This window comes from Staurois parvus, unplaced genomic scaffold (assembly GCF_062004578.1).
Source record: "Staurois parvus isolate SC_StPar_1 unplaced genomic scaffold, SC_StPar_1.0 ptg000235l, whole genome shotgun sequence".
NCBI lineage: Eukaryota > Metazoa > Chordata > Amphibia > Anura > Ranidae > Staurois > Staurois parvus.
In genome coordinates this window covers 9,616,734-9,760,912 of record NW_028318031.1, presented here as the reverse complement: position 1 = coordinate 9,760,912, position 144,179 = coordinate 9,616,734, and the positions used below count along the sequence as shown (strand labels likewise).

Sequence of the window (144,179 nt, the reverse complement as noted above, 5' to 3'; positions counted from 1 at the left end):
CATAGTAAGTGAGCCTATGGAATGTGGCCTGGGGGGCGTATATCACTATTTACCAAACCTGTTCTTGCAGCACCCAGAGGAACCTGAGACTGGTAGGCAGATGTATTCTAGGGAAGTACTCTGTCAGTCTTAAATTTGGGCTGTTTATGTGTTTTGCATATAAGCATATTGATATACAATAAATGTTCTGGAGACTTATATGCTGCATTATAGTCTGTTTTTGAATTTCTTTGGATGGTATTACTTACTATACTCTTGAGGAATATTGGAGACCTGTGGTGTTATGGGATTGTACTAAGCGTGCTTATACAGCCCTTACAACATTGGGCATATGGTCCAGTAAGGTGTACTAATTCACGTGAGGTTGCATGAAGGTGTGGAGGTTGAAATACATGGGATGTTGATGGTTTCTTTATGCACTAAATACAATTTTTGCTTAAAATGTGAGCATTATGATTTCTGCTTTTTGTGTATCTTCAACATTAATTGTGGACTTTGATGGGAAAACTGCAGATGAAGAATATGTGATATGTCTGCTGAAATGTTTGCTTTTGGTAAATGTACAAATATACGCATATAATATAAGCACAACAATATTTTGTTGATGATCATGACACTATTGAAGCATACTACAATGTATAAATGCTATATATCGTGCAAACTAGATTCAAGTAGTAGAGCTTTAGAAGGACACCACACTCACTTTCTTCTTTCTTCTTTTGAGCCTAGGTTCACACTACAGCAGTGCAGTAAAGCTCATGTGATTTGCACAGAAACCTCACCGCATGCCTGTACAAATCACATGCGATTTGTATGCTGTGCGATTAGAGCCATACATTTTGTATGGCTCTATTCGCATTGCACCAAAAATATGCAGTACCTTTTTTGGTCTGCACTAGAATCGGATCGCATGGGTATTCACTCCTATGCGATCTGATTCTACACATTGCATCACATTTTGCGGACCGATGTCGGGGTGTTGTTAACTTAACATACACACCTGCATCGGTTCATATGAACGGGGTGCGATTGTGATGTGGTACGGAATTCACACTGAAAACGCTTCAAATTCCGCACGAGTGTGAACCAAGGCTTGAAGGCTCTTCTGGTCCAGTATTATTAAAATAAAGTTCAAAGTTCCAGAGGAATCTAAATGATAGGTTTCCTTCACAGAGGTTTTCAGCATTTCACTCTTGCAAAGAAATAAACATTCAGCCTCCTGTCTTATACAGACAACACTGCTGTTCTGACCTTCCATTCCTGGCCTACGTCTGTCTCCTACAGACTGTTTTCTTACCAACATGGTCTTTATCAGGGGTCCTCAAACTACGACCCGCGGGCCACATGCGGCCCGCCGAAGACAACTATCCGGCCCGCCAGCAGGGGCGTATTTGCCGCGAGGAAGGGACACTAAGTACAGGGGCGGGCAGGGGGCTGCTGTATCTTACCTAACTCCGTGTCCCAGTCCCACGACGATCCAGTCCAGGAAGCGCTGTTCCATCATTCACTCCGGCCACTCCCTCACTCGATGTTCGCGCTGCCGCTCGGCTCCGCCTCCTCAGCTGTGATTGGGTGCCAGAACTGTAGCTCAGGAAAGGCACACAGGCTGCCAATCACCTGTGAGGAGGTGGAGTCGAGCGGCCCCGTGAACATCGAGTGAGGGAGAGGCCGGAGTGAAGGACAGTTGACAGGTAAATGTGCCATGCAGAGGGTGCTGCTGCATCCAGGTATGCTGGCTGCAGCAGCACCATGCTGGAACAGGGGTCAGCAAATTGAGTGTCATTGGTGTCAGTGGGAGGAATAGTGCCCCATCATGTCACTGATACTAATGATGGGGCACTATTCCTCCCCCCACTGACACCAACGATGGGGCACTATTCCTCCCCCCACTGACACCAACGATGGGGCACTATTCCTCCCCCTACTGACACCAACGATGGGGCACTATTCCTCCCCCTACTGACACCAACGATAGGGCACTATTCCTCCCCCCCACTGACACCAACGATGGGGCACTATTCCACCCCCCACTGACACCAACGATGGAACACTGATCCTTCCCCCACTGACACCAATGATGGGGTACTATTCCTCCCATTGACACCAATGTTGGGACACTATCCCCCCCCCCACTGACACCAATGACGGGGCACTATTCCCCCCCACTGACACCAATGACGTACTATTCTTCCCACTGACACCAATGATGAGACACTATTCCTCCCACTGACACCAATGATGGGACACTATTCCTCCCACTGACACCAATGTTGGGACACTATCCCCTTCCTCCACTGATGGGGCACTATTCCTCCCACTGACATCAATGATGGGGCACTATTTCTCCCACAGACACCAATGATGGGGCACGATTCTTCCCACTGACACCAATGATGGGGCACTATTCCTCCCACTGACACCAATGATGGGGCACGTTTCTTCCCACTGACACCAATGATGGGGCACGTTTCTTCCCACTGACACCAATGATGGGGCACTATTCCTCCCACTGACACCAATGATGGGGCACTATTTCGCTCCATAAGACACACTTGGGGGGAAATGTCTGTGCATCTTACGGAGCGGCCGGCCCAGTATTCCCGCCGCCGTTGTATGTCCACAGTCTCTGGTCATCTCCTGTACTGTGTCCGCATTTGTTCATAGTTTTTTTTTTTTTTTAAACTATAGTCCGGCCCTCCAATGATCTGAGGGACAGTGAACTGGCCCCCTGTTTAAAAAGTTTGAGAACCCCTGGTCTATATTAATTAGAAAGATGGACCCTTGGTCTATATTGTTAGCAGCCACTTTTATAATGTGGGTCTCACCTCTCTACTAGGTGGAGACTCCCTGACACCTGGGAAACAACCATCTGTCTGCCAGGTGGAGCATAGAACAATAGTCAGATCTCTACAAAAAGACCTGCACACACCTGTGCAGTCAGTGTGCTGGCTGTTCACAAACTCTGGACCCAAGATTGGGGATTTCATCCCACCCAGATCTTTTAGAAATCTCCAGGTCCCAAAATGAACTTTAGAAAACAATGAGGAACCTGAAAAGCCAGTTTCCTCTGCAGTAAGCAAAGTCCCTGTAGCCCGTCAACCTGCCTGGTAGAGAATTCTGGGTTAAAATCTTCACTTAGACCCTGGAAGGGTACCGTCCTGCTACATTTTATTTATATATATATATAATTTTTTTATTTTTTTAATTGCTGACTGATTGGTTTAGGCTTTATTCACCCATATACAGTATGTGAAGGGTCTTTAGATCTGATGAGAGTTAATAAGACCCTGGAGATGTTAATCTTGGATTGATCTGTTCTAGCGCTGGTTTTTGATTTGTAGATTTATTCTACAATAGAAGGACATTCAAGAATGGGTGTTTGTACAATATAAGAACATTTTGGTGGAGACATTTTTAGACTGTAAGCATTGCCAAGTTGGTGATTGCCAATGCGGTGGATCTTGGCAAACTTTGCACAGACAGAATGGGAGTACTTATACATGGCAACTACCCCATTGCAGTGCTCTCAGTTTAGACATCTTGTGGAACAGTACACAAGTCCTGAAAATGTGTCTAACATAAATGGTGTTACTATTATATATGTATGTTGACACAGAGGTACGTAACAACTTCCCACTAGTGACAGGATAGTCAGAAAAAGTGCCCCAGTACCAGAAATACAGATATACAGGTAGCCAGGGAAGATTTTGGGGCTATTGCAGCATCCCAATTTTTCAAATGCATGGAAAAAATGTAAAGGTGATAAATGGAGTACCTCAATAACCAAACATTAGCCTAGTATTCCCCCCATTTTTCCACTATACCAGAACTTACTGTATTGTGTAAAGAAAGATATAGGAGTAAGTTGTGAAGCAGCTGGTAATTTTCCCAATCTCAGTTTTTGGTGCCATGATATTAAAATATAGAAAGTAGTTCAAATTGCAGATATTTTATTAGTTCAGTGGTTAACAGATTTTAACAAACGTCCACAACTTTGAATTTCAAAGGGCAGCTTAGGCCTGGGCATTGGAGGAACTAATACCCCAGTGCTAATGAACCTTTAGCAGATCCTGTGGGCTCATAAGGGGGGTATGCAAGGGGTGAACAACTGTCACCTCACCAGCCCCCAAAGGGAAGTTTCAGACCTGTCAGTTTCAGAATTCGCAGGGGGCTAAGGTCTACCCATATTGGTGGCATTAGGATGTCTGCCTTAACACTCAATTTCCTACGTTTCAGGAGAATTATGTTCCATCTCTAACAAAAACCAAACTATTAGTTTTAGGGGGATTAAACTTACTGTTTCCTATGTTTAATTTATAAAGAACCACCAAGGGACCAACAGAGAACCACTTCAGGAGACCAGAACCTTTGCTCCCTGCAGGTAACACTCCAAAGTTTGCTTGCTAAAGAGGAAATTTAAAGTATCACTAGCGAAAGGTTAGGATGTCAGAGTCCCTGTCTTAATGAAAAATTAAGAGATGTTTTTTACTTACCTGACAGAGCATACATAGTTTACATTACATTGTGAATAAGCTTCATGTCAAAATAACATTAGGACTTTATTTAGTACTTTAAGTACAGAAAAAAGACATTTCAAAAGAGATATAGAAAGGGCTGGCCCTTGAGCTTATAGAGGAATCTAATAGTGAGTGGTCAGGTCTCATAGTGGTCATCTCTAAACTAGGTGGCATTCTGAGTTTCTAAAACAGCTTCAGGACACTAAATAAAATATCAAAATGTATTGGTTATGCCAAGCACTGGATAGATGAGGTACAAATACTAACTTTAAACTTACTAATGGGTATAGTCAGGTTCCCTTAGAAGCCATAGCAAAGGAAAAACAGCTTTTCCATTTCCAGATAGTTCATACAAATCTAGTCCATGTGTATCTGTTTGTCTTACATGGGGTCTCATTTCAAAGAATGATGAAGTGCATTCTTAGCCCAACAACAGTCTCTTTCTTAGAGAGAGCACTAAAGTCTCTTTGGTGTACCTCTTCAGAAGCCGGATGATTACTCCTCTTCACCCAGCTTTGCTGAGGGTATTTGCTGGGCAAGGGGGCCCAGAAGCTTTCAATTTAGCACAAGCAGTCCTGGATGAGAAGCTAATTGGGTCTTGCACCTGACTGCCCTCTCCCCTTATTTAGTTTAGGGGGCATAAGAGTGCTCATTGTCCTCTCCTGATAACGCAATTGCTTGGCGGCTGCCTACAGGCCTTTTGCTGGACTGGTTCCTTCCTTGCTGTTCAGGATGTCCTCCCTTGGAGACAGTGGTGCAGTGAAGATCCTCTTCTCCAGCACCTGCCTGTAGGTAGTCCACTTCCCTGGGCCCCCTCCCAGGCTCCACACTCCAGCCTTTACTCCATCTTCCACCTGACACTCCATTGCTGCACAGGCTCTGACACTTCTAAAGGTTGCCTTGGTCACCATGCCCTGCCTTGTGCCAGGGGATTGGCCAAGGTCCCTCAAACATGCAGATATGGGCCTCCTCTGCACCTCTTCCAGAAAGTTCTCTAAGTTTCTGGAAGGGTGGTAGGGCTCCAGAAGCCCTGACCTGTTATAGCCTCCCATCCTGTCCTGAGGTAACCTTACTACCTCTCTCCCCAGGCTGACTCATCCCCAGGCTGCTACTCAACCTCTAGCTAACAAAAACCTACCCAAGTAATCTGGAGGACATTACAATATACAGTATTTAGGGATCACTGCTGTATACCTACTATCTTATTAACATGATATTGCCTAAGTTGGCTTCCTATGGACATGATTATGCTTTTATGTATGTAACTGTGAATTTGTTGCATATTGCACTGACCTCAATGACTCTCAATAAGTCCCTTAGGCTACATTTGCATGGGTGGTTTGCCTCGATGCGAATGGTAGCGGCAGGAATCTACTGGTTTCTGCTGCTGTATTGAGCAGCTAGATGTGGCCACCAAGCTTGTGTAGTTCAACTACAAGTTGTTGGCAGCCAAACCTATTCATGCATGATCGCACAGCCAGCAATTATCTTGTGTGATTGCTACTGTATGCACACAAAGTGCATTCAGAAGTGATCACCACAGCCATGAATAGCTGAGGCCACTGATAACATATTGTTGATGTGTACAGGCAGCTAGCCTCTCAACACAGAAGCAGCAATCAGTAGACATCTGCCGCTGCCATTTGCAACGGGGCAAACCACCCATATGAATGTAGCTCTAGTGGCTGAGTTTTTTAATTCTTAATAGATGGTGGATGAGGACGTATATACAATCTGAAGTGTTTTTAACTGTGTGGCTAAGTGCCTTCTTGCATATTATTAGAGTTAAGTCATTTCCAGATTTTTGTATCTTCTTTATAGTGGCACAAATTTTCTTTAGAGGGCATGTTGATTTTGCAATGCCTTACTTTATTATATATGATTCCCCAGGCTCTGTTGTTGCTGGGCATCAGTCTTTGGGTTCTGATTTTACTGGGCAGAACAATGTAGATGATACTGGAAGAAGGCCATGTGAATATTGGTAAATTAATCAGAGTGTAAAGAAAAGGGGGAAAAAAACTGGAAGTTTCCAGGCCCCCCCTTTTCCTTATGGGATGATGGCAGATAGGTTTCAAATTCCCCTCAAGGTTTAAAACAAGTAGGGAGAGTTGATTGGCCAAAAGGGATCAGCTGACTGGGAAGCTTCTAGAGGTTCTGGGGGGCTCAATCAGGATTGGTCAAAATGTCATCTGACCCCCCCAGAATGTTCTAGACTCCCCAAGAACTCCATAAAAAGGAGAGATGTCGTGGGCCAGTCACCAGAGGATTTTGAAGCACAGAGGAGCTATAATACTCTCCTCATCTCTGGCGACATGAAGACTCTCCTGTGGCAGCTATTGGAGCGAGCAGAAGCAGCAGGAGCGGAAGAGTAGATCCGAGGGTGCCTGACGCTGGGGACAGATGAAGAAGCCCCAAGACAGAGGGAGATCGAAGGCAACATAGGAGGGAGAAGCACCGACAAACATGAAGAGGAGTGCGGTGTCCAGTATCAAGAGGTTGGAGAGGAAGTTGTCACCGCGGACGTTCCGGAAAGTCAGTAGGTGGAGGAACAGCGCAGACATAAGAAAGGCGGAGACACTCCCGGTTCAGAAGAGGAGGCGTTCATGGTGCAGTAGCTCTAGCTCGTCCCCTCATGAGGTGGCAGTGAGTGAGATTATTCAACCGGCCGCTAGTTGGTGGCCGCGACAGCCCAGTATCAGCATACAGAGAGAACAATTCAGAGAGCGGAGCCACTCACCTAGGAATAGGAGCGGAACGTCACCACAGCAACCAGCTCTGCAGGTAGAGTTTGTAGAAAGCGCCATGGAATAATTTAAAATGTCAACAAAGGAAGGAATGGAAACAAAAACACAACAGATAAGCGGTATGTCAGTAGGGGAATCTAACCCTGTATTCTGCTCTCAATCACAGCCTTCAAGTTCTTTTCCTGAGGTTTCTAATTATTCTGGTGAGTCAGCTTACTTGTCACAACTATTAGCTTTATCTTCTTCCTTGAATTAATTTCTCTCTAATAGGCACAAGGCGCTTGTTAATTTTCACCCCTCAGTTATGGCAAATGTTTGGTCTGATAACACATGTGAATCAAATAATAATGGGCCCCAACCCCTTTCAAGCTCATTGTCATTTAAAATTAGTCCTAATGTGGATAAAAAACAGGTAAGTCAAGAACAATGCTGCAAAGAAGTTATATCATGTGTCATGTCCCCTTTGGGTTATCATTTATCAGGAAGCATAGAAGAAAAAATTCAGAAAGGTGAGTCTGTGGATTTATTATCCTTATTACCCTCAGCAAAATAGAAAAGACAGAAGAAGATAGATGCAGGCCTGTCACTAAATCAATCTTTAATTGGATTCAGGCTTTTTCAATTTATGCAAGTATGCTTTGCTAAAAATTTCCTCAGAAAAGTTCCGCATTGTTTCAGCATATGGATATAATATTAGAAGCTTACAGAAGTTTTGGAGGTTACACTTGGTTCTAGTACGATGAGGCCTTCAGGCAAAAATTGTCAGTACAGTCATCCTTACAATGGGGATCAAAGGATGTCAGTCTATGGTTAAATCTGTTTTTGCCTCAGAGGTCTTTTAATTCGCGACAACCAAACACTTCAAATTATGGGAACTTCAATATGAAATATAAAAAAGGTATGTTTTTGCTCTTAAAGATGGCCATTGTCATTGGCAGAACAGATATAAATATAAACATGAGTGTGCGTTTTATACAGGAGCCCATCCAATCGCTAAATGTTTTCAAAAACTACAAGTGTCTTCACAGTCCACAGGTTATTACACATTTCAAAAAAGCAGTAACCCCGGTGATTTTGGAAAACATGCGCCCTTGGTTGCAGGAATTTCCAGATCTTCAGACAGCGTGCCTATTAAGTAAAGGTTTTTGGCTGCCAGAATTCAAAGGTTCAGACTGTCAGATAGTTAAAAATCTACATTCTGAAGATCAGTTTCATGAAACAGCAAAATAAAAATTGAAAAAAGAAATTGTGGCAGGCAGGATGGAAGTTCAGTTTGATCTACCCCCCTTTTCTAATTTTTGCATTTCACCATTAGGAATTATTCCCAAAAAAGAGCCAAATAGTTTTAGACTGATTCTTCATTTGTCGTTCCCATTTGGCAACTCTTTAAATTATCAAATAGACCCAAATATAGCATCGGTATCCTACTCCTCCTTTGACAAAGCGGTGTATTTGCTTCGGTTGTTGGGCAAAAACGCATTAATGGCAAAAGCAGATATTAGTTCAGATTTCAGGCTTCTCCCAATTCATCCAAATAGTTTTAATTCTTTAGGCATTTATTTATAAGGTAAATATTATTTTGATAAATGCCTTCCCATGGGCTGTTCACTTTAATACTTCTATTTTTAAACATTTTCATCATTTCTGGAATGGGTAGTTTCAAAGGTAAATGATAATTCCCCATATGTGATTCATTATTTAGATGATTTCTTGTTTTTGGGTTTGTCAAACAATAATAATTGTTATATGCTATTACAGACTTTTCAGTCGATGTGCAATTACTTTGGTATTCCGTTGGTAAAAGAAAAAAGTTACTCCTGGTACCAGTATAGAATTCCTTGGGATAAGTATTGATTCCCAATCAACAGAATTTTGTTTACCTGAAGAAAAGTTATACAAGCTTTACCAATTATTGTACTTCTTGAGAAAGAAAAAAGTTATGTTGAAAGAAATTCAATCTTTACTAGGTTCATTGGCATTTACAACCAGCGTTTTGCCAATGGGAAGAATATTTTCTAGGCGTCATTACATGGCATTTTCGGGCCTAAAAAAAACCTAACTCTCATGTGTGTATAGCTTCAAGTATGAAATAGGATATAATGGTATGGATTAAATTTCTGGAACAATTTAAAAAAGGATTTGGCAATTTGAATTTATAACAGATACAAAATTTTGTTTGACGACAGATGCAGCAGTCTTGGTGGGGTTTGCAGCAATTTGTAAAACACACTGGTATTTTGCTCATTGGCCTGAAAATTGGGTACAAAAAGGATTTTGTAAGACTATTGCCCTATTGAAACTATTCCCTATTATTGTAGCACTAGAAATTTGGGGACCTCAATTTTCCAATAGAAGAATATCATTTGGTACAGATAACAAGGGAGCTTTGTTTGCAATAAACTATCTATCATCCAAATCTCCTTTAATTATTATTCTAATCAGACACTTAGTTTTTCTGTGTCTACGTCATAATGTTTGGGTTAAAGCACATTTTGTTCCTGGTAGACTTAATATGGTCGCTGATGCTCTTTCTTGTCAGCAGACGTTTCGGGAACACCTTTTCCACATAGACTTGTGGAAATTGATATAATTTATAATCATATAAAGAATTCAATTGCGCCTTCAGCTTGGCAAAAGTATTCCTATGCATGGTGGTTGTGGATGTGAGTATTGTCCAGTGAGAACTTGACACTATCCCAGTTTTTGAAAAATTCTGTATTATTTTTCATACAATTTCTCATGAATAGAAATTATTCTTGGGCACATTTAAATAAATTACTCTCTGGGATGTCCTTTTTCTTAAAACTTCATAATCTACCAAGTTGTTTAAGTTTTTTCGTGGTTCGGCAAGCGTTAAAAGGATATAAAAAAAGTTCATTTTAAGATTGATGACAGACAACCTATAACACCTGAACTAATACAGCAACTATGCCAAGTAACGTCTTCAGTTTGTTTTTCTGAATACGAAGCTACGTTGTTTAAAGCAGTGTTTTCGTTGACATTTTTCGGCACTCTGCGTATCTCAGAAGTATTACCAGCTTCCAAATTTAATGGAACTGGAATATTATTCGAACATGTAAGAATGTGAATAATACATTGAGTTTGTTTATCCCTCGTAGTAAAACAGACAATTTAGAAAAAGGCAATTGACTGAGATTATCGTCAGGTTTCGATAATTTAACTTGCCCAATTTTTTGCTTACAAAGATATTTCCAGGTAAGACCTGCGATAGGAACGAGTTTATTTATCCATCAAAATGGTAAGCTGCTCACAAAAAATCAATTTACTATGGTTCTGAAAAAATGCCTGGCTGCTTTAAATTTGCAAAATTCACATATTTTTACTCATTCCTTTAGGATTGGTGCAGCAACAGAAGCTGCTCATATTAGTTTAACATAGAGTAAGATTAAAAAATTAGGCAGATTGAGATCTGCAGCATATACATTGTATGTACGTCCTAACCTATGTTTTTGATTTGTTTTAGGTGCTCGGAAAGTGATATGGTCATTAATTTATATTTTGGGCTCAGAAAAGGGCAGCATGCAGAATTTATTCCGAAAATTCAGGATTGGACTCGGAAAAATTTGTATTATTTTGGAGGGGTTGCAGGGGTATGAGTTGGTATGAGTTAAATTTTGAATTTAATAGATTACATACAAGTTGGCCTGCTCTTGACATTCTATTATTACACTTGGGTGGTAATGATATTGATCGTATCAGAACACTTGATCTGATTGCCAATATTCAAAATACTATGAAGGCATTAAAAGCTTATTCCCCTCATCATAATAGTATTCTCAGAAATTATCCCACGGCTGTGATGACTCAATTTGGCTACTTTGCAACCTTTTGACAAGATTCGGAAAAGGGTCCATAGAGCTATCCAAAAATGTATGCCTTGGGAATTTGTATTTTCATTCCGGCATCTTGATTTGGAGGGTGGTACATCAGGCCTGTACAGGGATGATGGGATTCACCTGTCAGATATAAGGCTAGATAATTTTAACCTTAACCTTCAGACTTTTATTGAAATGGCCATGAGTTGGGGGGTTATGTGATAGGTGTGATGAAAGTCACTACACCTGTCAGTTGGGGACTGGTAAAAAAATGATTAGTTAAAAACCAGTTTAAATGAAATTGCAGCTCGAGCCTTAATGACTGGACTAATGTGGTTATGTAAGTTAAAATATTGATGGTTTTGAAATAAAAGTTATATTTTTATGATTTGTTAAAACTGTGAAAACCAATAAACAAGGCCACGGCCATTATTTAGCCAAGTTGGTTGTATTTGTAATTTATGTCTGGAGGTTTATTCCGTCTGCCATCCCATGTAAAGAAAAGGGGGAAAAAAACTGGAAGTTTCCAGGCCCCCCCCCCCTTTTCCTCATGGAATGGCAATGGATAGGTTTCAAATTCCCCTAAGGGTTTAAAACCAGTAGGGAGAGCTGATTGGCCAAAAGGGATGAGCTGACTGGGAAGCTTCTAGAGGTTCTGGGGGGCTCAATCAGGATTGGTCAAAAAAGGTCACCTGACCCCCCAGAATGTTCTAGAAGCCCCAAGAACCCCATAAAAAGAAGAGATGTCATGGGCTCCGGGCCAGTTGCCAGAGGATTTTGAAGCGCCCCACCCCCTCCCTCATCACGGCTGGTTTATGTGGTGGGTCCTTTTCTAAATAATCTGAAAGGGGACTGGTAAAAAAATTGTTAATTAAAAAACAGTGTAAATGAAATTACAGCTCGAGCCTTAATGACTGGGCTGATGTGGTTATGTAAGTTAAAATATTGATGTTTTTGAAATAAAAGTTATATTTATGATTTGTGAAATCCAATAAACAAGGCCGCGGCCATTATTTAGCCAAGTTGATCATATTTGTAATGTATCTCTGGAGGTTTATTCCGTCTGCCATTCCATGAGAGGGTTCCATATCTACCCATTGAGGCTGTCTTATAAATTACTGTGGCTTGTTATTTTGTGCAGCTTGAAAACAATTTAAGTGTACTTCTGCTCATTGTTTTACAAAATTAATTACCATATGTTTGTGGTTGTATGCACAGAATGTATTTGTGGTTTTGTCTGTAAATGCTTTGTACTTTGTTCAATGAGACAATACAAAATTGAGAAGAGAACAAGGTCACAGATAGCATTCAAGCTGACAGAAATGTATTCTGCATTTCTGTCTCTCAGTTCTGCTTACCAAATGGGTATTCTGGCTTATAACGCATCATTTTTTAACAATACAGAACTGGCAATTACCACTTGTTAATAAATTAACAATACAGGAGATTAATATGCGTAAAGTTGTAGTATTCTTACTAAATTTCTTTTTGCATTTTTTGTGGATTCTGTAGTCAGCCTAATTGTTCCCGCACAGGGTTGTTTCCCTAATCACAGAGCTTATTTTCTAAGTCACATGGTTTGAGCTTGCTCCAAAAGGGTATGCTTGAGAAATATGATTCTGTGTTATTGATATGTGATAGGCTGGCCAATCAGTGGACCTGAGGAGCCTGCTGAAGCATGCTGGGAGAACTATGAAATATCTAAGTCACTTACTGTTCTGTCTTCTCCATCTTGGCCTTTTTTCTCTGTGAAGATGGCAGCTTAGAAGTTGATCTCTCTTAGGCCTTGGGCAAATGAAAGGATTCAGTGATCAATCTTCCTTTGAGAAAACCCTGAAGACTTCTAGAAAAGAGAAAGTAAAGCTAAGTCGCAACTGCCCTCCACGTCTGAACATGTGGTAAGGTATAATTGAGTGTGGCTTTATACACAGGAACTAAATTGTAATTAAACTGTATGTTAATGCAAATAAAAAAAGTATCACGTCAGTACTCAATTGTTTCTGCACAGGAACTAAGGAATAAATTTGTGTTCAGATCGAGTCTGAATAAAGTCTGAATTTTGCCTTTTCAGCCTTTGGTGAAAATCCAAACTAAATGGGATGTTCCCCACACCTTCTAACTTTCCGCTACAGCAGGAAGAGGTACATTTAACAGTGATATTACTATTGCTGATTAGCTTGACAGCATTCTGCTCAAGCTTGTCAGAGTATTCTCTAGAGCAAGTTCTTTTTCTCTCTCTGCACATTGCAGGCCTCTTTTCTCTTTCTGCACATGGCAGTCTCTCTAGAGAAGGCTGTATTTCTCTCTCTGTACATGGCAGTCTCTCTAGAGCAGGCTGTTTTTCTTTCTCTGCACATGGAAGACTCTCTCTCTGTACATAGCATTGTCTCCAGAGAAGGCTCTTTTTCTCTCTGCACAGGACGGGCTCTCTCTCTCTGCACATAGCTTTGTCTCCAGAGAAGGCTGTTTTTTCTCTCTGCACAGGACGGGCTCTCTATCTCTGCACATAGCATTGTCTCCAGAGATGGCAACATTTCTCTCTCTGCACATAGAATTGACTTCAGAGCAGGCCACTTTTCTTTCTCTGCGCATGGAAGGCTCGCTCTTGGCACATGGGACCAGAGACTTAACACAAAAGTGATACATTTATAATTAAATACAAACAGACCAGAATTGTGTATTAAATGGCCCCAGCCCTTTATTATTGGTATAAAATACACTTCACCAATAATAATTATTTATTTATGACCACCTTTAATGCTATAAATGAACCAACGACTAAATACATGTTACATTCTAAAATAGTTTAGCCATTAACTTCTTCCCGACTGCCATAAAGCAGATACACTGCTACAGGGCGGCACGGGTGTGCAAAATCACGTATATATATACATGGTTTTACACTTCCAGGTGGGGGCGCCCTATACGCGCTGCCATTTGTGGCCACGGCTGTCAATCCCCGGGTCTCAGCCGGTCATTACTCGCCAGTGCCCGGTGATTGCCAAGCATCTCCGACCGGGAGGAGAACTGTTTTGTAAACAAAACAGTTCTTCCTGTGTGCACAGCACAGCCATGCAAAGCAGTGTGCTTTCAGTGAAGCACAGGGACACAGCACTATGTAAAACAGCACAGTTAACCCTTTGATTGCCCACATGTTAACCCCCTCCTGCCCAGTGCCATTAGTACAGTGTCAGTGCTTTTTTTAGCACTGATCACTGTATTGGTATTACTGGGGATGTCAGTGACACAAAGTCAGTTCCCCCCAGTGTCAGAATGCAGTCCTGCTATAAGTTGCTGATCGCCACCATTACTAGTAAAAATAAAACATAAAATCCCAGTTTATATACCGCCATTTGTAAACGCTATAACTTTCACGTAAACCAATTAATTTACAGATATTGAGATTTTTTTTAGCAAAGACATGTAGCAGAATACAGTTTGGCCTAAATGTATGACAACATTTGATTTTTTTTATATTTTCTTACTGGACATGTTTAATAGCAAAAAGTCAAAAATATTGTTTTTTTTTTTTCCAAAATTGTCAGTCTTTTTTTTTTTTATAGCGCAAAAATTAAAAACCGCACAGGCGCTCAAATACCACCAAAAGAAAGCTGAATTCATGGGAAAAAAGGACGTAAATTTCATTTGGGTGCAACATTGTATGACAGCACAATTGTCAGTTAAATTAATGCAATGCTGTAATGCAAAAAATGGCCTGGTTAGGAAGGGGGGTAAATCCCCAGGAGGGCAAGTGGTTAAAGCTCAAACTATGATTTGTAAACAAATAAAAACAACATTCTTCTAAAGTCTCGGTTCACACTACTACGACCTGAAAGTTGTGCGACTTACAGTGCGCCTTTGCCAGGCAATTTGAGTACTACTTTGAAGGAACTCTGAAGCAACTTTCAGGGAATGTCTGGGTAATTTTCCTGTAATGTCAGATCCAAATCTCATCAATATAGATGAGGATCCAACTTGGAGGCAACTTTCATGCCCCTTCCATAGGGGCACAAGTCGGATAGAAGTCACCTTGAAGTAGTACAGAGCCCTTTACTAAAGTCGGAGCGACTTCAGTAGTGTCAGTTAAGACAGTTCTCATGGACTAACATGGGATTTCGCATGTCATGCGACTTGGGGTCTCACAAGTCGGATCCCAAGTCGCAGCAGTGCGAACCTAGCCTAACCAAAAGGGACAAGGCCCCATAACAAAGGACCACAACAAAACGAGAGATGCTTGTTCTTTCACTGCTGCCATTGTTCTGACAATGGTTTAACTTCTTTTTTCCCTCATAGGTTCTTAAGATCACCTGATCACCGCAGAAGTCTCCAGAAGATTTGAATAAAGTTAACAGGTAAGTAACCAATCAGGATATTTCAATTTCTAACTGCTTCTTTGTGTCAGTCCTTGGTCCCATAAGCAGGGGTAACTATTGTTTGTTTCCCCCTGCCTTTCATTATCTCCAGAGCTAGCTCCTTTTCTCTCTCTCTGTACATGGCAGGTTATTTCCCTGCACATCGTAGTCAATACAGAGCATGCTCATTTTCTCTTTATGTACTGTACATGGCAGGCTCTCTTGCTGCACATAGCCTAGTCTCCAGCGCAGACTGTTTTCCCATCTCTGCACATAGCACAGTCTCCAGAGCAGGCTCTTTTTCTCTCTCTGCACACGACAGTCTCTCTAGAGCAGTCTGTTTTCATCTCTGCTCATGGCAGGCTCTCTCTGCACATAGCATTCTCTCCAGAGTAGGCTCCTTTTCTCTCTCTGCACTTAGCATTCTCTCCAGAGTAGGCTCCTTTTCTCTCTCTGCACATAGCATTCTCTCCAGAGTAGGCTCCTTTTCTCTCTCTGCACATAGCATTCTCTCCAGAGTAGGCTCCTTTTCTCTCTCTGCACATAGCATTCTCTCCAGAGTAGGCTCCTTTTCTCTCTCTGCACATAGCATTCTCTCCAGAGTAGGCTCCTTTTCTCTCTCTGCACATAGCATTCTCTCCAGAGTAGGCTCCTTTTCTCTCTCTGCACATAGCATTCTCTCCAGAGTAGGCTCCTTTTCTCTCTCTGCACATAGCATTCTCTCCAGAGTAGGCTCCTTTTCTCTCTCTCTGCACATAGCATTCTCTCCAGAGTAGGCTCCTTTTCTCTCTCTGCACATAGCACTCTCTCCAGAGTAGGCTCCTTTTCTCTCTCTGCACATAGCACTCTCTCCAGAGCAGGCTCCTTTTCTCTCTCTGCACATTCCGATTCTGCACTTAGTAGTCTCTCCGGAGCAGGCTCTTTTTCTCTCTGTACTTGGCAGTCTTTCTCCCTGCACATTGAAGTCTCTCCAGAGCAGGCTCTTTTTCTCTTTATGTACATATCAAGCTCCCTCTCTCCACATAACAGTCCCTGTAGAGCAGGCTGTTTTTCTCTCTCTGCACATGGCAGGCTCTCTCTCTGCACATAGCACTCTCTCCAGAGCAGGCTCCTTTTCTCTCTAACAGAGCACATTCTCTCTCTGCACATAGTAGTCTCTCCAGAGCAGCTTTTTTTTTCTTCCTCTGTACATGGCAGACTCTCTTTCTGCACATAGCATAGTCTTTAAAACAGGCTCTTTTTCTTTCTCTACACATAACATTCTACCCAGAGCAGGCTCCTTTTCCTCTCTCTGCACAGGGCACATTCTGTCTCTGCGCTTAGTAGTTTTTCCAGAGTAGGCTCTTTTTCTCTCTGTACATGGCAGTCTTTCTCCCTCTACATTGAAGTCTCTCCAGAGCAGGCTCTTTTTCTCGTTATGTATACTGTATGTCAGGCTCCCTCTCTCCACATTGCAGTCCCTCTAGAGCAGGGGTCTCCAAACTTTCTAAACAAAGGGCCAGTTTACTGTCCTTCAGAATTTAGGAGGGCCGGACTGGCCATTGGGAGTAGAAAAGGTCCTGATATCAGTGGCAGGAACAGCACCTCATCAGCGGTGTCATTTGGAGGAATTCTACCTAAACATTAGTGTCCATGGGCTCCATTGTTGGCGTCATTGGGAAGAATTGTTCCCCATCATTGGTGTCATTTGAGGAAATTATGCCCCATTGTTGGTGTCAGTGGATGAAATAGTGCCCCAAGGGCCAGATAAAAGCAAGCAAAGGGCCACATCTGGCCTTTGGGCCGCTGTTTGGAGACCACTGCTCTAGGGCAGGCTGTTTCTCTCTCTCTGCATTTGGAAGGCTCTTTTTTCTTCTCTACAAGGCAATCTCTCTTTCTCCATCTGGTATGCTCTCTCTCACTCCATGTTACTTGCGGTCCAGAGCAGGTGTTTTCTGGTAGGCTCTTTCTCAATCTCCCAAACACACACACACACAAACACACACACAAACACACACAAATACAAACACACATAAACACTTTATGAACAGAAAATATCTTTACTGTGTGTTACTTTGGTGTTGCTGTGCATCTGTTAAATGAACTACATTCTTAAATTTGCCAGAAGTATCACTCTGAAAGTTCTGCTTTGGTGAATTGTTTCTAATGGATTTTTCAAAGTGCACCTGACTATGAATATACAAGTGGCATCAGTAAAATTTGGTCTGTTTACATTTTTTCTTTTCCTCTTTTGCTGTGGGTAATAGATTTTATCATTAACAGTATATGTGCCGCCTCTAGCATCTAGTCCAAACATTCTCCCTGAGTGGAAGTGAGCCATGGAAAGAAAGAAATGTTTTTCTCAAAGATAGCTAGTGGCAACCAATGCAATTTCATATATCTGTCATATCGATTCATACACATGTCTGAAGTCTGAATTGTAATGGTTCCATTTTCATAACATTAGCTCAGCAACACATTTTCCTGAAGAGTATTAAAATTGCTTTACTACAGAAAATGCTAAAAGGTAATGAAATTCTTAAATTGATCTCAGAAAGAAATGTACATACAGCTTACTTGACAGGCTAACAGGGAGCCCAGGAAATCTGCCTGACCAGTATGTGAAGCAAGGAGAAAAAGAGCATATTTATTATGGACATTAAGGGTTCCAGTTTTTTTATCTAATGTAAAAAAACCAGAGGTCAGCAATAATTGCTTAGCCCCAGTTTGAGGCACTCCCTGGACTACAGCTGCATGAACCTGGCTGTCACTGAAGTGTCACACATACTATAACAGTTCGCATATGGCCAGTGTTGCAGTTGTTCTCCCTCTCCTGGGCTGCCAATGAGAAGAGGACAAATGAAAGAGAAGAGAGACTGACAGATTAGTGACCATTTGCAGGACTGTACACAGCCACAGAGAGCACTGGAGGAAAGCCTTGCCCATCATCTGGGGAAAACAGAGGAAGAAGAAACTGAGCTGCTGTGGACTCTGTGAAGGACACAGCCTAATGAGAGCAACTATGACTTGTAATATAGTCCCCTGGGAAATTGTGCCTGGATTTGGGTCTACATATCCCAGCATTACCAGAGCTCTCTGGGAAGAAAAATTAAGGACTGTTCTAGAATTCGGGCCAGTCTCAAAGAGGACATGGTGGTGCACACACGGGTAGATTTACTAAAGGTAAATATACTGCGCACTTAAAGTGCAGTTGCTTTAGATCCGAGGGCGAGCTCTGAAATGAGGCAAAGCTCTGCTGATTTCTTTCATCCAATCATGTGCAAGCAAAAATGCTGTTTTTTTTTAGTTTCCTTACATGTTCCCCTCAGATCTAGAGCAACTGCACTTGCAGTGCATAACCTATTTGCCTTTAGTAAATCAGCCCCACAGTGTAGTAGACTGTTGCTGGGTCATTTTGCAGTATTAGGGACACCGGCTGAAAATTGGACATCTCCTGTTTTTTTAGAACACTATTGTCAAGCCTGGCATCACCGTCTGATTGTGGAGAAGATGTCACTGCAGCCCACATCGCTGAACCCCAGGCAGAGGAGGACAAAGGTCATCACCCTAGGATTTGGTGAGAGGCGGCTGGTCATACCCTACCACACCCTACTTAAAGGAACAGTATTGCTTACTAGGGACACCATTCAGATACCTACACCCAACAGGTTTATACAGCAGGTCATCATAATTGATGAGGATCTACATCACAAAACAATGTGACTGACAGTGGATATTCACCCATTGCTTACTGTGAACATGTTTTTATTTGTTTTTATTTTTTTTTATTGCAAACTTCCACATTCCTCTTGGGTGATAGGCTGAGGGGATAAGGCTTTTGCTCCTCAACAACGAAACATGGTACTTTGCAAGAAGGAGAAGACTTTGATGCTCCTCTTAAAAATTACCCGATGTTGAAGGCATGGGGCTTGGTATGATTTAGGAAGAGGGCTCACTGACTTTCCTTTCCTGGCATGCCTAGATAAGAGCCTGGTATGAATTTTAGAGGGAACCAAAGTGGCAACCCAAGCCCATATCCCCCACCCCACCCCCCACAAGGCCTCATCTCTGCAGCCTATCCCTCAAAAGGGGTGTGGGTGTTTGAATAAAAGGGAAACCTATTAGAATCTGCAAAGCCTATTTATAATAAGAGGCTCCTCCAAGTACTTAAGTACACCTTATTAATCATCCCTGTACTGTATAATATAAAAAAAATATACAAATATCACACCTTGAAAGAGTAATTCCAGTATCAATATTGTCTTAAAGACCTGACACGGTTGTTCTGCAATGATGACCCACCACCCAACGCTCTTGCCTGCCTCACTATGCTTGCAAAATGACAGATCCTTAGCCAACTTCTGTTTATCAACAACTTTGGGGATCCTTAGTGATGTCATTGACCAAATATTGTCATTATCTTGTTTAGTCAAAACAGTCACCCAATTTGCAAGGTGGACTTCTTGCTGGACTTTGCTGAACCTCCTGTGAAACAAACTTTTCTCAATTCACTCATCTCTTAGATCCTGAGTGGTCAAATGTACAGCGTAATGGCTGTCACTTGAGTAACAAGATATTTTTTAGCACTTAATGAACTTGAAACAAACCAACTTGGAGACAACTTCTTCAATCAAATAAGCAGCTGGAGTTGGATAACTAAAGGGGATCTTCACTCCACAAACAAAGTTTGTCTATACACCTCTGCTACCTCTTCAATAATAATAGAAGAGTTTTTACAGGGGCTTTTCTGTTTTTTCTGTTTAGTTTTTCTGAGAGCCTTGCTCTTTCTGACCTGGGCCAGAATGACATGTCCTGCTCCCCCAGCCCCCTGAGAAACCAGCATCACATATCCCAGAGGACTGCAGAACAGTTTCGGGCTCAGTTGCTGTGTCATTGCTGGCCAAGCTGCCTGAGCCTGGAAGACTCGGGACACAGACAGTTGAATAGTGGATTGCTGCAGAATAAGGCTGCATCTGTTGGGCAGGTGAGTGTGTATTTTTAATTTAAGACAGCAAAACAGGTAAGTTGGCAATGGGGTAGGGAGAAAAGGTAGTGGCAAGTAATGTTCTACTTTAGTTAAACCTGTTGCTTTTCCCTGAATAGATTGACCAAATCAATATACAGGTGAAACTCAAAAAATTTGAATATCGTGCAAAAGTTCATTTATTTCAGTAATGCAACTTAAAAGGTGAAACTAATATATGAGATAGACTCATTACATGCAAAGCAAGATAGTTCAAGCCGTGATTTGTCATAATTGTGGTGATTATGGCTTACAGCTCATGAAAACCCCAAATCTACAATCTCAGAAAATTAGAATATTGTGAAAAGGTACAATATTCTAGGCTCAAAGTGTCCCTCTCTAATCAGCTAATTAAGCCATAACACCTGCAAAGGGTTCCTGAGCCTTTAAATGGTCTCTCAGTCTGGTTCAGTAGGAATCACAATCATGGGAAAGACTGCTGACCTGACAGTTGTGCAGAAAACCGTAATTGACACCCTCCATAAGGAGGGAAAGCCTCAAAAGCTAATTGCAAAATAAATTGGATGTTCCCAAAGTGATGTATCAAATCACATTAATAGAAAGCTATGTGGAAGGGAAAAGTGTGGAAGAAAAAGGTGCACAAGCAGCAGGGATGACCGCAGCCTGGAGAGGATTGTTAGGAAAAGGCCATTCAAAAGTGTTGGGGACTTTTACAAGGAGTGGACTGAGGCTGGAGTCAGTGCATTAAGAGCCACCACACACAGACGGATCCTGGACATAAGCTTCAAATGGCTTATTCCTCTTGTCAAGCCGCTCCTGAACAACAAACAATGTCAGAAGCATCTTACCTGGGCTAAAGAAAAACAGACCTGGACTGTTGCTCAGTGGTCCAAAGTCCTCTTTTCTGATGAGAGCAACTTTTGCATCTCATTTGGAAACCAAGGACCCAGAGTATGAAGGAAGAATGGGGAGGCACACACTGCAAGATGCTTGAAGTCCAGTGTGAAGTTTCCACAGTCTGTGTTGATTTGGGGAGCCATGTCATCTGCTGGTGTTGGTCCAGTGTGTTTCATTAAGTCCAGGGTCAACACAGCCGTCTACCAGGAGATTTTGGAGCACTTCATGCTTCCTTCCGCAGACGAGCTTTATGGGGATGCTGATTTCATTTTCCAGCAAGACTTGGCACCTGCCCACACTGTCAAAAGCACCAAAACCTGGTTCAATGACCATGGGATTACTGTGCTTGATTGGCCAGTAAACTCGCCTGACCTGAACCCCATAGAGAATCTATGGGGCATTGCCAAGAGAAAGATGAGAGACATGAGACCGAACAATGCAGAAGAGCTGAAGGCAGCTATTGAAGCATCCTGGTCTTCCATAACACCTCAGCAGTGCCACAGGCTGATAGCTTCTATGCCACGCCGCATTGAGGCAGTAATTGCTGCAAAAGGGGCCCAAACCAAGTACTGAGTACATATGCATGCTTATACTTTTCAGAGGTCCAATATTGTTCTATGTACAATCCTTGTTTTATTGATTGCATGTAATATTCTAATTTTCTGAGATTGTGGATTTGGGGTTTTCATGAGCTGTAAGCCATAATCATCACAATTATGACAAATCACAGCTTGAACTATCTTGCTTTGCATGTAATGAGTCTATCTCATATATTAGTTTCACCTTTTAAGTTGCATTACTGAAATAAATGAACTTTTGCACGATATTCTAATTTTTCGAGTTTCACCTGTATATCTTTATGATGCCGAAATGCTTTTAAGAGATTGTTTAAAAAACAGTTGCTCATTTGTGTCAACTTTAGTTGCTGATTAAAAATCAGTGTTTTCTAATAAAACCCTTTTTTTTTTTGTTTACCAATGAAATAGTTGTAGCCCTATAGTGTCTTGAATCTAAACTTCCTGTATTAAACATACTGTATAACCATCACCATTTTATACATTAGCATACTTTAGTTAGTGCTTGCAATTAGCAACACCTCAGCCCATGTCTGTTTAATTTTTCCAAAGCTCTGACTAAAATTTCCACTATAATCCTGGACATGTTTGGGAATAACATTGGTATATTAAGGGCAATGCATTGAACAAGAGCGTTTACCAGAAGTGTACTTGTTTCATACATAAATCGTTACCACTCTAAACATGTTTATTTAGATGTTGTAAATGTATAACTTCTAATTAGGACCAAACTAATTCTAGACAACACCTTATGTGTTAAATCTGCATAGCTGTACTCAATGAACCATTTCATGTGAAGGGTGGTAGGTGATGGCATCTGGAATAAATGCCTGCATAATATTCTGTTTTGTATAACTAAGGCTTTGTGTAACACTTTGAAAACCACCAAGTAAAATTGCTTTATAGAACATAAACTGTATGGACATGCCTAATGGTCAGATGGCAACACTTTCCTTCGGGTCTAGGAGTGAGTGGCAGACATGGTCACCAAAGGGCCACTGTGCAAAAATATTTTTGAGTCCCCTATTCAAATACTGCACAAATGTAAATGCAAATTCTCTGTTGTAAAGTCTTTATTTTTCCCAAAAAGCAAAACAAGCAATAGTACCAGCGCCAAATGAAAATATTTTTTATTCAGCTCGAAAAACATAACATAAAGTCTGCTGATCTTCAGCAAGAAGGGTATTACAGTCCCAGGGCTTTTATGGGTGTTTTCCAACAGAGAGTAAGTCCTCAGCAGGGTTTAGCAATCCTGCAGCTCAAACAGATTTTCCTCCAGCCACATGCCTCACTCTCAAACTCCCACTACTTCACCCATGTTCTGCATAGTGTTTCCTAAATTTAAATCACTTCTGCATGTCTTTTAACTAGTTACTACTTCATACAGAGATTATAACCAAAATAATGGAAAGAGATATCACTTATCCAGGAAGTGGTCAAGTCACCCTACAGTGTACACAGGAGAGGAAAATCAACATTTTGGTGCTGTCTCCTAGGCCTGTTGTGTACTAAAAAATTATATTCCTGGAGGACCATGGATAATTCAGGTCAATAGGGCATGGCCTGACATCAAGCAGAATCTTCATATCCCACTGTCTGGCCAGACAGTTTCTCTCACTGACTATAATGTTTCAGCTGGGAAAACCATGGGTGCTCTTTCCCACTGACCTCTTCAGACAGGACTGCTCCTAAATCTTCATAGCATTCCCTGCACAATAAACTTCCAGATAAAATCTGGAGCAACCAGCACTGGATAATGTCATACTGCAGCTTTAAGTTTCAAAACTGCATCAACATTCCACTATACCCTCACTGACTTGTGCCTTGTTTTTCAGGACAGTCAGTGGCCTGATTTTGGTGGCAAAGTTGGGGACAAAGCCTAATTATGCCCAGGGATGTACAACCTTGTTTCTTTACCAGCAGACAGGGCCCATCCTGTATGGCTTCTACCTTCCAGTAAGGCTCTTCAGTCCCCTACCTAAAATGTACCCCAGGTACCTTGTTTCCTCTATCCCAATTAATTAAATGAATCAAATGCTGCCTAAACCCAGGGAAGATGGAACTACCCCAAAAAATGTCATCCAGGTAGAATGGTGTGAACTTTCAATAGGAGCTTAGTAATGTATCCACTGCCCTTTGAAATGTGGCAGGGGCAGATGTAATCAAAATGGCATTCTGTTCTACTGAAACTGGGGATCAGATATGGAAAATGTAGTTTTCTCCCTGGCTTCCTTGGCCAAAGGTACTTGGTGTGGTGATGTATCAGGTTGTCCTTTCTATTAATTCATCCACTCAGGACATGAGATATGTAAACATTTAAAAACTCTACTGAGTTTTCTTAAGTAATTGAAGATCCAGAGGGTGCCATTGGGCTTCAATTAGAACACAATTCCGCTTGACCACGGTATGACTTCTCGATGACATTGAGTTCTAGCATTTTCCTAACCTCTTCAGATATGGGTTTCTATGAGTTTCCAAGAAGATTTTTCATCCTCACGATGGGTTCTTTGACAATATCATGTTGAATGGCACTCATGAAAACAGCTTTCTCTGTAAAAACTCCTTTGTTTCCTGAGTTTGTGATCTGGACATGGTGGTAGCAACCTTTACTCGGTAGATGTCCACTTGGGACCTTATAATGATGTCAACTATGGCAAACACCTGTTCCTAGTGTGACAGTGTGAGGCCCTGCCACAGTGAGAGTTTGAGAGGCTCCGGTGTGTTTATTGTTTTCTCTGGGTTTTGTAGTTCTAGGTCAGGGCCTGGAGTTTGAAGGTTCCGAAATGCCTTGGGTGGGAAAGAACCTTGAAACCTGTGTTCATGCTTTACTAGTTGCTCTCAGCCTGTGTGAGTGCACAGGTGTGCAGGATTATTATACGCCAGATCTGAGCATAGCTCAGGGCAGTTCCTTCTGTGTAGAGACAGACCCCTGTCAGGAGACCTGGTTGGTCCTATCACTGACTGTAGGCTCCATTCATGAAGAGGTGTCTACCACTTTAAGGAATGCGGTAAAATATCGCTTAGCATGTTTCAAAAACGTTTTTGACATTCACAAAAAACAGTTCTAAAGTACTAAAATCAAACGGGAATCACCGTGCTAGAGATGTGCAATAATAATCATTGAATAATTAAATAACATATACAAAGTGCCTGAAAATAGAGACATTTCATACATACATCCATATAAAATATAATCTGTAATAAAAAAAAAAACTAAGAAGGGGCTAGTGCTGCTGCTTATAAATGAATGCATGTGTCACATCCCCTTAAAAACCAATCTTTACATAATCAGCAGCAAGCAGTATTTTTCAGAAATATGCTGTATTTATCTCATGAAATCATCCAGTATTTTATCTTCTGAGATAACCAGTGGGATGGACACAGTGAAAGAGGATTAAAACCACTGTCAGTTTGTTTTGCTAATAAAGAGGTAAAATTGTTTAACCCTTTCACTGCCAGGTTGGACCTACAGTGCTGCTCCCAGCTGGCCAGGTATGCTGTACAGACCCGATTTCCTCCTTCTGCTATAAGCTCATGGTCACTCCAGTGACCCCACGCAATGCTCTCGACTCACTGATCCCTTTGATGCTGGGCAGTGTTCCCTCCTCTCCCTCCTGCTACTGCCTGCAGCTGCTGCTCGTAAACTGTCATCAGGATGGAGAGGGGGAGGGTGGGAAGGGGAGCTTGGTGAACCTTGGGTAACTTCCGCCATATCAATTCCCATGTCTCTACTCCACTGTAGCTGTTTTATGTGCTGCTGATGGAGCTGCTATAATACAGAGCATCCCAGCCCCAACATCTCCCCCTTTCTATAGGAAAACAAAGGGGCTGGGGGGCTGGGACCCCCATCAAAGAGAGGAGAAATTGTCTAATTTAGCTCTCCAAAACCAGTGGTAAATCATACTTTGTAGAATCAGCCTGCTGACTGCATCTCTAAAGTCTCTTTGGGGCATAATCCATCCTCACCCTACTATGCTGAGCTTGCTATCCTGAGCAAATTTTTATCCAACTAAACTGCTGTCATTGGGGATGAGGGGTGCCTAAGCCTATACAAAAACTGACTTTCAAAAGTCTATGCTGCAGTGGATCTTTGGGTGGTGGGGGGACATCAGTCGCTGTGTCAGCAGAATGACTGTAACAAATAATGAACAATTTGTGACCTGATGGTGCTTACTATCCAACACTTGCCTTAGCTGAATTTTTTTTGTCCATTACTGCACCCCCAACCTGCAAACCCGACCACCTGCAGCTAACCTGAAGCCCCCAGCTTCCCTCCCCTGCCTCTCCCACCGGCAAGTGCTACACATGGGCTTTGAAGGCAGCAGGACATGTCCCCCCTGCCAATCTGCCCCCGTCCAAAATGGTCCCTGAGTCATCAATCCCTTTGATGCTGGGCGGCATTCCTTTCTCTCCATCCTGCATCTGTAGTCAGATTTTTTTTTGTGTTGCCTAGGGCAGCACAAAACCTAAATACACAACTGCACAGCATATGCCCCTGCAAGGCCGCATTTACGTACACAGGGATGCACAGATGTTCTGTGCAACCTTGTGCAGGCAGTCCTGTGCAAGAACACAGCCGCTGCTTCCAATTTGACATCCATGTGGGTCACCTCACCTTCTTTTTATTCTGCTGGTCATGTGATTTCAGAAAATACATGGTTTGGGGGGTCTTTTACAAACTCTGAAAGCTGTAGGGGAAAAAAAAACAATGGAAAAATATGCCAAATCACTACAGTGACTGGAATACCAGTCAAAGGGAAACTGCTTTCACAGGACACAGATGGTGTATCAAAAACAACTAAGCTAAATTAGGTAAATACATAATATATTTGTAAACGTCAAATATTGAATGAAAATATAAAAAAACACACACATATATAAATATCCTTCTTCTACAAGGTTGTCTTTTTTAATGGTGGAAGAATGGTATTTATATATGTGTGTGATTTTTTTATACTATTTCCATTCAATGTTTGACATTTATAACAATATTTTGTATTTTGTATAACTAAAGGAAACACTTTTTTGTGTTGGATAGAGTGGAGAGGTATTAGAACAACTATTAGGTTTTTGGTGGTATGTGCCCTGATTAGGGAGATTCACCCTCTCGATTTGTCCTGTTTACCATTATTGAAAGTGAAATGAAAAGAAAATCCCACATTTTGGGTTGTTCTCAGAAAAGTAATAGAGGGGATATCTTCTAATGTGGACATTAGTTCTGGTGACCTGGGGGACCCCAAGGGATTTCCTTAATTTGCATGGATTTCCTCTCACTTCTTATTTTGAAAGTGCGACAGGAAGTGAAGGTAAATTTCCTCGATAGGACACAGTTGTCAAAAAAACTGACAGGGGTTATAACCCGCCATTACTCTATCCAAATTTAAAAAGAAATTTTGCCTTTATTTACAATTTCAAGCAGCCTTTCTCAACCTCTTTAGCACAGATAAACCCTTAAAATGACTTTCCTGTCTCAGGGAACCTGCTTCTAAAAATTACTATATCTGCAAATCATGATACATTATTGTGATGTCAGTGGGAGGAATGCTTCTTAAACTTGTGGTCACTGGGAAGATTTACCCCCATATAGATTGCATAAAAGATCAATGATGTCAGTGGGAACTTGTCAGTGGAAAGATATCTCTAAAAATAATTGTGAAAAAGTAAAGTATCCTCACTACATATGGCATGTTCTAACAAGGGATTAGACTATTGTGATACGCATGTACATTCTATTATGTTTGGAGTGAATAGTAGTTTTTTTGCAGCAAACGATGTATATGCTTGAATATATATTAAAAAAGTCTCTAGAAATCTGGTGAAATGACAAGAGAAAATAGATTTTACTACATGTGATAATAATAATTTTTGCCCCATAGCCAAAACAGGAGGTGAGAGGAAAAACCCTACAAATTAAAGGAATCCCTTGGGCCCCTCCAGGTCGCCAGAACCAGTGTCCTCATTAGGAAATGTCCCCTCTATTACTGTTCTGGAGACAACCCAAAATTCAAGATCATCTTACAGATACCCTGCAGATTGGAGCACTGTGGGCAAATGACACATCCATGTCCATGCAGTTTCTGCAGAGTGGGCACAGACGGAGCCCACTCTACTGTAAACAGGCTGTCCATTTACACTCGATTACCCTCTGATCCGCTCCACCTAAATGGAAGAGGACGGATCCCCTCCATTTTTTTAGTGGACTGGATTGGACCTGGAAGTAGGCAGGTGTAAACGGACACAAGCCTTTTTACACCCACCAGTCCATGAGGATGAATAGACCCTCTGATCAGGAATGCCTATAAAACTGACAGATGAACCTAATCAGATCGCCCATGTGAAAAGGGCCTTAAAGAACATCTCTTAATTTTTGAAGGGATATATTTAGAAAATGCTGTTGAATTCATACCTAGTTTCTGCATAGGAGTCACAAGCATTCACTGCAGATTTACCAACATTAACCAGCAACATTTGTTACATTTCTAACAAGTGAAGAATGAGTGCTGATTCTTTAGCACAGGATTGAAAAGGTTTTGATTTGGCACACAGCCTGATTGCCTGTCCTGAGGAATGGTCTTTTCTTTTTATTTAAAAATAATGAATTCATGTACATTCTTCTAGGAATATGTATCTAATCATCTTGGGCTTTTGAATATATAAAACCACTTATTCACCCATATCAAGTTCAGATAATCTTAGTTTAGTGAATTTTCAATAGTCTAAACCTAAAATCTGATTTTTAGATTTAATATTATGTGATTTTTTTTTTAAAGATACTATTAGTTTATAAAATTAATTCATATTTTTCAATTAAATAGCAGGGGGTTATCAACAGTCTATAAATGTATTAAATTCCTTACATATCTTTCTTATTAATGTTATATGGTGATGTTTGTTGTATTGCATGCAGAATTATTTCAAGCTGACATCAAGCAGAGTGCCAAATGGAAAATTTCAACAATTCTTGTACTTACAGACGTTTTGTAAAACTTTTTAAAACAGATTCCCCACTTCATAATACAATTTCTGCTAAGTAATTCATTATGTGAATGTAATATGGTATCCACCAGATGTGATTGGAGACAGAATGCTAAATAATAGGCTCGCACAAACATACTGTAAGTTTAAGATTTGTTGGCAAGTGTTTCCTGCACTCACATTTGAGTTTCCCTTTGAACCGTACTAACAAATACAGTACCATGCAAACATAGGCAGTTGTGAAAAAATGTAAATTAAAAATGCTTTCAGAAATAGAAGGGTAATAGAGTAGTTTATTAACAAAATGGAAAGTAAATGAACAGAAGAGAAATCTAAATCAAATCAATATTTAATGTGACTACCTTTTGACTTCAAACCAGCATCAATTCTTCTGGGTACACACAGTGCTTGTGCACACAGTTTTTGAAGTGGACATAGTTGGATATTTGTGCATCTTTTAAACCGTGATATGAGTATTTCAATTAAACATTTTTATCTTTTTAGAAATTAGTCACAACAAACAATCACTTGTGGCTGATCAGTTTCTTAAAAAAAAAAACAATCAGTCCTGGCAAAAATGTCAGCTGAACTTGACCCAGTTGATCCCTTGCACAAGAACAGTGTGTACAGTAAGCTTTTTCAAAGCATTTGAAACAAAACTTTTCAGCATCCTTCAAGCTGCTTTATAGAAGCCTTTAAAGATAACTTTTGTTTTAGTACAGGGATGCTAAACACAGATCATAATGGCAGTGCTGATTGTCACTTTAAACAAGCTACTAGCAGTCTTCGGTTGGCTTTTAACAAGCTTCAAGAAGTGTTGAAGTCAGCTAGCAGACATGCTTAAAGCCTGATGCCTAGTTTCCTATGACTTTAAGTAGGTTGTTTGGGCCAAGATTCCCAGACCAACTATTTCCTTTGCTGACAGATGCATCCACAGGGAGCACTGAATACACTGTAGGTAACATTATGGGGACTTCCCATCCGATTTCTGGAACAAAATGGAGCTCAGCACAACTCTGGTTAATAATAAATACAAGGCTTCTTGTGATTTTCTGAGGTGGAGAGGTGGGTAGACGATGTCATGACTCTTGTTCCGAGACTGGGATGGTAAGTCCCACTGCCAAAACACAATGCGGTTTACTGTATGCAGCTGATGCTACTTAGTGTTTATACAGTGCTCCCATACAGGGAACCAGTGATAAAAAAGGAAATTTGATTTGATTTTCTGAGGTGGAGAGGTGGGTGGATGATGTCATGACTCTTATTCCAGGACTGGGACAGTAAGTCCCACTGCCAAAACACAATGCAGTTTACTGTATGCAGCTGATGCTACTTAGTGTTTATACAGTGCTGCTATACAGGGAACAAGCAATAAAAAAAGGAAATTTGATTTGATTTTCTGAGGTGGATAGGTTGGTGGACGATGTCATGACTCTTATTCCGGGACTGGGACAGTAAGTCCCACTGCCAAAACACAATGCAGTTTACTGTATGCAGCTGATGCTACTTAGTGTTTATACAGTGCTGCTATACAGGGAACAAGCAATAAAAAAAGGAAATTTGATTTGATTTTCTGAGGTGGATAGGTTGGTGGACGATGTCATGACTCTTATTCCGGGACTGGGACAGTAAGTCCCACTGCCAAAACACAATGCAGTTTACTGTATGCAGCTGATGCTACTTAGTGTTTATACAGTGCTGCTATACAGGGAACAAGCGATAAAAAAAGGAAATTTGATTTGATTTTCTGAGGTGGATAGGTTGGTGGACGATGTCATGACTCTTATTCCGGGACTGGGACAGTAAGTCCCACTGCCAAAACACAATGCAGTTTACTGTATGCAGCTGATGCTACTTAGCGTTTATTCAGTGCTCCCATATAGGGAACAAGCGATAAAAAAGGAAATAGTTTAACTATTTAAAGTCATAGACCTGGAATTAAATTTTAAAGTTAAAAACAGCACTTTTGTATTTAACCTCCCATGCAGATTTGGGTTTAACCTCCCAACCCTAGAGCCTAGTACAACATAAAGAGCTGCAACAAAGCTGCTTAAAGCTTACTGGAAACATAACAGATGCTTTGAAAAGCTTGCTGTACAGACCGTTCTTATACAAGTTGAAACCCTTGTGAATAAGGCCTTAAAGTTGATCTCTAGCCTTACCTCCATTATTGCCCAGTTGCACAGTTTCCTTTTCTGTACTGAAAATGCTTACTTTGATTTTACTGCACACTGTGAGCTTCCCACCATGTGCATTAGAAGCTACAGAAAACCAGCAACATCTAGTTCTTTTCTGCGCCTGACTGTCCCTAGCCCACTCTTTCATCCATTAGATATCTTTCAGTCATGGAGGCTTATCGTCACATTGGGTATTTCCTGGGTTGGTCTGCATGTAAATAAAGGCTGCCCAGGAACTTCCACTCCTCCTCCAGGCTGAAGACTGCTCATTAAGGGATTTTGATATTTGCATAACTCCCAGGATGCTAGCAGAATGCTAAAAAGCATTCAGCAAAATGACAAACCAACAAATAGGGTAAAACATCCAAAATTGGTTGCCTGACATCAGTGTAGGGGTGTGTGACAATGGACTTTGAGCTTGTGTCAATCAGTAGTTACAGCTTGCTTTTTGCTTCAGTTTGAGAAGCTTCTGAGATCATTCAGAATTTATTGACTGATGCATTTGATCTACAGGTGACCTACTTCTACCCTGCTTCAATCTGCTTTTGCATTCCCATGGGGTTTTATTGGTTTGAAAGTGAACAAAAACTTGTCCACACAGGCCTAAGGTATCTATAGTAGTTTTTGAAGACAGGGACAAATGCAGGATATGCTAGCATGGGAATTCCCCAAAAATATTTTGTCCTATGTCCTTATAATTTGTATAAGCTTTCTGCTTAAAGAATTAGGAATTATTTTGTAGAACTTGAATACATTTTTCCTTCATGACAAGCAAGGGACTTCGCAGAAAATGTTGTCAGTGGATGCTTTGTAAAATCCAACCATGCCAACATTCAGCTGTCTATGCTGTCCAATAGAAGCAAATGCTGATAATTACTTCAGGTATACGTAACAAAATGCTTACAATTACTCTTGTATATAAAATACATGTGTATTTTGAGAATCATATTGAGCATACAAATGTATATACAATTGAAGAATGCAATACATGCTGAGATCCACATTTTAGGTGCTGTTCTTTAATGTGCCTATTTGTACACAATACATTATAAAAATATAGAAAACTACAGAAAGGACAATGGGCACAAAGCTGGAATTGATTCCCATAAGCACTGGTCAGAGTTCGTGTTTATTTTACTTTTGTTCTTGGGTTTAAATAAATTATTTTTTTCATAAAAGTAAATGTGGAATGTGATTGTTTTCTCTAGGTGACTGCTTGAATTTTGTGCTTATATTGTGCTTATCATTTTCTCCAGTTCTAATGGATCAGACACATATTTTAAGGATTTAAAGTATAAGTTAACCTTTAGCAACATTTTACAAAAAGCCCCCCATGCAGTTCACATCCCCTCTATAGAACATAAATGTGTTCTTTATTTTCAAATGCTGCTGCTGCTTGCAATTACATATGCAGCAATTTTGCAGGGGGTGAGGCTCTCCGCAGAAGCAACTGACCCCTCGATCCCCCTCAGCAGGATAGGTTAGACGTTAGAAGATCAAACTGACCAGTGCACTCTCTTCTTCCCTAGTTGCACTGGAGAGGCATTTGAAAATGAGTATGTATTATTCAGAAATTGCATATTTTGTAACATTTCCTAAAGGTGAACTTAAACTTTAATTTTGTATGTAAAACATGAGAGATGGTCTTTATAATGGCCATGCATACAGGATACGTACCCTAGCCTATAGGAGAAGGGGAATTGTGCTGCACTCACACATACAGAACAAGTACAGATACTAAGAATTACATTCAGTATAAGGACTCATGTCTACAGGTGTTCTTGCATTTGATGAGCATTTGGAATGCATTTCAAACATAGGTCATCAAAATCCCATTAACTTTAAAATTACAACATGGCAATTCAAAGGCTACCTTTAACTTGGTTTGCATTGCTCTGCACACTTTCGTGGTAGCGCGTAGCATGTCTTATTAAGGTGCCTTTGAACCACAGGTAATGCAGGTCATACACAGCCTTTTCTAGCCTAATGATGCATTTTCCATTCAAATTCAGCTAAATGCGTTTGAATGGAAAATGCAGTGTTTGTTAAGAATGCCCCTTGACATAAACCCTAAAGGTCAAAAGTGTTCACACTTCGGAAAATGAAAATAACTAAGATTACCATAACAGACTTGGGTTGATTTACTAAAGGCAAATAGACTGTGCACTTTGCAAAGTGCAGTTGCACTCTGCAAGCGCAGTTACTCCAGAGCTTACTAAATAAGGTATAGACTCCCTTTGCCAAGATTATCCAATCACATGCAAGGAAAATATAAAAAACAGCATTTTTGCTTGCACGTGATTGGATGATTTGAGTCAACAGTGCTTCTGCTCGTTTACTAAGCTCTGGAGCAACTTCACTTGCAGAGTGCAATTGCACTTTGCAAAGTACACATTCTAAGTACACATGCACCATCTAGCCCCACTGCCGGCAGCTTGTAAAACTCTAGGAGATGCTGAAAGCTGCTGCGGCTAGACAGTGCCCACACATGCTTGTCTTTTGGGCATTTTCCCCTATTGATGCAGACATCTATTGGTGTTTCTGGGCACCCAGAGAGGAGAGAATGCACAAAGAGACTGAGGATTGTGGTAAAATGTATAAACATAACATTTAAACAAACGTCTATGTAACACGGCCGAACTGACCCGACAGCAATTACAGATCTTGCAGAGAATACCCAGGAACTACTAATGAGGCTTGGCAACATCTGTCAAAGGAGGTGGCTGGAAGGTGGTCTGGCAACAAGGAACCTGGATGCGTAAGAGCTCCTGGATGGCAACACAGGCGATCAGTCTCTATCTGTCTCCTCCTCCACTGGAACCTTTCCCTGCACTAGACACACTGTCCCTGACCAGCGGGGTTTTGTCCCTGGCATAGCCACTTTGGAAATGCGTGGCAACTGAAGGGGGACAGTGCTCTTTATTAGCACTACCCACACTAAATATGGCTGCTCAGGTCATTCAGGGCAGCAGCATCCAATCGGATAGCTGCTCTCCTAAGGATACTTCCTGAGTTTCCATTGTCCTCTGCTTTCCCTGCATGGCGACAGGGAGGCTGAACTGCACTTGCTTAAAGTCCACTACAACATGTTTATTCATTGGACTTGGTGTCTCCCACTGCCCTCTCCCCTTTTTTAATGCAGTTAGTTCAGTCCTAGATAAATCCGCCCTGTTTCTTACATGATCCCTCAGTCGGTGTTAATTCTTCACAGAGAGAGGGCTTGGGAAAGTTATTGGGGTTGATTTGCTAAAGGTATATAGACTGTGCGCTGCAAGTGCACTCTTATTTCACTTGGAAGTGCACTGGAAGTGCAGTTGCTCTAAATCTGAGGGAAACATGCAAGGAAAAAAGAAAAACAGCATTTTTGGATGAAATAAATCAGCAGAGCTTTGCCTAATTTCAGAGCTTCCCCTCGGATCTAAAGTAACTGCACTTGTGATGCAAAGCCTATGTACATTTAGTAAATCAACCATATTGTCTTCTTACACTTTAAAAATTTAGAAAAACGTTATCTATACTACACTTATCCATAGTAAAATTGTGTTGTATTAAGCGTCTGTGCCTTATTAAAGAATTGAGCTGCCTCTGGATGGAAAGCAGGTGACCATACCATATCAAACTATTAAAGTCAGGTGTCATAGCCCTACAAAGATATTTTTCATCAAAGCTATTCAAAAGATAATCAAACATATCTTTATTTGATTGGGTTCACTCTCCTGACATGCTGCACTTCACAGTGAATTTGGCACCTCTAAAGGTAATTGTTGAGATGATGACCATAACCTCAGACTGAGGAAGTGACCAGGGTACCAATCATTTATTATGTAAAACCATGTCTGCTAGAGTAAAGAATTTATGTTTAATCTAATGTCCACTCTTTCTCAAAGTGAACACTCCACATAAGCTCTTTGAAGAATATATTTTGGTATGCTAGTGAGGCTTTGCGTTTTTCACTCAGTTTACATTAATTGATTTATGTCTCACTGTTTGCTCAACTTTCCATGAAGTATTTGCAGACAAAATTGAATAAAACCTCCAGTGTGTAGATATCAAATACAAGGTGCATACTTATGAGGATCAGATGTGAGTCCTCAGATGCTGGCAATAGTAAACCTTACAGGTATATCTTAGAGACACAGTTAACAGACCAACCATTTCAAAAACAATCTTCCCAAAAGATTATATGTGCGTTAAACAAATTTTAAGCTGTTTGGATGTGATGCCAGAAGCCCCAGATTTGTCACTCGTAATATTTATCTTCACTCCTCCCTCAGTAGCTACATAAAAGAATGATGTAGGAAGGTGAGGGGCAGAGAAGCTGGGTCAGCATAGAGAATTTTTACACTACCAGAGGAGTTGAGGGCTATGACATGCAAGTAGGCAGAGGGCTGTACAAGGAAAATGCTTCTGAAGTAATAAGAGTTTCTGGCAAGTTTAGTGGCAGATTTCAAGTGAATGCAAATTGTTTATGTAAAGGGAAAAAAACTGCAGGTAATCATTTAAAATATTTGAGATTTCTGTGCCTTTGCCTGTATTTTATTAAGTTGATGACAAAATCAGCTTATTCCTTTCATTTCCAGAGCTGTTTTTGCATTTTATGCACACATGTTTCAAAATTTTAGGTCTGAAGGTTATATAACCCCCCCCCAACATGATACACAGTATTTTCTGAAAGCAGACACCCTAGAGAATAAAATAGGGGGAGTTCCACTTTTTATACCATGCAATATTAGTGAAACCGTTGATGAAACAAAATTTTGGTAAAAAGTAAACTAAAGTGAAATTTAGGGCACACAGCACAATATCCACTTGACGACCGCAATATGTATATATACGTTTGGGTTTTCAAGTGGTTTACTGGGGTTGTGGTCGAAGATATCAGCCATAATCCTGGTATCTTATTTTTCTGCCAGCGGCCTGCTTTCTTATGAAAGCGGTCTGTGTGCCCCATCTCCTGCCATTCTTTGGTGTTTCTCAAGCTTACCTTAAAACCAGCATGCCAGAGAAATGATCTAACGGTGCAGCCGGCTGCTCACAGAGGCGATGAGATACTGTATGGTTTCTGATCGCCTCTTTGGTATTGGTATCTGTTGCATTTAAAGGAAAAGGAGATATTTGGTGTTTTTTTTACTCCAGATCTCACCTTAAAGAGGACCTGTCATGCTTATTTCTATTATGAGGGATGTTTACATTCCTTGTAACAGGAATAAAAATGATAAAAAAAAATAAAGGGACTATGTAAAAATAAAAACTAAATATGAGACAAGAAAATTCAAAGCACTTCCATCCCTCTGTTGTTGTGCACAGAAGTGAATGCATACGCAAGTCGCGCAATTTAGATGTGTTCACAACATACGCTAGAGTGAGAGCAATAATTCTAGTGCTATACCTCCTCTGTAACTCTAAACAGGTAACCTGTAAACAGTTTTAAAGGGTCACCTATGGAGATTTTTAGGTACTGTAGTTTATTACTATTCCACGAGCATGCGCAATTTTTAAGTGTGACATGTTAGGTACTCTTTGTAACATCCACTTTCATATTTTACAAAAAATATTGTGGAATATATTGTGGGTTTTTTTTTAATCCATTAAAGTGTATTTTTTCCAAAAAAAATTGCGTTTGAAAAAATGCTGCTCAAATACCATGTGACATAAAAAATTGCAAAGATCGCCATTTCATTATCTAGGGTCTCTGCTAATATATATATATATATATATATATATATATATATATAGGGGTTATAAGTAATTTTATAGCAAAAAATACTGATTTAAACCTGATGTAAACAAAACGTGACAGAAAATGCTTGGTTTTCAAGTGCATATATTACCCTTATTTTTGGTACAATATAGTATACAAGGTTGTGCCAAGTAATTAGATACCCAGAATATCAAGCCATAAAGTTGTGTGTACCTGTAAAATGGTAACAAATGGTAGCACCCAATATTTTCAATAGGCAACACTTTACAAGCCCCTACTGGTGATCATTTAAGAGTTAACCATAAATAATGGGCCTAGAGTTACTGCTTTCAATCTAGTGTGTACTGTGATTTGTAACATATAGCACAATCAATGTTTCTGTGTGTAGTTACATAGTTAGTCTGGCTGAAAAAAGACAAAAGTCCATACAGATCACCCATTAAAATAAAAAGTTATAATCCTACAACCACAGTTGATCCAGAGGAAGGCAAAAAACCCAGCAAAGCATGAACCAAGTTGCTCCTTCAGGGGAAAAAATTACTTGGTGATGCCCCGAGAGGCAACATAGTTGCCCAATCAAACAGTGCATTGAGGTCAGCTTGTGTAAATTGGAGACATCTTGTAAGGACATTATTCCACTGCACAGCTTGGTGTCATCTGCAAAGATTGAAATGGTATTTTTAATCCCAGACCCTATATTATTTATAAATATATTAAAAAGTAAGGGTCCCAACACTGAATCTTGGCGTACATCACTGATGATCCCAGATCATTCAGAGTATGAATCATTAACCACTACTCTCTGAATACAATCTTTTAGCCAGTTTTCTATCCATTTACATACAGATTTTTCCAAGCCTGTAGACTTTACCTTACACATTAGCCTTGTATGGGGAACTGTGTCAAATGCTTTTTCAAAATCCAAGTATACCACATCCACCGCCACCCCTCTGTCCAAGGTTTTGCTCACCTCCTCATAAAAAGAAATCAGATTTGTTTGAAAACTTGTCTTTCATGAATCCATGCTGCCTGTTGCTTAATTTTTTTTTTTCCAGCAAGAACTCATCTATGTGGTCTTTTATTAAACTCTCCAGTATATTCCCAACTATAGATGCTAAACTAACAGGTCTATGATTACTTGGTAAAGATTTTGACCCCTTATTAAATATTGGCACCACATTGGCCTTACGCCAATCCAGTGGTATTATGCTAGTCATTAAAAAGTCCATAAAAATTAGAAACAATGGCTTCGAAATGACAGAGCTCAATTCTTTAAGGACCCGTAGGTCAAGGTGCTTTATTCAACTTTATTCTGTCTAAATATTTCTGGATCATATCATTTGTGAGCCAATGTGGATCATCTGGGGCTGTGTCAATACCATGCCCATTACAGACAAGAGCTCCCCCATGCTTCTTTGTATACACAGAGCTGAAAAAGGAATTTAATAAATTTGCCTTCTCTTTGTCCACTGTCACTCACTCTATTATATGTCAAACATGCTCAGACCGGACCTTTTTAATATTAATATATTTGAAGCATTTTTGGGGGTTTGTCCTGCTATCATTTGCAATCTGTAATTCGTTTTCAATTATTGCAGCCTTTATTTCCTTTTTGCATATTCGGCTACATTCTTTGTAATGTTTAAATGATGATAATGTTTCATATTTACATATTTAATAAAAGCTATTTTCTTTATAGGCTCTCCTAATGTGCACATTTACAGTCCTTCATGCGTGAATGTGAGGGTGGGAGTGGGATCTCAAATTTCTTTTTTTGAAGGAGGACTTTAAGTGCTTGGGTATAGCTTACATTTTTTACATTATATTTTAATTTAAAATGATACTAAAGACACACCTTTCTCTTTCCTTATGTGGATGATGGCACTGAATTATTTTAATAAGAAAAAAATCCATGTACCTTTTTTCCAAACTGATATATTGTTGTCACATGACCCATTTCTTTCCCACCCTCTCTGTAGGAACAGTGGCAGGAGGAGCTTCTAGTCTTCTGCTGCTGGTCACATGTTCAAAATAAAAAACAGCCTTTGGGATACAGAGTAAAAATAAATAATTGATAACAATAAATAGTCATACAAATATATATTTGATATCAAATCTTTATTATTTTTTGGCAATAACATGCTGTGGACGAATTTCTGCCAGTCACAGGCTGCCACAGCCTGTGTCTTAAAATAACTAGTAGGTAAAGCCTCCATCAATCCAGATGTTATATTCCCCCCCCCCCATTGTGTTTAGCTGGTTAGTGGGAATGGGGGAGGAGGGAGGGAATGGACTGTCATTTACCAGAATGTATATGCCCACATGTGTGACTCTATAGTCACATGAGTTGCTAGGGGTAAAATGCTCAGGATAGAAAATACACTGAAAACTGAGCATGTGCCCTACTGTCAACACTGCTCTGCAAAATCCTCAACAGCAGTGGGGACATGAACAGGAGGGGAAGATATACAACAGCAGAATCAACCAGTTTTTTTGCAGAAAACAGAAAACGAATCCCATAGTGTGTATGAACAGCATGTAATCCAGCAGTTACTAATAGTTTATAATGATGTGGGTTTAATAAAACTTTAACTTTTTTATCACATGTTTCCTATGTAATTCTTTATTTGGTCACAGGTTCTCTTTAATGAGACATCGAGCTGTAAAAGACCATTAATATTTCACCTACCCTCCAATTAAACTTATAAAGTGCAGACAAGGGAACCTGGAAGTGATGGTTTACATGTTGCTCCTAAGTCAGTAACAAGAGAAGGAGATCAGTGAATGGACTTTTGCTGGTCCCCCTCCATTCTACTAGACAGCACCCTCCATGCTGGTCCCAGGTGCACTGAGCCCAGGAAACATGGTGGGATGTGCGAGGAGGGAGTGGCTGTTGTCAGGGTGTGTATGGAAGCTGCGGAGCCACCGGAAGAAAATTCCATCTGGTAAGCTGGCTTGTGTGTGTAAACGCCCAGTGTGCATGACGCCTTAAAGTGTTTACAAGCACTAACAATGAATGTATCTTATATGTTCCCTATTGGTCTAAATAGTATTCAAATAAAAGTGTTTGGTTCTATCTGTTTAATAATTGTATCAAATACCTGTTAACCAACAGCTGAATCTCAAATAGCATGTTATCAGGTAGTAAGGTAAGACTGCAGAACACCTCCTCCCTATGTTATGGAAAAGAGCAGAGGGGAGCTATGACATTGACAACCATATAAACTACTTTCTGTGCGTTTTGAATGCAGAAAAAAAGCACGCTGAAATGCATATAGTGTGATCTGGCCCTAAAGGTTTTTTTAGCTTAATGCGTTCTTTGAATTAATTTTAAAAAAATGCACTGCCTCCCCCCCCCCCTCTAACACTTACTGGAGTGCTGTATTGACTCAGCGCTGTACCCCACTGCAAATCTTCTCTCTCATCTTTCTGGTCACTGACTCCTGCTGCCGTCAACCAAACCCACTGAGAAGAGAGCAGGAGGTGGGGCTAAGCTGTGCTGTGTATGTTTATGGACACACACACCACAGCTCGGGGATGAGCCTGCACATCTGGCCCCTAGCAAGCAGCTTGCTGTGAAGGCAGATGCAGGAGAGGGGAAACTTATGGAGTTGGTGAAAAGTCCTGTCCTTCTCTGAAATATAAAGACTGAGATACCACTATAAACTCGATTTTCAAGGAGTAAAATTGAAAATTAGGTGTCAAGCTAGCACAGCCCTGGAAGTCTTGGTTCACATTACTGCAGTGTGGAAAACCACATGTGGTTTGGACAGGAATCATTGCTGTTCAAATCACATGTGATTCTTTGCAGTGCAATGTGAGCCATTCATTTTATATGGCTTAAATCAAAGCACAAATCGCACCGCACACGCATGCACACTGAAATCGGATCGCATGGTTGTTGTTCACATCCATGAGATCTGATTCAGCCAATTGCACTGCATTTTGCAAACTGTTTTTGGGATGTCATTAACTTAACATAGATACAGTTCACATGAACGCAGTGCAATTGTGATGCAGTGCAGGAAAAGCACAGGAATCATTATGAATCTTGCACCGCATCAGTGTGAACCATCATTAAGAGATGGATCCAGAAAGCTTGGTAGAGACTGTGTCTATGTAGAAACCTTCAGGTTTCCTGTGCTTCCTCCACCCTCATTCCTGTTCTCCATTCACTAGTGCAACAAAACTACAGAAACCTTCACTAAAGTGATTGGCACCCAACATTTTTACAGCCTGAAACAAGAATCACCTCCTGAGATGAATGTGCCTGGGATCTTATTGCCAGTTAAGTGGCTACACTTGCAATGTAGCTATTGGTTAGCTGGACATCAGTACTCATTAACATTTTTTGAGTTTTTATTACCAATTACAAAAAACAACTTCTATGGTTCAGTGCAAGCCTTCAAAGCTTAGCTATTTTAACACGTGCTGCCAAGGCTATAAGCTCCTTGTCTGCAAAAAAAGGTGGCTTAGTTAATGCAGGAAACATGAGTAAAAGTGCTAAAGATATGTATTTAATGATTTAACTTCTTATCATTTTAAAAGAATTTATCCAACTTTTTTCACAAAACAAAATTCAAAAGTGATTTTTTTTGCTATAAAGCATTAAAGTGACTTTTTGCTCATACTTAAACTTATATTTATTTTTTTAATGTAAATACTGAATATAAGAAGAATTTGTCTCCTGAATGTAGGGAACTATACGTGGAGAGTTTGTGTTGCAATGTGTCTAATGACGTGAAACAAATGTTCATTTCACTGTTAACACCCTTTAAAGCAGCACATTCTGCAGCTCATAATCAGTTGGTCACACAGGAAAAACTCCTTAATGAATTCAGCTGCCAGAACAGAAAACTTCAAAAGCACAGGAGACTGGCGTTCAAGCTGCCAGCGCAAATCTAAATAGGATTTTTCACATTCATAATGAAGTTTAAAACAGCGTGCTCCTATTTCCTGAACCTTTTTACTGGAGCGGTCTATTTTGCTTTTCCTCAGGTAACATTACATGCAGTGTATACATATGCATTACTTTTTACATTAATTTAGTTAAATCATATAAGGTGTATAAATATGTATTACTTCTTGATGTCACATTTAATTGCATGTAATCTAATTTATGCTTTCGAACTGTCCATGACTACTGATTATAGGGTGCAAAAAGAAATATTTAATATGTAGCTGATGGTTTGTTGGATGTGATTGCCTCAGTCAGTCAGACTTCAAGATGTATATTTTAATGCCTTTCTCAATGAATTTATAAACAAAATCGGGGTTTGACATGTTCTGGGGAAAAAGTGAATACCTGCTATTGCGCTAAGATAATATTTTACAAATAATATCTGAAGACTTATTACACAAAGCAGAACAGTGATAATTAAGTGAGCATACACCTATTGCCATATTGAATTGCCTCATAGAAGGCCACATAGAAGGAGACATTCATTTGCTCCCTGGGCCAGCAATAGTAAGATATGCTGAACTTTTGGCCTGAAGTGGATATACTTTACTATTCAGACATTGATTGGAGTGGGACCTGAAGTCAGTGACACATAGTAGACATGAAAGTGAACCGTTTAGATCTAATATGGTAGATGTGGTGTGGTTGAGTCCTCATGCACACTGGACGTTTTTACAGCTGCTGTTTTTGGCTTTTGACATTTTTTTCTACAGCCAGTAAAACCCCCAGCATGTTATCCCTATGTGTCCATGCACACATAGACTGTAATCAATGTTTTTTGGCTGGGGCATTTTTTGGCTGGAAAAAAACCCAGGACTAATGGGTTTCTAGAGGAGTTTTTAGCTGTAAAAATGCTGAAAAATGTGGTAAGCCGCCGCAAACCAGCGTTTTCGGATTTTTGTTTGGTAAAAAAAATGCTAAAAAATGCAAACGCATGAAAACGCTGCAATTCGTGGCTAAACGCTAATGCAAAAATGCTAAAGAAAATCTGAAAAACGTGACTTTACACAGCTAACATTACCAGCATTATTAAAACTGAATGTCGAGAGCAACAAATGAAGGTAACACTGGAAGATGTATCTGGCCTTACCATGAAAGGACCACTTGTTTGAATGTTTTCCTTCCATTCCAAAGGTTTCCAGTCCTCCCTTGCCAGGTAGTGTAAAATGTCTATTAAAATTGACATATTTTTAGAAAGCATACAGTGGATTTCAGTAGGTCCACTAGCGCACTACAGGTAGCTACTGGAAAGTAGAATCTCGGTACAACTCCCCTTGTACTAGTCAAATGCATTTTTCTGCATTAACAAATGATATGATATAGTTTCTGGTGATAAAATTTCTGTGCAAATTTCTGCACAGATTTTCAGAAATTCCCTGTATATAGTCACCATTCTGACAAAGTCATCTGCAATATTTTTAAATATGCATTTTTCAGTAAATTAATACACAGTGATCCTTCCATACCTCCCTTGTTCAGGCCTTTCTTCTTACAGCATAGACCCTGTCCTTATCTCCCTACTGTGTTCCTGTGTTGTTTTCCTGTCATATAGGTTTCCGATGTCTACAGATGGCCTTTTCTGCAACAGTGTTGGTCAACTTGCTTGATGTAAGAGGCCCTACATGTGACCCCCTACCTTCATCAAAGGCAACACACAATTCAGCAAATGTAATGTTACAGAAAGTTGTTAGAGACTGCAGACATACAACAGGCGATGGTCAGAGGCTGGTCAATGAAAGCTTTAAGAGATAGTTATAGAATTGAGACACATTACATGAGACTACTAGAGATTACCATTAGTAAAGTGTTACTAAACCCAGGATCCTGCAGTCACTATATCTGGTCTCTCACAGTACACACAACATGGAAATGAAATTATTTTAGTAAATATAAACTTCTAAATACCTTTTCTCATCAGTGGTTTGAGCAGTCTTGTGACTTCTATCAGTGTCCAGTCGAGCACTGGTTAAAGCTTGAAGGGGGAGTTTTAATTCTTCTTTCACTTTCCTATGAGACTGCAGGACCACTGGCCCTCTGTCTGGACAGTGCTGATTGGCTCTGTGCTGATCACATGCCCTTTCCCAAGAAAAAAACCTCTCTAGCAATACACACCAAGCTGAGCATGTGCAGCTTGTCCCCAAGGCTCTGTTCTATCAGTAGCTGAGTCAGGGACAGTGAAAGAAGGGGAGGATCAGAGAAGACAGGATTAAACATCCTTTTTACACAATGCAGAGGATTAATCCCTTGAGTTTCACAGTGAGTATAACAAACATGCTTTACTGCATATACAGAGAGATTTTAATGTTGTGGGTTTAGTAACACTGTAAAACCCTTTTGTAAACCAATGCTTTCGCATTTGTGCTCCCTACAGCTGGCTTTGTGGGGCAAATTCAGAATTTTTCTTGGCACTATAAAAGGTCAGAGGAGAAAAAAAAACATAAATAGATAAAAGAGATGGACATCACACAGACAAAAGTAGGTTAGTGTGAAACTACTAGAAGCCTTTCTAAAGAATATTTTTCTTGTACTGGCTCGGGTGAGCACCAGAATACAAATTACAATCTTTAGGAACCATGAGCGCCACAAAATAAGTGCCAATCTGTGATTGATTAGCTGCAAAGGAGGGAAGGGGAGACATTGGGGGTCTAATAGACACTCCTTGTAGTGGCCCTGTCACCTGCCCAATGCTATCACATAAGGGGCTTCTAAGCCCCCTTGTGATAGTAAATAAAGTTCAATTTAAAAAGAATTAAAGTTTAAAAAATTGAAAAATAATAAAGTTAATTTAAAAAAGTGTAAATGCACCTCTGTCACTTTATCCAACTGTAAACACATACATAGGGCACTCATATGTAAGAGGCAATTGCGTCATACATGTGAAATATCACTGGAAATATCAGAGCAAATGTAATAATTGTAGGGCCATAATTCAGGATTAACTCTAAACTGATAATAACCTATAAATGCTTTTAAAGTGTTACCTATGGACATTTTTTTGCCATTTCATGGATGTGTGCAATTTTAAGACTTATTGGTTATCTATTTACTCAGTGCTAAATAATTAGGTATACTATTGTGTTTGGGTGCAGAAACACTCAATCTAGTGTGTGTTTATTGAAAATATGAGCAAATATCTTGCAACATAAAAAGCTATAACTGCCACCATGTTTTCCCACAGGGTTTCTGCTTTCAGAAAATACATAGTTGTTTGGGGATTTGTAGTAATTGTCTAGCAAAAAAATGCAGATTTGTGAGAAAAATTAAAAAAAAAATTGCTCTTGTAGACAAGAGGTTAAAGCAATCCATGTCTACAGGAGGCTAGTTTATGAAAACTATCCAAATTGCAATCGAATTAATAGTACTAAAGGGCATAAATAGGCCTGTGAAAGACTTGGAACACCCTTGGATACTCTGAGGAAGTCAATAATGCAATGAAGCATGTATTTACTCACTGTAAACACAATGCACATATATCACAGTCCTTCAGTAGGCACAAAATATGCTTTAATTACTGTGCCTCAAGCAACAGTCTCATGGGTATAACCCTCAGCACAATCATTTAAAAAAAAAATGAAACTCTTGCATTACATATGGTTTTGTGCATATATAATATAGAAATAGAGCAGACACTTTGTATATACCTACCGTAAAGAAGACCTTTTTTAAAATAGCTAGAAGGTAGTTGGCTACCTGAAACTGTTGACACAATAAGTATTTACAATATAGCGAAAATATATATATATGCACAATATATTATTATTATTATTATACAGTATTTATAAAGCGCCAATAGTTCGCTCAGCGCTGTACATTACAAAGGGGGACAGAACATGTGACAGAACAATACCAATACAATGCAAAACATTGAGGGCCCTGCTCTTTCAAGCTTACAATCTAGGAGGGAAGGGATGGTGGCACAGGAGGAGATAGCTGTGGGGGATGGAGTGGTGGGAAGAGTGGAGGAGGTCGGCAGGTTAGCAGGGGGTGGGGTAGGCTTCCCTGAAGAGATGGGTTTTCAGGGTGCGCCTAAAGGAGAGGAGAGTAGGTGATAATCTGATGGGTTGGGGCAGGGAGTTCCAAAGGATGGGTGACACCCTGGAGAAGTCCTGGAGGTGGGCATGGGAGGAAGAGACCAGGGAACTAGAGAGAAGGAGGTCTTGTGAGGAGCGGAGTGTGCGTGCTGGGCGGTACTTTGATATTAGGTCAGTGATGTAGTTCGGGGCAGTGTGGTGGACGGCTTTGTACGTCAGTGTTAGAATTTTGAATTTGATCCATTGTGCAATCGGAAGCCAGTGGAGGGATTGACAGGGGGGTGGCGGAAACTGAGCGGTTGGAAAGGTGAATGAGTCTGGCAGCCGTATTCAGGATCAACTGAAGCGGGGATAGCCAGCGGCGAGGCAGGCCAGTGAGGAGGGAGTTGCAGTAGTCGAGTCGTGATATGATGAGGGAGTGGATGAGCTGTTTAGTGGGTTCTGGGGTTAGGAACGTGCGTATTTTGGCGATGTTGCGGAGGTGGAGTCTGCACAAGTTTGATAAAGATTGGACTTGGGGCTGGAAGGATAGGTTGGAGTCCAGAATGACACCAAGTACTCTGGCCTGCAGGGCAGGTTTGATATTGGTGTTGTTGGATGTGATGGAGAAGTCAATGGGGGGTGGGGTCCGGGCTGGGGGGAAGACAAGAAACTCGGTTTTGGAGAGGTTCAGTTTAAGGAAGTGGAGCGACATCCAATTTGATATGTCGCTCAGTAGGTGTGTGATTCGGGCGGATACCGAGGGGGTGAGGTGGGGGGTTGAGAGATAGATTTGTGTGTCGTCGGCAAAGAGGTGGTAGTTGAAGCCGTGAGAATGTATGAGTTGGCCAAGGGAGGAGGTGTAGATGGAGAAGAGAAGGGGCCCAAGGACAGAGCCTTGAGTGACCCCAACAGAGAGGGGGAGTGAGGGGGAGGTGGTAGCATTATAGGTAATGCTGAAGGAGCGTTACTATATTGCCAAAAGTATTGGGACACCCCTCCAAATCATTGGATTCAGGTGTTCCAATCACCTCCATGGCCACTGGTGTATAAAACCAAGCACCTAGGCATGTAGACTGCTCCTACAAACATTTGTGAAAGAATGGGCCGCTCTCAGGACCTCAGTGAATTCAAGCATGGTACCATAATAGGTTGCCACCTGTGCAATAAGTTCATTCGTGAAATTTTCTTGCTTCTAAACATTCCATGGTCAACTGTTAGTGGTATTATAACAAAGTGGAAGCAGCTGGGAACAACAGAAACTCAGCCACGAAGTGGTAGGCCATGTAAAATTACAGAGCGGGGTCAGCGCATGCTGAAGCACAAAGTGCGCAGAAGTCGCCAACTGTCTGCAGAGTCAATAGCTAAAGACCTCCATACTTTGTGTGGCTTTCAGATTAGTAGAACAACAGTGCATAGAGAGCTTCATGGAATGGGTTTTCATGGGTGAGCAGCTGCATCCAAGCCTTACATCACCAAGTGCAATGCAAAGTGTGAGATTCAGCAGTATAAAGCACACCACTACTGGACTATAGATCAGTGGAGACGCTTCTCTGTCCGGCAATCCGATGAAGATGTTTGGCGATTGCCAGAGAATGGTACTTGCCTGACTGCATTGTGCCAAGTGTAAAGTTTGGTGGAGGGGGGATTATGGTGTAGGGTTGATTTTCAGGGGTTGGGCTTCGCCCCTTAGTTCCAGTAAAAGGAACTCTTAAGGTGTCAGCATACCAAGACATTTTGGACATTTTCATGCTCCTAAGTTTGGGGATGGCCCCTTTCTATTCCAACATGACTGTGCTCCAGTGCACAAAGTAAAGTCCATAAAGACATAGATGACTGAGTTTGGAATAGAGGAACTTGACTGGCCTGCACAGAGTCCTGACCTCAACCTGATAGAACACCTTTGGGATGAATTAGAGCGGAGACTGTGAGCAAGGCCTTCTCATCCGACATCAGTGCCTGACCTCACAAATGCACTTCTGGAAGAAGGGTCAAACATTCCCATAGACACACTCCTAACAGACTTCCCAGAAGAGTTGAAGCTGTTATAGCTGCAAAGGGTGAGCCAACTCAATATTGAACCCTACAGACTAAGACTGGGATGCCATTAAAGTTCATGTGTGTGTGAAGGCAGGTGTCCCAATACTTTTGGCAATATAGTGTATCTCAACCAACATTAACTATTTTAATCCTTATATTGCCAACATTAGTAAGTAGATAGGAAAGTATAATAGATTTACGTGTTTAAATTTTTTCAACATTTCTTCATCTGCTTCCTTGTTTCTGGTCTAGGTCAAAATTATATCATACATCAGAGGAATCTTTATGGGCATTTTTGTTTGTGGAGGGGAAGGAGGGGCTTTCTCAGATAAGCACACCCTGCTGCCTGTACACCTGAGCTAAGGACAGATAAATTCCAGGATGTAAATGCTACATGAATCATCTGCCCTTACTCAGGGCAAACAGAAATGGTAGGGGTTGTTACTAAAAGTAATTTTACAACAAAATAAAGCATGGAGACATGGATGGATGGGCAAGTTTTCTTTGAATGTAAAAAATGAATCAAAAAGCGTTTTCAGTTTGTAGTGTTCAGACAGTTTAGTTTAGCTCATTATGCAGTCTTTCATCACATTAGCACTCCAACATTTGCGATGGTGAGACTTAGATTGTGACCACCAACAAAAAGTTGCTTGATCCTTTAGTAAATAGGGAGGATCTAGGTGGAAAATACAAGCTAGAGGAATCGATCAGCCATGAAACTATAAACTGCAGCAAAACATCAGCCCATCATTACAAGGTTAGGCAAACAAACAACACAGAGAATGTAACTACATTAACCACTTGCCCTCCAGAAGATTTACCCCCCCCCCGTTCCTGACCAGGCCATTTTTTGCGTTACAGCACTGCATTACTTTAACTGACAATTGTGCGGTCATGCAATGCTGCACCCATTTGAGATTTACGTCCTTTTTTTCCCACGAATAGAGCTTTATTTTTGTGGTATTTGATTGCATGTGAGTTTTTTATTTTTTTACGCTATAAAAAAAAAGGCCAACTATTTTGAGAAAAAAAACAATATTTTCAGTTTTTGCTATTAAACATGTCCAGTAAAAACATTTAAAAATCTAATTTTGTTATAAATATAAGCCAAAATGTATTCTGCTACATGTCTTTGCTAACAAAAATCCCAATACGTGTAAATTAATTGGTTTACGTGAAAGTTATAGCATTTACAAATGGCGGTATATATATATATATATATATATATATATATATATAGAGATTTTTTATTTTTACTAGTAATGGAAGCGTTCAACGACTTATAGCGGGACTGCGGTGGGAATTATGACACTGGGGAGAACTGACTTAGTGTCACTGACATCCCCAATGACACCAATACAATGATCAGTGCTAATAAAAAGCACCGACACTGTACTAATGGCACTGGGCAGTTAGGGGTTGACATGTGGAGCAATCAAAGGGTTAACTGTGTGCTGTATGCTGCTTTACATTGTGTCCTGTGTGTGTGCTCAACTGTAAGCACACTGCTTTGCATTGCTGTGCTATGCACAGCTATGCAAAGCAATGTGCAGGAGCTGATGGGAGAGAACTGTATTGTTTACAAACAGTTCTCCCCCCCATCGGAGATGCTCAACAATCACCGGGCGCCGGAAAGTAATCACTGGCTGGAACCCGGTGATTGACAGACGAGGCTGTGAATGGCGGCGCAAGTAGGACGCATGAGCCCCCTACCCGAACTGCAAAATCAACTATAGATGCTGCCCTCTAGTACTACTTCTGCTATAGGCAGACGGGAAACAATTAATACGTAGTTACAACAATAAAAACATTAGGAAGCGTAAAATGCCTTTCAATTAGCAACAGCATGTTTGAGGTTTTTGTAATATGTAGTGTCCATCTTAAAAAGCATTTAGCTTATTTGATTAAATCAGTTGTTCAGGTGTTGTGTTGGTTTAAACTGTTTTACTTAAAAATAGATAATGATCTTTTATCTGTTTTATATGCTGGCAGAGCTACTAAAAGATCATTGATTTTTCCACTCGGGGTATTTAACAGCAGCTTATAAAAAATGACTATCATTAGAGAAGAAATGTTAATGCTGAATGCAGCCTTACCTTTAGTCTTGCACAGACATCCACCAATCAAGGCATTTTGATATTTGCATACCTCCTCCCAAAAGCCAGGCCACTGCTTGCATCAGGGCTGATGGCTCTTGAGAGGAGTACTGAGGATGGTAGCTGTGATGTTTTCAGGAAGCTCTTTATTGCACACTGCCAGCACCACCCACAAGACATGATCTGTCTAAATTGCATAGAGAAGCATCGAGACCCAAAGATGACATCACTGTGTATGAAATAAGATATGTTAGGAAAACTCAAATGTTTTTTTTTTTATAATTTCATTAGCATGTTTATAGGGGTTGAAGGAAGAAGTAGGGAAGACAAAACATAAACAGATTAAATTTTAGCTTTAGTGTGCCTTTGTAATCTCAGAATGTAATATACTTTTAATGTTGTAAAAAGGAGTAACAAAGTAAAATAATTTGCTAGCAATTGCTTTTCATCTTCAGTAGTGACTAAAATAGTGTAATTCATGTTTCAAATAAAGTAAACTAAAATACCTTTTGCTTCATACATGCTTTTGATTGGCAAGATGTTATTGGTTTCTAGTATGATAGTTAAAACAGTGTTAGGTCTCATTCACACGAGCATAGTTAAAGCAATTCTAAAGGTTAATTTATTTTGTTTGGCAAAATAACAAACATGTCTATACTTACCTATTGTGTGCAGTGGTTTTGCACAAAGCAGCTTGGATCTTCCTGTTCCCGGGTCCTCCGCAGGCTCTCATGGCTCCTCCTGTCTGTTGGGTGCCCCCACAGCAAGCAGCTTACTATGGGGTCACCTGCTGCTGTATCCATTCACACACAGAGCCACATCTTGACCCCACCCCCTCTCTCTCTTCATTGGCTGACTGGCTGTGATTGACAGCATCAGGAGCCAATGGCTGCCTCAGCCAATGAGGAGGCAAAGACCAGGAACACCTGAGGCTATCATTCACATCACTGGATTGCGATAAGGCTCAGGTAAGTATTGAAGGGTCTGGGGGCACTGCTGCATACAGAAGGTTTTTCAGCTTCATGTATAGAATGCATGAAGGTAAAAAACCTTCAGCCTTTACAACCACTTTAGGTATGCCTGCATGAGGGCCGTGTTTGTATGCATGGGGATGCACAGTTGCTTTGTTTATGCACTTGCAGGGTGACCTATTCATGTCATTTGGGAACCCTCAGCTGAATGGACACAGACGCTACTAAGCCCGGACTGGAAGAAAAAATAAGCCTGGGAATTTTAGACTGAGCAGCCTTGAGCGCGGGGGCCTCTCCCTGGAGCACAATGATAGAACTCCAGGGGTCATTCACAAGTGTGACCTTTGCAAGCCTGGTAGTTCCGCCACTGGTGTCAGTAGTTTTTTATTTTATTTTTAATTTTTTTTACAATTATTTTATTTTTTTTAACAATTTTTTATTACAATTTTATTTTATTTTTACAATTTTATTTTTTTTTTACAATTTTTTTGGAGCCCTTGGGTGCTTTTTTGAGATATCAGGAATTTAAACTGACCCCTGACATTTCATCTTTGAGACAGAGATAGGAGATTGAGGACATAGTCCTCAATCTCCATCTCTGCAGCCTCAGCAGCAAAGAATGAATGGACAGAAATAATTCTACTCAGAGCTTCCTGTTCATTCATAAGCTGAAGCATACTAAACACAGTTAACTATACCTCAATTATGAATGGACAAAGTCAGTGATTGGTACCAATCACTGACTGTCCCTTCAGACATGGAAGGCACTGGTAAATTACATATTTATCAACCCCTTCCCTGTTCTCCATTCTGGAGAGAGCACACAGGGGCGCAGAGATAGCACAGGGGGACCAGGAGAGAGGACTGGGGCAGCATATAGAGGGGCAGCAGAAAAAAGATGGATAGGAGGGGCAACGGGGCAGCATATAGAGAAAACCGATCCATCTATTTCTCTCCTGCAGCCTCTGAATGCCTGCAGGAGGGAGAGGAGAGAAACAGACATTCAGCAATGGCAGGAATGAAATGGAAGGATAATTTCCTCTATATGCTGCCTTTGCTGCCCCGGCTATCTAGGCAGCTCCGGCACACTGGGCAAATGGCCATTGAGCCCTATGGCCAGTCTGGGCCTGACCACTACTCTCAATTGACAGCTATGCTGATGCAAGTCCCCGCACGCATACAATTTTCATGTCTGTGCAGCTGTCCATGTCCCAATTGACATGAATGGGATTGCCCGCACAGGGATGCATGGATGCATGTGTGTATATTTAATTGTAAATGAGGCCTTAACAAAACGCTTGTATTCTAACCTGAACCAGTAAAGTGTAAGAATCTTCTTGGTGATCTTCTGTGATGCTACCTACAGATTCTCCAGTCACTAGATAGGAAAGTTTAAAGATGTATATTAAATCATATGATGTTGGGCAACCATCACATGGAAATGAGATTTCATATGGTCACTGTATGGCAAAAAAATTATATATGAAATCTGCTCATGCCAGTTATTTGCTTTTGCTAAAATTTAAAACATTGTCTTTCAAAAGACTTTGTCGAGCTGAAATTTGATCAGTGTTTCATATGTTGTTTTATGGACCAGCTAGTCATTACAACTTTCTTGTGCAAGTTTTGTCAATCCGCTTTCGATTTCCCAAAATCACGAAAAGTGAGGGCATCTCCATGGTGTTGTATCCAATCAGGGAGAATCTTACATTACATTGTTGCTAGATCTAAGGAAGTTTGTACACAGAAAACCAAAAACAAAAGTAAGCTCCAAAACAACTTGTGGGACCTTACACAGGACTATGTACTCCTTCCCTAGTCCTATGTGACAGGGCAAATCACAATGCAACCAACACATGGCAGACTCAGAGTAAGTCACATGCTCACCAGTGGTCAGGTATATCACAAAGTTGATGTAATCAAGGGAATAAAAGCTTCAGAAGTCATTTTAGGTGCCAGAAAATTTTGTGGAGGCTCCTGATTCTCTGTTGAATATCCCTGTGCTCTTGGTGGTTGTCCAACTGATATCAACAAAAGCCATATTAAATGCAATTCAATGTAGATAAACCACCAATAGGTTCCATAGGTTTGGTACACCTACATGCATGTATATTGTAGATGTCTTATGTATAGATGTTAATTATGTTATATTTTACAGCCATCCTGCTCCAGTGTGTGCGACGTATCTGACATGTAGGTTTGATATTTTATATGCTGTTTGTCCTTATTCCTACGTCTTTCTCATACAGTTCACTCTCTCATTTTCTTACATTTTAGATGTGTTAATTATATTGAACATCCTATCCATCTGTGGTATATTTGGTAAGTGTGCATAGTAATATATGTAAACTGCCTTGAATGTATACAAGGTAATATTGTTGTCATTACCCTTCCATAGATATTTTACAAATACAACAAAAGAAAAATACCAAAATAGATATTTTTGTATTCAGCCACAACGAATGTGTTACACAGAAAAGACAGAAAAATGTCAGAAAAGTGACAGAAAATGTCAGAAAAGTGAGAATGAAATAGAGAAAAAGTGTTTCCTTTAACATTTTAATTTCTGAAAAATAGTAAAACAAATTCATAAAATGGAATACATGAATGAAATATAACACCTCTAATAGTCTCATTCCTAGTAATGGTGTGGAAGCAGGGATTTCAGCATTTACTGATATTCCTCAAATAGAACATAGGGTTCACCCTATGACTTAGAGCAACTACTCCCTACCCTCCCCAATCCTGAAACACACAAATATCCAAATTAAGCCATTTACTGAAATACAGGGCCCTGTCACCTTGTTTCTGTAATCACTCTAATCATAAAGGCTTTATACAGTTTTTAAGTTCTCTCTGTTTATACATGCTTATAGCTATATCATTATATCTTAGTTATCTCTATAATTGATTAGGAAGAGAAAAATTACAGATATTTTAGGTCAAAGAGCAGTAGGAGGAATTTCAAGAGTCCAGCAACTGGGTTGCAGTAAGATGAGGTGTAATCACAAGTAAGAGGTGACTTGGAAAGTGTGTGAGAATCACGATGCGGTAGCACTCTTTTCCTGTATTAGGGTCCAGGATGGAAGGGAGGAAATATGATTATGGTATACTAGATGTCTATTAATCTAAATGGAAATCAGGGCCATCTTAATAGCATCATGGGCCCCTGGGCAAAGTAATGCGTTGGGGCCCCTACCTGCATGCCCCAATTTACGCACCTACTCTCAAGAATTAAAATATAAATAGTACTTTCAGTAAAATTGATTTTAACACCTTCCCGCCCAGTCTATAGCAGATTGACGGCCGGACGGGACACTCGCCATTGTGACTGGGCTTCATATGACGTCCAGTCAAAACGAGCCACACACGCGGCCGCAGGTCCACGCAGCGGCACAATCTGTCACCGGCTGTGTCCGCGGGACACAGCCAATGACATATCACTACACCGGCCTGTTGCCAGTGTCATGTGACCGCTGTGGCCAATCACAGCAGATCACATGTCAATTGTATATAATGGATGGCTTCCTGTCATGCCATCCATTGTATACAATTATGTTGTTAGCTGTGACTGGTCAAGGCAGTCACATGATATACACAGGGCCAATCACAGCCCTTCTGTATCATGTGATCAGCTTTGCCCAACCACAGCTAATCACAACAAAAGACTGAATGAATCAGTTTTGTTCAGTGACAATGATTGCAAATATCAATAAAATACATTGGTATTAGCAATCATAATGTGTTAAAAAAAAAATCCCGGTCACTTGCCCAGAGTAGTTCAATGTTACTATGGTAACATTATATTGCTTTGGTCACAGTGTGCTGAAAAATAAAATTGGAAAAAAAGAAAAAATTTAATAAAAAAAAATTACATATTCAATTATTATTTTTATTATTATTTCACCGAAGAAATGTAGCAGAATACATTTTGATCTAAATTTATGAAGAAATGTTATTTATTTGCAAAATTTTATAACAGAAACAAAGAAAAGTGTGTTTCTTTTCAAAAGTTTCAGGTGTTTTTTGTTTTATTTAGGAAAAAATAAAAAAACTCAGTGGTGATTAAACACCACCAGTGTGTGATAAAAATGTCATATGGGTACAGTGTTGCATGACCGCATAATGGTCATTCAAAGTGTGATAGCAATGAAAGCTGAAAATTGGCCTGGACAGGAAGGGGGTATAAGTGCCCGCTATTGAAGTAGTTAAACAGTAAGAAAGCATGCCATAAATCAAACACAAAGGGCATAATATGTGCGGGGAGGGGGATAGGGTAGAAGGGCACAGTACAAGGGGAGTCAGAAGGTCACAATACTGGGATCAGGAGGGCACAGTACAGGTTCTGGTCCATCCCGGGACAGATTAGTAAAATATGTGACTGTCCCAACAAATCTGGGACAGTTGTCAAGTATGATGTACTGCAAGATTATCATGGGGCCCCCATGCATCTGGGGCCCCTGGGCATTGCCCAGGGGTGCCCATGTATTAAGTCAACCCTGATGGGAATTACCTATTGGCTGAGATAGTTTATGTATGTAAACCTTTGATAAATGGGTAAGGTGACCTGGGTAAGGTGAGCTGGGATACTGAATTGACCATGAGGTTGTGGTTTGCCTCATGGCGGTGATAGCAGCCTGTACAAGAGACAGCGTCAGTCAAATCCCATATCGGCCTGTGGACTATCTTGTGGTGAGAACACCACGACTTTGGTGGTACTCCGGACGTAAGTCCCCTACCTTATTTTACCGCTTGTTCTAGTGGGACATGGATCTCTGGATTGGATTCCAGTCTTAGTTTTCTAGCAACTACTAGTTTTCATTCTCAACTACTATGATCACCATCTGAGGCACCCCTTCTGGTCACATGCTACCCAGGTCACAATACTGAGACTGTCAAATTAGGCCCAGCAACAACAATGCTCCTTTGAGAGATTTCCTCCTGAAGGTTCAGAATGATTGCGCTCTCTTTTTACTGGAGGGCGCTCACGTTTCTAGCCAACCATCACTATGGCCCTTATCGTTTAATTTGATATTAAGGCATGACCACACTTGATTGCCTTATGAGCCAACTACTCTCCGCACAGCATTTATGAAGGCAGCTGGACTTTTGTTATTATGCTTCTCAATTTTGCGAATTCATTAATGTTGCTGAACTGTTTGAGGTTTATAGTACCCTATGTGCCTTAATTTTTATGGCTGTATGTTTATTTATTTCCCTTAGCCTTAGCTTCCATTAATAATGATTTGTCACCCCCCTATGCTATATCCTGACTCTGTCTCCTTACACTGCTTGATGTTTGCAAATAATTGGTTAAATGCTCCCTGAAGTAGAGGTATAGAGTCTTGGGATATATCAATCAGGTGACTTGACATCCTGTATTTATAACATCTGACCCAGGGTTTCCAAATTTTTAAAGAGACAACGTTGTCATGTTTTTAATGGCGACGGGTGGAGACATAATTCAATTTTCGATATTAATTTGTATAATGTTTTATTATTATGCAGTTTAAATAAAGGTATAGTTTCAGTTAAACTACTTGGATCATTATGGGGGCTTTCCCTTATAAATATTTTTCAGTGCATTCTTTTGGTACTGTGACCTGCACCTAATTAAAGGTGAGTTAGTGAACTGAACAACAATAATTACTATTATTACTTTCCCTATATGGTGTTACTGTATTTGGTATACAGTTCCCCTTTTTTTACTTTGTATACATGATAGAATATATACTACCTATTCACTAGAACAGGTGATAAATTGACGAATCGAATAATTTACCCCATTTTGGGTAAAGGAGGATTGTCCATGGGACCCCACATGACACTTCCATTCCCTTGCATCTCTCTGGGTTATAGAGGTCGATATGGGGTGATCTACAATGGATGGTTCGTTGGCATGTTCCATGTGCATTTCCCAGCTGGTATGTGTTCATTGCTTCCATTCTTACATCTTTAACGTAATTTTATCAGTGTGCTGAAGGACCTGTAGGACCTTGTCTACATTTTTTCACTGTTTCTACACAAGTTAATGAGTGATTTATCTATATGACCTTAATAAAAAAAACCTTTTAATATGGCACTTGTCGGATGCCTTTGGAATAACTTTCTACCTTTTATAGTGCTCTGCACATTTGAGGGCTTTACAGCTGTATTTATACTGAGATTAAATTATACACAGGTGGACTCTATTTACTAACTAGGTGACTTCTGAAGGCAATTGGTTCCACTAGATTTTAGTTAGGGGTATCAGAGTAAAAGGGGTTGAATACAAATGCACACCACACTTTTAAGATATTTATTTGTAAAACATTTTTAAAACCATTTATTTTCCTTCCACTTCCCAATTATGTGCCACTTTCTGTTGGTCTATCACATAAAATCCCAATGGTTGTAACATGACAAAGCATAGAAAATTTCAAAAGGTATGATCACTTTTTACTGTATATTTGAAAATCGATCAATCCTGAAGTACTGACTGCCAATCTTATTTCTTTAGGCCCAAACATGTCAGGACAGTACATATATCCCCCAAATGACTCCTTTTTGGAACGTAGACAGTCCGAGGTATTTAGTAAGAGACATGGCAAGTTTTTTGAAGTTGCAATTTTTTGTCAGAATTTTTTAGAGAATGACGAAATTAAATAAAAAAAAAATGTATTCACAATTTTGTTTTACATATTGACACAGCTGGTGACGGATCTCACCACAACGAGGCCCGCGGGCACGTTCAAGGCACGATCCAGGAGGACATCATATGATGCCCCCCAGATCGATGAACGTCCCGCTCAGCCATCATTTTGCTATTGACCAGGCGGGAACTGTTTAAAATAGAAATGAAAGGCAAACATTTCTGTATAGATATAAAAAACATTATATACACATTTTTCCCTTTTTTATAGGTGGTTACATACCCTCTGTTCTCAGCTGAAAAAGAGCTAGGGGAGGTGAAACTGCAGAACACTGCAGCTAATTGCTGTGGGGGGAAGTGTCAACACAAGCTTGATCATTGGATTAGGTCCCAGCATAGCCAGAACCTTGAGCACGCTGTGCTCTCCTGCTTAGTGTAGTCAGGTTTTAATAGGAAAACAGAGGGGCTGGCAGGAACAACTGGGATTTTACACAAAGGAAGCCATACAAAGAGAACAGGATACATTCTCACACATGTACATGATGGTACAGCGGGCACATATCAGGAATATGAAATGTTGGGTTTACATAGTCTTTAACTTAAAGTGTTACTAAACCCACAACAGTAAAATCAGTCTGTGTATGCAGTAAAGCATGCTTGTTATACTCACTGTGGAACCTAAGGGGTTAATCCTCTGCATTGTGTAAAAAGGCAGTGTGATCTTTTCTTCTCTGTTCCTCCCCTTTTTCAAGTGACCACCTCTTATCTCCTGATAAGACAGACTGAACCGTAGGCATTTTGCACATGCTCAGTCTGCTGTGTATTTTTAGTTACATAGTTAGTCTGGCTGAAAAAAGACAAAAGTCCATCTAGTTCAATCATATAAAAAAAATTATAAAAAAGATATAATCCTACAACCACAGTTGATCCAGAGGTTTTTTTTCTTGGGAGAGTGCATGTGATCAGCACAGGGCCAATCAGCACTGGTCAGACAGAGGTCAGGGGTTTTGCATTCTCCTAGAGCAGAAAGAAAACTCCTCCTACATGCTTTAGCTAGTGCTGGACTGAACACTGATAGAAGTCACAAGACTGCTCTACCGGCTGATGAGAAGCAGTTTAGCCGTTTATATTTACTAAAATAGTTGCATTTCCATGTCCTACAGTATGTACTGTGGGAGACCAGGTATAGTGGATGCAGGGTCCTGGGTTTAGTAACACTTTAAGATGGATATTGTTACATATGCACTTTATTGCACTGGATATAACTTTGAACAGGGTTTTGCACTTAATCTATAGACAGATTGTGGACTTGCCCAAGTGGATGGATATTTATGGCCATTGCTTGATTAGCACTTATATTGGTAATAATTACTAGGGCTATTTATTAATGTAATCATTATTTGATTCTTATTTAGGTTGTGGGGAAAATATAATGATTTGTGGGTGATTAAAAACACTAAGAAGACAACTTTATTCACTTTTTTATCATCTGTTTACTGGGTGAAGTCTATGTCACTCACAATGCTTTTTAAAATAGGTAACGTTGGCAATGGGGGGCACGGGGTACTTTTGTGATATTAGAAAACATTATCTCACAGCAAATAAACCTTTATGGAAAAAAAAGCACTAGAAAGCAGACTCGGTCATCAAAATATCTAATAATACTTATTCCCCAAAACATCAGTATTGTCATGAGTAGAAATGAATATTCAGAAGTAAAACTAAATTATATGCTTCTCTGGAAATGAAATTGGACTCACATAATATTAGATTACTCATAGCAGTAATGCAGCTTTGTACAGGCAATCTGGTGTCAGCACATTTCCTGGGTCTTTATGTTCACTGTTGACTGAGTGTTTTGTTTCTGCTTTGCTGCTCTTCAAGGAAAATCAACAGCCTATTATTTACTTATTTGTAGCTTTAAACCAGGTGAATGCAATGCTTGTCAATTCAGTAAGCACAGTTTTTATTGAAACTTTGTGACATATATTCCACATTGTCACGCTTCATGGATATAGCATTTCCCTATGTTTTATTTAAATAGCAAAATGTAGAGATGCATACTGTTCAGTATCCAAAAAGTTTGCCGCACATATTGTATGCCCATACCAAGGGAAGGAGCCAAGTTAAATCTGTGCTAAGTAGTACTGATAAAGATTGGACTGCATCTGTCAAGTCTGGCTTGCAATGTGTGTTGTATAATGCTGCTACGAGGGGCGTTCAAGCCAAACCAGGACTTTTGAGTTTATATAATAAAAGAACAAATTTCAAGGAGTGGAAACTGCATTTATTTTTTGACATACTCCCCTGCTACATTTATACACTTATCCCAGCATTTAACCACTTGCTGTCTGACCCATGTATATAAACGGCCGGATGGGAGCATTGCAGGAGCGGGTGGCCATTCATAAATATCTTCCCCGCTTCCCTACCTGTGTGCTTCCTAGGAGCGCGTGGCACTGTGATCCGGTGCCCGGAGGACACAGTGGAACACGATTGCTGTACGGGACCTCTGTATGAGGTCCCGATCATGTGATCACTGATTGTCCACTCAGTGATCACTTGAATAGTAGTAAACAAGATGTCACTTCTTACATTATTGCTTACTACTCGTGAAATCTGTGAATGATCACAGAGGTCACATGGTACAAGGCTATTCACAACAGCCTTGTACCATGTGGCAAGCTGTGACCAATCACAGCTCTCACAGTATTTCTCAATGACTGCAAGAATGCAGCCAGAGAGAAGGAGAAATTATTGTTTTTATGGCCTTTATGGGTGTAAAAGCAATCAGTGTAAAAAAAAAAAATCTTCATCATCCCCCACAAGTAGTACAGTGTCACTATGGTGACTATGGTCACTTTTATTTCAAAATGTTTGGACTTTTTCATTTATATAGCAAACAAATAAAAATTCTAGTGGCAAATAAATACCACCAGTGGCAATTAAATACCACCAAAATAAAGTTGTATCTGTCTAAAAAAAAATGCAAAAAAATTCATATGGGTACAGTGTTGTATGACCACACAGTTGTCATTCAATGTGTGATAGCACTGAAAGCTGAAAATTGACCTGGACAGGAAGGGGGTGAAAGTGTCCGGACTTGAAGTAGTTAACTAATGCCTGGAAAGCTTTGGCATAGAAACATTTGTAAGTATGCCTGAACCACTCTAGGACAGCCAGCTTCGCTTCATCATGATTGTGTTCACCGTTCCCACAGAAAGATTTGTCACTTGTGCAATTTCATGGCAGGTTATGCGTTGATTATCCAGGATCAGGCGGTCCATGTGGTGAAAGTTCACAGGAATAACTGCTGTGGGCTGGGAAGCACCACAGCCGGGATCATCAATGATGGACGTACCACCATATTTGAAACGTTTACACCATTCAAATTTCTTGCTGAGTGTCTCATCACTGGACTGTACTTGAAGCCTTCTGTAGATATCCGCGGGTTTTTCGCCTTTGTTCACAGAAAACTTCATCACCACATGCTGTTCCATGCACGCACTGACACTGTTATCTGCTATCTTTATTAACGGTCTATAGGCTGGCCTGTGACATGTATGACACCTATCACTAATAGGACACACTTGCCACTTTCTACTGCATATGGTACCACCATGCTAGCATCTTTTTTTTACCTGTAAAATGAAAAGTCCAGGTTTGACTTGAACGCATCTTGTATAAATTAGGCATGAAGAATTAAAGCAAAACTATACTCTAATGTTGTTAAACGTTAAGGTGCTCCCATCTTAGCCTTTGATCTGCCGCCATCATGGTGCTGCATATGAGCTATGACACCAACCATTTGATGGATTGTCATTTCATTTGGGAGCTGCCATACTGTAAGCATATTAGCAACTGTAACAGTTATCATTCAAGGCATGCCTTAAATAAGGATTCATATACTTTTTGCCCAGTATTAAACTCTTGTCCCCAGATTTATATTATTATATGCTATAAAAGTGTAATATGAAATGGTATATTGAACCATTTCACCCCAATGGTAATTTGCCAAAATTATCAGTTATCAGAGTACTTAATAGGAAATTACAGCTGTATCACTTCTTATCAATTACTGGGTTTACCAGATTTTTTTGCTAATAAAAATGGTGTCTTTGCCAAATAAGTACTTAATGAGTTTGACTCATATTAAGGATGACATCTGGTGATAACCATGACCAATCCACTACTGTCTTCCCTGCATCTTTCAATTTAATTGAACTGGTATACAGTATGTGATGATGATGGTGACCACATTTTCACAGTGATATTTCATCTTCATTTCTTCCTGTAAACTAAATTTAGATTAGACTGAACTCCTACATTTCACTTCTTATCCGGTTTCTATGGCAATGGTTGGAAATGAGCACAAATGAGGGTTTTTTACATCCCTGAAAAGTTGGTGAACATAGATTTCAGAAAAATGTAGTTTTTTGCAGATTGCAAAGGTATAATGGTCTTAAAGTGCAATTACACATTTGAAGCCAAATTGAGAGCTACTTTATATTTGTTTCAAATTCACATTCACATAACATAACAACCTGAGAGTCAAGACTTTTTTTTAACTAATAAAACATGAAAAATTAAATAACATGGTGCATTTTTTACTGCCAACCTGAAATATGACAGAGGTTGCTAATAGAAACTAAGAAAATTAACATACAAACAGTTGTTTAAACATACTCATAAAATGTAATGTGACTGGCCTTACAATTAAAAAGTCAAAACAGCGTGACAAAATGCGAGCATTACTGGGACTATGAAAAATGTGCAGAACCTTGGGATGGAGTAGAAAAGCAAGTTCTGCAATATACACATTATAGCATGCTGTGGAAAATGGAGGTCTTGGTTAAGTTGAACCTAACAGCGGGCACCTGGGTGTAGTCACTGTATACGCAATACATATGCCACTGCTCTTTTACTTCTAATTACTTTGTCAGTCCCACAGATACAAATAAACCTCAGGACAAAGGATCTTTTTTTAAAATATATTTTTAGTTATTTATGCTTTTCTGCACTCAAAAAATATATCACTTTGCCTGACAGTCAACGACTCTCTGATTACTGAAGACCAAGAACTGAGCAATCAGTTGTTTTTAATTGCTCAGTGCTCAGTCTTAGACCAATGCTGCATCCACCTAAGTGAGTGTGTGTATGTATATTATATATATTATATATATATATTTTTTTTTATTTTTTTTTTTAATTATTATTTTTATTTACACCCCCCCATACTAAAACTAGATCTCAAAAAATGGAGATTACCCAGGACTTTTTTTTTATTCTGGCCATGTTCATAATACAATTGTTACAATTTTACAGCACTTAAAAAAAGCTAAAGTTTGTTAATAAACTGCAAACTTGCAAATATACTTGCAAGCAGGGGCGGACTGACCATTTGGAAACTCGGGCACTGCCCGAGGGCCCGGGGTCAGTAGGGGGCCCCATGAGATGCCCCTGGTACCTTTTTCATAGGCTTTTTTGAGTTTGGGCAAGGACACAGGGGCCCCATGATCCCCTATTGCCCGGGGACCCCATGAGTTGTCAGTCCGCCCCTGCTTGCAAACTTCGGAAAATATTGTCTACTCAATATTTCAGATGGGAAAAATGGAAGTTAGCATTACCACTGAAGCACAAGATTATAAATATTTTAATTTTGGTTTAGCCTCTAGGGCTAGTTCACATTAGATACAGTTCAGTGTGCTTTTTTCTGCATCAAAAATGCATGCACCGTGTTTTCCATGAATTCCAATGGCCCTAGTTCACATCAGTGCAGTCAGTTCCAGTCAGTTTATGGTGCAGAAAAAAAATTAGAACATGCTGCATTTTTTCTTCACAGAACTGTACTGGAACATAGCAAACTGCATCAAAACTGCACCGGAACGGAGTGCGATGTTAACTGTAAGCAAAAACATATCCAGAATGCATCCTGAGTGTGTTTTTGTGGTGTGAACTGGCCCCTAAACATTTTCATATACAGTATATACAATTGATTTAATGGTCCATATATAATATATGTTCCATAGGTATGTTATATATGTTACAGGGTATTCCTGATTGTTCTTCTGATTGTGTTGGTCCGTTGTTTGGTGGACTGTTGCCTCCAATGCTGGATAAAAAGAAGAAGACTCTCCAGAAAAATGGTCACTGTTGTCACACTGAGCGGCTTGGATTCCTTACAAGGTAAAAATGAACAAAAATTGTGGATTGAACTAAGAGTATACCAACTGTATTATCAGGTGGTGGAAATCTTTATACAATAGCCTTGCTGATAAAAAAAAATAATGAAATGTTGACAACTATAACAGTGAGTATATTAGTTCATTAACTAGGACATTTAACGAGAACACAGTTAAAACCCATGAATTATACCCTTGATGTACAGTAGGTGGTGCACAAAATCTTTACATATATCATATGTGTGGAAAAATAAAAGCAGCTTTTCTTTCTTGTAGGAAAAGAAATTTCACAACATTCTAATCTTCAGACATGGACTTCACATGGAACTTCAGAGACCACATTTTGTGCTGTAAATCTTGGAGGGCTAGAGGCCGGAGCCCCTCCTTCCTATGAAGAACTGTTTTCAACAAACAAAGCTCAGCTGGAATTGTGACCACAACTAGTTTATTACCTTTCCAAAGCAAAGGAGAAATCCACTTAGCAGGGATTAATAAAGCTGGGTGAGGACAGTGTTATCGTTCTCAAGCTGTCAACCCATTTATCCACCTGCCCTAGGGTCACAGATTTTTTAACCACTTTCCATGGAACTGGGTCCAGTGAAGGCTGGCCCAGGAAGTTGAGAGTAGAAAATGCCAATACCAGGTATTCCATTTTAGAGATCAAATGAATTGAGGAACAGAGCTAAATGCTTGCTGACTGCCTTACTTTACTCTGTCAAACCTTACTTTTTGGGCATCTCCTTTAAATCACCTAAATCATGATTATTCAGTAAAGTATCAGAAAGAGCACTTCGATTTTAGCCAGACAAGAAATGTTTGTTTCTGTGGTTACTGCACATTGCACATAGCTTTTGCCTTAATTAAAAAGACCCAGTTGTTCTTTAGACTTAAAAATGGTTTAGAAATTATGTCTATACTTGTAATTACATTATCTAAGCATTAAACCAAGTGGAAAAAGGTATATGTCTTCATGCATAATATACAGAAATTTTGGTGAGAATTTTATTTGTACAGTAAGTGGTCAATATATTTTAGTAGTTAACTGTAAGAAGACACCAATAAACTTGAACAGTTAGCTATTAGCCATATGTGAATAAAAGTTTTGATCGCTCTTACTTGGTGTATTGTGAACTTAAACACAGGAAAATCTGTTTTGCTGCAGTGCACCATTTTGTTCCTTGCTGCTTATCAATCTAAACACACACACAAAAATTCCTGCTCTCTATATGAGATTGTCAAAACTAAGCATGCTAATAAATGTCATTGGTTAATTCTTGCATACTAATGAGCATAGCTTGACTATTAATATTGATTATTTTAAAAGATATGACACTGTGGTGTGCAATCTACACCATTATCACTTAGGTGTAAGTAATGAAGCAATTAGAAATTCGTTAACTATAATTTGTGAAGGAGAAAGTGCCCAAAGAAAACAAAATCATGACTCTCCATAGCACTGGCTTTCTCAAATTAGTAAACTACAAAGTACTAGCATACAAGTTGGTAGTGTTTATGCTATATGGTAAGGTATGACTGCTACAAGCTAATTTTACTGATACATTGCTAGAAAAAAATAAATCTCAAAGTTTATGTCTGGCAAAGAAAAAAAAATTTCAGTAAATTTCCCCCAGCTTTGTCTCTAAAGTATAGAAAAACACAATTTGAACCTGTCAAAAATGCTGTGTGATCTTAACTGCTTAACCATTGATCTCTGCTGTATTCTCCCAATCACTGTTAGTCCTCCCTGTTCACTTCTGTGGAATACAAAACATCTCCTCATATGTTATAGGGATGTTATAGGGATAAGGAAAGGGGAAGTTGTTCTGTAGCCCTAACATGTTTCCTGTCCTAGATTGATAATGCTGCGCTTCCATAGCTATAGTACACTGAGTGAGTATTGTCACTCTAGGCAGGCAGTGTGTTAATGGCAGGATCCTCAAGTGAAAAGGAAGGCAAAGAAAAGAAAAACAATGCAGCCAGCACATCTAAGGGCTGGCAAGCTGCAATATATTGTGTTTTGTTCTTGGGTTTTGTGTAGAAAAAATGTTACCTATCAGTACCATTTTGATTTGTTGGTTAGTGAACTTGCTGTTTTTCAAATATTAATGGGATGGACACTGTTTAGGATCAAAACAAATATGTCAGCTTCTTAGAACTACCTTTTCAAAATGTAAGGTGCACATTAAAAGAAATGTGTGTTCATACAAGCTACCCAGCAAAAAAAATAAAAAATCCCTACTGTGTCAGCAATTTGCATTTTAAATATATATATTTTTTTTACTAAAGATCAGTGCACCTGAAACTGATATTTCATTTTTTGATAGATGCTACTCGTTTTACCAATTTCTTATGTCTCCCAGGTCCTCTACTGCTATAATCCTTTTGCTTGATTTCACAAGTCTGCGTTGTCATGTGAGGTCCATCTTTTCCTGCTGGTTTCTTAAGGGATAAGTGTGCTTTGAATGCACGTATCCTTTTCAGGACCCCTTCCCTAGCATCTTTGTAATCTAAAATACTTACTTGAAATGAAGAAGAACTGCTTCAGTCCTGCCTACCAAGCCCCAAGCATCCTGAACCCCACTGACCTTGATCAGAAGTACAAACTACTTCACCTATTGATGTGTTTTTTATTAAATTCAGTAAAATTTCAGCCATGTGTATGTGAGTGATAAGGTTTAGGATAAGGAAAACAGTGCAGAGAAGCCATGTGGCATCAGCAAGCATTCCCTATGTGGCCTATAGCACTGAAAGTTATTTCTAGTGCCTAATCTACAAATCTCTATATTTAATGCAATGACAATATACTGTAAATGTAATTCAAAAACATGTGCTAATGAAATTGCACGATACAGTTTATATAGCGTACATTTAAAGAAAATGCATATTATTTTTGCATATTTTTCAATTGTTTATTTCAGGGCTGAAATAGTTTTATTATTTCCTTTTAGTCAGGTAAATATGAAATATTTCATATACTTCATATTTACCACATGTAGCCAGTAGATGGCAAGCAGGAGGCAACACATCCACCTAATAGGCCCAATCCTAGGAATGACCAGGTTTTATGTTTTGAATAGCCTTTTTATGGATTTCAGAAGGCCAACATACAAGTCAAGCTGAGTATTACTAAAGTGTATGAATTACCGTGGTGCAGCAGTGTTAACCTAGCAGTAATAAGTTTTCCTTTTAAAAATTCAGTAGGCTTACTTATTAAAAGTGTAGGGCAAAAAGTTATAATGATTGTACATCGTTCTACTGTGACAAATAATTTAACTTTGATTCATCTCTCAACTCTAACAAAATAATTTACCTGGCTTCATCAAATTAATGGAAAGGGTACAAGCTCTGAACTGACTCAGCACTCTACCCAATATGGGTCTTTCCTCAACTAAAACATTATCCTCTCTAATGAGTGTTATTTGCGTTGATCTTTTGCAAAGAGTGATTAATCTTCTATCCCTGTTAAAGTTCATTGAATAGGCTGTAGCCTGAAGCTTATGGAAGAAGAATAAATTGCAGTATGCAAGCAATGAACTAGATTACTGTGCTGTGAACAATCATTGTAATGTAATGTCCGACAATTACAAAGTGTTTGGATAGCTTCTCATTGAAAATACTTTAGCAAAACTAAGTGACCATTGTCATAACTTCCAGCTTTACAAAGACAGGGCACAACCTTACTTATTTTAAGTATTTAAAATATGCATTGTGAAAGTGAGCTTGTCAGCCATTTTGAAGTTGAAATCTAAAATGTTGGCCCTTGCATGGCCAACTCATTCCCCATGCACTGCAATGGTTAAATGCTTGCTCTGTCTAGGAATTTGGAATAAGCAACTTTCTTACCTTAATCTTTTCTCCTTTGCTGCCTTAGTTCAGTTTCCTGATGCTTCAGTGAATACGTTTGGCAATCACAATGTTATTGCAAATCCCACTGAAGTCTAGGAGGGGTGAATTCTGCTGTTAAATGGCATTTTTGTTTTAAAGTAATGGGCAGACTATTGTCAAAAGAGGCATGGGCAGCTGAGCTCTGATAGGGTGACATTTAACAAAGCAAAAAAACCCCCCAAAAAATGGAAAATGGTACTTTAAAATGTACTTGATGCTTACCATTTTAAAAGTCCTCTTCTCATAACTCCAGCACTGAAAAATCCTACTTAGTTCTCTTTGTTTATGAGGAGGTGGAATAATTTTGTTTGTCATAAATAGCCCTAACTCTACTGTGCTGGCAGATTTCATTATCAGTTGTAAATGTGATTTGGACACTGTCTGTCCTAAAAAAAGAGTTCAAGATTTAGAAGCTGGGCTTCTTGCATTATATAGTAATGAGAGAAGAATTGGTCTGTTCTATGCCATTCTATTTGTGACAGACTGGCAGACAGTTTTGTTTAGGCATATTGTGTAAATGAGAATACTTAGAAAACATATAGGGATTTCTGAAATTTGAATTCAAAAGTGGAAAAGACATGCTTTGAAAATGCCGTTAAGCTGTTATAGAACAATAACACTTTTACAGACAACATCAGACACTGTTGTTTGGCATCTCATAGTTTTTAATGTGTAGTTGATTTTTAAATGTTATATTTAGCTTGGCTTAAATATAGAGGCAGCACCAATCATCTTATCTCGGTGGAAGTAACAGCCACATCGGATGTAAAGCCTACAGAAACATTTTCTCTTAAAAAAAGTAAAGTTGTAGCCTTCAGAACCTTACACTTTGGACTGTGGCACAACACTTTAATTGTGTAGTTTGTGAGTCTTTTTCTCAGTACCAAACTATATTGTCTTAATTTTAATAAAATGTCAAAACAGAGTACAAGAAAAAAAACAAAACCAAAACCCCACATTCCCTGAACATGCCCCTCCCCCCCCCCATCACCATCCCTGCATTCCTGTATCCAAAGTCATTTAAAAAATATTCCAAATATAGACTTCAGAAATGTGTTTGATAGAAATGTGTCAGCACCACAACAGTATGTAAACACTTGAATAGGCCACAAATAAAGAGACACAAGGCAGGTTTTATTGTGCTGTAAAAATTAGAATGTACTGTATTGCCTGAGAGGCAATGGCCACAAATATGTTATCGTGGCTAGACTATATGTAAGCAGCTTTGTTAAGCCACAATTTAAGATGGATTGATGAGGCAGGTTTTATTTGGAAATAGAAATTAGAATGTATTATCTGAGAGACAATAGCCGCAAATACTGTACAATGGCTGGTCAGTATATTGACAGCTTGGTTAGGCCACAATATAAAAGGGAAAGACAAGTCAGGTTTTATCCTAAAATAGCTCAAAGTAGTTGAGCATAAAATACCCTATTTGCCAAAAGCTGCTTGTTCTTGATGTCACTGAAGAAAACACTGCATTCAACAATCTCACCCCACCCATGTACCATGCCCTGAGTTGGGGAGGGGCAATTTGTCCCCCTTTAACCCCTCCCCCCATTTCCTCCTGCTCATCACCTCCAGCAACCCAATTTTACTCATCTTCCTTTATATTCCTCCTAGGCCTCCTGTTGCCTCACAGGGCCAGAGGTAAAGGCCAAATGTTCCTGTTGGTTGTCCTGCTGGACAACAGCAAGTCCTCCTCTTTCTCCTGCTCCTGTGCTTCCAGTGCCCGGTTTATGACACTACACAGTGAGATTTACTAAAGGCATATAGGCTGCATATTTCCCAGCACTTAGTGAATGCGGTGAAATTTCACTTTGTAAAGAATACCCAATCATGTGAATGGAGGATTAAAAAAATGCAATATTGCATGCACATGAGTGGGGCTTCACCTCATTCACTAAGCTCTAGAGAACTTTCCCTTGCAAAGTGCAACTTCCTTTGCAAAATGCACAGTCTGTTTGCCTTTAAATTATCCCCAATGTGTAGAAGAAATGCAAGAGGGATTGTGTCGCTAACTGCCAACTAGTTGCGGCTTTCTATTTAGTTATCTCCTCAAATAGTGCCAAAATGCTGCATTTATCCTGAATAATGAGCCACTGACACCATGAAAGAATCCCACATCTTCAGAGCCTGTGCTCATGCTATAACTGCAGAGGTACTCAATGATGGCATGTTGCTGATGGTGCAACCTCTGTAGCATGGCCAAAGTTGAGTTGGGGTGTCACAGATCACAAATTAGATCATTGACAAGTAGCTGATGTTAGTTCTGCATTTCTAACAAGTGAGCCACAGCTGAGTATAACTTGAGTTTGACATCTAAAGAACCCGCAGACTCTCCTTGCCTGACGAAGGACCTCACAAGTGTTTCTTCACCAGCAGCATCTTCAAGCAAGGAAGTGTTACAAACCTCTGCCTCCCAAAAAATGCTCAATCCCTTCATTTATAGATAAAATGACACCTAAAAATAAGGAAAACATTGATCAAGCTCGTCATAGAGCATTGTGAATAACTGAAAAGGAAGCTTTTTCATTATTGTGAGGGAAAAAGCGGGGGGGAGGGTTACCTGTTCTTATATATAGTTGAAATGTTCTTAACATATACAGTCCTTGCTATTCCATTTGTAATAAAAGAATATGTAACACCATGCATTAATACTGGTTGCAGGATGTTAATTTAACACAAGATGGCAGTGTTCTGCAGTTCAGTAATGCAGACTCTATTAAAGTAAAGCTTTGTTGGACTTGTATGCTGATAGCAGGACTTATGCACTCAGATAGGGAGTGAACAGACTACATTTTCCAGGAGAGCTGGCAAAGTGGTGGGGGCCCTGTATATTGAGAAGCTTGAGAACTTTACAGGAAGGAAGTGAATGATGAGAGGCAGAGGATGGGTGTGTGTGGAGAAAGCCATGCAGGACTCTGGAGATTGAGGCTGGGTCAGGCCACTGAGCGCTCAGAAGTACATAACTGCAGATCGCTGGTATCACTGATTAGCAGGACAATCAATCCTGCTGGCAAGCAGATCATAGTGCAGTCATTGGCATTGCTCGCTTTCATGGTCCCCCCCCCCCCCCCCGACTGAGAGACTCCATCTTACACTGCAAAGGCTACAAGTCGGGTTAGTGGGTTCCATACCAGGATCATCACAAATTGCAAGTGACTGTGTTCATTTCAGTTGTTCAGTTCAGTACACCTTACACCACAGCTTATCACACTGAGGCCTAGATTGTCTAGCGGCCTACTGCTTTAGTACCTCACTGAGCCCTGCAGGACTGTAGCTACAGCACATGCCCCCTGTGGACAGGATTACCCTAGTATCTCATTTCAAGCCTCTTCCAACTCTGAAGTAACTTGCCTTACCAGACTAGTTCACTATCTTTAGGGGTTCAACCATAGCTGAAGTCTGCTTCCGCCCCTTTCTACAATCTTAGCTAATTCTTGCTTTCATCCTTCATGTTAAAAGAGAAGTATGGCTTTGTTTTTTTCTGGCAAATCATACTTGCCCAAGCGGATAAAGCATGTCAGCTGCTGCATCTGTACCTCGTCAGCTCTAAGTGTGAGAACGCAGCAATCACCCTTACAGCCACCCTGAGCAGAGAGCGGTGACTGTCAGTCAATGCTCTCTGCTCTGCCCCCCCAAGCACTCACTGGAGCGCTGGGTTGTGGAAAGGCGAGCTGCTGGTAACCTGAGCCAGGTTCCACTCCAGACTCTGGAGTGGATCTCGGAATCATTCCCCAGCCTGGACCCGCTGAATGACATCAGACAACAGCAGGCTGAAGCCCACTGTCAACTGAAAACAGGTCACAAGAGTGCAGAACAAACTGCACTTCTGTGATCCACAGAAATACAGCCAAAAGAGCTTTGGCTGTACTCCTCCTTTAAAGAGACTTTACCCAAATTCAACATTACTCAAAGGGGGAATATTTCTGTGATTATTCCATCTTAAGGAAATCTTGCTCTTACACAAGGAAGGATCTGAACCTTAATGTGCACCAACTAGGGCCCCATCAAGTGCGCAGAAGATTTGACACCCTTACCTAAAGAAATACAAAAAGGGGACACTATTGCTTATAACAACAGCATTAATCTCCAGAGTTAAACCCAGTTACCAGCAACTGAGAACCCAAAAACGAGTTAGCCTGACAACTTGATAGTTTACTCCAACTCACTTGGTGAGAGACATCTCAAAAGCTGGAATTGATGTTTAACCACTTGCCTACCGGGCACTTATACCCCCTTCCTTACCAGGCCAATTTTCAGCTTTCAGCGCTGTCGCACTTTGAATAACAATTGCGTGGTCATGCAACATTGTACCCATATGAAATTTTTATCATTTTTTTCTCACAAGTAGAGATTTCTTTTGGTGGTATTTACTTGCCGCTGGGAGTTTTATTTTTTGCGCTATAAACAAAAAAAGGGCAAAAAATTTTTTTAAAAAAAGGTTTCTTTGTTTCTATTATAAAATTTTGCAAACAGGTAATTTTTCTTCTTTACTGATGTGCGTTGATGAGGCTGCACTGATAGGCAGCACTGATGGGCACTAATAGGCAGCACTAATGGGCACCGATAGGCAGCACTGAAGGGCACTATTGGCAGCACTAATGAGGTGGCACAGATAGGCGGCACTGATAGGTGGAACTGATAGGCAGCACTGATGATGGGTACTGATAGTCAGCACTGACAGACTGCACCGACTGGTGGCATTGCTGGGCACTGACTGGCGGCACTGCTGGGCTGCACTGATGGGTGGCACTGATGGACACAGGTGGGTGGCACTGATGGGCAGAGGTGGGTGGCACTGATGGGTAGAGGTGGGTGGCACTGATAGGCACAGGTGGGTGACACAGGTGGGTGGCACTGATGGGCACAGGTGGGTGGCACAGGTGGGTGGCACCACTGGACACTGGTGGGTGGCACTGCTGGGCACAGGTGGGAGGAACTGGTGGGTGGCACTGCTGGGCACCGATCATCAGGGCACTGATCATCAGTGCCCTTATGATCAGTGCCGACCCCTGTTCTGACAACTGCCGGTTCTTGGCAGTACTTTCCTCACGTTCTGAAAGCGTGAGGAATGTGCAGCCGAGAACCGGCAATTGCATTTCCCTGTGATCAGCGTGTCATTGGACACGGCTGATCATGTGATAAAAGGCCGCTGTGATTGGCCTTTTATTACATCACGTGATCAGCTGTGTCCGTAGGACACAGCGATCACGGAGATTGCCGGGTGCGCGCCCCAGGGGGCATGCAGGAGAGCGCGTTCTGGGTGGATGTCATATGACGTCCTTCCAGAACTGGCCGGCCGCAGTGTAGCCGTCATTTGGCTATCTGCAGTCGACAACTGGTTAAGGGCTTCTCCCAGCCAAAGCTATTTTGGTTGTATTTCTGTGGATCACAGCTGCACTCTTGTGACCCATTTTTCTGCACTTCTGTGACCCATTTCAGCCGACAGCAGGCTGAAGCCCACTGTCGGCTGAGCCACCTGCTTCCTCTCCCTTCACAGTCCAATGCTCCATTGAGTTCTGGGGGAGCAGAGCATAGAGTGGTGACTGACGGTCCCGCTCTCTGCTCAGAGCAGCTGTGAGAACTCAGCGATCAGTGGTCATGTGATCACTGAGTTCTCACCCTTAGAGCCGGCAGTGGATAGATGCAACCTCAGACCAATGCTGCATCCACCTAGGTAAGTATGTTTTGGGGAAAAAAACACAACCACAACCCTTACATATCTTTTATATTCTGACCCTGCAGAACATTTGGGGATTGCTTAACCTCCCTAGCGGTATGATTATTTCAGGTTTTTGGTGCTGAAAGTGGTACCATTATTTTGCATTGAAATATGTAGTTTTTTTATTGTAGGCTGTAATTTTTAGGAATAACTCACTGAAATCTGTCCGAACAAGAGTCTATTAAACATCCCGGGTATGACAAAATTTAAAACACGAAATGATAAATTATAATTTAATAAATAATCATAAAAAATAATAATATAATATTAATACATTTAATTCAATAATATAATCAAACCGAAAACACTGAAATTTAAAATAGAGCGCCAAGTTCGCACATTGCTGAGCAAAATCGCCAAATCGTTTTCAGTGTCTGATGACGAATTTCCCCACGAATCATTATCACTGAATTCTGCAAGTGGTTCTGATTTACTATCGCTGTTCTCTAGCTGATCTAAACCTGCTTTTGATCTAAAGGGACGCTTTTTGGACGCCATGGACGTTTCTCAGTTTCCAGGCAGAAAGAACAGACAAAATGCAGACAGGGCACAGGACAAAGCACTAGGGACAATATGTATGTGAAATGGGTTGAAACAGCAATGTTTTACTATGAAAAATTTGTTTTGAAAAAAATGACATTTTTTAAAATTTTGAAATTTCCCGCCGCCGCCGGCGGCGGCGCCCGTGCTTCCCGACGTCACAGAGACCGGAACACAGAAGCCGGATGCCGGCATCGGCCGGAGGAGATGGCCGGGTATGCTGCAAGGGACACATCGTGGGAGCGCAGGACAAGGTAAGCTCTGCAGGGACTCCCTATGCAGCGCCGCATTGGTCAGCCCGAGTGTAGCTCGGGGTTACCGCTTTTGGTACTGACATTTTACTCCGAGCTACACTCGGGAATACCGCTAGGGAGGTTAAAGTGATACTGTGTTTTATTACTTTGCTGAACCTTTTAGAGTGTTTAACTTTTCTTTATTCCACATCTACAGTCATTCTTGTGCTTGCATTCTTTATATTCTGACCTCAATAAAACCAGAATATTTGCTCACTTTAAACTGTGTGTTTATTTTATGGTTCAAAGTCAGGGAGTCCTCCTGGTCAAAGATTCATGGTGGTGTCAGCAGGGGCTGTGCCTTCAAAGTAGGCTCAGGACAGGCAGGGAACCCAAAAATCCTCAGCTGCCCTCAAGAGGGTAGTGCTACAAATAACATTTTAAAAAGTAAGTTTAGTTTATTTACTGTATAGGCTGAACTTTTATTTCAAGCATATTTTTTTATGCTGCATTTTACCTTCCCTGTGTAAGAAAGGGACTTGCTTTGTAAAACTACTCCACACTGAGTTTTTTTTTTCTCATTTTTCTGAAAGTTTCCATGTCTCCGGATTGCCATGTGGCTGAACTTTTTCTCTCACCTGTCTGACAACCTTCTGGAAACTTTTGAGGGGTCAACCAGGATAGGTCAGGAAAGGTCAGCTGACACCAAAGAAGCTTCCAGAAGGTCATAAGGTCCCTATAAAAAGAAACTGTTAAAGGGGTCTGTCACCAGTCTCCACAGAGGACTACCTGGGAAGCTTCCCCTCCGCCCTCCCTCTTCGAGGCCTAAAAGTTTATGTGGTGGGTCTCTTTTGTATTTATTACAAAAGGGGACAAGTGAAATAATGTATTACAAAATGTTTTGAAGGCTTCAATCTCAGTGCCTGAGCTATATTAATTATAGCTATGGTGAAATGCTGCTTGATTAAATGTTTTAAAGCTGTTTTAAGTGATGTTAATTTATTTAAACCAATAAACAAGGCCAATGCCTATTTTTATCCAGTAAAGAAGGGTGTAGTGTGTTTTATTTTGCATGTTCGAATTGAGCCTGCTGCCTATGACCCCCTAGAGACAGCTTCCTCTTCATCTTTTTTAACCCTTGCAGTGGAAAGGAGGGTGTTACTGCATGGTGAAATTTGAGAAAACTCTGGAGTTCAGCTTTACACTTTTAAAAAGTAATGTCCAATAGCAGACACCACAACATGTCTACTATTACCTTTATTGCCAGAATATAGGAATTGGGGTGTTCTTGTTTGTCCATTTGCCTGCTTGATGTGCCCCCGCATTTGCCGTGTGGTTGCTGTTCTGGTCGTTTGTGGGGACCTGTGTTGCTGCATTGAGGAGTCCTGTATCATACAATACACACTGTTTATATTTTCATGTAAGTGCCTAATAGGCGGTATCCATTTTGTATTTGAAGTCCATTGTTAATGTTTGCAATGATTACTTGCAAGTTTGTACATTTTTTAGATTTGTTGCTAGCCCCTGAGGAAGTGAGTCCTGACGCGAAACATATCAGGATTCATCTAAACAGCTCGGATACTCCCCTCACTTTGAAGGAAGTAGATTGTGTCTACCATATCTACAATATTTCCAAATGAAAATTGTATATTTTCTTTAATTTATGGGGGGAAAATGCTGTGATTTAATATGCAATGCATATTAACAATTTTGAATTTGCAAAATATATTTTAGATATGGTATGTTAATAAAGTAACAATTGCTTTTACTTTGTGTACTGAGTTTATGTGCCTAAAAAGTTCATAAGCATTTTTTGATACATTTGATCCTTCAATCAGGATGTGGCACTATGACATTTCCTTGGTTGGGATCTCCAGCCACCCAATGGACACCCAACCTTTTTTGTTTAATTCTAAACTTGAAAATGGATGAACGATTTGCTATAAGCACAGATCTTACGCATCTTACAGTTCTTGCATGTCTGGTAGGTAGTTTAGTAATCTAAATAGGAATATAATACTACATATGCTGCCACAAATAAATGATAAGCTGCTGCAAGCACCTAAATGTGTTCCTATATCAATAGACCAAATACTCCAAAGCGGTGCTGCACTACCCCCTAGTGAACCAAAACAAACTGCTAATAAATAAACACCCTCCCGAATATCCAACCCAAAGGGTAAATAAATAAATGGAATAAAAAAACAAAAACTTCCCACGTCAAACAAATGTATGTGAAAAACACAAAGCCACCGACCTAGTATGGCCATGGGACCATATTGGGTCTATGGTGTCACATGCATCCCCGCCCCTTTGTGTTTGTGCAGCTTCTGACTAAATCTTAGCCAAACTCAAGCTCTGTATTTCTTAGTAATTTAGATCTATTGGTTTACTGGATTTACCCGTGTAAATGGAAAGAGTGATGAGTGAAAAAACTTTTTACAAATCTGCAAGTGTGTGTGTATTTGTGTGTGCATGTATGTGTGTGTTGGTTGTGCCTAAAGTGTGCCTGCGCTTTATGTGCTGTTGAAACTCCGCCTCCACTTTTTTTGTGAAAATAAATCTTTCATACTACTTTTAATCCTATTTAGGCGGTCAGGGCAAGAATTATTACTGTGTTACAATGTGGGGGCAATAATAAAAGGTGACCGAGTCAAAGTTTGCTTCAACTTTGTTACAGCTTTTTCTCAACTGGAGATCAGCTTTTCAATTTTCATTTTCTAATGACAGATAGAAGCTAAGTGGATGGTTTGGGCATTGAGAACATGCCTCCCCCACTTTTTAATTCACCCAATATGTCTGATGTGCAGGGGATTATGAGAACTTGAAGGATTATTGTATTTTAAACTGATTAATATTGTGTGTACCAAATCATCAGTGGAAAAAATGAGAAAGACTGACCACACAGAGAAAAAGAAGAGCTCAAATACTGACAGGCTTTATTAATATTCTATCAGGGAGTAGCTGTGTACTACATGATTAGTAACATGATAAATGATATTTCACAACAGAGCATATTTTGTTACTTTATCATCATAACACCTCCTGTCAAAAATGTACTCTTCAAAATATATATAGGGCATATTGGGGTTGAGTTACTAAAGGCAAATGGGCTGTTTACTTTACAAGGTAAATTGCACTCTGCAAGTGAATATTCCCCAGAGCTTAGTGAATGCGGTGAAATTCACTTTGCAAAGTATACCCAATCATATCATGTGCAAGGAAAATTTAAAAAAAAACTTTTTTGCTTGCACATGACTGCATGATGGAAGTCAGCAGAGCTTCACCTCCTTCATTAAGTTCTGGGGAAAAGTCCCTTGCAGAGTACAACTGCACCTGCAAAGTGAACAGTCTATTTGCCTTTAGTGAAGCAACCCATTCAGTTTCATACTATGTCAATATGATACTCGCAAGAAGCCTCAAATGCAGATTTCTCCCATCTTACATAAACCTGACCTGCCCAAGTTTAAGCAATTTTTACATTTTGCTTAGGGACTGTAGAGTCTGCACAAGCACCAACCATTGGGAATAATGACTATGTCCATGGGGTTATATCAATGCGTCAATCATTACACTACAATTTTCTATAATTGCTTTCCACTTTCAAGTAATTTTTCTTCACAACACAGTGCAAAAGTCAAGGGCAGACTATGATCTTCTCTCTTCTGTTTTCCAGATGCAGTAGACTGGCACCTTATTGCTGTACGCCGGCCTGCCTGAGCATCATGCTGCTTTAAAAAGACAAATACATGACTAGTGAACATGGCTGCATTTACACTCGTGTACCCATAGCATACATCTTAGCAGTTTCTGTTAGTGGAGGAGAATAAAGCTTGCCCATTGAACTTCTTGCACGAAAATAATTCTTCCTAGAATAATATGATTGGCTTCTGTTGTATCTTCCTTCTGAAAGGAAAAATAAATAATAAAAATAGAAATAATGGGAATCTGGTCACAGTCAAAAAGTGAACATGTGCTTTGTCCATTCATGGCAAGAAAGAGGAGGAACTGTTTAAAGTTTATGTCTAGCCAACAACTTTTTTTCTTGCTCTGGAATGAGTGAGGAGGTGTTAGAACTGCTGTTGAGTGTCAACTACTATCTGAGGCTCCGTTAGAGAAGATACTCTTGTTTCCTATCCTGCTATTGAGCCCTGGTTCATGCTGGAACCAACTTTGAATCGTTCCAAAGTCGGATGGCAGTGCGACTTCACAGACATCTGTGGAACTTCATGCACAGATGTCTATGCAAGTTGCACCCCAAATATGCAAAAGTAGTGCAGGAACTACTTATCTATCTTCGTCGGAGTTGCACCAATTAGAACAGTTCCATTGCCGATCATTAGATATGATTTGTCATGCGATTTGAATGGTCACATTGCATGAAAATGCGCATCAGTGTGAACCAAAGCTAAAGGTTTTACAAGACAGGAAGTAAGGAGAATCTGCAACAGGAACACAGACAGAAGGAAAAATCTTATAGAGTATAGCCTTCCTCTACTCTACTATTTCTGTTGCTCTCATTTTCTTGCCCGCATTTTGGGGTTTATTTGCCAAAGCTGGAGAGTGCAAAATCAGGCTCCCTTCTGCCTAGAAACCAATCAGCTTCCAGGTTTTATTGCCAAAGCTTAATTGAACAAGCTGAGGTTAGAAGCTGATTGGTTTCTAGGCAGAAGTGAGCCTAATTGTGCACTCTTCAACTTTAGTACATAACATCTTTGTGTCTGGTAAAATATTATCACTAGGTCAGAAAGTGAGGGTAATGCAGGCCATAGATGGGTCGAAAATCGGCCGATTTTTTGGCCGAAAATAAAATCGGCCGATTTTTGGATCGTTAGTGGCCTATTTGTTCTGCCGTTTTTCGGAATTTTGGCAGATTTTTTTTATCGGTAAAGTTGGAAAAAAATCGGCCGATTTTGCCGATCGGCTGATTTTCGTGGCAATGATGGGCAAATCGGCCGATTTTTTACCAATAAAAAAATCTGCGCATGAGCAGTGACCTGCAAGAGGAAGACAAAAAGAAGAAGAAGAGGAAGAGGAAGCAGAAGAGGATGAAGAAGAAGAAGAAGAGGAAGAGGAAGAAGAAGAGGATGAAGAAGAGGATGAAGAAGAAAAAGAAGAAGAAAAAGAGGAAGAAGAAGAGGATGAAGAAGAAGAAGAAGAGGATGAAGAAGAAGAAGAAGAGGATGAAGAAGAAGAGGATGAAGAAGAAGAAGAAGAAGAGGATGAAGAAGAAGATGAAGAGGATGAAGAAGAAGAAGAGGATGATGATGAAGAAGGAGAAGAAGAAGCAGATGAAGAAGAGGATGAAGAAGAAGATGATGATGATGATGAATAAGAAGAGGATGAAGAAGAGGACGAAGAAGAAGAGGATGATGATGATGAAGAAGAGGAAGAAGAAGAGGAAGAAGATAAAGAGGATGAAGAAGAACAAGAAGAAGAGGATGATGATGATGAAGAAGAAGAAGAGGAAGAAGAAGAGGAAGAAGAAGAGGAAGAAGAAGAAGATGAAGAGGAAGAAGAAGAAGAAGAAGAAGAAGAGGATGATGATGAAGAAGGAGAAGAAGAAGAAGAAGAGGATGAAGAAGAAGAAGAAGAGGATGAAAAATAAGAGGAATTCCAGACCGGCAAAAAGTGTCCCTGCAGAGAGCTCCGCTACTTCTTTGACAGTTCCTTGACATTTACAGCGGTTGCAACATTGTATCTATTTGTTTCCGAATAAAAACATCTGTATCCTAAATGGATACAAATAGATACATTGTTGCAACCGCTATAAATGTCAAAGAACTGTCAAAGAAATAGCGGAGCACTCTGCAGGGACACTTTTGCCGGCTGTAAACGGGATGAAAATCGGCCGATTTTTTTTACCATTGCTGTTAACGTCGGCCACTTGAACGACCGATTTTTCGTTTTTTTAAAGAAAAATCAGCCGTTTTTCTCCCCGTCTATGGCATGCATAAATCTCTATAAGGCTTTGTTTAAACTTCCAATTGGGGGGCTGTAAAAAGAGGGGCCATAAAAACATGAGGCTGGGATGTGTTTTCATCACATCCTCCTGTTAGAAAGGCAGCGGATGGTGGTGTATGGATGCCACTTTGCATTATGGCGTGGTAAGCACCCAACCCATTCAACTAAATAGGACCATTCCACAATTGCATGCAATGCACATGGTGGCATACGGTGCTGTGAGTTTTTATGGGCTAAAACAGGGAGGTGACTTAATGCCTCACAAACTTTCAAACAACACAAGCCTTAAAGTGATTGTAAACCCTCACCTTGTAAAACAACCAGTTCAGTTTAAAATAGAAATGAAAGGCAAAACATTTGTGTAAAGATATAATAAACATTATAAATACCTCTTTCCCCTTTTTTATAAGTGATCACATAGCCTCTGTTTCCAGCTGCAAAAGAGCTGGGGGAGGAGAAACAGCAGCAGACTGAGCCTCCCAGTGATAAGGCTGTACAGAGAGGATTGGAGGGATTGGGGGCAGGGTGTTGGTAGAAGTCTAATTATTGGAGGAGAGAAGGCTGAGTTCCCACCACAGCTAGAAAACTGACCATGGTGTGTTCTCCTGCTTTGTGTGATCAGTTTTTATTAGAAAAGCAGAGGGACTGGCAGGAACACCAGGGATTTCACACATAGGAAGCATTACAAAGAGAACAGGATACTTTTTTCATACAAGTACATGATACAGCAGGTGCATACTGTATCAGGTATATGATATGTTGGGTTTACATTTTCTTTAACAGAGTTCTGGATAGCAAGAAAAATCTGACAAGGGTTCTAACCCTTCCCCATTCAATTCAAAACTAAGAAATATGTTTTGGCTGAAAAGACACTTTAGGCTTGATATTGTGAAGGACCACTCACCAAAAGACGAAGACATCTCTACACTCCTATATGACAGCATTGGGTGCTTAAGCAGCAGCACTCTCATGAAAGAAAGAGGAGTGAGTTAATTTTCTATACTGAGAAGTACCAATTATTACTCATCTTTTGCAGCCAAGGGGGACAGTAGATCACTTTAAAAGAGCATTGCCAAAACAAAGATAGCAGGAATTGTAATTAACTTGCTGTCTTGGTGTCCTAAATGTCACAACAAACAAAATTGGCTGACTTGTGACAGAATATATTATAGAGCTATTATTTAAATTTAACATTATTCTGTGAAGTCATTGTAATTAGATGCCTCCACGTTTTTTTTTAAGGCAGAGACATAATTGCTTACTAGAAATATAGAGAATGTTTAGGCATTGCTGAAACATGGAACCTGACAAAATTTAAAATCAATGCAACCATATCTACCTTTGCTACTCCGTACTGCTTGTCAAAAACAGCAATCATGCTGAAAGATATTTATCTTAGTAATGTTATATGGATTTTTGAAAAATAATCTTAGTAAACAAGACTCTAAACATTGACAGGAAACACTTTCCTGAACAGTCACAGAGAAATGGTGTGAATAATGCATGGGCAAAGGTTATCAGTATGCTGTATATCAAGTCCAGTCCAGCATTTATCAAGGCAACTGGCAGCACCAGTAGGTAATATTACAGAAGTATGAACTCCACCATGACTTGTATATAAAGATATATTTCAACACAGCTTGTACGTAAAATTATGCTTTAACATAATTCATACATGAAAATGTATTTATATAGTTGAAAATATGAAACATGTTTATTTGGTAAGTAATGATGTCAGTATTTATATCTGAAGATTATTGATGACACGCCAAAAATATATATTTGAAAAGTGTTGATATTACTTTATCATAAACTTAGGAGCTTAAAGAGTAACTCCATTCCAAAAACAATCCCTTCTGGGTAATCGGTGTACATTGCAAAGATTTTACCAAACTTTGTAGCAAATTCCAATTTTTTCAGTTCTAAAAAAATAGCAGTTTGTTTGACCATGTCCTTTGCAGATGTATTCTGAAAAGGAGGATCTGGTTCATCATAATCATCTGGGGCACTCTCAGTGCTCTAATAAGATAAGTTGCAGTATCTGCATCCCTTTAGAAGTAATTAACCGTTGGGGAGTATCTCACCAAAAATAATCTTTTTTGTCGCAGTAGATGCCTAAAATCTGACTTGTATCCTAGTGTAAAGATTTGGGAAAATCAGTGAGCCAATCACACAATCAGGAAATTACATTTTTGAATTCTGTTCACCAACAGTCCAAGCTGCCATATTGCATTGAATTTAACAGAAAATTGAAGTGGATACAGATTGAAAGGGAAATGGAATTTGTTTAACATTAAATTACAATATGGCGTATGTAGCAATTGCATATGTTATAATTTCCATTTTATTTGCTGTATTTTTCCCCACAAAAGTACCTTTCAAAAGCATCATGGCTATAGGACACACAACTATTTTGAAATAAAACCATACCTGGAAAATAAAGTCCAAAGGGAAACTGATACCCATGTGTTAATCTCCTTGGTCTGTTGTAGTTCTGCTGGCCTCCAAGCATTACTGAATAAGGATTTGGAGGTCCAAAAGAACAACTAATAAAAGCTGTGGAGGACCCCAGAGACTGACACTCCTGGAAATATCATTTTCCCTTCAGATTTTATCAGATGATTATTCCGGATTGAGGTGGTGTTCTGTGGCACAGGCCACAGGAAAAATAAATATTTACCCTGTTCTTTTACACATCTAGTCTTATTTCTAAACTACTTTCAGGATCACTTTGGAAGAGTCGTATTGTGATAGAATTAATATCTTAGCTATTAATAAAAAACATATATACATATGACATATGGGTCATAACACAGAAATCTGTTTTTGTTTTATATTAAACCTAACAGTGTATTATAGTGGTTACTATTACTGACCTCTTTCAGAAAATTCTAGTTGCTTGACTGTTGCTGATCCCCTGGCTGCAATACTTTCTAAATCATTGAACAAAAGTATGTAGATGAAGGACATAAACAAAAGACCTCAAAGTCCTTATCTTCATACTTGTTCTGGGTCATTAATTCAAGAAAATAAAGCCAAAAGGGTAGCTTCACGGCCAGGCAACTATTATTATTGTTATTATTGTTATAATACAGGATTTATATAGTACCAACAGTTTACACAATGATTAACAACTTTAAGGCAGACAGTACAATGACAATACAGTTAATACAACAGGAATCAGTTTACTTTTGTTGACAAAAATATTTTCGGCATAGTTTTCGTCAGCTGCATGTTTGCACTGATGAAAACTAAACAAAAATAAAATTAGTATTAACTTAATTGATGAAAACTATGACAAAAATCAATTCCAATTTTTAGTTGGTCGATTAAAATCTCCGGTACATTATAGTCAACTAAAATCTAATGGGTTTAATTAAATTGTAATGCATTATTTAAGCATTTCTCTATAATTTCCAAACTCATTGTATACTCCTGGAGTAAAAAAATAATAACATGTTATTATTTATGGTATTAAGGTTTGAACATGGACTACAGACACAGATTTAGGTGTTGTGATATACTGTATAGCGTTTTTATAAATAAAACCAAGTTACATAAGCAAATAAAAATATTGCTTTTTGAGAAACAGAAGTGCAAACAGAAAAACTGTAAACTCTATCGGCTGTAATGCCAGACTACAAGTGTAGATGGGGAAGTAAATGGGAGTGAGGGACTGCATAGGGCAAAGAACTGGATGGTCTGGGGAGGCTGTTATTTTACACAGTGCTAAGCACTGCTACCTTGCTGGAAGAGGAAACACCACGTCACATCCAGACAGACATGAATCCGACTGTGGAGTTCCTCTTTTGTGGTATGCAGGGTATTGTTCCAGAACTCCAAGGCAGCAGGCAGTCAGAGGGAGCCTGCGTCTCTCAGCCAATACAGCTTGCTGATAGAGTACTGGAGATTTTAGTTGAGTAAAATGTACTGGAGATTTTAGTCAACTAAAATATGACTAAAACTAAAACAATTCCGATGAATAATATATGACTAAAACTTAAATGGCATTTTAGTCAAAAGACTATAACTTAAACTAAATTGAAATTTGATGTCAAAATTAATAATGGTAGGAATCAGAGGGCCCTGTTCATTAGAGCTTACAATCTAAGAGGAAACTAGGAGGGTAATAGCAAAATGATAGCCTCTATTTATATCTAATGAGAGGTGCATATATACATGATCTTGCAGCTCTGGATAGGGCCATTCACGGCCTCAGCTGTCAATCACCCGGTCCTGGCTGGTGATTCTCCACCAGCACCCGGCAAACTCCGAGGATTTCCAACGGGGGAGAGACCTGTATGTAAACAATACAGATCTTTCCCCTGTCAGCTCATGCACACTGCTTTGTATGGCTCTGCATAGCAGAGTCATACAAAGCAGTGTACTTACAGTGAAACACACACACAGCCCCCATAGTAAAACAGCACACAGTTAACCCTTTGATCGCCCCACATGTTAACCCATTCCTGACCAGCGTCATTAGTACAGTGTCAGTGCTTTTTATTAGCACTGATCACTGTATTGGTGTCACTGGGGATGTCAGTGATACCAAGTCAGTTTCCCCCCCAGTGTCAGAATGCCTGCCGCAGTCCTGAAGTCCCACTATAAGTTGCTGATCGCTGCCATTACTAGTAAAAAAGTTGTAAATGCTATAACTTTCACGTAAACCAAATACTGTACATGTATTGGGTTTTTATTTTTAGCAAAGACATGTACCAGAATACATTTTGGACTAAATTTATGACGAAGTTTGATATTTTAATTTTTTTTCTGGACATGTTTAATAGCAAAAAGTCAAAAATATATTATTTTTTTTGCAAAATTTGCTATTTTTGTTAATAGCGCGAAAAAAAAATGCACAGGCAATCAAATACCACCAAAAGAAAGCTATATTTTTGAGAAAAAAGGAAGTAAATTTAATTTGGGTGCAGCGCTGCATGACCGTGCAATTGTCAGTTAAAGTAACACAGTGTCGTAATGTAAAAAATGGCCTGGTCAGGAAGGGGGGTAAATCCTCTGGAGGGCAAGGGGTTAATGGAGTTACTTTATAATTAAATTCTGCTCTATGCTGAGTTCCCCTTAACAACTGATATTTGGAAAGCTGTGGCTCACAAGTTATTCCAAATGGCTTTTTCAGAATCATCATCCTCTATAAAAATATCTGGATCCTCCTGTGCTAGATGGTTAGTCCTATGGTGTCCATTTTAGATTATCTTTCTCATATTATGCTTTTCTTTCCTTTAGTCATTGTAACGATGTCATGGTGGGGAAGATTGACAAACATCTAAAAAGTCTGTATTGAGAAGTAATGTTATATTAGGAGTAATGAAGGTTTTAGAAGGTGGTTATTATGAATGTAGAACAAAGATATATTACATCTGGGGAATTCCCCAAATAGACATCATAGCCTAGCCCTAGACTATAACCAGAGATCTGGGAGGTTTAAAGCTTTAGAACTCTAAAAATTACATTTTGGCAAAGTTATTGAAAATGGTATATTAACCACTTGCCATCCTGAGGATTTACCCCCCTTAATGACCAGGCCTTTTTTTTTGCTATTCGGCGCTGCACTATTTCAACTGATAATTGCACAGTCATGCAATTCTGTACCCAAATGAAATTTATGTCCTTTTTTTCACACAAATAGAGCTTTCTTTCAGTGGTATTTGATCACCTGTGTGCTTTTTATTTTTTTGCGCTATAAACAAAAAAGACCGAAAATTTTGAGAAAAAACAATATTTTTTTACTTTCGGCTATAAAAAATATATAGTAAACTCAAAGTTAGTCATAAATTTAGGCCAAAATGTATTCTGCTACATGTTTTTAGTAAAAAAAATCCCAATAAGTGTATATTGATTGCTTTGTGTGAAAGTTATAGCATCTACAAACTATGGTATAGATACTGCAATTTACGACATTTTTTGCTATACAGCACTGCACTAGGTTAACTGACAATTGTGCGGTCATGCAATGCTGTACATAATGAAATGTATGTCCTTTTTTCACACAAATAGAGCTTTCTTTCAGTGGTATTTGATCACCTATGCGCTTTTTATTTTTTGTTTCAGCGAACACTGCGATTTTGTGTGCAATGTATCAAGTGACAGTGACCTACTGACACTGTACTTGATGGGGGAGAAGGGGGGGATAAGCGTAGAGGCTTAATACAGGTGCTGGCAGGTGCCGGGGCTGATCACGCTAACGCTGCATATTTGGGTATTTGGGGACGCTATACTAATGTGAACGCTGGTATAGTGCTGATCTGATCAAAGATATTGATCCGTTCAGACACTATACTAGCAATGGAGGTTTATTGTGTATGTGTGCATATTCCTGGCAATCAAGGGGTTAAATGTGATTACTGTTGTACTAACGGGCAATCTGACGCTATCTGGGAGGGGCGCTAACTTACGCTAACGCTATCTGAAGTCACCAGTGACACTAATACAGTGATCAGCAAAAAATCTGTACACTGTACTAATGACACTGGTGACAGGGCAGTAAAGGGGTTAACGGGGGGGGGGGGGGGATCAAGGGGTTAAATGTGTCCTAGAGTGTTCTAACTGTAATTGTGAAGAACGGTCTGGATAAAAGCGCACAGATGTGTCCCAAAGGAAATAAGTGAATGGTATATGTCAACTATGATTGGTGGGGAAAAAACTCACTGCTGCCATGGTAAAAACACATCGGTTTGTGGGAGGTATGAACAGGAGCCAGGCGCTGTGTAGTTTTGTGATAGAAATAATACACCTTGTATGGAGGTGTGTCTTTAATAAGTCATATGGTAAAACAATAATAAATAACCAGCCTGTGGCTTTAGGAAGCCAGGTTCCAAGATGGACGGCCCGTCCGCTCAGAGGGAAGCAGTGGAGTAGAATGCCTGTCAGTGCAGGGACCACGTTTACCCGACGTCCCAGCGTCCTGGATGACGTCACCACGATGTGGAAAGACAGAGGGGGGGAACTCTTGCTGGAGCCGCAGCTTTAGAAGGAAGAGGCCGGTTGCTGGGACAACATGTTTCGCGCGCATGCGCTTTGTCAAGTCTGTGAAAAGTCCAGCAATCGGCCGAAACATGTTGTCCCAGCAACCGGCCTCTTCCTTCTAAAGCTGCGGCTCCAGCAAGAGTTCCCCCCCTCTGTCTCTCCACATCGTGGTGACGTCATCCAGGACGCTGGGACGTCGGGTAAACGTGGTCCCTGCACTGACAGGCATTCTACTCCACTGCTTCCCTCTGAGCGGACGGGCCGTCCATCTTGGAACCTGGCTTCCTAAAGCCACAGGCTGGTTATTTATTATTGTTTTACCATATGACTTATTAAAGACACACCTCCATACAAGGTGTATTATTTCTATCACAAAACTACACAGCGCCTGGCTCCTGTTCATAACTGTAATTGTGTAGTGCTTTTACTCACAGTTCATGTTGATTCTTCTCTCTGTGGGATGGAATGTGCCCAGAGAAAGAAGATTTCATCACTTTCTGTCCTGTGTAACTGTCAACACAAGGCAGGATAGGACAGGGATCGATTATCTGACTTGGGCCGGACATCACTGGCCTAAATTGATGATCCCTCGTGGATCAAATCGGGGCACCAGATTTTGCACACAGGGGCCGCCCTGCAGCAGTAAATGTACTGTGGGCGGTCATTATGCAGTTAAATTGAACTAATAACTATCTTATTTAAACTGAGAAGTTCTTATAATACTAACAAAATAGACAGATACAATTCAAGTATAAAAGCACTTATCTTAACATTGCCATTAAAACTATGTATTTCCTCTGTGTGAACACTAAAGAATGTATAAATATTGAACTTCAAATGTTCACCTTGAAAAAGATAATGACAAGATATGAGCAGAGCACCACATAAAAAACATCCCAGCGATCCAATCATTCCAAGCCAGCAAGACCAACCAAACTTGTACTGGATTCCAAGGAAGACATCGTGCATTACTAAACTTGAGCGTTCCACATAAACATCTATTGCATACCACACTGAGCCAATGATCCCAGGGACACCTGTTGGAACAAGCACATAGATCATTTACTATTTACTATTACTATTTACGATCAAAATTACTATTAAATATAAACCTATATTACTGATAGGCTATCATTTTATACAATCATTTTTTTTAAATATAAGGTTTGGTGATCAACATACTCTTTTAATATAAACGTGTCAGCCAGAGTTTTAGGGTTCTGTTGTAATATTAGGTATTTGACATCTTAATAATGAAACGGAAAATAGTTAGAATGTTCACCTGCATCCGATTTCTTCTTTTTAGAACTTTACTCACCAACAGATACCCCCCCTTCCCCACAATCATATTATCCTAATATGAGGGAGTTGAGGACCCACCCATACATAGGTAGCAGAAGAGAGTGTCAGCTGTCATTGCATCAAGGACTAAGGTTAATATTTAATGATGTATGAATGATTTCAGAGCTGTGTTCATTTGTGCCTTTAATATCTGACTAGATTTTAAAGTGGTTCTAAAGCCTAAGGTTTGTTTGGTTTTTTTTTTACCTTAACCACTTGCACTCTGGAAGATTTTGTCCCCTTCCTGACAAGGCCATTTTTTGCTATATTGCATAACGTAACTGACAATTGCGCAGTCATCAAACACTGTACCCACATGAAATTTATATATTTTTTTTCACACAAGCAGAGCTTTTTTTTGGTGGTATTTGAACGCTACTGGGGTTTTTAATTTTTACGCTATAAACAAAAAGACGACAATTTTGAAAGAAAAAAACTATATTTTTTCCTTTCTGCTATAAAACTGTCAGGGTAGGGCTGTGGAACGGACAGGTAGGCCTAGTGGCAGGGTAATGCACTGGCTGACGACAACCACCACCAACAGACCGAAGTCCCTCAGGGCGCGGAGTCTAAGTCCCAGGCTGCCCTTCACCAGGGCCCCTGATGGTGGGGATGGACTTGACGCAGCCAGGAACCAGGTCGTGGCCCCCAAGACACCCCGGCTGCGGTAATGGCCGCCGCCAATGGCGTGTAGCTGGTGAGAATGACAATTGCGTAGTCAGACAAGCCGGGTCAACAACAACGGGACAAAACAGTACAGAACAGTAGACAGAGAATCACAGGTTACGGGCCGGGTTCAGCAACGGAAGGTCAGATCAAAGGGAAACACAGAGAATGGTCTTAGTCACAAGCCGAGTCAGAATACCAGAAGAGTCACGAGCATATACACAGAGCTGTAGCAAGACCAAGACACAAGACACAAGTGCAAAGAGCATGTGCAGATCCCAGGCTTATATGTACTCAGCCACACCCCTCTGGGGGATGGACCTCAGAGACCTGAAGGCATAAAAGATTCCCATCATGCTCAGCAGAAATCCAAGATGGATGCCAGCACATGGAGTAACATAACCTCTGGGAAAAGGTAGGACCTTGACAGTACCTCCTCCTCAAGAGCCCCTCCCCCTCTGTGGCTCAACAAAAGGTTTCTGAGGAAAGCGGGTATGAAACGCGCGGAGGAGGGCAGGGGCATGGACATCCGCAGAAGGAACCCAGGAACGCTCCTCGGGACCATAACCGCGCCAATGAACCAGGAACTGTAATCGGCCGCGCACCAATCGAGAGTCCAGGATCCGGCTCACCTCATACTCCTCATGACCGTCAACCCGAATGGGACGGGGCCGAGGCAGAGAGGTAGTGAAGCGATTGCAGATCAGAGGTTTCAACAGTGATACATGAAAGATATTGGAGATCCGCATCCCAGGTGGAAGGGCAAGGGCATAGGCCACCGGATTCACCTTGCGGAGAATGCGAAAAGGACCGACAAAACGGGGAGCTAGTTTGGGTGTGGGCACCCGAAGATTAAGGTTACGAGTAGACAACCACACCCGATCGCCGACCTGGTATGAAGGAGCGGGCAACCGTCTGCGATCAGCCTGGAACTTCTGACGCTGAGCCGAGTCCCTCAAAGCCCTCTGGATCTGCCCCCATGAAGAACGCAGGGCAGCAAGATGGTTCTCCACAGCCGGAATGTCCTGTGGTGAGAACCTCTCAGGTAATATCGCGGGTTGGTACCCATAGTTGGCCATGAAGGGGGACATCCCGGAGGAGGAGTTGACCGCTGAGTTCCTGGCAAACTCTGCCCAAGGCAGGAGATCGGCCCAAACGTCCTGATGGTCCGAGATATAACACCGAAGGAATTGTTCTAAGGCCTGATTGGAACGCTCCGCAGCCCCATTGGACTGCGGGTGGTAGGCTGAAGAAAAGGAGAGACTAATACCCAACTGGGAGCAGAAGGCGCGCCAGAATCTGGACACGAATTGACTCCCGCGGTCCGAGACAATCACCTTGGGCAACCCATGCAGGCGAAAAATCTCCCTGGAAAAGACCGTGGCCAGTTCTTGCGCTGTTGGTAATTTCCTGAGTGGAATACAATGGCACATTTTGGAAAAACGATCGACGACTATGAGGATGACCGTATGACCCCGAGACACAGGGAGGTCTACAATAAAGTCCATGCCCAGGTGTGACCAAGGACGCTCCCCATTGGGAATGGGTTGCAGAAGACCCATTGGAAGATGCCGTGGAGATTTATTCTGGGCACAGATCGAACATGCCGCTACATAAGAGGCGATGTCGGCACAGAGAGTTGGCCACCAGAACAACCGAGAGACGACCCAAGACAACTGGTTCCTCCCCGGATGCCCGGCAGTTTTGGAGTTATGGTAGGTACGCAGCAGACGGGTGCGCAACCCCTCGGGTACAAAACATCTACCCTCCGGTCTCTCGGGAGGAGCGTCAGTTTGAGCCGCCAAAATCTGCTCCCCAAGGGGAGAAGTCAGACTGGTACGAATGGCAGCCAGGATCTGATCCGGAGGTATGACCGAGGTTGGCTCAGAGTCCTCCCTGGACAACTCAGAGTATTGCCGCGATAATGCATCAGCCCTGACATTCTTGGAACCAGGCAAATAGGAGACCACATAGTTGAACCGCGACAAGAACAAGGCCCATCTGGCCTGACGGGGTGTCAATCTTTTGGCCTCTGAAAGATAAGTCAGGTTCTTATGATCGGTAAGAATGAGGACCGGAACCGCGGAGCCCTCGAGCAGGTGCCTCCATTCCTTGAGAGCCAGAATGATTGCCAACAACTCCCTATCTCCAATCTGGTAGTTGCACTCTGCAGAGGAAAGCTTCCTGGAGTAGAACCCACAGGGAAGTAGGGGTCCATCGGGCGACCGACGTTGAGACAGGAGAGCGCCTACTCCCGTCTCGGATGCATCAACCTCAAGGACGAAGGGCAATCCAGGATTGGGATGAGACAGTATCGGAGCCGAAGCGAAGGCGGATTTCAGAGCCTCAAAAGCTACGATAGCCTCGGATGGCCACTCGTGAGGATTACTGCCCTTCTTGGTTAGGTCTGAGAGAGGTTTTGCCAGCGTGGAGAAGTTCCTGATGAACTTCCGATAGTAGTTGGCAAAACTCAAAAAGCGCTGAATGGGCCGAAGACCATTGGGACGAGGACACTGCAGAACCGCCGAAACCTTCTGAGGGTCCATGGAGAATCCCTCCGCAGAAATGATGTAGCCTAAAAAGGCAACTTGGGATAGATGGAATTCGCACTTCTCAAGTTTACAAAAAAGTTCGTTCTCACGTAATCGTTGCAGCACCTGCTTGACATCCTGGATATGGGACTCCATGGAGGCAGAGTAAACCAGGATGTCATCCAAGTAAACTACCACGCACTGCTGCAACAAGTCACGAAGGACATCATTTATGAATTCCTGAAAAACTGCAGGCGCGTTACACAACCCGAAGGGCATCACCAGGTATTCGTAGTGACCGGTTCTGGTGTTAAACGCGGTCTTCCACTCATCCCCCTGTTTGATCCGTACGAGGTTGTACGCCGCCCTAAGGTCAAGTTTGGTAAAGACTGTTGCCCCCTTAAGGCGGTTGAACAACTCAGTAATCAAGGGAATCGGGTATGCATTCTTAGTGGTGATTCGATTGAGACCCCTATAATCAATGCAAGGCCTCAATTCACCACCCTTCTTCTTTACAAAGAAAAAGCCCGCTCCTGCTGGGGAAGTAGACTTACGAATGTGCCCCCAGGAAAGCGCATCCGCAACATACTCCTCCATGGCCTTATTCTCCGCAACCGAGAGAGGATACACCCTGCCACGTGGAGGAGTGGCACCGGGTTGCAAGGATATGGCGCAGTCGTAAGGACGATGAGCAGGTAAGGCACCAGCGCGTACCTTATCAAACACGTCCTGGTACTCCCCATAATCAGTGGGCAACGCAGAGTCCGAGGAGGCACACAACACCTTAACCGGCCCACGGATGCACCCGGTCCCACACTGTGGAGACCACGAGAGAATCTCGGCAGTTTGCCAATTGAAGGTTGGATTGTGCATCTGGAGCCAGGGATACCCCAAAACCACCGAATAGTGCGGGGAAGAAATCACCTGGAAACAGGCCAACTCCCTGTGAACAGCCCCAATAGCTACTTCAACTGGCATAGTCTCGTGGGTAACCTGCGGTGGTTGCAGGGGCCTGCCATCTATCGCCTCGAGAACCAATGGGGTAACTCGAGCCTGCAGGGGAATGGAGTGCTGGGCAGCAAACGAGCTGTCCATAAACAACCCGCCGGTCCCAGAATCTACCAACGCCTGGGCCGTCACCGAGCCCTCCGCCCAAGAGAGGACAACTGTGATCAGTGGCTTATCTCTGCGGAACGCCGGGGACGAGGAGACTCCACCCAAGATCTGTCCCCGACAGGATCTCAGGTGCGAGCGTTTCCCGGACGGACCGGACAGGACTGCCGAAAGTGCCCACCAAGACCACAGTACAGGCAGCGACCCTCCCGACGTCGAGCGGCCCGCTCTCCCTCGGAAAGGCGAGCAAACCCCAGCTGCATGGGCTCACCACCAGACAATCTATCCCCAGGAGGTGTGGGAGGAGAGGGAGGAATGGGTGGGACAGAAAACGCAGGTGCCAGTCGATTGGAAGGCCTCTGCAGGCGTTCCTTGAGTGAAGGCCTCTCCCTGAGCCTGGTATCAATCAGGATCAGGAAGGAAATTAGTGCTTCCAGCTCCACAGGCAATTCCTTGGCTGCGATTTCGTCCTTCAATGCATCAGTAAGACCCTGAGAAAACGCAGCCACCAGAGCCTCATTGTTCCAACCCACCTCTGCTGCCAGGGTACGAAACTCTATGGCGTACTTGGCCACGGTCCGTGAACCCTGATGCATAGACATGAGCAGCTTGGCAGCCGAGGCGGAGCGAGCCGGTAGGTCGAATACCCTACGGAAGGCATCGGCAAAACCGGAAAATTTGTGAATCACTGGGTCATTCCTCTCCCATAAGGGATTCGCCCAGGCCAAGGCCTTGTCTGAGAGTAACGATATTAGGAAACCCACCTTTGACCTCTCAGTCGGAAAAGCGTGGGGTATTAATTCAAAGTAAATCCCCACCTGGATGAGGAACCCACGACACTGACTCGGCTCACCCCCAAAGCGCTGTGGAAGAGGGGCTGAACCAGTCATACCTCTGGGCGCCGCGGGTGCCGCAGCAGCCGCGGCGGTAGGCGCAACAAGCGGAGCAGCAGTGGGAGCGACCACCGGAGTGGCGACCGGCCTAATAACACCAGGAGTAAGGTGCGCGGTGCGTGCCAGCAGAGTTTGCAACGCCTGAGCGAACTGATCCAACAGGAGATCCTGCTGATCCAGTCTGGCGACCAACATTGGAAGTGAAGGCGTACCTGCACCATCAGGATTCATGGCACTTGTGTAATGTCAGGGCAGGGCTGTGGAACGGACAGGTAGGCCTAGTGGCAGGGTAATGCACTGGCTGACGACAACCACCACCAACAGACCGAAGTCCCTCAGGGCGCGGAGTCTAAGTCCCAGGCTGCCCTTCACCAGGGCCCCTGATGGTGGGGATGGACTTGACGCAGCCAGGAACCAGGTCGCGGCCCCCGAGACACCCCGGCTGCGGTAATGGCCGCCGCCAATGGCGTGTAGCTGGTGAGAATGACAATTGCGTAGTCAGACAAGCCGGGTCAACAACAACGGGACAAAACAGTACAGAACAGTAGACAGAGAATCACAGGTCACGGGCCGGGTTCAGCAACGGAAGGTCAGATCAAAGGGAAACACAGAGAATGGTCTTAGTCACAAGCCGAGTCAGAATACCAGAAGAGTCACGAGCGTATATACAGAGCTGTAGCAAGACCAAGACACAAGACACAAGTGCAAAGAGCATGTGCAGATCCCAGGCTTATATGTACTCAGCCACACCCCTCTGGGGGATGGACCTCAGAGACCTGAAGGCATAAAAGATTCCCATCATGCTCAGCAGAAATCCAAGATGGATGCCAGCACATGGAGTAACATAACCTCTGGGAAAAGGTAGGACCTTGACAAAAACCTAACCAATAAAAAAATGTAAAAAAGTAATTGTAGCAATCATGCCCACAGAGATGGACGCGGTTCAACCATTTTGGCTCCAATCTCCATCTTGGCAAAGGATCCTCCATCTTGTACAAACATAACCCCCTCATTCTCATTCTTCCTCTCTGTTCAGCCACAGTGACATATGGCCTGTGTGTTGGCAGTGTCACAGGAGGCCAGAGCACAGCAAGGAGCCCCGAGCTCTAAAACCCCCAAGTGAGCTGGGGCCTCACTGTCCAAAGAACCTGTGCAATCTAGCACATCGTAAAAAGATAACCCAAGCCTTCCCCTGAGTTCAAACACATTCCAGAGTAGTAGAGACTAGATAACACTTTTAAAATCTATTTTAATTTAATTTATTTTAATCCCCTATGTCTCATATCTTGGAATATGAGAGACTTACATAAAAACCAGGCCTATCTTCAGATTGTCCACGAGAAGACAAACAGTTTGATAGGTCACACTTCCTGGCTGGAATACCTAGGACAGCAGAAAATTACATCTTTTGAACCCTTCAAATATGTATTTCATATTTCATATCTAACCGTTCCTCACATGCGTCTGCGTAGTAATCTACCCGCGGATGGAATGTCACTTGTGCATAGGAAAAGTTATGAGCCAAAATATGAACTATGAGAGATTTTGGCTGTAGTTTAGGTCTACGCCCAGACCTTCCCTCTCTAAATGAAGCATTGGTCCTTGACTTCAGAGACACCCCCTGCTGGTGGACAACAAAATATGCTGTCAGGCCTAAGAGAAAGAAGTTGAAGAATTCTCCCTTTTAACATCAGAACCAACCTGGGAGTTGTGCCCTTTTGCTTTGAAACTTGATCTGCAAACCCAAGGCTGATTGGCAAGTACTTTAACCCTTTAACCTCCTTTCTGTTACCTCTTTGCTGTGCTGTTCTCTGTATATTTATATATATATTGGTTACATCTTTTTTGTGTAAATATTTTTATTGCACCCTTTTGACCTTTTAGTAATAAATCTTTCCTTCTGAAAGTGTTGAACTGCTTCTATAGCTCTTTATTGCAACTTATGAATTCCTGCCTCTAAAAGAGCGCTACTGTGTTTGTTTAACCCTCTGTATAGCCCGTCTGCGGTGACAGTGCTATACAGATGATTATCTCAACCATCATAGTGTTATTGCTGAGATTGCCGAGTTTCCTCTTTCTCTGTACAAAAAGGAGGTGGTGGCAGTGTGAAGGGTTAATTGCGTAATTAACCTGACCCAGTAACAATCGCATTCAGGCTGCCGGTACATCGATTGGAGGTCCAGTGAGCTGGAAAATCGTTGTGCAGGGTGCAGCTGGGTGTGGCATTGTTACGCACGTGACATCGCAGTTTCAGATTGGCTAGTCCTTCGGTCATGTGTTTGGTGAGAAGGTCAGGGATCTGATGCCGCAATCGTCACAGTAATTTCTTCATACATTTTGGGCAAAATGTATTCTGATATGTATTTAAAAAAATACCAATAAGTGTATACTGATTAGTTTGCGTGAAAGTCTACAAACTATGGGATCTATACTGGAATATTTAATTATTTTTAATACTAGTATGGAGGCTATCAGTGACTTATAGCAGGGCTGTAATAGTACGGTGGTCATTCTAACACTAACTGACACTTTGTGCGAACCAGTGACACTAATACAATGATCAGTGCTAATAATATACACTGACACTGTACTAATGACACAGGTTGGGAAGGGGTTAACAGGGGTGAGCAAAGGGCTAAGTGTATGCCTAACAGTGCTTTGTGTGTGTACTTTTACTAGGGGATAAGCCATTTTTTATTCCTTGCTTTGCAGAGAAACAAAAATCAACACATCCCTACTGACAGAGCTGAGCTCTGTATTGTTTACATACGGAGAGCTCTGTCTTGTCAGCCTTTTTGCCAATCAACAGGTGCCATCCAACAATCATTAGCTGGGACCCACTGATCAGCTTGTGCTGTGTCTAATCACAGCACAGTTGGGGCGGCCGGCTTGCACGCGCCCCCTACCAGGAAGAGCTGGATCATGTACTAGGTACCTTGATCCTGTGAAGGAGAGCTGCCTTGCTGCTGCACATGTAAGTGATTATGCATTAGGTAAAAAAATCCTTCTGTTGCAGAGGTTCCCCTCCCCTCTCCTTCCATCCACCCTTATACTTATCTGAGTCTTATCTCTATCCAACAATATGCATGAGAGCTGCTGCTCTCCCGGCTGTGTCCCTCTTCACTGGGCAGATTGATAGCAGTGGAAGCCAATCAAATCTTATGATGAGGGAGCAGGAGGTGGGGCAGAACCCCTCTGTCTGTGTCAATAGGAACTGGGGACATACAGAGAAGAGAAGGAGCTGAGAGTGTTAACGGGGAACCCCAGAAAAGGAGGATCGGGGTTCCTGGAAAAAGAAAGGGTTTGTAATTCTCTCCAGCAAGTTTTGAGATTTGCGCAGCTCTGCCACATGGCAGCTCTCTGTTTGGCAAGGCAGGAAATCTGATTATTTTTTGCTGCAATAAAAGTTAAAGTGATATTAAAATTTCCAATTTTTTAAATTAAAATACCAAACATGTTATACTTACCTGCTCTGTGCAAAACCATTGCGGCTCATCAGTATCCCCAACTCTGCTGCTCTACAGGTGGCCCCTACAAAAGACTCTGTTCATGATGTGCCTGCTTTCTGTGCTGTGTGTCACCCATGGCAACCACAAATAACTATGGCATCCTTTAGAATTACAAATACCCTGTTGCCCATCAGCGCCCATGGCAACTGCTGCAGGCTATTGCTACTATTGCTTTTACAGACACCCATTTGTTCAATGATGGCTAAAGACAAGTGGCTTGTACTCGCCATTGAACTGCCTTTGTGTCCCCGCTTGGATTCAGTATTATCCACACCTGCAATTCAGTCAGCTTGCTCTTGCCTGGAGCGGGGGTTAACACTAGTGGGGGAAATTCCCTGCACGACAGTCTCGCTGGTGCCACAGTGTCCAGGAGTGGGGCGTGGCCTCAAGACCGCCTTTGTGTCCCTGCTTGGATTAATTTTTATCCACACCTTCAATTCAGTCAGCTTGCTCTTTCCTGGAGCAGCAGGGGTTAACACTAGTGGGGGAAAATTCCCTGCAGGACAGTCTCGCTGGTGCCACAGTGTTCAGTAGAGGGGTGTGGTCCTCAAGACCACCCAGTACACCTAGCATGCTAAGAGAGAGGGAGAGAGAAAGAGGAGCAAAATGAAGGATGTGCAGCAAGTTTTTCTAAAAGTTTTTTTGACAGAGATCACCTTGGTGGACACGGGAGTCCACCTAGAGCATCACGGATGCTTTGGCCTGAGACTGATCAAAGGTGCAGAGAGATTGTGCTTGTTTTGCCCTGAAGGCCAGCTGCCCTGATCAGAGCCTAGGTCTGGTGCAGACACTGCGGAGAGCCACCTAACGAGCTGATACCCAGTGACCTGGCTCCTCGCATCTACAGTATTGACCTGCACACAGGACTATGTACTGAGAAGCCGGAGAGTAGAAGTTGGAGAGCCCAAAGATGTTTGGAGCTTGAAAAACAGTGGGCTCAAGTCCCAGGACTGTGACTCCCCTTCCTCAGCTGTGGATCCAAGCAGCTAAGTATGCACCGAAATTTTGGCCACTGAAACGTACTGGCTGAAAATAACCCTATCAGCATTTTGCCGATAGGAACAATTCAGCCAAAACAAGTGCAGATACAGGAGGCTGTGTGTACTGCAGATGTGAGGGGGCAGCTGAGAAAGGCAGGAAAGTGTATACACTGACTGGCTGTCACTATATATCAGTGCCGGTTTTAAAATGTAATTACGGGCTTTTTTTTTTCTTCACTATAGCTCACAGAATTAGCTGTCACTTTCCCCAGCTAAAAGAAACATTGTTTCCTTTTAGTTATTTCCCCAAGTTAAAAGAAACAAAGTTTCCTTTTAGTTTATTTTCTGAGATAAAAGAAACAAAGTTTCATTTAGCTCTGGGGAAACTTACAGTTAATTCTGTGAGTTATAATGAAGAAAAAAAAGCCAGCAATTGCATTTAAAAACTGGCACTGACATATAGTGACATCCAGTGAGGGAGTCTCTCTGTATACACTGTTCCCTCACTGTAAACACTGCTCCCCTCCTGCCCCATCCTTGCACACACTGCCCCACACCTCCTTCCCCCTACAAAGAGGACCTGTTACTCCTATGCTATCACATAAGGGACTATTGGTCCCCTATGTGATAGTAATAAGATCATAAGTTGAAAAAAATAAATAAAAATATACATGAAAGTAGAATAAAACACAAAAAAAATGTAGCCTCCCCACCCCCACATACGCAGGCATTTCAGTTTCAGTTCGGTTTTCGGCCACATTCATTCTGAATTTCCGGTATTGGTTTGGGCACCAGAATTTTCATTTCGGTGCACCACTGCTAGCTGCGGAGGATGGTTGCTCCCAAACAGGAGTGGAGCAGGGGCCAGGCCATTTACAAGCACCGGGTAGTGGTTGTTAATGCTGCTCAGCCTAATCGCAGTTATTCAGTGGCTACCCAGAAGCCTGACGGCACCATGGTGAGACTGACTGGCCCCTAGAAATACTACTGAGTGGCTGATGCAGGATTCCAGCCCAGTAGGCTCCTGATGTGTTCTATTTTTCTTTGTGGACTAGGCCAGACTCCTTTTCCTACTGATCTCAGACAGGCTGGTTTGGGGTACTTAGAGGAGACAACTTGACCTCATCATGTCCTAAGGAGGAGATCCTCCTTACAATTCTAAGGACTCTTTGCAAAAAGGGACATTTACTACAACTCAACATGAATGTTGTTGAAGTAATTTATGGTTCACTTAGCTATCCAGGATCAGGGTTGTGTCATATTCCTAGTTGGTTTCTGTGTCTTCTTTTTTCCCCAGTGTTTGCAGGTACGGTTAGGAAAGATGGCTGTCTTTCCTGCTGGGAAACTGGGACTTCATGTTACTATGAAGGATTTCCTTTCAGGGGGAGGCTCTTTATATTTTATGTATATCCTGTACATATGTTACTGTGTGTTTTAATATTTGCCTGCTGTTAGCATTAGTTAGCTAGGGTCAGGCTGTATATATATTCATGCTTATTTTGCACATTTGTTTATTTGGCATAATATCTATTTTTCTATTTATTTGTAAATATTTTGTTATTCCTCCTTCCAAGTTTGTTCCCCTTTCCCCTCCCCATTTGTCTGTATGGGATGCCCTGTTCCTGGGCTCAGGAACAATTTTTCTGTCCCCCAGTCAGTGAGGACATGGCTGTTTTTCAGAGGGGGTGAATGTAGCACCCTCCTAGTTAGCTAGGGTGAGCTAGCTGATTATTTTTTAGTTAGGAAGGCTGAGTAGCAGCCTGGGCAATAGTCAGCTAGGTCAAAATTGGGTCAGAGCTAAGAGGCTCTGCAGAGCAGTTCCTTGAGACCTACCCCCACTCTAAAATCTTAAAGAAAATTCTAGAAGCAGTGGATGGGAGTGAGGAGGGGCTGGTCTTCACTCTTAAGGGATTCTGACTAATCCTCAAGCAGAAGGCTTGGCATGGGGTCAGAACATCCCTTAAAAGTGATCGAGTCTGCTTAGCATAAGAAAAGTTCAGGTAAAAGATGTGAGGAGGCTGAGATGCAGGAGCCTGGAAGGGGGCCCAGTGGGAAGGGGGGCAACCTACAGGCATGGTGCTGGAAAGGAAGATTGCTCAGCCTCACCAGCCCCCAGAGTGAGGACCACCTGTAGAGCCAGGAAAGGAGCCAGCCCAGCAGAAGGCCTGATGGCAGCAACCTGCCTGCATTTCTTGCAGGACTGAGACTGAGTGAGTAGTCCTACACCCCCTGGGCCATCTAAGGAAAAAAAACACTCTGGTAGGAAACCTAATTAGCTCCTTTCCTGGGACTGTTATAATTAAGGTGGCAGACATTGGATTCCCTTGCCCAGGGATTCCCCCAGGCAGCTGGATAGGAAGAGGATTATCTGGAGTCTTGGGTGGTATTCCAGGAGATGCTGGAGAGCTCTCTAAGAAGAGTTTCTACTAAGTAAAGATTTGTGCATAGTTGCTAAGACGTTTGTCCTCAATTTGCAGTTCCATTGGGCATCCCATTCCCCCCTTACCCCATTCAAGTTCAACACCCCTTAATAAAACAAAAAAAAACAGGCTCAAGGACTGTTTATGATTCTGAATGCAAATCTGCGGAAGATGCATGTTGCCTGGCTGTGCAGGACTATAGGGAGACCCAAATCTTCAGCAACTCCTAGGGGGGTAGTGCTACAGAACAATATTGAATATAGCAGGATCTTTTGACAGTATTATCAAGTAATGAACTGGTTTCGGGTGAGCTTTATATGCTAAAACTTATTTTCAGTCCCAGTCCAACACTTAGTGGAACCTTTGATCTCCAAATCATAAATAAGCATAGTTACCTTTGAAAGTAAAATAAATATGTTGCATGTCTCAATAAAACTCATCAGAAGCTGAAAACAAAGTGTCCATATTTTCTATGAACTTTCATAACATTTTAGGAGAATCCCCGTAGTACAATCTGTGATGCTTTGAAGAATACCATATGCAAAAAATGAAAAGGTTGCCATAACTTCCTAGAATATACTTCTTTAAAGGGGCTTTAAAAAGATCCTGATATTTAAAGTTCCAAGTAAAATACGATCTTACTCAACTGCAAATCTCCAGAGAAAAGTATGAAAAGATCTCTTTCTACATTTACTTTTCTAAACAGCTCTGTCTGAAGAAATAAATTGTTTATAATAAACTATTCACTTCAGCTCTCTTCTTTAACTATTACCCTAGAGTGAAATGTGTTCCAATTTATTGTGATGTAAGATGTCGGGCATGTTTATCATGAAAAATATATGAATTGTCTTAGGCTACATGTGCAGCAGGTGTTAGTGAGTGGAGCACTTGTAATGTATGTGGGGCACGCGCAAAGCAATTCCTGTAGGCGATAATGTGTAATTAAAATGATATTAGATGCAGAAAAAATGTAAAACAACTATCCTGAGACAACATAAATGTGCAAAGAATTGAGTAAAGAGCTGCAGGTTTTTACATGCTATACAGCTGAATCTGCATATCCACTATAATTTGAAAGAGCCAGTTCTGCAAGGACAGCCTTAACTATCAGTATTTACAGTATGTAAATTACTGAAATATTATAACTTGCAATATGCTAAAGTAGACATTCGATGGCCGTGGCCTGCTATTCAGGGTTACTCACAATGACAGAACACCCCTCTGGAACTTCAGGACTTGGCTAATAAGCAGAGTGCCTAGGAGTACATTTCCGAGGAGAGGTAGCGTGTAGATGGGGGCATATAAATATCAAAGCCTGGGAGATTGGCCAGGAGAGTGCGGAGGGAGATTGAAGAAGGAGGTGTGCTGACTGCTAAAGTGCTGAACTAGGCCACAGAACCAAGATTGGACAGAGAGTGGAAAGAACTCACTGACCACCAGGCTTGCCATGCTGCTAAGCAGGTCACTCTGACAGCAGAAGACAGAGTGGAAGGCCAGGTCTGAATCAGAGGGCCCATGAATTGTCTCTATCCATCGGGAAAGATGGATCAGGCAATCCGCAGAACCACATTGATCGGGTGAGAGAGGCCCATGCATCCACTAACAGAGGGAACATTGATAGTTTGCCACCTCAGTTATGTGCTTGCACATAGTTGTGAACATTCCATACAGTTGCCCCAGTTTTGTGAGCTAGTCATACCAGTGTCATTGTTGAAGTATATCTTCAGTACATTTATCATTCAAGCTGACTGCAGGACACATAGTTACAGACCAAGATATAGCAGTGCCAACTAAATCAACAAGTCCATGTCCCTCTCTGCAGGGCAGGATACCTACTACTGTTCATCTTTTGCCTTTGACATTCAGAGGGAGTTATCTTTGTCCATTGACATTTATGTCAATTGTTGCTATTTACTACTACAAGCTCAATGGTCAGAGCTCTTAACCTCCCTGGCGGTATGATTATTTCAGATTTTTGGTGCTGAAAGCGGTACCATTATTTTGCATGGAAATATGTAGTTTTTTTATTGTAGGCTGTAATATTTAGGAATAACTCACTGAAATCTGTCCGAACAAGAGTCTATTAAACATCCCGGGTATGATAAAATTTGAAACACAAAATCATAAATTATAATTTAATAAATAATCATAAATAATAATATAATAATAATACATTTAATTCAATAATATAATCAAACCAAAAACACTGAAATTTGAAATATAGCTCCATAATAAGTTCGCACATTGCTGAGCAAAGTCGCAAAATCGTTTTCAGTATCTGATGACGAATTTCCCCACAAATCATTATCACTCAATTCTGCAAGTGGTTCTGATTTACTATCGCTGTTCTCTAGCTGATCTAAACCGCTTTTGACCTAAAGGGACGCTTTTTGGACGCCATGGACGTTTCTCAGTTTCCAGGCAGAAAGAACATTCAAAATGCAGACAGGGGACAGGACAAAGCAGTAGGGACAAAATGTATGTGAAATAGGTTGAGACAGCAATGTTTCACTATGTAAAATGTAAAAAAAAAAATGACTATTTAAAAATTTTAAATTTCCCGCCGCCGGCGGCACCCGTACGTCCCGACGTCACAGGGACAGGACACAGAAGCCGGATGCCGGCATCAGCCGAAGGAGATGGCCGGGGACGCTGCAGGGGACACATCGCAGGAGCGCAGGGTAAGGTAAGTGAAGAACAAATGCCGGAGCAGTGCCGCATGGTATTCCCGAGTGTAGCTCGGGGTTACCGCTCTTGGTACTGAAATGTTACCCCGAGCTACACTCGGGGATACCGCCAAGGAGGTTAAAGGGAAACTTGCACTAATTGTTCACCATCAATCAGGGAAGTGATGAATCTTCTCCTTTTCCCTCACTATCTTTGATGTGATCACGTCAAAGAACTATCCTCCCCATCCCTCCCTTGAAGAAACTTTACACCAATTGGGCCTAAACAAGCACCCAGGAGATATTATAGAGCTGCTAAAGGGGACACTAACAACTATAACTGAGAATTCTCTTCATTTCACGTTTAATCCTTGTTATCTAATTCTGATGACACACAGTGAACTTACCTGTTATTGATAGTCATTCCTACTCACTGGGGATTCAACAGTCCCCTCAGACTGGAGGCAGTGGATTGTTTCTGAAAGCAGGCCTGCTAACACATACTGTTGTTTTATTGTGAATGTTGTTACTTTTGCTCACAGTTGCTAAGAGCGATCAAATTTGCTGCCAATGTCAGTGTTATTTTGTTATTCTTGATTCAGTTACCTCCAAATCCAATATAAAATTAATTTGGTTCATACCACTCTGTGTGTGAGTCCATTTTACAAGTGTGATTTATCTGGGTCACCAGAGCACGGTGGTGTCAGCAGAAGTTGGGTTTTCAATGAAAGGTTCAGATTGACAGAAAACCCAGACATTACTAAGCAACCCTTAAGAGGGTAGTGCTATAAATATATGGACAATATTTTCTGCATTTTGGTCCTAAAAGACAGATAGGTTTAACTACATTTACATTATTAAAGTTAACCTGTACTTTGCCCAGTTACAGTACTGTAAATAATTCCCTGCCTCACTGATCCATTGAAGGAGCCCACTGGAACTCCTGTGTAAGGTTTGACTGCCTGAAATTTACAGAGGGCCATGTACACTATGTGCTCCCTCCAGCCACTTGTGCTTGGCACATTTGTACAGGTATTGCAAGGTCCAGGGAGGAGTTACAAGTGTCCCCCATACCAAAAGTATTGGGTATTTCTCAAGACTCCAGTTACCTAATGGGCAGGCAAGGGAGTGCAGGGAAAGTAAGTACACGCTGCCTATGGGGAAAACACAGGTCCACCACTTTAAAAGGAATGTGGACCCTAATATTAGTGTTATTTCACATATGGTAACAACAGGAAAATAACTAAACTCTTGCAAACACCAAAGCAGGAAGAGAAAAAAATGTAACCGCTCTTTGCAGAATGTGGCTGACCAAAAATGGATTACTTAACAATGTGTGAATGTCAGCAGGAACACCACTAACTTACTGACAGAAAACAATCTAGAATGTTGGTTTATTTAAGATGAATGAACACTGGGTTTGTACATTTTTTTCTTTATTGTGGGGTCAAGGTTAGAAAAAAAAAATTTATATATACAATATATATACTAAATGGCCACTTTATTAGGTACACCTTGCTAGTGCCAAAAAAATCTCCCCCACACCATTACACCACCGCTGCCAGCCTGAACCGTTGATACAAGGCAGGATGGATCCATGCTTTCATGTTGTTTATGCCAAATTCTGACCCTACCATCTGAATGTCACAGCTGAACCAGTCTGCCCATTCTCCTCTGACCTCTTACATCAACAAGGCATTTTTGTCTACACAACTGCCGCTCACTGGATATTTTCTCTTTTTTGGACCATTCTCTGTAAACCCTAGAGATGGCTGTGTGTGAAAATCACAGTAGATCAGCAGTTTTTGAAATACTCGTACCAGAGTGTCTGGCACCAACAACCATGCCATGTTCAAAGTCACTTAAATCCCCTTTCTTCTCCATTCTGATGCTCAATTTGAACGTCAGCAAGTCATCTTCACGTCTAGATGCTTAAATGCATTGAGTTGCTGCCATGTGATTGGCTAATTAGCAATTTGTGTTACCAAGCAATTGAACAGGTGTACCTAATAAAGTGGCCGGTAAGTGTACAGTATATGTATAAATATTATTTAATTATACATATCAGCAGACCATGGTAAACTACATACAAAACAGGAAGAGTCCAAAGTAGCAATGAGAGATAGTTGTGACTTAATGCTATCTACTTTTACCGCACTACCTTTTAACCTCTTCCCGTCCCCCCGCATCCATTGCCTGTGCGTGCTCCACCAGACACAGTGGAATACCGATCGCTGTACAGGACTGCTGTGTGAGGTCCCGATTCATGTGATCACTGTTTGGCCGATCAGTGATCACATGAACAGTAATAAACAAGATGTCACTGCCTGACATCATTGTTTACTACTTGTGAATTCTGTGAATGATCACAGAGGTCACATGGTACAAGGCTATTCACAACAGCCTTGTACCATGTGACAAGCTGTGACTAATCACAGCTCTCACAGTATTTCTCAATGGCTGCAGAAATGCAGCCAGAGAGAAGGATAAATTATTGCTTTTACAGCCTTTAAAAGCAATCAGGGTAAAAAAAAATATATCATCACCTCTCACAGCTAGTACAGTGTCACTATGGTGCCACTGTACTGCTAGGGTGACAGTATGTAAAAAAAACCCCAAAAAAACCCAAACAATAATATAAAAAAAATAAAGTAAAAATGTACAAAATGTTTTTGAAAAATTATAAGTTGTTTTTATAAACTAATTTGGGTTATTTTGTTTTTATCAGAAAGATAGCTGAATACATCTTGGCCAAGATTTATGAAAAAAAATTATTTATTTGCAAAATTTTCTAGGAAATACACTTATTTTTCAACATTTTTGGTCTTTTTCATATATATAGCAAAAAAATAAAATCCCAGTGGTGAATAAATACCACCAAAAGAAAGTTTTATCTGTCTCAAAAAAATGCTAAAAATTTCATTTGGGTAGTGTTGCAATTGTGATTCAAAGTGAGCTAAAAGCTGAAAATTGGCCTGGACTTAAAGGGGGTGAAAGTGTCCGGACTTGAATTGGTCAAGCTAACCCATAGTCCTCTGAGAATCCTTTATCGTGTATCAAATGTTATTTGTAAAACAATGAAATATTTATGTTAAAAAAAAAACAGATACAAAACACCACTTTAAATAATTTTAAACTATTTAAAACAAGTTCAAGTAAAATGGAAATAAAACAAGAATAATTCCAGTTTAAAACCTTTTTTACAGTTAGAAAAATTCAGTATAAGAAAAATGTTATATGTGACCAGCTTTGTAAGAAGTGCCATTTTTTTACATGAATGAAGAAGTGAGGTGTTCCATATGAAACCTGTCAGTTACTTTAAAATGCTACGCTACTGCATTCTTCTTAATGGCTCTATTGAAAGATAGATTTTAAGGAAATGGGCTTCCTAGAAAAGGATTTCTACTTAAACTTGTCAGTTCTGGAAGCCAAAGGCTTTTTACACGATAGACTTTTAGTGATGGCTGCTTGTTAAATAGTACAGCAATAGTTACTGCTCAGCTGGTGGCAGCACATTTGCTACTATCTACCTAAATGGATTCTGTGACAATAGAAATATGGGAGCTACTATTACTGACTTTTTTTTTAAGATGCAAGCTCATCATGACCCTGGCTCCACTACTTGGAAATTACTGACTTGGAACAAGTATACAGATATGTAGTCCAGACTTAGGTACTAAGGTCAGTATTTTTCAATTGCCACAGAACCAGTGACACCTGGTGCTGTAAATCATGGTGTCACCCCTCCAGCCCAACCTTGGAGCTCGTTGGCGTGCATTGTGGCCATCAATAAAGCCTGCAGGCATTAGAGCTCCAGGATAGTAGGTTAGGCGGTTCCTAATGCTCAGTCCCTAAGAGCAGTAATGGATAATGTTGAATGTAAACCACCTGCGCTAAACAGAATCTACTTATAACCTAAGATGAGGAAGCTGCTGTCACCTGGCTATACACCTGAATAGAATAGCAAAGAAAGTAAGAAAAATGGTGCTGCGCTCCCACAGAAAATACCTATATGCTATATATACTCAAAAACATATATTCACAGTTAAATAACATAAATACAGGCAACACAGTGGCTAAATGGTTAGCACTTCCACCTGGCAGTACTAGGGTCGCTGGTTCAAATCCCAACCATGGCACCACCTGCCTGGAGTTTGCATGTTCTCCCTGTGCCTGCATGGGTTTCCTCCAGGTACTCCGACTTCCTCCCACACTCCAAAGACATGCTGGTAGGTGAATTGGCTCATGTCTAAATTGGCCCTAGGATGTGTATGTATGAATGTGAGTTAGGGACCTTAGATTGTACACCCCTTGAGTGTTAGGGACTGATGTGAATGTACAATATATATGTAAAGTGCTGTGTAAATTGATGGTGCTATATAAGTACCTGAAATAAATAAATATTCCTCTTATCTCTTATAAACTTCGCTGTGTCAGATGTATAAACATCTACAGTTGCAAGAAAAAGTATGTGAACCCCTTGGGATTACGTGGAGTTTTGCATGAATTGGGCATAAAATGTGCTCTGAACGTCATCTATGTCACAACAATAGAAGAACACAGTCTGCTGAACATAATACTACACAAACATTAGATGTTGCCATGGTTTAATAGCAAATAACATGTAAACATTCACAGTGCAGGGAGGAAAAAGTATGTGAGGCCCTAGCTTAATGTCTTCTCCCAGAGCTAATTGGAGCCAGGAGTGAGCCAACCTTGACTCCAATCAGTGTGATGATATTGGATGTGTTGCTGACAGCTGTCCTGCCCTTAAAAAACACACACCTGTTTTGGGTTTACTGGTTTCAAGAAGCACTGTCTGATGTGAACCATGCCTCGCAGAAAAGAGCTCTCAGAAGACCTACGATCAAGAATTGTTGACTTGCATGAAGCTGGAAAGGGTTACAAAAGTGTCTCCAAAAGCCTTGATGTTCATGTGTCCACTGTAAGACAGACTGTCTACAAATGGAGAAAGTTTAGCACTGTTGCTACTCTCCCTAGGCGCGGTCGTCCTGTAAAAATGACTGCAAGAGCACAGCGCAGAATGCTGCATGAGGTAAAGAAGAATCCCAGAGTGTCAGCTAAAGACCTACAGAAATCTCTGGCACATGCTAACATTTTTGTTGACACATCTACAATAAGGAAAACATTAAACAAGAATGGAGTACATGGGAGGACACCACGGATGAAGCCATTGCTGTCCTAAAAGAATATTGCAGTACGTTTGAAGTTTGCAAAAGAGCACCTGGATGTTCCACAGCACTACTGGCAAAATATACTGTGGACAGATGAAACCAAGATTGAGTTGTTTGGGAAGAACACACAACACTATGTGTGGAGAAAAAAAGGCACAGCACACCAACATCAAAACCTCATCCCCACTGTAAAACATGGCGGAGGGAGCATCATGGTTTGGGGCTGCTTTGCTGCCTCAGGGCCTGGACGGATTGTTGTCATTGATGGGAAAATGAATTCCAGAGTTTATCAAGACATTTTACAGGAAAATGTACGATCATCTGTCTGCCAACTGAAGCTCCGCAGAGGATGGGTGATGCAACAGGACAATGACCCAAAGCATACAAGTAATTCAACAAAACAATGGCTGCAACAGTACAGAATACGCCTTCTGGGGTGGCCCAGTCAGAGTCCTGACCTCAGCCCGATTGAAATGTTGTGGCATGACCTTAAGAGAGCGATTCACACCAGACATCCCAAGAATATTGCTACACTGAAACAGTTTTGTGAAGAGGAGTGGTCCAAAATTACTCCAGATCGTTGTGCAGGTCTGATCTGCAACTACAGGAAATGTTTGGTTGAGGTTATTGCTGCCAAAGGAGGGTCAACCAGTTATTAAGGCCAAAGGTTCACATACTTTTTCCTCCCTGCACTGTGAATGTTTACATGTTATGTGCAATTAAACCATGGCAATATCTAATGTTTGTGTAGTATTATGTTCAGCAGACTGTGTTCTTCTATTGTTGTGACTTAGATGACGTTCAGAGCACATTTTATGCCTAATTCATGCAAAACTCCACGTAATCCCAAGGGGTTCACATACTTTTTCTTGCAACTGTAGAATGAACAATATCGTGAGATTATGTGCAAAAAATACATACATAAGGAAAAAACAAACAAATATATAAATGCAAATCAAAAACTAAAAAAAAAAAATTGTGCAAATACACATGCGTCTAATTTTACAGGCAACTTTCATGCCAGTTGTTAGTCCATTTTCACTGCACCGTTGCAGGCATACTTTATGCCATGTGTCCATCACCTTGTGATTTATGTAACCTTTGCCCTTGTTTACGGGACGCATGTGTATTTGCACTATTTTATAGTCTTTGATTTGCATTTATATATTTGTTTGTTTTTTTCCTTATGTGTATTTTTTTTGCATTATCGCACGATATTGTTCATTCTAGATGTTTATACATCTGACACAGCGAAGTTTATAAGAGGAATATTTATTTATGTTATTTATCTTTGAATATATGTTTTTGAGTATATATATATATATATATAGCATGTAGGTATTTTGTGTGGGAGTGCAGCACCATGTTTCTCCCTTTCTTTAGTACTGGATAATGACCAACAGGCTCTCTCACGAGACCCAGCAAAACTGCAGCAGTGATCCCTCCATCTGAAATTTCCCTCACTCAAGGTTGCCGAGGGTGACTCTGATCAATAGTGCAGCATGGCTGTACCTGGCAGTGGCTCAGTCTCTCTCAGGTGGTGGGCAGTGTTGCTCTCTCTCTTTTTGGTGGTGCTTAGCAGCATGGCTCTCCCTCTCTGGTGGTGCTGGGCAGCATGGCTCGCTTTCTCTTTAGTGGTGCTGGGCAGCGTTGCTCTCTCTCTCTTTGGTGGTGCTGGGCAGCATGGCTGTCTCTCTGGTGGTGCTGGGCAGCATGGCTGTCTCTCTGGTGGTGCTGGGCAGCATGGCTGTCTCTCTGGTGGTGCTGGGTAATATGGCTGTCTATCTGGTGCTGCTGGGCAGCGTGGCTTTCTCTATCTTTGATGGTGCTGACCAGTATGGCTCTCTCTCTCTTTGATGGTGCTGAGCATCGTGGCATGGCCAATGGGAAGGGAAACAGAGTAGGCAGAAAGCTGAGCTGAGAACCTGATGAGAGCCGCTCTCTCTTGACACACGCTGCTGACAGAAAGGGGGCAAGCAGGGGAAACACTCTGACAGCTGTCAGCTCGCCTCCCCTGACACTGTGGTCTTCTGGTGGACTGAGCAGGGGTGGGAAAAAGTCTGCTGTTAATGCTTCACTGGTAGAAGGGGGCACTTGACAACACACTACTTGATGGTGTCACCCCTCTCCCCCCCTCCCGCACCCCCATAGTGACGCCACTGCACAGAACCCGCACCTTATAAAAGAAAATAGTCAAAATCGGCAACTCCCATATTTTTATAATCACAGGGTAACTTTAAAGAATATTACCTTATTACTTGATTTGTTTAAAAGGCAACTTTCCAAAATCTGTTTTTGCGTATATTTTGGCATGACCGGCACCTCGTGTAACATGGAGTGTGGTTGTTAAGGCCTCATACATTTTACTGTGCAATGGAAGGGGAACAATATCTACAGCACAAAAGTGAAAAGATTTCTGGTGGTGCTAGGGCTACAGAAGCTAGGAGACTTGATACCCGCTGACAGCTGTTACTTTAGTCATGAACAAACAGGTTTGCTTGAAGATCACTCAGCCTGTTCTGCATTCTTCATTTAAACCTATACAGAATTTAAAAGGGGCACATGGCTGTTCACATTTGCTAATTCAAAAATTTGATGAAAACCTTATCTCTGGAATTCCAAGTGGTTTCACCAGGGGTAGAAATGATGGTTTTAGTGGCTTAAAGGCTGAGAATGGTCAACTATCCAGTATGATCAATTAGGAGCACAGGCTGGAGTCACTCCCTTATTTTTCCATTCTGACTCTCTCACAATGGTTTCATTAAATCAGTTTGCTTTGTTTTTATAAAGCTGTATATTGTCATGTTTCAGATAATTGGTTGGCACTAGATTGGTTCTATTTTTCGTTGGTTGGGTTGTACTGGATTGTTTATCTGAACATACAATAAACTTCCTTTCTGATTTAAAAAAAAAACAAATAACTATATGAGCAACTAATGGGTACATACACACATTCTGCTGAGCGCTTTCAGTTCATTTACTTTTAGAAAAAAAGGTTATTTTTTTAAATGTCAGCAGTCAACATACCTGCCATGCACGCATTTTATTCACTGTGGCTGCTGGTGATGAAAGTGACATCTGGTTTTAACAAGCCGGTCATTCATTGATGTACTGATATGCCAATTCACATTCTGAATGCATCCTAAGCTTACCTCCAATGACAAGTGTAACTCCAGCTACATAACAGATTTTTAACTTGATTTGTGATTCATCTGTTAGGAATTTTATACAGTCAAGCCCCAGGAGGAGGAATATGAAGCCAAATCCTGCCAGAATATCTGCTGTTATCATGAAGCCACGAGTTGCCACTAATTTCACTGAAAAACAGAGCCAAAGGGAATACAGCTTACTAAATACTATAAAACTGTTTAGTAAATTGGAAAATGTTGCAATCATTATATCCTGCTACACATGACTCTGGAGTCAGTTAGCAAACTTTAAATTAGCCCTAAAAGCAACAACCAAACACAATAATTACATTTAATCCACAGCAACCGAATCTGATTAGCCCCTGCATGACCTGTAAGGCTTTTGTGTCAGCTTCAGTTTGACTAGGTTTTTCCAATCAAAGCATTTTATGGATAGGCAGTTCCCATACAGAGAGATTGTGACAGATAAATGCAATAAAGGAATGCTGAGGAACCCCTACTAAATAATATTGATCAGTAGATTACATTATTTGTCCATAATCCAATTTTATAGTTTTACACCTTTGTTCATACACACTCTTATGTATATTTCTGTAAGTTTACATTTATGTTTATGTGAAGTTTACATGTATGTATTCACACAGGAACATGGCCACATGTTCCATGGACCTAGAACTCAAATCAACTTTACGATGCAGGAAGGTCCACCTTAAATGAGCATAACTCTATCTTTGGATATGAAAGGGTTAAATAACAAAAACTGCAACCTCCACAGTCTACTCTTCGCTACTGATGTATTGCACTTTAGAAAATTACAGTAAATTTGAAGTGCACTCACAGAAGGATGTTTAAAGGAATAGGCTGGAAGTTGGCCAAAAGACTGACCAAGAGGAGGAGGGGAAGGGATTATGGCGTGCACTTTTGTAGATTCAATGGCTTTGAATTGTTACATAGAGGTGTCAGTGCTTTTAGCATGAGTTGATAGTGGTAGTAAAAGGAAACGGGGTCAAAAGATTAGTATCTAAGGTATTCAACCTCTTTTTTCCAGAAAGAGAACAAGTGTTGTGCTGTGAAAATGATTCTGAAATGACTCACAGCTCTGTGAATAGCTAATCAATATGGCCTCAGTAAGCGATATTAGCACTCATCATTTCAGTGCAATGGCCATCTTCACTTCAGTTGTGAGTTACTGTACATTATATGACATTTCAACTTGGTTTACATCACCTTAAAGGGTCGATTCACTCAAAATTGATATTTCACTTGTTTTGGTAGTTACTGCTAAGGTAACAAAACTAAGTTTGCTATAACCTCTGGGTACTCTATTGGTGGCAAATGGAATTAATTGCATTTACACATATTTAGATGCATATGTGTGTAACTTATGCCAGTTCAATCCTCCGTGAATGCAGGTTTGGGGCATTTTTTATGTCTGTGAACCCTGATCTAAAAGTATGAACCTTAATGTCACATGGACACATTAGCTGAAATACAGCTGCATTCAAAGGCATAAAAAAATAAATAAAAAGTGGCTTTTCTTAAGCATGAGACTTAAGAAAGATCTTCTTGTGCAGTTAAAATATAAATACAGGAAAAACATTTTTTTGATTAGAGTGAAGAGGGATTAGAACACCTGTTAGGTGTTGTATTGTCACCAGGGATTCCTCACATTTGAAGGAGTTACTGAAACTTTCTGCTTCGGCTTTGGGAAAGAAAGTTAAGTAAAATCTCCTTATCTCCCTTATTCTATCCAAAAGGAAAACAATATATACATATATTGCCTTTAGTTTATTTTATGGTCTCATCCAGCAGTCATAGACACCAGTACTTCAATATTAGGTGATAGCTCAGTACAGAAACAGTGGATCTAGTATAACAGCTTGACAGCTTGATACATCATTGCTGGCCATATTAGTATTGGTATATGTAGCCATAAGCAGAGGTCTATCTATTAATAAGACGTTGCTTGCTCTTCGCTTACCAGTTTAGGTTGCCCACAATGACACCATACTAATAGAGGCTAATAGTACAGGTCCTAAAACTAGCTGTTGCCAGCCATCTTACATCAAAGAAAGATATGGGGTAGATTTACTAAAACAAAAGTGCAAAATCGGATGCAGCTCTGTATAGAAAGTAATCAGCTATCAGGTTTCTTTGTCAAAGCTTAATTAAAGAAGCTGAAGTTAGAAGCTGATTGGTCACCATGCACAGCTGCACCAGATTTTTCACTCTCCAGTTTTAGTAAATTAACCTCATAGGCTGCTTAAGATAAATCTCAGTTTCATACTCACAAACTGGTGGTTGCTTGCTTGTTTACACCTTGGTTGGTGTCAAATGTGTGATGTGTCTGACAAGGTAATGCAAATATTCCCATCACACATGTTCCTGGACATAGGTTCACCAGTGACAGGTGCTGCAGCGACTACCAGCTGAAAACTGGACCCATCACAGTTCAATGAACATATTCACCAGCACACCATGGATCATCAATTGTCATCTGAACCTTTTATAGCAGAAAGATCACATAGCAAAGGACCAAGTGCAATGTTTCAAAGCCGCATAGGACCCCTTCATCAGGCATGTGATAACATGCATACTGTGAAAAATAAGTATTTAAAGTGCTAATCACAGTAAAAGGGTGACCCCCACCCCTGCCCTCTGACATGCTATGACATCATAATCCTATCAAAACTAACATATCTGCTCATATTTTTTGTTTAGCAATCAAACATAATCAGTTATAGTTCAGCATGCTTTGTGTACAAGGTAGGGAGTGTGGAGGTCTGTCTCACAAATGCCCAAGAGTATCTTCCCATAATAGAGTTAGGAAGAGTGTGACTAACACATTGCCAAAACATTTCTAGAGCATTTTACCATGCTGGTGCCAAATAACAAAAACATGGAGCTCTTCCTGTTTAAATGATAGGGTCCCATAGCTTAAATAGAAGCAGCTATAAATGGCATTAGTAAGAAAATGAATCTCTACATTTTGTTAATACATGTTGTAATAACAACAACCTACCTTTCACTGATATGTGTGTGTTCTGTTCTTCGCTTATATTCTTTTTCTTTCATAGTAGAAATGTCATTTAAGTGTCAGACTGTAAGACCCCTGTGGAAGCTAACCTGCCTACTACCTGAGCACAAGACTGATAAGTGAATGGCTTGTGGGTAGGCGCAGTGTAGTGCAGCAGCAGTAAACACACTGGGTCTAGTTACAGGTAACAAAACCTGTATTGAAGGAATGGCCCAAAATTACAAACAGCCCAGGGGGAAGAACCCAGCTCAGAACACTCACAGTTCTGTGTAAACTTTCAGAGTAGTGCGAGTTCTGATGCACTGACAGAGTCTGTCTCCAAGGACAGAGTGCAGCTTGGCCAGTCCAGGCCCAATGATGAGCATTTCAATTCAGGATGGCATGTCCCTAACTTGTCCCTACTTGTCTGGAACCTTTCCCTGACAGACAAGTACTCTTTTCCTAAGCTATCCACTCGCCAAAAAGCATGCCAAAGCTTGGGGACAGACACTCAAAAAGACTCTGCTGACCCAAGATGGCCACCCATCTGCAGTCTAACCAACCAAAATTCTGCCTCAGGAGTCCAAGGAAACCATAATGAAACCAGGTTTCTCTCCACTTCCTCTCCAGCAACAATACCGCTAAGGCCAAGCGCCACCAAATAAATTGAGACTGCACCTGCCTACAGGCTCTCTGGGCTGCTAGAGAAGGCTAGAACTGCGAGTTTACAAAGTTTTCTTTATAAGTGTCTGTTATCAGCATTGAGCTAAGGTACTGGATAGAACAGACCAATACTACTGCTCTGACAGGGGATAAAAGAGAAATACATATTACAAAAATCATATATTGCATGAGTGATGAGGCATCGACATTATAAGAAACCCAAGAGTGGAGATTCAGATTATTACAAATGACTATTGTGTAATTTGTTATATGTAAAAAAAAAGTATAGGATGACACTTCTTATGACCATCTGAATCCTTGTACTCAACCGCTTAATTAAGTAGTCTTATTTAGTATGTAATCTGTTTCATCAGAAAAAAGTTAGATTTAATTGCAGTGTTTTCGAGTAAGTAAGATGGAGCAATAAAATTGCCCATTTAACATCATTTATGGGGTGCATGGAAAATAAAATAAGTCTGTTTCACAATTGGTCATGTGTATACCCTCTTGCAATTCAGAATTTTAGTAAGAAACCTGGCAGCAAACCTAATACACATAGCTTACCAGTGCACATCTTCCAACCATAAAGTACAATTTTGGCTTCGGCTCAGAACATCAGAGATATTCACTGTATTGCTCAAAGCGGCTGGCTTAATCCATTGATCTGCCAATCAGCAGGTCTGGCATTCAGTGAAATTAGATGTCTGATACAAATAAAATTTGAAGTCTCCCCTGATTATGATGGAGTGGCTTTGCAATTGAGAACCTTTATTCAGTCCAATCCACTGCACCACACTAATTTGAAGTACTACAATTGGAGGGGATGTAAATTAAATTGTCTGAGAACTCTTTCAATCCAGAAAGTGATTTGTGGATTTTTGTTGCTGGTTTAATAAATCTTGATATCTGATCTCTTTAGATGTGACATACACACAGTACAAATACAAAGGTGACAGCTTTAATTCCAGCATCCTATACTTTTATTAATGCATAAACTGATTAATCAAACACAAGGCAAATTTAATTTTGACTCTGATATTACTGAGGTTTATAGGTACAAAATTCAATACGATTAAGAAAATTAATATTAACAAGATACAATACAGACGGTTGGTAAATATGAATTTATGCAACCAGAGGAGAATTTACAGTAGCAAGGAAAACATATCCCCTTACCTGCTTTGTGCATTAACCATTTGAGTCCTGAGTGCTGTTTTACTATAGCACAGGGACAACGAATATTTGTCCCAGTGCACTTTTCAAATGGTACCAGGGCATGGCGGCTCCTGTGAGTCCCTGCAGCATCTGGTGCTGGAACCACCAGCTGTCAGTGACAGTCAGGGTCCAGCACTAAACTTAGGAGGTGAAACAATCTGCTCCTGGGCTTCTGATTCTTCTACAGATTACTCATCTCCTAGATTGTAAGCTTGAAAGAGCAGGGCCCTCGATCCCCTCATGTTTTGCATTGTATTGGTATTGTTCTGTCACATGTTCTGTCCCCCTCTGTAATGTACAGCTCTGAGCGAACTATTGGCGCTTTATAAATACTGTGTAATAATAATAATTTGGAGCATGCTGTAGGAGTGACTGTTAACATGTTATTTCCTCATTGCATTTACAATGGAAGTTAAGTGACATTATGTCATGGCACAGTGTAACTTAGCATGGGGAATAAACCTCACCTAAGGTAAAATGTATATGTACATGTTGAACTTTACCATTTCATCAGATTTAAAAAAAATTCACATTAATGTGATATCATTTTAATCAGCAGTTTTTATTTTGAATATATATATGGAATAACTGGTTCATTTCCAAAACAGTGCAGAGGCCACCATTCACACAGGCAAAGGTCCTCTCACTCTGGCTCATTTAAACAGTCTAGGAGATGTCTTTTTTATGATTTATAGCTTGTAAAACTTGTAACAGGAGAGAGGTTGGAGTGGTATGGGATGCTCTGGAAATGCTGACTTGTAACAGGAGGACACATTTCACTGGATGCTAGGTCTTTAATCAAGTAACCAAGGGGAAGGCAAGAACTGAGACCCTGTAGGAGCAGTCTCAGAGAAAGAGCTACTGCTTGCTCCCAAAAGTAGATCAGTACTCAGTCACTAGATTATTGAGCTTGGATCAGTACTTCCCATGGCAGCTGCACACCTGCCAGCTCCCACCAGGCACTCTTCAGTGGGTAATCCAGGCCAAATCCTTAGCTCCAAAAGTAATTTGAAATATGCCACCCAGCTCAGACATAGCTGGGACCTAGATGATCATCAGCAGACCTCAGCAAGGCTGCCTCAAAGTGGCAACAGCCCATGAGGCTGGAAACTTCTCCAGATGGACTAGACCTCAGCTGCTCCAGACCCCGGCCTATTTATATTTTCCTCCAGCCACCTAAAGGGCACACCTCCCCAGGGATTGGCTGAAGCATGATAAATATTCAGGTTCCCTATTTGATTTTCACAGCCCTCTATTCTCTGTAAGTCCCCAGAATGCAAGAGGAAACAAACCTACAGCCTGTGAAATCTAGAACAGCCCAAATTAATAAATAGCTGCTCCAATGACTACAGAGGAGCCAAAATCTAATTTACCTAGCATTAGGAGGGTGCTATACATGCTCCAAGTCTTTAATTCAAAATGATTGCAGATTATCACAGTAATTTTTACTTGAATTTGATTCCCCAGGTTCAAATGACAAATCTCTAAAAAAATGAATGATTGCCTGTGGAGACTCACTGCCTATGGCGCTGAATCTATGGATTTAATTGTTTTTTAAGTTAGAGGGTTAACAACTGTTTAGATATCCCACATCCTTAATGCCACATACTCCTGGGCACAGAGGGTGCCAAATCTGCTATCTCAAGCTGGTGAATATAGAAAGAATAACGTCCAGTGAACTTTGGTGACTGCTCAATGAATGAAACATTCACCCTATGGAAACTGAACAAAAGTTACAATAACCAGCTCATCCTGATGAAGAGATGGTGACGGTGAAGGTTAGAAAATATTTTAAATGGCAAATATGTCAGCACTCAGCTTATAAATAGGTGAAAGTTACCTGGAAAATGTACTGTTAATGTACAGGGAGTGTTGGAAAAAAATATCTGTAGACGTCTCTAATATTCATTCCCTCAGTAAGAGATGCTGTTGTTCAAATGCATGCAGCACCTAGGTTAATATTATACATTTGAAAAGTGAAAGAGGAAAAAAACTAATGCATACAATACTAATTCCTATCCAAATCCACCAGGTGGAGTTATTTGCTACAACTCCTTACCAAAACAAAACTGTACGCCCATGTAATAGTTCAATTACAAAATAATATAACAGAAAAAGTCCTCTCAACTGCCAAACACTATTATCGTGATTTACCAGTACTTACCTGGATGCTCTGCATATATGGAGTCGTACTCATCACAGGTCCGAATTCCATCAAACGCATTAGTTACACATTCCCACCACAGTCCACGGCATTTGGTACTCACCTATTTTAGAACGTTAAAAGAATGCCCATGTTAATATTTTACTTATTATTTAGTATTACTATTATTATTAATAATAACACTATTGGTATTTATATAGTGCTGACAATTTACACAGCACTTTACATATTGTACATTCACATCAATCCCTGACCTCAAAGAGCTTACAATCTAAGGTCCTATCTCATATGCATACAATGCATACATACATAAACTAGGGCCAATTTGGAAAGGAGACAATTAACCTAGCAGCATATCTTTGAAATATGGAGGGAAACAGGAGTACTCAAGGAAACTCATAAATGCACAGGAAGAAAATGTAGATAGTTAATGTGATCAGTTCACTAATAAATTCACTAAGCAAAGCAGCATGTCGTATCTGTATGCCATGCTGCGGGGGCAGTGTATGGGCAGCTATTTAGTACTAGAAGCCTGTTCTGAAGCTTCAGCATATGAAATTGTGTGCATGCATTTACATATGCACCCTGTGATAACCCTTTAACTGTGTTTTATTCACCTTTTGGCCTCATGCATGCTGGTTCATTGTAAATACTGTTTAGGAGCATTTAGAGGCTTTCAGGCATGTTTGGCATTTGGGTGTTTATTTATTTAATTGGCCATAATTTTAATTTATTCTGGCCATTGAAATGAATAAATGCTCTAGCGTTTAACACGCCTAACACTTAGGCTCATTTTGATGAGTTTGGCATTTTTTATGCCCAAAAGCTTCTCTCCTGAACTCGATTCTTAGGCGTTCGGGAGAAGGAACTTTGACTGCCTCTAAATGTTGCTGCTCCTCAACTCCTCTAAAAGCCTGTGGGGTTGATTTACTAAAACTAAGTGCAAAATCCGGAGCAACTCTACATAGAAACCAATCAGCTTCCAGGTTTTATTGCTCAGGTTTAATTAAACAACCTGCCTTTAGAAGCTGGTTGGCTACCATGCACAGCATGTGTGCATGGGGGGAGATTTAGTAAAACCGCTGCACTAGGAATCTGGCGCAGCTGTACATGGCAGCCAATCAGTTTCTAACTTCAGATTGCTCAATTAAGCTTTGTCAATAAAACCTGGAAGCTGATTGGATTCTATGCAGAGCTGCACAAGATGCACTCTCCAATTTTAGTAAATAACCCTCATAGGCTTTTGTTTAGGGGCTGTGACAGGAGGTCAGGAAGAACTAGGGGATGTGTTCGGGATGGGAGATATATTTGTCCCTGGTTCATGCTCTACACAGACTATTTCTCCTTTGGTGCGGTGTAGTGAGCCTGTGTGGCTCACTGATGAGTTAATGAGTTCAGGTGTAGTGCATTAAGGGCTCTGGGCTCTATAAAACTCCCAGGCTGCATAGAGAGAATGCTCCAACATGGAACCAGTTTGCTGTGTAGGACAGACTGGGGAGCAACCAAACCATCACGTGGTGAGAAATAATCTGTGTGATCTTGGACTGTGTGAACAATCTGTGTCTGTGCAGTGGTAGGCTGTATTCAGACAGCTAGATAGGAAACCTGTGTTTGTAGTTAGATGCCCAGTGTGGCAAGGTTTTATTTTCTGTTTGTATTTTTTTGCTGATTTGACTATATGCACCATGTGTTCACCAGACTTTGTAAATAAAGCACAACTTTTCACCAAGTACCTTCTGTCGTGCTGAGCCTCTTTCACGGTGTTCTGACCCATCCAGGGGGTCAAGCACAACCCGCTACTGGGCTAATCCCTCACAGGGCTCACGTAAAAAATGCCAAAAACCCCAAAACCATCAATTTAGAAGCAGCGGTGGTCATGAGGCCTTAAAAGATAAGTTCACCTCTTTACAAAATGTAGGTGCACATTTTTGCAGGCAAAAAAATGTGCATTTATTATTTTTTGTTTCTGGGGCCTGTAAAGCATTGCAGGTCTCCTGCAGATCTGCTAGTATATCTGCTTGCCTGTACATCCCTTATATACTGACAGGAAGAACCAATGAACTACCACAGTGCTCCACAGCGCCAAGGTAGTTCATTCATTCACAGAACACCATGAATGAATGACGTGGCAGGTATTTTTTTAATTGTGACAACTAGCAGGGAGGAGAAGATCCCCCACTAGCTGTCACAACGGGAATCGGGGAGGAGTGTGCTACAGTCCGTTTGTAATATGTTAAACTCTGAATATGGCTCTAACATACAACATATTTTGAAAGCTCAACTTATACTTTAATGATAGTAGTACATTTATGTGATTTTGTTCCTACAGGAGATGCGCCTGTAGGATCCAAAGCATTAGGGACAATCACATTTTTTATTTTAATCACCTGAAGTCTAGAAGACTATGATCCCCACAGCAAACTATACTTATTAGTAAATTCACCATATGTACACTGGAGTTGTAAACCTCAAACATTAAATATGAACAAAATAGATACCCCTATAGTTTACACTTGTCTCAATCCAGAGCACTAAGTGTCATTTCTGTCTGCTTCTTCCTTTCTCTGCAATCTGCATGAGCCACTTGTGACAAGTTTTCCTGACAAGAAAAAAAAGGTGACAGACAAGGGAGCTCCCGCACACAGCCTGTGACTGAAAGTCTCAATGCTGTTCCTGTGTGCTGTGTGAAGGGGGGTATGTCCCTCCTCTCTGGCCAGCTCTCACTGTAGAGCTCTGAAGAGTGTAACTTCAGCTCCATGCCCCCTGCTTTTCAGAGAGAAGATAAGACTTCAGATAAATAGCTTCAACTTATGTAGGACGATTTGTTTCATCTCTGTGTATCACCTGAGACCAGGCACTTCAATGGGTATATGTGAGAGTTTACAACCACTTTAAAGCTTCCCCATGATCCTTAAAAAAGCAGCTCTGGTTTGGAGATAAACTTAACTCTACCTAGGTGAAAATAAATGTCATCAGTCTAAAAATTGTCCCTATATGATATTTAAAAAATATACTGGTCCATGGAATCCAGTGTTGTCTTCCTTGTAGCGGAAGTTCCCCATGTGCCACTCTGCTTCTGCAATACCAACTCCTGTACCTGGTCCTCCCTGATTTTCAGGAGCATGCACACCACAAGGTTTCATGCATGCACAGACACGCATAGGTCTCTTCTATGTATTTTGGCCTATCCTGAGTGAGTGTAACTACTGCACTCACAGTGTAAAGATGTAAAGAGCAGCGCTGATATCATCAAGTCAGCTCTTCTCTCTACATTCATGAGAACCATCAACCACATGAGAAGTTCCTAGAAGACCCCAATGATTGTGTGACCATCCTAAGGATCTCTGAAAAACGGTAAGTATTGAGAAAAACAAAATACAACTTATGTGACAATCGCAGCGTCAGACCCCAGCCCTTCTCACCAAACTCGTGACTGAAGGACTAGCCAATCTAAAACCGCGTTGTCACGTGCGTAACAATGCCACGCCCAGCTGCACTCTGCACAAAGATTTTCCAGCTAATGGACCAATATCTGTGTATCTGCAGCCTGGGAGCGATTGTTACTGAGTCAGGATAATTACGCAATTAACCCTTCACACTGCCACCACCTCCTTTTTGTACAGAGAAAGAGGAAACTCGGCAATATTAGCATTAACACTATGATGGTTGGATAATCGTCTGTATACCACTGTCACCGCAGGCAGGTTATACAGAGGGTTAAACACACACACAGTAGCTCTCTTCAGCAGCAGGAATTCGTAATTTGCATTAAAGAGCTTTAGAAACAGTTCAACCCTTTTAGAAAGTAAGATTTATTACTAAAAGGTCAAAAGGGTGCAATAAAAATATTTACAGAAAAAGATGTAGCCAATATATCTATATAAATATACAGTGAACAATGGCACAGCAAAGAGATAACAGAAAGAAGTTTAGGTAGATAAAGTACTTGCCAAAAAGCCTTGGGTTAAGCAGCTTCAAGTTTCATGAGCCAAAAGGATTTCTTATCTCCCACTGTCAGTTTCGATGTTAAAGGGAGAATTTTCAACTTCTTTTCTTTTTCTCTTCTCAGCCTAGCTTAGCTTTTTCTAGTAACTCCACAGGGTGTCACCCTGGAGCAGTAAACCAATCGCCTCATTTGGAGTTGTAGGTGGGGACCTCAGGCTATGACAAAAGCCTGCACAAATTATATTATGGTTCATAATTTACCCTGGATACATACAACATCCTATCCATGAGTAGATTATTATTCGGAATCACCTGCTAAATGGCTAGACATGAAACATGAAATATCTGCCCGAATGGTTAAGGAGATATATCTCTCCTAGATTGTAAGCTCGAAAGAGCAGGGCCTTTAAATCCCTCGTGTTTTGTTTTGTTACTGTATTGTCTCATGTTCTGTCCCTCACTATAATGTACAGCGCTGAGCAAACCTTTTAGCGCTATATAAATACTGTATAATAATAATATAATCCTCTGCTCTCCTGCGCATGCCAGACAGGGGGTGCAACATACCAGGAGAATGGTCTCAAATAGTTTAGGTAATTATGTCCTACGTGAAGATATCAACTTCTATGAAAAAGTGAGTTTTTAAAAGTAAGTCTGTTTTTATGACCCCCCGGAATGTCCTTTGAACTCAGTGAAGGACTTGGTTAATGGCTTTACAAGCCTAGATTGTGAAGTTAACAGACAGCTAGGCCCCAGTGGGATTTATATCCAGGATTCCCTCCCATGGAGTTTGTTGCCTGTGATCTCTGCAAACACACACCAACCACATGTCACTCAATAGAGAGGGAGGGGGGATGAGGAAAGCTGATTTGTGAGTAGAAATGATATAAAATGGAAGATTCTTAACAAGATGGATGACCGTGTCCATCTCGGTGTGCAAGATTGCTACAACCTACATGAAAGAATGGGGTGTAGGGTTGCAGAACTAGACAGACTTGGAGCTGTGCTTTAAGAATTTAGCACAATCAGAATATTTATTTAGAATTTTGTACCATTTTGTATCATAAAAACATGCATATAATGTAATCTAAATATAATTAACAAGAAAGTAATGCAAATACATTTTTTCTTGCAATAATTGTTTCAGCTCAGTGGTGACCATCATGTAAACTGCACAACAAACAGTGAATATTGATGCTTTAATATGCATCCTGTTGCTAGATATGCTGCAGAATGACTGCATTGCCTGACTCCATCACATTTTATTCATCCCTTCATAGCAGGTGTATTAAATAATGCTTCTCTGGTGTAGCCTGCTAAGCCACAGAATCAATAATTATATTGCTTACTGCAGCAAATGAACACATTCAAATCCAAGCACCTTGATGAAATTAGTGCTGTAAATATAATAGCTAACTGGCAGAATACACTGTTAGCCCAACAGCAAGCAAACTTCCTTTGCAGCTTCTTAGATTTCTCTGCGGCTCTGCAGGAGCTGTATGGCCATGGGTCATTTACTTGCCTGTACATAGTAAAAAAGTCTCTGAGGTCATTAGGCAGGGAAGGGAACCCACTCTATCACACATTAATGCCCCAGGCTTGTTCTTAGAGGGCCTGGCATTCATTTCACTTTCAGATCCATGAGAACAGTTGCTGTCATTAACTAAGCACACTGCTAATGAGGCACTTCTTAAAAGGTGCCTTTGTCCATAGCAAGCAAGATGAATACATAGCTATACAACTGACCATAGGAGATACAGATACAGTATGTCATATTTGTTATTTTAAGTGTATGTAACCCCTAATATTTTTTGTATTCCTTCCCTTTTAGTTTGTAAACTGTGTAATACTATTGAAAACATTTTGTTATATCTGCGCGATATGTAAAAAAAAAAATTCTCTGAGCTCCGAACATCCACTGAAATCTAAAGCACTGTTATCAGTCCCACCCAGTTCACTTCTGTGAACTACAGAACATCTCCCCCATATGCTATGACAATGAGGAGAGGGGGAGATGCTCTGTAGTGATACCATACTTCCTGTCCTGGGGTAACAACACTGCTCCTCCATAGATACAGTACACTAAGAAAGCATTGTTACCTTAGGACAGGAAGCATTTTACAGAATTGCCCATGTGTTTTCAGCCTAGTAGTTATTCTCATGAGCCCAAGCACTGCCACACCATTTGTACCATGTACAGGTACATTCCTGATAACAGCATATTACTTTGCAAAACCCAGCTAGAAATGTCATGGTACAAATCACTTTGGACAGCATGGAGTTTATTTACTAAAGCTGGAGATTCCAAAATCAGACTCCCTTCTGCATAGAAACCAATCAGCTTCCAGATTTCATTGCCAAAGCTTCATTGAACAAGCTGAGGTTAGAAGCTGATTGGTTTCTATGTAGAAGGGAGTCTGCTTTTGGACTCTCCAGCTTTAGTAAATAAACTCCCATGGGTCTTTAAAGTGGTTCTAAGGGTAAGACATGTTTTACCTTAATTCATTCCTGCATTAACCATTTGCCCTCCAGTGGATTTACCCCCCTTCCTGACCAGGCCATTTTTTGCAATACAGTGCTGTGTTACCTTAATTGACAATCCTGCGGTCATGCAATGCTGCACACAAATAAAATTTACGTCCTTTTTTTTCCCCCACAAATTGAGCTTTCTTTTGGTGGTATTTGATCAGCTGTGCGTGATTTATTTTTTGCACTATAAAAAAAAAATAAAAAATTTTTGAAAATAAAAACCCTATATTTTGGCCTTTTTGCTATTAAACATGTCCAGTAAAAAAAAAAAAAAATCTAATTTCATCATAAATTTAGGCCAAAATGTATTCTGCTACGTCTTTGCAAAAAAAAATCCCAATACATGTAAATTAATCAGTTTAAGTGCAAGTTACAGAGTTTACAAATGGCGGTATATATACTGGAATTTTTTTTTTTCCCAGTAATGGCAGCGATCAGCAACTTATAGCGGGACTGCGGCGGGCATTCTGATACTGGGGGGAACTGACTTGGTGTCACTGATATCATCACCAATACAGTGATCAGTGCTAATAAAGAGCACTGACTTTGTACTAATGGAACTGGGCAGGAAGGGGTTAACATGTGGGGCGATCAAAGGGTTAATTGTGTGCTGTTTTACTATGTGGGCTGTGTGTGTTTCACTGTAAGCACACTGCTTTGTATGGTTCTGACAGGGGAGAGATCTGTATTGTTTACATACAGGTCTTTCCCCCATCGGGAATCCTCAGAGATCGCCGGGTGCTGGCGAGGAATCACCAGTCGGGACCCGGTGATTGACAGGCAAGGACACGAATGGCGATGCAGGTAGAGCGTGCGCGTCCCCTGCTTGAAACTACAAAATCACGTACTGTTTATATACGTGATTTTGCACACCCGTGCCGCCCTGTAGCAGTATTTCTGCTATAGGGTGGTGGGAAGCGGTTAAAGAATACAAAAACCCAACATTTTATATTCCTGATATGTACCTGTTGTACCATGTACTTGTATTAAAAAGTTTCCTCTTCTATTTGTATGGCTTCCTTTGTGTGAAATCCTTGCATTCCTGCCAGTCCCTCTGCTCTCCTATACAGGGGTAGTAAACTCTTCTGTTATACTTTTACCTACAGGTAAGCTTATAATAAAGCTTACCTGTATGTAAATATCTCCTAAACGTGCACTGTTTAGGAGATAATCGCTGTTTTTGACAGCCGGTGCATGCGCTCTGAAGGAACGGCATACCTGTGCCGTTCCTTCAGAGTACTGTGTCGTGTCCCAGGACTCCCGAGGCATGCGCTGGAGTGACGTCATCGTGGCCTGGCCACTCAAGGGGCTGGAGCTCATGAACCCGGAAGGAAGACCGAGTAAAGATGGAAACCACTGCAGCGGTAACAGCGTGGGGCTGGAGGGATTTTTTTAAGGTAAGTACTTCATAATGTGCTGGTATGTGATGCATACTAACACATTACGGCATTACCTTGCAGGCGATATTTTTTTCTCATCTGCAACTTGACCACACTAAACTGACCACACTAGGCAGGAGAGAATACCATGGTCAGTTCTCTAGCTAGCCATGTTTCTCCAATAATCAGACGTCTGCTCACCCCCCCCCCCCTTCCCCCCCAACACACACACACAGCCATTCACTGGGAAGATCAGTGTATGGCTGTTTCTCCTCCCTTAGCTCTTATACAGCTGAGAACAGAGGGAATGTGATCACTTATAAAAAAGGGAAAATAAGGTATTTATAATGTTTTTAACCACTTGCCTACCAGGCACTTTTACCCTCTTCTTGCCCAGGCCAATTTTCACCTTTCAGTGCTGTTGCACTTTGAATGACAATTGCAAGGTCATGCAACACTGTTGTGCATTTCATTTCTATTTTAAACTGAATGAGTGGTATTACAAAGTGAGGGTTTACAATCACGTTAAGGTAAAAAATGTTCCAGTAGTTGTATTGTCCCCTCACCTCCCTATATACCTACCTATCTAGATTAAGCTTTGTGTTGCAGCGGCTATGGTCTGTGCTCCTCTCCTGACAGGACACAGAGGGAGCAGCAAGGGCCATCGCCTCCTCCTGCTGTCATGCAAATACTGTGAGGAGGGAGCTAGGGGCAGGGCCAAGCCTGATGAAGAAGGGACACCCTTTGAAACGCGTCAGCTGTACTGAATATCCATCCCCTTGATGGGATTCGCGCTATGTTCAAGTCCCTTTGAGGACTTACATGCCTGATTTCATTCGCTGTTTGTGAGTATATTTTTACAAATAATACATTTTGGTTACTGAGGTAATGCGCAAGGATGGTGCGCTTCTCGTTTTCATTTCATTCTACGGGAGCATGCCCACACGTCTGCTCCACAGCACATTGCTTGCTATGGTCACAGACATAGAAGAGGATGAGCCAAAAGCTCCAGTGGGGGCCCTGATAAGAGGAAGGTTGGGGTCGTTCTGTGCAATGTCTGCACAGAGCAGGTAAGTATAACATCCTTATTATTTTAGAAAAAAATATAGTTTTAACCACCCTAAGTAGCTGTACACAATATGCAAACTGAGCCACAAACAGTGTGTAAAAGTGTTAACGAATGATTTTTAAGTTCAAGTCCAAGGTTAATTTTCTGGGGCTGATGTCTTATGCATATGCTTATTTAATAAGCCAAAATCAGTCACGTTTTATTTTATTATTCTGACTGATGTAACTAAGGGAGGTTACTGCACTTTGCATATCACTATTGATCTTTGCATTTCTGCAATAAAGAAGTCTAATATTAGAGTAAAGCTTAAATTGATGCTAAACTAAAAAAAAAAAAAATCTATTGAAGTTTGTATGCTTAATTCAAAAATTCCCTTCTATTGCTCTCAGCCTCTTTCAGATCTCCAAAATCCATTTTTTGCTGCTTTGATCTGACGTTCTGTTAGAAGAAGGCTACATTCACTCTCCAAAGTCCCTCTGTATGTAGGAATTGAGCCACACCCCCTTTCTCACTTCCGAAATGGACTGGGGACTAGGGACTGTAGCACCACCCCTGAAGGAGCCACTTGGTAAATTTGGGCTCTCTGTTCTGTACCTTGACTCCAAGAACAACCTCAGCTCCTCTGGCACACATGATTGACTGTAAATCACTGCAAGCATGGATAAATACATGATTGTGAAATACATTTAACCTGGCTGTGGGTTACTACCAGTAAAAAAAACATACAATCGTTTGGTAAATGAAATGGTAAAGTCCTAAAGTGGAACTGCACTGCATCACAAACCAAAAATGCTATATAATTCATTTGTAATAGTTAAAACAAACTCCTCCATCCATCCATGTCTCCATGCTTTATTTTGTTGACAAATCATTTTGAAAAACATCCCCTGGCATTTCGGGCAGTGGCCATCTTGAGTAGGGGTAGATGATTCATGTAGCAGTTATTTCCTGGAATCCATCTGTCCTTAGCTCAAGCATTGGCTGAGCTGAGAACCCTCCCTCCCCTCCTGAAGACTCCTGGGATGTATGACATCATTTGCCTAGGCATGAAAACCAGGAAGTAAATGAAGGAATGCATAAAAAAGGTTAAAACAAGTAAATATTATTATTATTATTATACAGGATTTATATAGCGCCAACAGTTTGCTCAGCACTTTACAATATAATGGGAGACAATACAGCAACGATACAGTTCAATACAAGACGGAAAGGAGGGCCCTGCTCCTTGGAGCTTACAATCTAAGAGGTGATATACTTCCCTATCTACTAATGGATTGGAAAATAGTCCATGTTGATTGAGATTGTGAAGTTCCACTTTAATCTATTGATACGGGTTAGAAATAAATGGCTAATTGAACATAAATGAGCACACAGCTGATTCTAACACAGTCTGCTAGACAGAGAAAAACCTATGTTAAAATGAGATTTTATACCCCTAACTAGGATCAGAAGGGTAAGTTAGTAAATCAGCAATAAACAATATTGGTAAGCGTTAAATGCAGTATAAATGATGATAACAATACATTAGGTTAGAGTGCACTCTAAGGGATTAGCTGGGATGCAGCGTCTCTTAAGAGTACCTTTTTAACCACTTGCTGACCGCAGATAGCCGAATGACGGTTTCACTGCGGCCGGTCAGTTCTGGGAGGGTGTCATATGACGTCCTCCCAGAATGCGCCCCTGGGGGCATGCACCTGGCGATCTCCATGATCGCTGTGTGCTACGGACACAGCTGATCACGTGAGGTGGTAAAAGGCCAACCACATCAATCTTTTACCATGTGATCAGCTGTGTCCAATGACACAGCAGATCACCGGTAAATGCAGTTGACAGTTATCTGCTGCACTTTATTCACGCTGTCACAGCGTGAGGAAAGTACTGCTGATAACCGGCAATTGTAAAAGGAGGGATTGGCACCAATCATCAGGGCACTGATGATTAGTGCCCTGATGATCAGTGCCCAGCAGTGCCACCCACCTGTGCCCAGCAGTGCCATCCATCAGTGCCCATCAGTGCTGCCCAGCAGTGCCACCCATCAGTGCCCAGCAGTGCTGCAAGTCAGTGCTTCCCATCAGTGCCACCTATCAGTGCCCATCAGTGCCGCCTATTAGTTCCCTTCACTGATGCATATCAGTGCCGCCTACCAGTGCTGACTATCAGTGCCCATCAGTGCCGCCTATTAGTGCCCATCATTGTTGCATATCAGTGCCACCTATCAGTGCCACCTCATCAGGTCCGCATTTCTCTGTGCGGGTGGTGAGGCTGCATGGATTTTCATGCAAATCCGTAGAGGCACCACCAGCACATATGTGAACCTAGCCTAAGACTCATTTGCTACCGGACTCTGGGATGTGTATTGTACATACAGCAGTGTACATGGCCACAGCTAACATGCACTGCTTGTTCCTAACAAGCAGAAGTGAGGGGGGAAAAGGCTTGGTAGCTCAGTTAGGATGGTATGAGGAGGCAGAAAAACACAGTAAGCAACGATTAGATGTAAAATGGATTACAGAGCCATTTAAGTGGTTATAAAGCCAAAACATTTTTACCTTAATGCATTCCTTGCATAATGCTGCCAGTCAAAGCCAGTGTCTATAGATGCAGACAGCAAGGCTCAGGAGTAAGTCTGCATGAGTTCCCCCATAGAATGTGGCTTTTTATGGGGGCACAGTCAGTGGAGAGAACAAACCAGGCACACCAGCAGGGAACCCGAGAAGGGGAGGTTCAGGTCTGCTCCATTGCACAGAGCAGGTAAGTGTAAACATGTTTGTAGTAGTAGTGGATGTGTATGGATTGTTTTTATAAAATAAGAAAATTGTTGATTTCACTTAAAATAAAAATGTCAGTTTTTCTGAAGTAAAAAAAAACAGCAGTTAGGCTTTTGTCTCTTTAGTAAATCACCCAGACATACAGTAAGTCTAACATTACTGAACCTAAGCATATCTAAAGAATTGCTTTGCAACCAGATCTCATATTATTTCTGTATTATAGAGAGGCTTCTCACTACATAAACAGACTTCTAAATTCCTTGATTATTATGCTTTCTTTGGAACGAATGTTTACATTGTGAGGACAAATAAAGAAAAGCCAGGGCAGTGAAAAGTTGAAGAATAGAGTCCTCTGTTTATTTACTTGAAAAACATTGAAAAATATGGCCTGGCTGTTTCTATGCTAACCCATATTCTGTGCTCAATAAAATATCTGTTGTATTGACAACACATACTTAAATGACAAATCAAACTGTTTTTATTAGGCCTCATTTAAACCTGCGGTTGGGGGATGCAAAGTGAAGCGCTGCATACATGGCCTGTGGCAGCTTAAGGAGGAAGAGGGTGTGTATGTGATAAAAACACAACTCAACTGCACATTTTTACTGCCCACCAATCTCTCCCCCTTAAACTGCAATAGGCCAAGGTTGCAGTGCTGCCCTTTGCATCCGCGGCAAAATTATTGCTACCTAACATGTAGCAATCATCAAGCCTACCAAACGCTACACATATAGGCAAACAGGGAACCTTTAGCGCATTTAATGGCAAAAGTGAGGTCACAAATAAGGCTTTACATTGCTTCCTCATCACCTGTCATTCGTCCTGTTAAGTACAATCTCACGTGATTCAGAGGAAAGGTAGATTTAAATGCACGTGTAACGTGTATACGTATGAAATTAGCAGATAAAGCTACATTTTCTAAGAGTCCTTTACTTTAATAACAAAAAAGACAATTGGATAAAGCAATAGCTGCCAATGGGGAGCAATAAACACAGGCTACCTATATATGAAAAAACAACTGTATATTTATTTGTAATTACATGCAATGACTTGAGTAATGTTTTTATTATTTATTTTATCTTTATTCAATTTTCTCACAGACAATAAATATATGGCATTATAATATACATCACCTTAGAGCACAATTCTTACCCAAACCCCCCACCCAACTACTGACAATAAAAAAAAAAAATAACCTAATATTTCCTCTATGCATAGTACACCCATGCAATATCCAACAGCTCAACAATGAACATCCCTTCCTTTTCTCACTCTTTTTATCTACCCATCAATTTTACATGTTTCTGTTTTTTAAAATGTATTACTATATATATATATATATATTGTACATTCACATCAGTCCCTAACCCTCAAGCAGCATACAATCTAAGATCCATAACTCACATTCATACATACACATACTTGTTCTATGGCCAAGTTAGACAGAATCCAATTAACCTACCAGCATGTCTTTGGAGTGTGGGAGGAAACCCACACAGGCACAGGGAGAACATGCAAACTCCAGGCAGGTAGTGCCATGGTTGGGATTTGAACCAACAACTCTAGGGCTGCCAGGTGGAAGTGCTAACCATTTAGCTGCTGTGCTGCCATTTTTGTTTAAACTTAAACCATCCCTCCCATATCTTGATTTGGGTAATGTAATGCAACTGATGGCAGTGTGCTTCTTTATTGTATTTAGAGATAGTGCGGTTAATGGCTAAAGGAGTAGACGTTGTTTATTTAGCAAAGTGTATAGTCACTTAGTTTAGTAAATAAGGTGAAACTTTAAATAGCAAATCATGTGTGAGGGAAAAAAACAGGCCTTTTATGTGCATGTGATTGGATGATTGCAGGGAACACAACCTCATCTCATTCACTAAGCTACCTAAGCAGCCACCTTGTAAAGTGAACGTATGCTTAAAGCCTCATGCACATGGATGATTTGGAGCCTCCAATATAAATTACGGGTGCATTTCTGCACTTGGCGACAAAGCTTCAGTGTACAGCCGCCCATATTAATGAATGACTGTACACAGGTATACTTGCGTAAGCTCACATACAGGCATTTTGCCGAAATTCCTGTACCCATAAAGCCTTATTTAAGGGATTTATGCTAATGCATGAGTTTATGCAAACACAATGTATACCCACGTACAACTAATGGATAACTATTCATTACTATGAGCGGCTTTACACTGCAGCTGTGTCTCCTAGACATCAAAAAGTGTGCCTGCAATTTACATTGGGTACCCAAAAGCCTGAAGTCTTATAAAGTATACACAGTCTATTCATTTAGTAAATAAAACTCACTGTTTAATAATGCAGGCTCATTTCATAAAGTAAAGCATGATATATAAAGTGCAGTAACCCATAACAAAATATCATTATGGATTCTATGAATTCTTTACTGTCAGAGTTGTAAGGATGTGGAACTCCCTTCAACAATTGATGGTGTCAGCGGGAATTATCTTAGATGAGCATCTTAATGAATGCAATATACAAGGATATGGGAAAAGTTATTGACACATACACACATGTTGAACTGGATGAATTGGCATATTTATTCAACCTTACCAACTATGTTCATACAGTATATAAGTATCACAAATCATATTACAGATCAGGGGCGGACTGACAAATCATGGGCCCCCGGGCAATAGGGGATCATGGGGCCCCTGTGTCCTTTCCCAAACTCAAAAAAGCCTATGAAAAAGGTACCAGGGGCATCTCATGGGGCCCCCTACTGACCCCAGGCCCTCGGGCAGTGCCCGAGTTTCCAAATGGTCAGTCCGCCCCTGTTACAGATACATGATTTCACAAGACTAAAGCCTGAGTGCTATGAAACACTTTTTGTTGTCATTGCTCTTTGAACTGCTTTACCAAATGAGCCCAGTCACGTCTACTACTACTCAGTACATATACAGAACTTTATAGAATCAATTAAAATTGTATATACTTTCTAAAGTAGTTAAAGACTACAATCTGAATATAGTGACTTTAATGTAAATAAAGCTTCTAAAATAGTTAAAGACTAAGATCTGAAAATAGTGACTTTAATGTATATAAAGCTTCAAAATCGTTAAAGCTCAAGATCTGAAAATAGTGACTTTACTCCTAAAGGCAGGATAGTTCTGTATATGTCATAAAACATCTTACCTCCAGAGAGTCATCTGCATTTTCCATCCAGCAGTCAGTCCAAGTTGCCACAATAAGGAAGCCAGCAGACACAAATGCTAGGCAAACCCCTCCATACTGGGACAAGGTCCGCAATATACCAAAACTGGCACTTGAGGAGGATCCTTCAGCTGACTTCATGTATGTGGTCAAACTGCTTTTTAAGGTTCAGGCTTATTCTATATTTCAGTATTAGGATATTGATAGATGTGATCCAGGGCAGAAGAAAAATAGTAAATGAGGGTACTTTGTAGGTTCTTCTCCTTGGGTATAAATCCTCAGATCCCTAAACACCACCCAGTAAGATCAGTCATGATGTATTGCATTTGTGCAGGAAATCTAGGTACAATTTATGTATGGTTAGTTGAAGAGGTAGGATGGGGGATAACTAAAAACAAAGGCTTTCCAATTCCAGAGATTGGTTAATTATTGACTGGCTACCACATGGCCTTAGAAGTACATTCGTTTTATGCTATGACAAGTTGAGTTCAGCTGGGCTACATGCCTGATAAAATTCTAAAGGCATTAGTCTGAGCTGAAACTTTGCAGTAAACCAGGTCAACAGTCTAGTTAAAAAGTAAACAACATCAAGTACCGTACATACAAACAATAAAACCAATGACAATAATGTCATTTCTGTTCAATGGCAATGCTTGTTTTTTGCTTAGTGCTAAAGTCACTGCTTTTATCGCCTCTTCCATTGTCTCTGCATTGATCAGGCACAGAACTCTATGATGACAAATTCTCTTTGTTTTCATCTAGTACGCTTTTCCTTCTGTTAAAGGCTAAAGATCAGAATACAAACTTTCTGGTATGCAAAAGTGTAGGCTAGGTTTTTATATGAAGTTTACAGGATTATCAATCAACACCCATAGATCCCTATAATATATTTTGGGGCTGAGGAAAACTCATTTTGTAAGAATAAGCAAAGGAAATTAAATTTATTTAGTGTTGCTGAGTACTTGTCACAGGATTAGAAGCTAAGTTATCTTTAGGCACATATGAATAGAGCCACCACAACTAGAAAGAGTACATGTAAAGTTTAATGTTGATAAATATAAGGTTATGCACTTGGGGGCTAAGAATATGCATACATCATACATACTGGGGGGGGGGAATACAACTGGGGGAATCAATGGTGGAGAAGGATCTGGGAGTTCTGGTAGATCACAAACTTAATAATAGCATGCAATGCCAAGCTGTGGTTTCTAAAGTGAGCAAAATCCTCTCTTGTATTAAAAGAGGTATAGACTCCAGAGAGAGAGATATCATATTACCCCTGTACAAATCATTAGTAATACCTCATCTGGAATATGCAGTTCAGTTTTGGACACCAATTCACAAAAAGAACATTGGGGAACTGGAGAAAGTACAGAGAAGGGCAACCAAACTGATAAGAGGCATGGAGGAGCTCAGCTATGAGGAAAGACTAGAGGAACTGAATTTATTCTTTCTTGAGAAGAGATTAAGGGGGGATATGATCAACATGTATCAACATCAGTGATTCATATAATGAACTTGGTGTAGAGCTATTCACCCTGATGTCATCACAGAGGACAAGGGGGCACTCTTTACGTCTGGAGGAAAAGAAATTTAATCTCCAAACATGGAAAGGTTTCTTCACAGTGAGAGCTGTGAAAATGTGGAATAAACTCCCTCAAGAGTTGGTTCTGGCCAGCTCAGTGGATTGCTTTAAAAAAGGCTTGGATTGTTTCTTAGATACACAGAATATAACTGGATACTAACATTTATAGGTAAAGTTGATGCAGGGAATATCCGATTGCCTCTCGGGGGATCAGGAAGGATTTTTTTTCCTTGCAGGAGCAAATTGGATCATGCTTTTCTGAGTTTTTTTTGCCTTCCTCTGGATCAAGTGTGGGTATAGGATTATAACTTTTTTTTTTTCCAGTGGTTGAACTGGATGGACTTTTGTCTTTTTTGGATTGAGTAAGGGAGCCAGTTTTTTGCCATGACTGTCCTGTTGTGGAGATTTCCCTTCACTTCCTGTCCCTTAGCCAAACAGGAAGTGAGAGGAAATCCCTCTAATGTGAGGAACACTTGGTTGACCCCAGGTCACCAGAACTGGTGCACCCATTGGAAGATTTGCCCTCTATTCCTGTACTAAGCACAACCCAAAATTTTGGATTTTCTTTTACTTTTACTTTCAGTGATAAAGATAAACAGGAGAAATAGAGAGAATGAATCTCCCCAACAGGGGTACAAACAGCAATAAAAACTAACAGGTGCTCTAATTCCTCTCCACTTTATTCAAAAGTAAAAAATGCTTTGCCTTTAGTTATACTTTAAGTGGTCTGGACAGTTTATATGAGGAAAGTGGACAAATAGCACTAGACCTACCAGGTTAACCTATTGGTACTGGTATTGTATGGTATTGATGGTGAAGTACATGATCCTTTTCCTGAGCAGACAGCCTCTACACCATGGTTTTCTTGGCTTTTTAAACAAACATGTAAATGTGAACTGAAGTGCCACACCACTGCCAAAAAGTCCAGATACAACTTTTTTTTTTAATCAAATTTTGTTCAAACTGTACACAAATTTTTTATAACAGATAAACAAAAAAAACATTCAGGCAGAAATCAAATTACCTCACAAAGCAATATCAGCATCAGTACTTTTTATTCATTACCATATAGTTTTCCAGAAGTATTCAAAGATATTCTAAAATATTCAGAAATATTCCAGAGCAAGTAATAGAGTCTTCTCCGTGACAGGCCATGCTCTACTAAGAACTAAGAACATACCCAACCTTTGTTAGAAATTAAAAATTTGAATTAGAACGTGATGCATCTATTCAATTCTTCCCTATTTTGTCAATCATCTGAGAGGGGTTGAACATTAGTATATTTCTCAAACATTATGTATTTATCAATTTCCCAATCCCCAAAGGTAGGAGGGTTAGGTGAAACCCAACGAGAGGCTATCAACTTACGAGCTATATAGAATGTCCTCTTGATGGCCACTACCTGGTCATGATCCAGGTTGTTGGAGTTTACATACCCTAGAAGGCATACAACTTTATGCTCATAAACATCTGGAGGACAATCCAAAGAGTGAAGTTTTTTTTTTGAGGGGGGGTCCAAAAAAGCATCCTTATGGACTATAAATGAACTGAACAATTAATAGTATTTCATACAGTGTGATTACAACCACAGGTCTTATCAGACCGCCAAAACATGTTGGCTGCTCTTTGCATTGCTTCCCTGACCTTTAGTGAACCTTTAAGCAGTGGTGTGATGCTTCAATTTACATTTTTGGACATTTTTGTATATGGATACTTTCAAGAAAGCTCTTCTAGATATATCCAACTAAAGTGTGGCCATAGACACACTGCTGTGTAGTCATATGTTTGGAATTACACTATATGTTTTATAAGAAAAAGTAGAAAACATTTTTTTTTCAAAATCTTCAGTCTTTTTTCATGTAGATAATAAAAAATAAAAAACTCATTGGTGATCAAATACCACCAAAAGAAAACTCTAATTGTGTGAAAAAATTTTGATTAATCTCATTTGCATAAAGTGTTCCATGACAGCAAAATTGCCAGTTAAAGTAGTGTAGTGCCAAATAGCAAAAAATGGCCTGGTCCTGAAGGGGGCAAAACCTTTCAGGAGTGCAACTGGTTTATTATGTACCTACCTTTTGAAATACACTGTGTCATTGTTCAGTAACCCATTAAGTACATATTTCACTAAAAAGGCGTTTTTTTCCCCCTGAAATTGCATTTAGAGTTCATTTTGGGTCTAGTGTTTAGCAGAGGTCTTATTTAAAGTGTTACTAAACCCACAACAGTAAAATCAGTCTGTATATGCAGTAAAGCATGCTTGTTATATTCACTGTGGAACCTAAGGGGTTAATCCTCTGCATTGCAAGGGCCAATCAGCACTGTCCTGACAGAGGGTCAAGGGTTTCACATCCTCCTAGATCAGAAAGAGCACTCCTCCTACAAGCTTTAACCAGTGCTCTGCTGAAGTCACAAGACTGCTCTAACTGCTGATGAGAAAAGGGTATTTAGCAGTTTATATTTACTAAAATAATTGTATTTCCATGTTGTGTTTACTGTGGGAGACCAGATAGAGTGAATGCGGGGGTCTGTGTTTAGTAACACTTTAAGCTTAGATATATTAGAAACATTTTATCATTTTCCCAGCCGGACATCTGCAAGCAGAAACGCTTGACATATTTTTATTACAGAACATGTTCATTAGGATGCATTTCATAACCACAGTGAATTACCTAAGAATTACTTTTTAACATGTTGTAATATAACAAAAAAACTCTACACCGTGTAGCAGTAATTACGGAGAATACCTATGTGGCATTTAATTAACTTCTATACTTTCTAGTGCCAGTGAACACCACTTTTTTTTCTGGAAAAAATAGATCCCTAGGACTAATGCAACATACTGTAATTCCAATTTCATTTCCTTCTTACTAGAAGAAGGGAAAAAAAGAAGAGGTAATGGATTTACATGAATCCTGGTTTGTACCAAACCCTATCCACGGTTTGATGTCTCATAGACAGCTAAGATATTAGAAGTTTCACTGATCTCTACCTAATTCTTTCCTCTACAGCAATTCAAACCCTCATAGGCAGGTAATAGAGATATCTCAATCTCACCCCCAAATAATTATTTCCATTTATTGTCTTGATAGTGCTTTCATAATCTGAAAGATTATAGTACATACATTTTATGGTAATAATTTTCATAAAAAGAAAGAAAATTAAAAAATGCATATTGCTGTGACTTTATATATGGGATTTATGCAAATAGCTACGTCAGAGTATTTCAACCCAAAAATTTACAGTAATTAACAAATCCGACTACAGGGATACTTAATGCAGCAACGTTTTAAAATGTTAATTGGGTAAATCGTTAAAGGAAAACTATGCTCATTTTAAAAAATCAAATGGAGTCACTAAATATAAAAAAATTGTAGTTCTACCTACATTCTTTGCTACTGGAGAGAAGCTATTATGCAAGAAAAAAAAATACCCTCCCAAACATTGTGTGTTTCTTCTACATCCTGCACTACATTTTCTTTATCTATTTTAAAGCTTGTGGTAAAAGACAGCATAGAAAATTAAGCTTTTTTAATTATTGTGGATGTGGCAAAATAAATCACATTCTTGAAGAAAATCTGCTGCCCTCTGCCAGAAAGTTGTTAATGGGTAGAGGGTTTACCTTCCAACATGACAGTCATCCAAAGCAGACAGCAAACAAGACCACACAGTGGTTGAAGGAGAAAAAGGTGACTGTCCTTGCAGGGCCTAGTCAGAGCTCAGACTTAAACCCCATTGAAAATCTGTGCAATGACTTAGAGACTGCAGTCCACAAACAGTCACTATCAAATTTAACTGAACTTGAGCAGTTCTGCAAAGAAGAGTGGGCAAATGAATGAATGCATGAATGTGTGTTTGTTTTGTTTGGAGGAATGTTGGGGTGGAGAGTGAAACTGCATTGAGGGTGGGGGGCAAGAAATTGTTTTCCCAGAATCAAATCAATATTAAAGACGGCCCTGGTATTTCCAATGCTCCTTCGTTCCATTTAGTGGCCATGATGTGGTATTTTACTACTGCCCATAGTAAAAGAACATTTCTCCAGGAGAGGACATAACCTAAAGAACATTTTGTTTTTGCCCAGGTTGCACAGAACAAATGTAGATGTAGATTTGCTGGATGAATGATATGCAGATTTAAAAAAAAATAGACCCCGAACAGTACAGGCAAATGCTTTACTACAATAATTAAGAGACCCCAGATGACACAGTAACATAAAATTGTCCAGCAGCAGGACAATTTTAAATAGCAAGGATAGTGCCAAATTTACTAGAGACAAAGTGCAGGATGGGGCTTTACAAGAATTTGAATACTGTAGGATACAGCAACAGAATAGCTTTAAAAAGGGAAAATAGGCCTAATTGTTGTATACCTAACTTTTATTTTATTTATGGGAAGAGGGGGTGCATTGAATGTGAGTGATATAATGTGAGGTGGTTTAGGTGCACACTGTTCTTGCAGTTTTGTGTCACATGCTAACTGTGACACAAAAGTGCATCCTGTTACATGCTCTCTCAAGGGAAACTATAATCTTCTCTACTGATCTACAGTGCATAGGCTTATTCCACTGTTGTTACCATTTTAAAAAGCCTGTTAAAAAGCAATATCAGTCAGTAACAATTAAGAAACATGTCCTGTGAAAAAAACACCTGCAGCCTGTTATCACCATAGTGCATGCAAATAGGAACAGACTGTACACAAGATTCAGGACATCAGCATTATAATCCCTTCCCTCCCTCGACCTCCTAATTCCCAAAGGTCCACAACATTTTGAAACCTGCCAGACATATAGTAAGAGTTCACATTTACTTTAGAGATCAGTCAGTGCCTCCAAGCTCTCTACCAATTTGTACTTATGCACTTTATCAGTAACATCTTCTATGCTTTCTCTATATCAACTGAGCACATTGTCAATATGGCTGCTGGGCTCCCAAACCTTTAGAGTGAGGGTATCACAAGTGTAATAAAAGCGCCACACCCTTAATACTTTAAAGCAGCAATTCCACCTCAAAGAAACCAAATACATTTCTTAGTGCTTTAACTTAAATAAAGGAATGCGCTAAAACCACAAACTATTCCTAATTTAGTGTAGAAACATTAATGCAAAAGATATATATATCTATCTATTCTCAATTAATATAAAAAAAATCAAAATTATGTGCAAAACTATTTTTTAGTGCATAAGTAATTTAAATAAAATAATCAGTGAATATAAAAATTGTCCAATTTTGAATTTCTTCAAATGTCCAAAGAAATCCTTTTCAAATTCAAGTGCTCTCAAAGAAATTGTGCCAAAATCCATCACCAAAGTAAAGTTGGGTAACACACCAGAGCTCCATGCTGATCAATCTCTAGATCAGCAAAAAAAGCTTTTTGCTCTGGGAGCAGATGCAATAAATCAACTTCTCAGGTGTGATGATCAATAGCTACACAATCATCCATAAGGTAGGTATCCACCACTCAATATAACGGTTCCAGGAGCATTATATCACTCTCTCTTTTTATATCTCTCCACCGAGGTCATGTTTGGGAATGAAAGAAAAAATCATGGTGCAGCCAGTTTTTTTATAAAAGTATCCAACAATTTAATAAAGATTTACACTCACAAAAAGGGTGTCTTCATCGACACCAGTATAACAGCATAAAACAGCAAATGGTATAACAGTCTCCTGTTCCCCGCACACTCACTACAGCGCTCGTGACTCAATCCTCTCCACAGACGTCAGCATCCAGCAAGCCAAGCCCTACTAGTTTCGTCATGAATGACGTCTTCAAGGGAGCTCTGGTGAGTTACCCAACTTTACTTTGGTGGTGGATTTTGGCACAATTTCTTTGAGAGCACTTGAATTTGAAAAGGATTTGTTTGGATATTTGAAGAAATTCAAAATTGGACAATTTTTATATTCACTGATATTATTATGATATTATTTAAATTACTTATGCACTAAAAAATAGTTTTGCACATAATTTTGATATTTTTTTATATTAATTGAGAATATATATATATATATCTTTTGCACTAATGTTTCTACACTAAATTAGGAATAGTTTGTGGTTTTAGCGCATTCCTTTATTTAAGCTTTAGAGTGAGGGAGCTGGTTTATTCAAATATCCCTTATTGGCCTTTCTAAACCACCTAATCTGAGTTCAAAGACCAGGAAGTGAATTGTGTTCAGTTGGTTACTGTGGTGACAAAATATTACATTAGTTTGCTGGGTCCAAGAACTGTGATTGGGCTTGGTTCGCTTTAAACTCATGTCAAGCAGAATCTCACCCCTAGTTATAAACAGGCCTGATGAAGGAGCATGCATGCTCCGAATGCGCGCCAACCCCCGCTATCACGTGACCGCAAGTGACGTCTCAACCGAGGGAATCCCAGGACTAGGACGACGTGCTGGTGGCCACCATCCATCCAGATGCTTCACACTCTTTCACTACAGCGGATGCTTATTAATTTACAAGCGCAAACCTACTTATACTTTGTGTGTGGCCTGAATTACTACACTTTTTATTCATCAAAAAGCTTTTATACTGCACTTAAAGGGAGCCAACTCTTTTTTCCTGCACATCCTTTTATGTCTATGGGCAAACTACTGTTGCTATATTGTGTTATGTACAGGGGCAGACTGACAACTCATGGGACTCCCAGGCAATATGAGATCATGGGGCCCCCGTGTCCATGCCCACACCCAAAAAAGCCTATGAAAAAAACAATGAAAGGTACCAGGGGCATCTCATGGGGCCCCCTACTGACCTCAGGCAGTGCCAGAGTGCTTGAATAGTTAGTCCGCCCCTGGTTATGTATCCCATTCTTACCATTATTTTTAAGCTTATTTTATTACTATGAACTTCTTGTCAATCACGTAATGCATATGTGCAGCACCAAGGTGAGTGGGCATTAACACCCCCACACCACATATATGTGTCCATGGCAGCTAATGTTTCTGTGCTGAAAATGAACCCAATGTACACTCACAGCACAGTGACTAAGATGTTACAAACAGTTCCTGATCTCTTGTTATGATCTGGAATCTGCGGTATGGAACAGACAAACCTTAAAAATTCCAGTTTTGTCGTTGGAAAAAAAAACCCCACCTCCAGGCAGTTTAATTTTTATACAAATAGCCATTCTGTGTTCTGAAAAAACTGGTGCTCTTCGAACCACATGAAACAGGGTGTTAGTGTCTGATACATATACTGTTTCTGATAGTATTTCTGCAGCAGTACCATGAGATGTCACTGTTTGCCCTGGTTTTTCCCTTGTGCCATTCTGTAAGGCTTCTTTTATGGATCATCCTGCCCAGGAGTTGAGGTTATACAAGGACCTGGTTGGAGGATCCAAGGGGTCTCACACAGGAAGCAGAGCAAAACATAGAAACATAGAAAAGCGACAGCAGAAAAAGACCAAGTGGTTCATTGAGTCTGCCCGTTAAAGACTCAAGGTAGCAGCAGTGATATGTGAGGGGTGAATGCAGAGACTTTACCCAATTTGGGGCACCCTCCACTCAGTGACACGGCAGAACCTCCCAAGACTGTCTGTAGAGGAACATTCTTGAGAGCAGTGACAGAGAACAGGAAGATGTAGCTACCAAAGGGACATATATAAGTGTGTTCCCTTTGGGCAGATACATGTGGGCCTCAGGCCTGTAGTCAGAGAGAAAGTGGGAAATGAGACCATTTTGAGAATTTACTTTAGAGCAGTATCATGAGCAGTGCAGCACTCACCCTAATATGCATATTGTCCTGAAAGTTAAGACAATATGTGTAAGAACTGAACATTCATTTTTGCAAAGTGTGCCATATTTTGTTGGTCATTGTTTTACTCAAATTATGGACTGTAACCCTGAAGAAGCCACACTGTAATTTGCTCTGTATATAGTTAACAAAACTAGTAAAGCATTGAAAGCATGAAATGTCTGGTTAAAGTGGAGCCAAACTCTTTCAATGAACATTTTTCATTCTTATGCTGCTAGCATTAGTAAACATATAGGAAGGTGTATTATGCTTACTTGTTTTAACCTTTTGCTACATTCCTTCAATTGCTTCCTGGTATCTGACCTCTGCCAAAGTAACATATATCCCATGGGCATTTTTTTCTTTCAGCTGGAGGAGAGGAAGAGGGGCTTTATTAGCTAATGGAGAAAATGTTTAGGGCGCTCTGGTGTAGGAGGTCATCCACATCCAATAGGTAGTATACCAATAACTAGGCATCCATGTGAAAATGATATATAGGTGTTGGTTATGCGCTTGCAGCAGCACACCATAACAGAGAAGCCAAAGCTCTAACAGAAGAGAGGAGAGAAAGGAGGCACTTGTAAGTGCAGTAAGCAAGATACTTTATTCTGACAAAAAGGTAAAACACACTTACAAAAGCATGATGAGAAAAGGCTTGTTAGTCCCATAAATTGCTGCTTAATTCCTCCTGTGGGAGATTCAGTCCTCAAGCTGTGCACCGAGCAGTGTTGCCGAGCGTTCAGTGGCCACCAGGAGCTTCCGGAGCCATGCTGGAGTGCAACCGGAAGAGACATCAAGGGGACGGTAACGCGTTTCAGAGCATGAGCTGTTGCTCCTTCCTCAGGCCTAGCGCCCAAGACATTCAGATGGTCATATGTGGGAGTAATAGAGGGTGGAGTTGGTGCGGTAATTGGTCGATCAATGATACTACATGCTGGGAGATATTGCTTTACATACAGCGTGCTACAATATGGGGTAAAAAACCGCAAACTGACTATAATTTGACAATAGAGCATATATATAGTATTCTAAATGGGAATACATGCATATAAAACAATGTATTAGACCATGTATAAAAAAAACCCTATTTTAAAAATTATTAGCAATAATAACAAAATGCCGAAATACATACTGTATCATTAAATATGTAATAAACGATCATATATATATATATATATATATATATATATAACTGTATAATACACAGCTATAAAATAATAGGGGAAATGTAAAAACAGTGGATAATCTGGAAACATAGCATGTAGAGAAAATAAAAAAAGACAATTGTATAGAGATAATGAACTAATTAATAAGGTCTTTAGCTAAGCAGCTTCTCCTGGCTGCATGCTTGATCTAAGGATAGATCAATTCCACAAATTATACATGAATAATCTGCCCTTAATCAAGATGGCCACCACTAGAAATGCTTGGACAGTGTTTGTCTCAACAAGATAAAGCATGGAGACATAGACAGATAGGTGAGTTTACTTTGAATATTAAAAATGAATTCAGTA

At 40.7% G+C, this 144,179-nt stretch overlaps 2 protein-coding genes across 2 annotated transcripts; one reads left to right on the top strand and one right to left on the bottom strand.

Moving 5' to 3' along the window:
• Positions 1-41,595: 41,595 nt before the first annotated feature.
• Positions 41,596-64,742, top strand: TMEM207 (transmembrane protein 207). Its single transcript, XM_089680180.1, has 5 exons — positions 41,596-41,735; positions 52,973-53,007; positions 53,092-53,136; positions 63,495-63,631; positions 63,904-64,742. Exons 1-5 carry the CDS (start codon positions 41,664-41,666, stop codon positions 64,059-64,061), a joined length of 447 nt encoding a protein of 148 aa, XP_089536306.1. The 5' UTR covers positions 41,596-41,663; the 3' UTR covers positions 64,062-64,742.
• A 12,193-nt stretch (positions 64,743-76,935) lies between these two features.
• On the bottom strand, positions 76,936-133,490 carry CLDN16 (claudin 16). The gene is made up of 5 exons (XM_089680179.1): positions 133,332-133,490; positions 118,486-118,588; positions 111,431-111,595; positions 87,810-88,001; positions 76,936-77,919 (listed from the first exon to the last, which is right to left on the bottom strand). Exons 1-5 carry the CDS (start codon positions 133,488-133,490, stop codon positions 77,786-77,788), a joined length of 753 nt encoding a protein of 250 aa, XP_089536305.1. The 3' UTR covers positions 76,936-77,785.
• Positions 133,491-144,179: the final 10,689 nt, after the last annotated feature.

Coding starts and splice junctions, on each gene's coding strand:
- CLDN16 (XM_089680179.1), bottom strand. CDS start 133,490: ATGAAGTCAGCTGAAGGATCCTCCTCAAGTGCCAGTTTTGGTATATTG. Junction 118,589..133,331: donor ATGCAGATGACTCTCTGGAG/GTAAGATGTTTT, acceptor GTTCTAAAATAG/GTGAGTACCAAATGCCGTGG. Junction 77,920..87,809: donor TTGTCATTATCTTTTTCAAG/GTGAACATTTGA, acceptor TTTTCCTTTCAG/AAGGAAGATACAACAGAAGC.
- TMEM207 (XM_089680180.1), top strand. CDS start 41,664: ATGAAGTTTAAAACAGCGTGCTCCTATTTCCTGAACCTTTTTACTGGA. Junction 53,137..63,494: donor ATCCATCTGTGGTATATTTG/GTAAGTGTGCAT, acceptor TATATGTTACAG/GGTATTCCTGATTGTTCTTC. Junction 63,632..63,903: donor CGGCTTGGATTCCTTACAAG/GTAAAAATGAAC, acceptor TCTTTCTTGTAG/GAAAAGAAATTTCACAACAT.